The sequence below is a fragment of the Brassica napus genome, chromosome C8, assembly GCF_020379485.1.
Source record: "Brassica napus cultivar Da-Ae chromosome C8, Da-Ae, whole genome shotgun sequence".
Lineage (NCBI taxonomy): Eukaryota > Viridiplantae > Streptophyta > Magnoliopsida > Brassicales > Brassicaceae > Brassica > Brassica napus.
Genome location: NC_063451.1, coordinates 2,222,110 through 2,363,651, shown reverse-complemented (window position 1 = coordinate 2,363,651; position 141,542 = coordinate 2,222,110). Strand labels below are relative to the sequence as shown.

Genomic DNA, 141,542 nt, shown 5'->3' with positions numbered 1-141,542 from the left:
TCTAGACCGGTTTCCGGTTTGGTTAACTTGTCTAGACCGGTTTCCGGTTTGACTTCTCCTGGGAACTTAACAAACCAGTACCTTTGGAACAGTTCAGATTTCTCGGGTCCTTCTTCTAACGATCACCACCAACTCTTGTGAGATTTAGTGTATCTGTTGGATCGTTAATATTAATGTATGTTACGACGAAACGGTCATGATCAAATGCATGCAGAGTACGTGTGTGGGACAATAATGGTGGAGACGTATTCTGATACGTACAAACTAAAAGGTATCGCAATCAGAGTTTGTGGTTCTTCAATTTAAGATCGATACTTATGTATAATCAGGTGAGTCATTTGTTTTGTATTATGTGGTTTCATGGTAAGTCTGATTCTGAAGTTGCTATGTCTCTCAACGAATTCGTGTCGTGTGTGTAGTGTAACTGTCCAATTTTTATACGTTTTTAAACTAAATCTCATGGAATATATAATGTTTTCAGCTATAATCATTTTATACTCGATTTCCGTTTATGGCTATATATAGTATATAGGTTTGCCTCATCCCAAAGCGAGTAGTGAACACTACTATAATGATTTATCGTTTATTGATTATAATTAAGAAAGTCTTATAATAATACAGTAAAAGCTAAGGATAATTCATAAAAGTAAAAAAAAGGTTGCTGACAAAGGAACTGATCATGCAAATCTGTGTCTCTCTGGATGCTACGTTGTAAAACTTCCGGAATACGAGGGGAAGTTTCTCTCAAGTCTTTCTTCCCACCAAACCTCAGTCTCCTCAACCTGACCGTCTGAACCTCGTCTCCGGTGGCCGGCGGTGGTCGTTAGTCGTCGGTCACCACCCCAAATCGCTCCCTCCATCCAACCTCACCCCTATCGAGCTCTGTTTTCTCCACCTCCTCCTTGCTTCATCACCTCTGGTTTTTCGTTAGGATAGTGGCCGGATCCGGCGAATCAAACCGGTTTCTGGGTGTGTACCCAGCCTCCCTGGAGTGATGGCGAGGTCGTGGATGTTCAGAACTCTTCAGGAGGCACCGTTTAGAAAGTAGATCTAGGGTTTGGCTCTCGGTGGATCTGGGTCAGTTTCACCTTGGAGGGTTCGCCGGAGCTTCAGTGTGTCGCTGCCGCTGCGTCTCTGGTCAGCCTTGCTGCCTCCTCTGTCTACCCCTGTCTCTGTCTTCGGTTGCTCTAGCTAGAACTTTTCCGTGTAGATCTTCGGGTCTAAGACGAAAAGCAATGTTTTGAGGGCTTCGCCGGAGACTTCTTTTCCGTTATGTCTTCACAACAACTACCATGGCGTCGGATGGTCTCGGATCCTTAGGTGGTTCGAGATAGCTCAGGGATTTCAGTTCTCTGCTTTGTCTCTGCCTTCTGTTGGGTTCCCTCATCTTTTTGCATGTTGATGGGAGCTCAAACCTCCCCCGATTTCAAAGTTTCAGAAAGAATTTGACTTCCACTTCCTGCCCTTTTCGAAGCTAAGCTGCCAGATCTTTCAGTGCTCTGCTTGTTTGCCGGGACCGGAGTCGAGCCGTATAACCTCCGCTTCCGCCAGCCTGTATCTCACTCGTGCTTATCTGCTGGCGTCTTCGCTTCGGTTTGGATTTCTCAGAGAGTTGGTCTTGTCGTTTTCTGGAGTAAGCTTCGTCTGGAGTGGACTTCGCTAGTTGTGATGGCCGGACCAGGACTTAGTCAACCCTGCTTTGCCTGTCCTCCTTTTGGAGTCGCCTTTGGGATGGTCTGCGGTGCCTCGGACTGTTCTCCGGTTGTGAACTCTAATGACCGCCTCTCTTGTTACAGGTTTCCGGTTGCAAGATCATGTTGTGGTCTCCTGATACTTAATGGTTGCTAGAAATTCGTACTCTGCAAAGCTTTAGTCATGTCTCTAGAGAGTGTGGCTAAACCTTGGTTTGTTTTAAAGAGTCTTTTTTACCTTTTTTTGTGGCTATCTCTAACACATTTGCTTTAACTAGCGCTTTAGATTTCTAGGATTTGATTTCTTCAAACTCTTGTAATCTCTCTGTGTCATTACCAGTTAATGAAATTAACATACTTAACAAAAAAAAAAAAAAAACTTCCGGAATACTCTTTTTCTCATATTTTTAGGAGCTTCCTTTTCTTTTACAGTCTTCTTGTACGAATCTGTGTGTCAGACTGTCTTGTGTGGGTGCATGATCCTCTATTGATATTCGTTAACCAAATATATGTAAACATGTATAAAATTTCTGCATGGATAAAAGCATATTTACGTATAGTTTTTTCATACTGTTAAAAAAAAGTATAATTGCCAGATCTCCATATATCAACGTTGTTTTTTTGGGACAAAATATACGGTGTTGTTATACACACATACGACAGACTCAAGGTGAGACCAACCTAGTTTATATATAGATTCTATAATTTTATTGTTCTATAAAGAATTGTTAACTATGAATTGCATTTTAATTGACTACTCATAGTTTTTTTTTCTTGTTGAACAAAACTACTTATAGTTGGCTTACTGTAATCTGTCTCGGATCACAGTGAGTCAAATGTGACAAGCTTGGCGTCTAATTTACTATGGATATTGCATTTGAAGAAAAATATCTTGAACTTAGTAGCTAGTATGCAACGAAAACAATAATTTACCAATGATACAAGATATGAAACGATAAGAAAAATGTGGAGAAAACGTTAAACAAAGATTGACACGGAAAACAATGCGTGCTGATATTTTTATGTCCTGAGCATGACCCCCCAACTTTTATATTCCCACTTAACGGTAGGGTTAAATCATTCGAAATGCTTTTTTGACTCTACCCTTTTTATTGTACTGACTTGTTTTCCCAAATTTAAATGTGCGTATCCAATAACTAGTGTGTATTTTAATTGAATTGAAACACTGTTCCTCTTGTATGATAATTATGCAGTAGGAGAACCAAAAACAAAACCAAATAGTTAGTACAGATAGACAAACGCTAACCTGACTGCTGCATGGAACAAGCGGTCAATGAATTTTGTGGGACGTTAATTGATTGTTGATGTTGACCCAACGCCACTGAAATGGACTGATTCTTTCTCCTACGAACAAAACGAACTGTAGTAGTCAAACTTCGTTGGAACATCTTTCTTTTATATGGTGTGATTGAACTAATTTAATGACATCAAAGGGATAGAAAATTGGTTTCTTTCTCTATTAAAATTAGAAGATTTAGTTAAAATTTGTGGTAGCAGTCAAAAAGCCAGCCCAAAAGGGTAAAAACTAAGAGCATCATTATCGCCGTGCCTTAAGAGCAAGATTAACGCTGAAACCCACATGAGATTTATTTTATTTTTTTATTTTTTATTTTTTTTGTCTGAGTAAAAAAAAAAGAAAAAATTAAAGACCAACCAATTGCGAGCCGTCACGTGTCAGTGGGGCCCGCAAACAGATCAAAAACTCACCAAACAGCGATCTTTATTTTGACTTTCATGTAACCGATTTTTTTCTTTTTTGTGGCTCCCCAACCTAAAAACCCCGCTAAAAACTCATTTCCCCTCCGGATAATCCTGGACGTCTCTTGAAGTATTTTGGATTAAAAAATAAATAAAAAAAATACATAATTATAGAAGAATGTGTCTTAATTCGGGTCAGGAAGGAAGAGGCGTTTCTTGTTGATACGCGTAAGCGTTTGAGAGGTCAGAGTGTTTCTCTCTCTCTCTCGGGAAAGTTCTCTCCCGGTTGGAACCTCCAATCCGAAGACGGCACGAAGAGAAGAGATGAAGCTGCGGAGGAGACGATAAGCTGCAGAGGAGAGATGAGACGAAGCTGCGGAGGAGAGAGCTTCGGGTATGCGAATCGTTTCTTCCTCTTTTTAACTTTATAGATCTTGAATTTTGATTCTGTTTGATTCGATCTGTGGTACGTCAATTTCGAATTGGCCATCTTTTTTGCGTCAATTGTTTGGAAATTTTAGTCACTAGTGGGTTTTTGATTTTCTTTTAATTAAGATGGATGAGGTGCTTGCATCTGTTGCTGAGACGATCAAGAACTTTGCGGTGGACATCACCGGTAGTTGAGCCCTGAAACCTCAACCCCAGTCTCATCCATATCTCCATCATCCCCGAGCTCTCCGAGTTCCCCATCTTGCTTCCAGAGCTCTGACGCATGGCCGCACGCTTCTGGAACAGAGTAGGCTGCGCACCAGACGATGCCAACACCTCTAGAGGCTTCAGAACTTTCGGTCTGCTCTCGCTCGACTCCCAAACCCCTTCCAGCTCCACCCACCTCCGCCGCCGCATAAGGGCGGTGGGTTGTTGTTTTCCGGCGGTAGAAGCGACCGAGCAGATAAGAAGTCAGGGACGGAGCTTCCCAGCTGCAGCATCTGGAGATCTTGTGGATGTGGTTGGTTATTACTGAACCAATCACCACCACTTTCAAGCATAGGTTCCACACTTCAACACCATGTACGAGCTCTACGATCCTTCGACGGTGATGTTCTTCTTTAGGAGAAACATCAAGTAAAACCAAATTTCCTCCATCGGGTCACGCTTTAAGGTATGGTGATTGATAATTAGTTTCTCTTCTCTCTCTGGAACATGTGTCCTCTGTGCTCTTTCTTCTAAATCTGCTATATGCTATATTCTCCAGTTCAGTAGATATTCAAGGAAATTTGATTTGTTCCTTAAGATATCATTTTCGTTTTGAGTGTACTTCATGTTAGATCGACAGGAAAAAGTAACCTTTTATTGATGAAAATGAACTTTTTTGTTTGTTTCTGATCAGGTTGGTCATCTTGGGGAAGAGTATCAGGAATGGCTTCCAGTTGTCTGCTACGTTCTTTCAATCTCCGCGAGGAAGGGACTGACATTTCCCCGGATCGGTTTAATAGTTGCCTTTGCCGTACTCATCTGGACACTGCTCGAGTACACGCTTTCATCGCTTCCTTTTCCACATAGAAACCAAGAGCTATTGGTTAGTTCAATATCATTGATCAATTTGAAGTTTTTTTATTGTGCATTGTGGTAAAATTTGTTGTAATGAAAGTGTTTTATAATTTTTTTTTAAGAGCCCATAATCAAGAGACTTGCATTAAACCATTTAAATGTTCAAATCTCTTTTTAAGTCTTTTAACTCACTTTTACACTTTAAAAACTATTAAAAATTAATTAAGAGACCTTTTAAGGGGTTTTGGGATAATGATGCTCTAAAACTGGACAGCTAACCTAAGGTAAAAAAGGTTAAAAGTCAAACATTGTGAAATTAAGTGTGGAGACTTAAGATAAGAAATGAATACAAAGGACATGAAGTTCCATAAAACATAAAATTACAAATTTAATGAAAATTTCCATGAAGTGCAAGAAACATTACATACAAAACAAATGAAAATTTCCATGAAGTGCAAGAAACATTACATACAAAACAAGAGACACTAGGTAATAACCTACGCCTTGCGCGGAATATGATTATTAGTTTCGTTTTTTTTAATAAAAATATATTAAATCTGTTTAATCTGGATATTGGTTCGTTTTAAGTGTTTTTTTTTTGCTTTTAATCTTCTAAAATATAACTATTATTTTAAATTAATAATCATTTTAATTTATTCGGTTATGTTTGATTTTTTGGTTTATTTCCGGTAAAAATAAAAAATTAATATTATTTATTTATTTTCATGTTATGAATTTTAGATAGTCGTCATGTCGAACGAATAGTTTTATATTATAGTTTCTAAATAGGTAATAGTTTAAGAAAAATAAAAAAAAAATTATTAAGACAAATCATTTCACTACAATTTGGTCGGTAGTGAAAGAAACATTAAGAAAATATATTTCAACTTTCAAAAAAATTAGATACTTCAATTGTGGTGAATACTTAGTTACAAGGTGCTCACATCAAGGTGCACATGTATGTGTATGTAAAAAGTATATAAAAATAGTTGACATATATATAAATATATTGTTAATTAATATTAAATGACATTTTTGTTCAAAATAATACATGAAAAATAAAATTAAAATTAATTTAAAATAAAAAAGGCTTTGACATTAGTCATTTTTTACATATAAAGAAAATAAAATTGTATTCGTAAATAGGGGTGGGTACAAATCGAATATCTGGGTATTTGGAAGCATTCGTGTCAATTCGATCTTTAGCCACCTAGATATTCGGTGACTCGGATATCCGAAATGTTTTAAAATTTTAAAGAATATCCGATGATCCGTAAATAAAATAAAATTTTAAAAATAATTGAAATTTTTAATAATAACATTTTATTACAAAAATAAAACATTATTTAACTTTTTAAATTCTAGTTCCTAATATAATAAATTTAATTCATAAAAATATTGTAAAGCTGATATAAAGTATAATATATATAATTCTTTGCATATATGTGTATATATATATGCATATAACAGATCGAATTAGATATATGTTCCTAAAAATATTGGTATTTGTGATTTGCTTCTTTTTTGGATATTGTATTTTAGTATTTGATTTGTTTCGTAGAGTTACAGATATCTATATTTTTTTGTTCAAATCAAAACGGATAACGAATCGAATCAAAATTTATGAATATTTTGCTCAACTTTATCCGTAAACAATAAAAATAATATATATATAGTTTAGCTTTTGATTCGTTATCTATTTTTATTCGAACCTAAAAATCCAGAGTTTTATTGGAACCATGTACGTGAGTTTTATATTAAAAAAAAATCGCAAAGTACATAATGAACACATTTATGAATATAGTGTGAACATGTTAGCATATTTATTATCAAATTATTGTGAGATTGCGACGTGTCTATTATAGTGTGAATGCATTATTACAATGATTTTTTTTAATATATAAAGGATAAGTGAAATAAATGTTAGAAAAATTGAATAACTTCTCTTGAACCACAAACTGCTACTCAATACATATCTCATACTAACAATTAACCAACAACCTCTTTCAATTCCTTCATTTACTTCTTTCGTCACATACAGTTAGCAGTTGCAAGCAACTTAACAATTCAAAGAATCAAATCTTAGACCACTAATCTAAGACAACTATAATCTTCTGATCACCTATGAGTTGCCAAAACTTTTTTTTTTCTTTTTATTAACATTATACATCATTGAGAGACTACACCAATCTTCTTTGTGTATGTAAGCTGATTGGGACTTGTTTTTACACACAAGATCTCCACATTCTTCCTTCTAAAGAGATCACTACTATTGAAACGTCATCGTGGTACCGTCTCCGTTCTCCTTGTGGTATCTCCAGCAGTTCATGGAAATCTATACCTACAATTATTAAAACAATATCAATTAGGACAAAGTTGGTTAACTAAAACAGATGTTCGAACAGAAACACAATGTAAGAAACCTTCATCACCATACCAGCTTTCTTAGCAGCTCTGAACAGAAGCTCTTGGACAAGGTGCTGAGCTGGATCCCCTTCAGGCTGCAATGTGATGAAGAGCTCAACCTCTGAAACCGCTTCTTCGTTTGTGAAGTATTGGTAGAGACCATCCGATGATAGTATTAAAAACTGGTCCTTGGAGCCTAATCTATGATGGTAGAGAGACGGTAAGCAGTTGATGTATGGAGACTCCCCTTTGTAATCAATTTGGAACATCTCTAGAAGCGCATTGTTCCATTTAGGCTGCAAAATATAACATAACCAAAGCAATAAAATTTTGAGATCACCACTTAGCCAATCTCATGAACATAGAGATGATGAATAATAATTATTACCTGTTTTAGGAAACCAGCACCAAATGCTCTTGTCACCTTCAAGGAGCCTTTAACTCGTTCATTCGTCACCGCGCTAGCATCATCCGGATGCTCGTTTCTGATTCTTTCAATCTCCTAAAGAACCATAAAGAACATCACACAATCGATACCATTTTGAAACACCAAGATTTAGATGCATTGAGCAACGAATGCCATTGTTCGTTCATTTACCTCTTCTACATTTGTGCTGTGATCAACAGTGAGCTGAGAAGCTGATAAACCTGGATCTCCCTCACAACCTTTTATCATTGTTTCTTCGTTGATCCGTTCCAATCTCTGACCAAGCACAGCTCTACTATCGCCAACATTCATCACATAAACATCTTCACCTTTCATAAGCATCACCAGAACACAAGAACCCATCAAAGCTAGCTCAGGATTCTCCTCCAGCATCTTATCAGCAGTGTCTAGATACGCTTCTTCCGTCTTCCTCAAAGCTTCCGACAATGCATGTAGTACTTCGTTATGGTCCGTTAACCGATCCGACCCGGACCCGGTTCTATGTTTGATCTGTTCCTTTAATCGACGGTCAAGATCTTGCTTTTCCTGATCCCACTCACATCTCCACCGTCGCTCACAATGATTATGTGGACCGTTCCATAACAACAAGTCTTTGAGCTCCCGGTGAAGCGTAGGATAAAGATGAGAGAGAAGATAATCAGGCGCATCTGGACCGTTGAACCCGTCGTATATTCCCACGAACAGCCAACCGTGCTCCTCCGAAACGACGACGTGTACTCGATCCTCGCCGGCTTTTCCTTGGGCCCACTGAAGACTCTGGCTTTCCACCGAAACGTCATCGTTTGAAGTCCCTTCTTTAAGATTCTTCTCTGTCCTGATCGGAGCAACGACCGAGTTTTGCCGTCGAGAAACCGTCTTCGAGATTGCTCCACGGAGTATCCGAACCAAAGACCTTCTTTTCGACCCGACCCGTAACGCTAAACCATGAGAGAAGCTACGCTGGAAGTGATGATCGGAGCTCGGGTTATCAATCCCGTCCCCGTCGTCGTCAAGCGAGCCCGACATGAAACCTCTCTCGATGGGACCCGAAAGGAACCCTCTTTCGATCGGATCATCGCCGGAGCTTCTGGGGATGGGCTGGAGAGGGATAGAAGGAAACGACGTCGTGCTCTCGAACGCGGCTGCTCTGTCGACGTGGCCGTACGGGTCGTAGAGAGAAGTTGAGAGGGGAGTCGCGGTGTTGGCGCTGACGGAGGCGCCGGAGATTGTACGGAACACGGTGGTGGTGGTCTCTTCGAGCTCTGAGTGGACTTTTGAGGAAGTGGTTAGAGTTTGGTCGGGTCTGACGTAGCAGAAGGAGTGGCCTAGACCTTCGTCTAGAGGATCAGGAAGCTGAAAGGTTATGTCTTTTTGTCGGAAACGTTCTCTGCCTGTGAAACATGTGCTCAGTTTTGTCACTCCGTTACCCATCAAGAAAAGTTGCAATATAAAAAAGCTCAATTCAAAATATTCTAGGAAAATTTAAACTGTTATTACAATTGAAGTTGCTCATTCATTGCAGAGAAGAAAGAGAGAGATAGAGAGTTGACTTATGTGATAGATAAAATGATTTTAGTATATAAGTATCAGGGACGAATATATATAAAAAAAATATAAGAGATACTATTCGGGTTGTCTGAAAAATTTGAGAAGGAAAATAAAAGATTTTTTTTGTCAACAGAAGCAGATTAAAAAAAGTCTAACAAAGCAAGAAGCGTTGACTAAAGAGTCGTAAACTCGCGCTTACACGCGCTTGTTCTAGTGGCCGTATGAAGAGAAGTCGATGACGGAGTCTTTCCTCGTGTGTGTGAGCAAAGAAAGATCAAACACGTTTGTTTAGTTGAATTTTGTTCTTTTTTTGTACGATTTTCTCTTCATATGATATTTTAAATTATATTTGCATAGTAATCTTTTTTTTATCTAAATATTAATCCGAATTTTCAATAGTAATTTCACTTCCACACACATAACGTTTCTATACACATATAAACGAAAAAGAAACAGTAAATTGCAAAGGAAAACATGGCGAGTTATTTGAAAATACACGCCTCAGATCGTGCATGGGCTTACACGTGAACTTCCATTGCAAGTAAAATGCACGTATGAGACTTCCTTATGAGTCCTTACAAACTTAGCTGCGGAAAATTAGGAAAGGCTGATTCAGGAAAGTATCTTATGGGCTAAAAGACATTTGTATGCAACAAAACTCTACAAAGTCAAAAGAGCCACAAATTCACATTGCCATCGCCGTTGGATCATCGTGATATTGACGATCAGATGAGCTAAGAGACTACCACGTGCGAAACCACCACTGAGGCGTCGTGTTCTTCAATATCTCGTCAACTTGCATAATTCCTCTCCCCCCCCCCCCCCACCCCCACCATTCTCCCTCTCATACGTCATTGATATTGCAAGAATTTATAATCTAAAAAAAATGTATTCTAATGCCTATTAGTTCATTTTGGTGAGTTTGGTGGCATACTTTGGTTGTGAAAATTGTGAATATTACTATTTTTAATCACGCCGGTCCAATTAAAGTCACTAACGTCGTATTCTTTTTACGTTTTGTTTAAGATTTAATTTGAGACTCCACTTCTTTTGCTTTAAGTAAACATCTAAACAACAAATTAATATGCATCGTTTGGTGGCAACTTGTTAACGAAAACAACTACGCCAATGGTCAATAACGTTATTATGTTTCCACTTGAATATTAAGCAGTAGAAGTCTTCTTCCATTCGGTTAAATACGAAAGCGTGACTAGGGTTTTGATTTTCCCGGTCAACCTTGGCTTTCACGTCAATCCTGGCTTACATACATCCGTTACTCAAAATTATTTTAGTAACATATAGTTGATCACGATTAGACATGCTCATCTGCTAACTAAAAATCCATTCTAGTTGGACTGTGCCTATTATATATATGAAGTTAGATATACAACATCCTATAAACATTTGACAGGAATTAACAATGTAGGAAAAAGTCTAAGCAGCCAAAAGGATAGCCTACTTCCCGTAAAATAGTATTATCTAACAATTTGCCACAAACACTCATCTTACTTTGTTGGTGAGCATACTATACCAGCGCAAGTGGTTTCTATCTTATAGAAATCACAAAATTCTAGAAACTTAAACTACATTCAAACTAGCTAGTCTTATTTTGAATTTTAAACTCTTTGACCAACTAAACTAGTTAATACTATAAAGTTAATTCTGTAAAACAAACTAATACTTTGCATGTAAAAATCCAATAGTGTGATTTAATATTTTTTTTAAAACATCATATAAAACAAAGAACGGATATTGTATACTAAATAATTTATTTTAATAAAATAATAATATTGAAAGTTTTGAGAAAGTTTTCTTAAGAATAACTAAGATAAGACTGAATTGAAGTAAACTTCATAAATATCAACATTTAATTTAACATTTAATAAACTGTTTCTCAACATTGTATATATTTATGGAGCTTTTAATTAACTAATTAATCATAAGTTGGAAAATACTAGGAACGTATACATGTATTTATTTCTGGTGGCGTGTGAGCGTTATATATATGAAACAGACATTTGACGATTTTCTACCGGTAGACCGGGCCATCCTTGGCAGGTAAAGTTAGAACCACATAGAAGAAAGAAAAGTCTTCACGGTCTTCATCGTTTTCCTTCTTCTTTTTCCAGACACCTTCCGCTGCATCATTTAAAAGCACTCTTCAGTTTTGTAATGAGTTAAGCAATAACAGTAGCTAATAATCTCTCTGGCCCGAGGCTAGAGCATATTGCTTAGTCTTCTCTCGCAGCCAGCTTCCTTCCTCTTCTTGATCAGGTCAGCTTCTACGACATAAACTCTTTAACTGATTAGTCTTGTTTCTGAACGGTTTGATTCATTAAAACGGATCAAGAAAATGTTCTTTGATTTGAGATTTGACGGTTTCAGACAAGCTACTGAATCTGCTCTGACTTGTTTTATGTTTTTTTTTAATACGTCTCTGATGTTATACTCTTGTCTTCACAGGTAACTTAAAGGATTCCAAATGAGGAAACATTTGAAAAGCGAGAAATCAAGTCCAAGACATGGAAAATATAATCACAAATCTGGCTGGTTAGCTGGAATGCTTCATGTTCTTGACTTTCACAATTGGAGAACTAAGAACCGTCCAATCTGTAAGCACATCTCGTAAAATTGTTTTTATTACATTCTTGAAGTAATGAAAATAAAATTGTTGAATGATGGGTTACTCTGTTTCCATAGGTTGGAAGACCCCAAGAACTCATTCCTTGGTGCGTGAAGCTGATGAACAAGAACCATTTCTTGATTCTAAAAACGAAGATTCAAAGATTCCAAGTGTTGCTGCGGAGGATCCAACGAGACAACTGAAGAAGCTGATGACAACAAAGCAAGTAAACGAATACGTTGATTTTCTTGAAATCCTGAACAAGGAAGATGTTTTTGTCAATATACTAAAAGACCCAAACTCGGAGTTTGATAAGCAAGTGCAGATCAAGACTAGTCCAAGAGTTTTACCCAAGTCAGGCTCGTATCCTCTGTCTGGCTCTTCACGTCCCGCTAGAATTGAGCACAAGCAGAAAGAGAATTGGTATGCTCCAAAGCAGAACGCTGCCGTTTTGACTTTTAATGTTTCAACAGACGCTTCTGAGGAACATAAACCAATCGTACCTTCTCATGGCTCAGCTGTAATAAATGGATTCAGAAAAATCAAGAAGTTGCTCAAGAACACACTGAAAGACCGAAAGCAAATGAAGAAGAATGAGAAGTGTGTAGCAGTCTCAAAATATGATTCTGTGGAGAGATATTCTCTTCTCTTGGAACAGAGTTTTAGAGCAAGAGGTGGTGACTTGCGTTCCAAGAGTTTAAAACTTTCACATGAAGAGAAAGAGAGAGCTTTGAGAGATGAGAATAAACCACAATTCTTCAGACGTGTTTCGTCATTGTCAGGCCTTGAAGTTCTTGGTTCATTTCTGACCGAACTTCCCCGAGACAGTTCTGCAAGGAAATCTGTAGACCTAGATACTAACTTGGGACCAAAGAAATCTTTATTGTTACCAGAGACTCTGGTAAGGACAGAGAAGGAAGAAGAAAAAGATGAGGAGCAAGAGGAGAGAAGCCAAGAAGAAACAGAGACTTTAATCTCACCAGGTACGATCTTTACATAAATAATTCATGCTTTGATGGGAGAAAGATATGAAAATCTCAATTCTAATGCATGCTTGCTTGTTCTACAGGTTTAGGTTTAAACTCTCTAGAAAAAGAAGATGAAGATGTGTACTTCTGTTATGTAAAGAAGGTTCTAAAACTTTCAGGCTTCCTTGAAAACGAATACAAGGAAGTAAAATGGTACTCAGAGGAACAACCACTGGATCCATCACTACTCTACGAACTCAACATACAAGAACAAGAAGAAGTGAACAAAGAGCTTCTCTTTGATTTGGTTAACGAAGCAATCACCGAGACTCGCAACCAATCACACATATATTTCCCTAAAACATTGTCTTTTGCGTATCCAAAGGGGAAACGTTTTCTTGATGAGGTCTGGAGAAGAGTCGAGTGGAGCCTCTTAGGGTTAGGAGCTCAGGATAGTGATCGTTCATTGGATGATATTGTGGGAAGAGATTTTACAAAGGGTGATGGATGGATGAATCTTAGAGGTGAATCTGAATGGCTGACTCTTGAGCTAGAAGATCTGATTTTTGATGAAGTTTTAGATGAAATGCTCTGTGGTTATTAGTAGTTACAGTTACAAAGTTCTGTTGGAGTGATTCAGTTAGATCTTTTTCCTCTTTTGTTTTTTTTTAATATACATGTATATATGTTGAGTGATACATATTCAAGATGTCATGCAGTTTTGAGAAGTACAAGTGACTAGGCCTGAGCATTTGTAAAAACCGAATCTGAACTAAAAAAAAGAATTCAGAATTCATAAGAGAAAAAGACAAAAATAGCACTAAATCAAGTTTATGTTCCCAAACTAGCACTCAAGGTCAAAAGTCACAAAAATAGCACTTAATGTTTTATCAAAAGTCACAAATTTAGGGTTTACAGTTAAAGGGTGGGGTTTAGGATTTAGGGTTTAGGGTTTAGAGTTTAGGGTTTAGGGTTTAGATTTTAGGGTTTAGGGTTTAGGGTTTAGGGTCTAGAGTTTAGGGTTTATGGGTTAGGGTTTAGGGTTTAGAGTTTAGGGTTTAGGGTTTAGAGTTGAGAAATGAAGTTTTGGGGATAAGATTTCAAATTTTGAAAAATAAAAAAATTAAAATTTTCAAAGGATAAACTTAGAAATGTGCTATTTTGGTCATTTTAGTTTTTGAGTGCTATTTTGGAGATTTGCCCAATTCATAATCCGATCTAAAGTGTAAAAATATCTAAACGGATGGTATTTAATGTATTAGAGATTATTTTATCCGAATTCGATTCATGGATATCCGAAAACTCAAAAACTCCATTACGACTTGAACGGCCAAGCAAGTGAGTTTAAGATGATACATGTATTTAGTCTTTACCAATCATATTTGTTAACTCTTTCAGTTCATGGGTTTTGAAACTCATCTTATTGGGCCGTATCTGGTGGAAGCCCATAAGCTTAAACCCTTGGCTTCAGTCTCTGTTTTCTTCACCGACCACCACGGCGGCAACTCACCGATCGATCAAAGTCCCCCCGCTGCTTATCTCACCGTAACTATCTCCGTAGCTCGCCGGAGATCCATCAAGAAACAAAATGACGTGGCTGAGGCGGGCGGTTCCTCTCCGATACTTGACATCCAACCGAAGACTCCAAAATCCTCCATGGATGACATACCCTGCTGCCTTGTACTCAGATTCTACCGAGAAGAAAGGCAAAGTCACGCCTTTGCAGGTCAATTCATCATCTTTTCACTTCCTCAGCAGACAAAGACTCTCTCTTTTGCCTTCTTCTATTGACTTTGTGATTGTGCAGGAGACTAGAATGAGGGATAGGTTTACTCTGTACGCACGTGGCGGCGAAGGTGGCAGTGGCTGTTCTAGCCTCCGCCGGAGTCGTACCGATCGCTTCGGAAAACCTGATGGTAAGGAAACTTATCTCAAATCCGACAACACACTATGTTTCATTTTGGGGCTGTAATTTTTATAAAAAAAAATTTTTTTTATAAATTTGAAAAATTATATCTGTAATTTTCTTCAAAAATTTTGGGGATAGAGACGAATGTTTCGGATCTCTGTGTATTTAGAATTTAAATGTGGATGTGTCTGAAAAATGCCAACACGTTAGGTTTGAAAGGTTTAAACTTTTGATTGTTGAAAGAATTGTTGAATGTTAATGTAATTGGAGTTTGTTCAGGTGGAAATGGTGGGAGAGGAGGTGATGTGATATTAGAATGCACACACGCTGTTTGGGACTTCAGCGGATTACAACCTCATGTTGTAAGTTTATGTGTCTCTGTCTTATTCATGAATGTGTCTGATGGGAACTTGTCTTAGCCTTTTTATGAGTTTTTTTGCAGAAAGGTGGGAAAGCTGGACATGGAACTTCCAAGAACAGGATTGGTAACAGAGGAGAAGACAAGGTTCATTATTTATATATATCACTCACTAGTGTTCCTCTGCTTCTTTATTTTTATTCTTTTATAACTTATTTGTGTCTCCAACAGGTCCTGCAAGTCCCCATTGGGACAGTGATTCATCTACAAGAGGGTGAGCTTCCATCCCAGATCCAAGTCGGCTCTCCCAAGAGTTCGGATCCATGGGACCTTCCTGGCACACTTGTTGACGACCCTGCATCAGATGAAAACTCTGACGTCGATCAAGATTCTTCTGTTGAATCTGAATCCGAGGCAGAGAGTGTAGCATCAGCATTACATGTAGGCACGGAAGAGGAAACTGATTTTGAAGAAGGACAAGTCAGGTACAACGTTGCGGAACTAACAGAAGAAGGCCAGAGCATAATCATCGCACGTGGCGGCGAAGGAGGTTTAGGTAACATCTCCGCTACACGTTACTTAAGAGGCACCAAGTTCGCTAAAACCTCCACGTTGAGAACAATGGAAGGCTACTCTGACGATGATGATGGTAACGGTAATAGTAATGGTCAGCGCACGAGTATTAAATGCGGCTCCCTTGGTACAGAGTCTGTCTTGATACTAGAACTAAAAAGCATCGCCGACGTTGGCCTCGTCGGGATGCCAAACGCCGGGAAAAGCACGCTTCTAGGTGCGCTCTCGCGCGCCAAGCCCCGCGTAGGCCACTACGCGTTCACGACGCTGCGTCCCAACTTAGGAAACGTAAACTACGATGACTTCTCAGTCACGGTAGCTGACATTCCAGGGCTCATCAAAGGAGCGCATCGGAACAGAGGGCTAGGGCACAACTTCCTCCGCCACATCGAGCGGACCAAAGTGCTGGCTTACGTCGTGGACTTGGCCTCGGGGCTAGACGGCTGCGAAGGTGTGACGCCGTGGCAGCAGCTGAGGGATCTTGTGATGGAGCTTGAGTATCACGAAGAAGGGTTGTCTGATAGGTCGTCTTTGATCGTGGCGAACAAGATTGATGAGGATGGTGCGGATGAGAGGTTGGAGGAGCTTGAGAGGAGGGTGAGAGGAGTGAGGATCTTTCCGGTTTGTGCGGTTCTTGAAGAAGGTGTGGATGAGTTGAAAAATGGTTTGAAAATGCTTGTTAACGGTGATGGGGAGGGATCGGAGAGATTGAAGTTGGACAATATCTCTGTTGACTAGTTTAGTTTTTGTATCTCTTTTGAGTTATTACTATTTTTTGGAAATTATAGGCACATTATTACGTACGTTAATCCATTGCGCCACCATACATATAATATGATCTGGAGTTGCATATGTGATATGAACTTTCACTTTATCCAAATCAATCAATCATAATATTGATTAGTTGAAGAACGTAGACAAGTATCCTGGGTCATGGACGATCTAATAAGAGAAATAAAAAGTATTTTATATTTATGTATTGTCAAAATAAAAGGTATTTTCTCCACCAAAAAATTACTATGTCAGGAATGTGAAAGAGGCATGATTCATGCCTCTTATTTTGGTCGGCTGCCGTTTACAAATAAAATCGTATTTCTTTGTTGCGTATACGACTTTTTTCTTATTCCCAATAATTTGACGTGCTTCATATATTTTTGATACTCGTCGAACAAATCTAAGATAGTTGAAAAATAACTCAGTAGACAAGTAGGTGTTATATTGAATTGCAAAAAAAAAAAAAAAAAAAAAAAAAAAAAAAGGTTGGTGTTATTTCCTCAATATTTTTTTAAATGTTAATTCTTATTTTTATTTAGATGCTTAACTGCATCAAATGATGTATTATAGATGCAGATAAATTTAACAAGTTTAAAAGACAATATTTTAATTTAAGAAAATATTTATCAGATTCTCACTATAATAATTTAAGAATTTTGACAAAAAAAATGAAAAGACTACGAATTTGATGACTTTTCTTGGTTGAAATGCTTAATGCTCTGTGTGGTAGATAACTTCTCCCAAGAGAATTTATTGATTCTATCCATACACGAAATGACACGTGTGTGGTGGATACAAACACTGAATATTTCTCTCTTTTTTGGCATCTATATTTCTCTTCTTCTATAAATAGTGGCAGTTCCATATGTTCAAATTAACCACAGCAAATAAAAGCATCAAAAGAAGAAGACAAAAAACAAATTTCAAGTTTAAACCAAAGAGAAGTAAAAGAAGCAATGGCAGGTTCTAACTGTGGATGTGGTTCCGCTTGCAAATGTGGTGACTCTTGCAGGTAAACACTAGAACTTATCTTCTTTACCTTTACATGCATATATACGATGTGGTTGCTTAATTAGTCCTTAATTTCCATATCATATTAGTTATCAAAATCTCAATATTTTTGTGTGTGTCTGGTGAAGTTGCGAGAAGAACTACAATACGGAGTGCGATAACTGCAGCTGTGGATCAAACTGCAGCTGCGGCGACAGCTGCAGCTGTTGAAGGAGTTCTGGTGTAAATCACATGCATGCATGAAAACTGGGGGAAAAGTGTGTATGATGTTAAGAGATATGTGTGTGTGTTTGAATAAAGGTTTGGCATGATGTTGGCATGATGTTGCCTTGTTGCCTAATAGCTCTCTTAACCTTGACTTTTTCTCTATGTGTTTGGTGTTTATTGTGTAATGTTTTCATTTGTAACGTAAGAAAAAAAAAAATCTATTGACTTTGTGATTATTAAAATATTAAGATGTGTCTACGCTTCTTTCTCTCTATATTTAGAAAATAGGGTTAATTCAATTTATGACCATGCACAATCATTTCAATGACGATATGGTTATAAATACCATGGGTCAAGTATACTTCTTTTTCGTATTAGTGTTGCATTCCCAATAAATTAGTTCTGTTTAAATACGAAATTATAAAGAAATAATGAATTTGAAAACCAAATCAAATATAAGTAGCTAAACCAATTCGAAAACAGAACAAAATGCTAGCAAGATCATCATTGAGTATGCCAACTTCATTTGTAGTTAAACAAAAAGAGATTGGGTTTTTTTTTTTTTTTTTTTGAAACACAACTTTTTCATTAAACTTCAAATGATAAAGGGAATTGTCCATGCTCTTTGATTGAAAACATCAACTACAACAACATAAGATAACAAGGATAGATCTTCAAAAGAAGAAGATGACAGCGAACTCAAGATGGTGCTTGAATGCGTCAGTGTAGCCTTCCCGACATGGTCGGATAGCAGAGAGATAATCACCTTAAATTGTGACGTTAACATCCAATCCACACCTCGGAAACTCATCGAAACGAATCCCGCTGCATCTTCAGGCCCCGAACAGACCGCTCCACAAGATTGCAAGACGGTTATAGATATGGATAAACACCTCCATAGAATTGGAGGGAGATCACTCCTTAAAAAGGAGGCAAATGATGATAATGATGGTCCCGGTGAGCCCACCGGTAAATGAAAAGTTATGAAATAATCCAGTGAGCGCAAATTCGTTTCCGTAAAAACCTTGGTGAACCCACCAAAAATTTCCAGAAAATGGCCAAATAGACAAAGATCTCCCACTTCTCAGTGGGCTGTGAAACTGGGCTGAGAATGTTACAATTAAAAACTGATGGGCTTATGAAACCCATAACCAACCTTTGTTGGCCCACCTCAGCGTAGAGGATTGAGATGACGCTCCGGTGAAACAGACGAACGGCGATGTGAGAGCAACGATGTGCGGACGGCCGAGCTGAGTCCAGTGAAGGGAGGAGCGCCGGTTCCGTCCTCCTGTCCGGTGGATACGGGGTCAAGAATCGTGGAAGAGGTCGTCTAGGGTTAAAGCTTTCACCACGGGACTGCTTCAACGAAAGATTCTGGCTTGCGATACGTGGAGTTGGTGGCAGATCTGACCGGTAAAAACCAGATCCGTAGCGACGAACGATTCTCTCCCCAAAATGGGGTTGATAATCGCCGGTGGGAAGCTTGGCGTTAGTGGTAGGAGGATATGTTGATACACGGCGTTTGCGAAAGATGAAGGATGCGGTGGAAGAGGATGACAGGGGAACCCCCAAGAACGGTCGGATCTGGTGACACCAAACCCGTAAAAGAGCAGCCAAACGCTGTAATTTTCGACAATAACCATTCTCCGCGAAGAAACGTCGACAGAAGTTACGGTGGTGGCCAAAGAGACGACAAACACAGAGGAAACGTGGAAGAAACGAGGAGTAGAACAACCAAGAGTGAGGGAGGTTCGACCCCGGCGGTTTGAGATCCCACCGGCGTCAAGAAACGATGATTTCAGAGTTGTCTCGATTCTCGTGTCAGAAAGGACTAGGGCGAACTCGATTTTTTGTTCATCTCTAAATGATTATAATACAAAAAGAGATTGGGCTAACCATTAAAAAAATAGGAATTAAAGACAAGTCCAACATGTACTAGTTATGGGATTATATAGAAACTATTAACACGTATTTTTACAAAAAAAAAAAAACTACTAACACGTTTTGATGTTGAGACATGAGGAATGGCCTTGTCGGCCCAAGTTCTAAGCCTGATGCAAGAGGATGGTTCTATGGGTAAATCTTATCTGCTTCCTAATATAACCCCAAGTGTTTAAAATAGCCTTAAATATCAAATTTGATGGATGAAGAAACAGATTATCTTCTAGATTAGGATAATTGATAACGTTCGGATTAACCAAAAATTAAACTGTGCATGATTTGGATTAAATTGAGTAAATTGTTTATAAAAAAATCTGTTTTCATAAGATCTATTTATTTATCACAGAAAATCTTCTTTAATCTTCACGGAGGACACAGAACGGATTCTGAACACCATCAAGAAATGGATATAAGTTGTTGCGGTGATTACTCTGATGCTTCCCCGGTGGAGAAAATGGCAACCGAGAGCGAATGGTTCGCATTGAGGCTTCTATGCGTCGTCGTCTTCTTCTTCAGCTCTGTTTTATTATTGTGTTACTTCCTATACCCGAAACTGCCGAAGGCGGCAGCCGGAGATGAGGAATCCGGTGAGCCGCTTCCACCGGCGATGATACTCGGGAAGATAGGCGGCGGCGGGATCACGACGGATGTTTGCGTGATTTGTTTGGAGGAGTTTAGGAGAAACGACGCCGTTAGGGTTTTGGTGACATGCAGGCACGTGTTTCACGTTCAATGTATAGATTCTTGGTGTTTGTATAAGTTGGCATGTCCGGTTTGCAGAGCTCCTTTCCGGTTACTTGGTGAATGGTAATTATTTTAGGACCACCGAAGTTTAGGGTTTATGTTCTGTAAAAATGAGAGGTCTAATTTGTAAATATTTACTGTATATAGATGTATTTTTTTTTTTTAAATTAAAGGACTGATCAGTAAAGTCTAAATAGTAAATACTCACAAGCACAACGATGAAGACGAAACAAACAAATGAAAACACAACATATATATCAATATCATATATATATATATATATGAGTGATTTGACCCTGTTTATAATAACTCGATATATAGCTTGGTTAGTTGGTTGTATTGTATATATATATTTTTTTGATAAACCCTATCAGCTGATTTGGTCGGCTCCGGAAGGAACGCAATTAGTGCTACAGAGTGGACTAGCCCGAAAGCGTACCACATTGCCTGACCCGAGTTTGGAATACCTTCCGAATAATGCCAAGGGGTGGACCAATCATCTGTTATGGCCCACCATGTAAACCATTTGGACCGAAGTCCAAGCTCAGACTGCCCAAGTAGTGATAATTTAATTTTCGGGAGGAATCGAACCCAGGACTGATGTGGAAGTGGATACACACCAAGCTCCAAAAAAAATTACCCCTAGACTACACCACTTGGTTGTATTGTATATCTAATCTTGTGCTTCGAGAAATTTTCTCCAGCTTTATAACAATATAGTTTAAGATTTCAATAGTGATTGGGAGTGGTGGAACATATAGTCTCTTAAAAATATGACAAACTATTTTCTACCACCAAGTTGGGTTTCATAGCTTTCAATAAATTACTCGTTCCATCTTAGACTTAATATTTTCCGCCATTTATGTTAAAAAATGATGTGTAGCTCGTTTACTATCTACAAGTGACGTTTCCAGAAGTTGACATTGCAAATTCTTTAGTTTCAGTATTCATATAACAAATATATAGTTAATTATATATGACTTTATAATGTTTCAAGAGTTTTTGGTAGTTGTTAATATTTCATTTGGTTGCGAACTGAGAAGTAGTCGAGGATGAAGACTCTCAACAAGCATATGTTAGTCGCTTGCGCCACTTTCTCCATTATACATCTTGTTATGTCTCAAAATCAACAAGGTATTTTTGCTATCTTTCATTTATTCCTTTTTTCCTTCAAATTTTAATGGATATATATGTATGTTTTTAACCATAAAAGAACTATTTTCCGATATTTTAATATCCAATTTTACCAGGTTTTATCAGTTTGGATTGTGGATTACCTTCTAACGAGCCTCCTTATAACGAACAATTCACCAACTTAACATACATATCTGATGCCAATTTCATCCAAGGAGGAAAAACTGGTTATATCCAAAATAACTCAGAGACAGTCTCTGTCTCAAAGCCAAACAGGGTTTTGAGATACTTTCCTGATGGAATAAGAAACTGCTATAGTCTAAGTGTCACACAGGACACCAAGTATCTAATCAGAACCGTATTTGTATACGGCAACTACGACGGTCTTAACAGTCCTCCACGATTTGACCTTTATCTTGGTCCTAATATTTGGACATCCTTAGATCTAAAAAATTCGGGTTTAAGTGAGACTGAAGAGATCATTCACATCACAAGATCTAACAGTTTAGATATATGTTTTGTTAAGACAGGGACAAGTACACTCCTGATATCAGTCATAGAACTAAGACCCTTGCCGTATCATACTTATACTACTCGAACTGGTTCCTTGAGGACGTTAGCACACCTCTACTTCAGCTATTCAGACAAAATTATAAGGTATGTCAGCATTAATTTAACTAAGACTACTTTCTTCTATACAGTTGAGAGCATCTCTAATACTAATACATTTTCCAATCCAAATCTCATTTTGCAGTAAAATTTACTCAAAACTTATTTCATTTTTAACTCCAAAATGTAGTAAAATGGATTTATTTCTAAAATAAAATGTTTTATTTTATTTTTTGAATTTATCACTCTATTTTTTACTCGAAAACTGTTTTATTTATTAGAGATAACATGTAAAGCAAGTTGCTAAGTATTAGGATCACACATCGAAAGTGACAAATACCTTAAGTAATATGTACACATATATGATAAGTTGTACAATTCATTCACTAACAATTTTGTTTTGAGTTATAATTGCATGGAACTTTTTTTTCTTCTACATCTTGATACAAAGTTAACAATACTTTCTTGTGGAAGTTATCCCAAGGATGTGTATGATCGTATTTGGCAACCATATTTCCAACTGGAGTGGACTCAAATAACCACAACACTGAATGTAACTGACTCTTCTAATGGCTATGCCCCACCAAGAGATGCAATTACCACCGCCGCCATACCGACTAATGCCAGTGAGCCTTTAACTATTATCTGGAGTTTGGAAACCTCCGATGATGAAACGTATGGTTACCTTTACTTCGGCGAGATCCAACAACTGCGGGCCAATGAAACTAGAGAATTTAACATTGTGGCGAATGGTAGAGTTGTCTACGATTCTTATAGTCCTATGAACTTTGAAGCAGACACTGTATTCAACCACGCATCGTTTAAATGTGAAGGAGCTGTATGTCGTTTACAGCTGTTCAGAACACCCAAGTCATCTCTTCCACCTCAAATGAATGCCATGTGGAGATTTTTAGCGCCATATATTTTCCACAATCAGAGACAAGTAAAGATGATGGTATACAAATAAGATCATGTAGTTTATGCAAATAGTATTCGATAAGTTCCTACACATGCTAACTTTTTTGTTTACTTTTATTAGTTATTGCCATCAAAAACATCCAATCTACTTATAATTTAAGTAGAACCAGCTGGCAGGGCGATCCATGCGTCCCAAAACAATTCTCGTGGATTGGTTTAAGCTGCAACGTTATGGATACCTCCACAGCACCAAGAATCATAACACTGTAAGAGCATTCAAATTAAACACTGTTTTCAAATTAAAATGTATCTTTTTTTTTTTTGCTAAACAATTAACATGTATCTTGATATTATATATGTGGTATTTTGCTCAAAAAAAAAATATATGTGGTATATATCTTCTTTTATTTTTTGAAAAAATATGTGGTATATATATATCTCTAACCATGCAAACAGAGATCTGTCTGAAAGTGGATTAACTGGAATGATACAAAATCTAAGCCAGCTTCAAGAACTGTACGTAACTCTATGATTAAGATAATAAAAGGTTTATTTAATTCAATGGTTTACAGCTATTTCTTGATAAACTCTAGGGATTTATCGAATAACAATTTGACTGGAGAAGTGCCCGAGTTTCTAGCCAAAATGACATCCTTATTGGTCATGTAAGGTATCTATTTTTTTTTATTTGTCATCTTCATTAATTTCTAATTGTCTAATTCTCCACCTCCACAGAAACTTAAGTGGAAACAATCTTAGAGGTTCTGTTCCTCAATCCCTTCTCAATAGAAAAAAGGATGGATTAAAGCTATCGTAAGAATTTTTTTAACAGATTATCTTCTTTTAATTATAATTTCCACTCTTTTCTTTGAAATTTATGTCATGTTTTCATTATATGCGATATACATATGGTAATTGTTTTATGGAGACGGAGACTACTTGGCTGTTGTCACTTCTATGCTAATTTTTCTCAAAATTATAAATAATGATTATATTTTTCTTAAAAGTGATTATATTTTGCTTTCAAAATGATTATATTTTGCTTATTTTTAAAAAAATATATAAATAACTTAGTTACAAAAAAATGTTCTCATATTTAGTGTTGATGCAAATATTAAGCAATGTGGGTCATGCAAACAAAGATCCCGGGTGGTGGTGATTGTTGTATCTGGTTCTTTGTTGGGTCCCTCCTAGATGGAGAGAACCAAGTGGGCATGAGACATAATAATAATTCTTATGACCCTTTGCACTGTAGACTCACAATAATAGAGTTTAGAGAGAGAGACAAAAGAGAGAAAGAAGAGAGAAAGAGAAAACTCGTAAGGTGATTTCAAGACTGGATTTAGAGGGTCAAACGGATCCTGATCGGGCTGATATTTTGTGGGAAGCTTATTCAGTCAGTGGGTTAGAGGTTCACTGAAGGGATTTGAATTTCAACGGTTGTATCTTCTGTTGTCTGGGTTTTCTTGAAGCTGGTCGCCATAGTTCTTCAGCAGAGCAGTCTTGGGTGTTTGGTAAATCCAACGGTGAGATCTTCTCTTCTTGAGCTGAAATTTGGCACAGGTATTTTCGACTTGTTTATCTTGGATTTGTACGGTTGGATTAGTTTCTGGAAGCCGGAATCTTTGTGAGCTGAGGTCGTTTGGTTGCTGCCGGTTTTGAAGCTTTGTGTTGCTCTCTTGTTGTTGTTGTTTGTGTTGGAGATATCTATTTGTAGCTAGACTCTCTGTTCTGTTCAGGCTGTTGAACAGGGAGGACGTGGTTGTACTCATACCATTTATATAGTGGATTTTGGAGTGGACTACGGTCCCGTGGTTTTTCCTTCTCACATCGAGGAGGTTTTCCACGTAAAAATTGTGTGTCTCATTTAGTTATCGCAACTTTGATATCTTGCCATCGTCGAAGTATTTTCCTCACAGGTTCGCACAAGGTCAGGGGAACACGACCATTAGTATTTCCGCTGCGCCGTGTGACTTTCCCCAACAGAGTGGTATCAGAGCTTCTGGTTTTAGAGCTTTGGTTTTGATAACTTTGGGTTGTTATTTGCTTGTGTGAAAGATGGAAAATATGAGCAGGATGATAAGCTTGAATGGTGCTAACTATCATCTATGGAAGGGCAAGATGGAGGATTTGCTCTTTGTTAAAGAATTCCATGTTCCAGTCTTCGAGGAACAAAAACCTGAGAAGAAGACGGATGAAGAGTGGAAGCTGCAGCATCGCCAAGTGTGTGGGTTGATAAGGCAGTGGGTAGATGATAATGTGTTGCATCATATTGAGACTGAGACGGATGCTCGTTCTTTGTGGAAGAAGCTGGAGCAGTTATATGCTAGGAAGACCGGAAACAACAAGATGTACATGATCAAGAAGTTGATTGAGCTGAGGTATCAGGAGGGGACTCCGATGACAGATCACTTGAATGCGTTTCAGGGATTGCTCAACAAGTTGTCTGATATGGGCATCAAGTTTGATGATGAGATTCACGGTCTGTGGCTTCTCGGTACTTTACCGGACTCTTGGGAGGTTTTCAGGATGTCTCTTTGTAACTCCGCGTCGGAAGGTGTTATTTCGATGGATTCAGTGAAGAACAGTGTTCTTAATGAGGAAGCAAGAAGGCAGTCGAATGCTAGCAGTTCGCGTTCAGATGTCTTTGTTACTGAGTCAAGGGGGAGAAGTACAAGTAGAGATCCCAAGAGAGACAAGAACAGGAGCAGGAGCAAGTCTAATAGATTTGCAAATATGGAGTGCTATTTCTGTCATAAGAAAGGGCACATGAAGAAGGATTGCTGGAAGTTGAAAAACAAGCAGCAAGGAAATCAAGAAGAAAAGGTGGATCGGGTGACTCTCACCGAAGATCAGTTTCTCATTCTTCTTGAGGGTGATGCCATTAATGTCGCATGCCAGGACACCAGTTGGGTGATTGACAGTGGAGCTACTACTCATGCTACATCACAGCGGGATTTGTTTTCTACCTATACTACGGGTAATTATGGTTCTGTGAAGATGGGGAATGATGCGATGGCTCAGGTTGCTGGCATTGGTGATGTTTGCTTGGAGACTAGTCTTGGTACTAGGCTGGTGCTTAAGGATGTTAAGCATGTTCCTGATATTAGGATGAATCTGATATCGACGGGAAGACTTGATGATGAGGGTTATTTCAGTTTGCACGGTGGTGGTAAATGGAAGCTCTCTCGCGGTTCTTTGATTGTGGCTCGAGGTGAGAAGTCTTCATCTTTCTATTGGATGCAGGCTAAGGTCTCCAAAGATATTGTTAATGCGGTGGAGAATGATAATGCCATGGAGTTATGGCATAAGAGACTCGGTCACATGAGTGAGAAGGGAATGGTTGTGTTGTCTAAGAATGAGGTGATTCCAGGAATCTCTGGTTTGCACCTACAGAAGTGTTCGCATTGCTTTGCGGGAAAACAACACAGGGTATCTTTCAAGTCTTCCGCACCTTCTAGGAAACCCGAGGTACTGGATTTGGTACACTCAGATGTGTGTGGTCCAATGAAGACAAGATCTCTTGGTGGCGCATCATATTATGTGACTTTTATTGATGATCATTCAAGGAAGTCGTGGGTATTTCCTATGAGGACGAAGGATCAGGTGCTGGGATATTTCAAGCACTTTGTGGCATTGGTTGAGAGACAAACGGGGAAGAAGCTGAAGTGTATCCGCAGTGATAATGGTGGAGAGTATCTTGGACCATTTGATGCTTATTGCAAAGAGCATGGAATAAGGCATCAATTCACGCCACCTCATACTCCACAGTTAAATGGGTTGGCTGAAAGGATGAATCGAACGATTGTCGAGAGGATGAGATGTTTGATCTCACAGTCAGGCTTATCGATGACTTTCTGGGCAGAAGCTTTGAACACGGTGGTTCATGTGCTGAATTTGTCACCAAGTGCTCCATTGGATGGTGATGTTCCAGAGAGGGTTTGGACTGGTAAGGATGTTTCTTACAGTCACTTGAGGGTCTTTGGGTGTAAGGCATTTGTTCATATTCCCAAGGTTGATAGATCGAAGCTTGAGATGAAGTCGCGGCAGTGTGTGTTCATCGGTTATGGTCATGATGAGTTCGGGTACAGATTTTATGATCCCGTTGAGAGGAAGCTCGTAAGGAGCAGAGATGTTGTGTTTATGGAAGATCAAACGATTAAGGACATTGACAAGTCCAAAAAGCCAACTCAGATTTTTGAGGGTTTGATCGATACAGAGGCTACTCCTTCTACATCGGTTCACGGTGAGGTTGAGGTTGAGGTTCAGGATAATACACCCAGTGCAGATGCTCCCGCACATGAAGATGGTAGTGGTGATCATGGTGACGATCATGGTGAGACACCAGCTGCTGAGAACCAACCCACTATTGTTAGAAGATCCGAGAGAGGTCTTAAACCGTCGACAAGGTATGATCCTAGTGAGTATGTATTACTTACTGATGGGGGAGAGCCTGAAAGCTATGATGAAGCTTTGGAGGATGAACACAAGGATAAGTGGTTTGGAGCCATGGATGAGGAGATGGATTCTTTTGAGGAGAACCATACTTTTGAGTTGGTGGAATTGCCTAAGGACAAGAAGGCTCTGCTTAATAAGTGGGTGTACAGAATTAAGCATGAGGATGATAATTTGCCACCTCGACACAAGGCTAGATTGGTTGTGAAAGGCTACAGCCAAAAGAAGGGAATTGATTATGATGAAATCTTTTCTCCTGTTGTGAAGATGTCATCCATTCGGGTTGTACTTGGATTGGCAGCGAGCCTTGATCTAGAGGTTGAGCAAATGGATGTGAAGACTGCTTTCCTTCATGGTGATTTGGAGGAAGAGATCTACATGGACCAACCGGAAGGCTATGTGAAAAAGGGCAAAGAAAATTTGGTTTGCCGCTTGAAGAAAAGCCTTTATGGATTGAAGCAAGCACCAAGGCAGTGGTACATGAAGTTCAAGTCTGTTATGGGGGAGCATGGTTATGCAGAGACTGATTCAGACCATTGTGTATTTGTGAAGGTGTTCGGTGAGGATGATTTTATCATCTTGTTGCTGTATGTCGATGATATGTTGATTGTGGGCAGGAACATGGACAAAATTAAGGAGTTGAAAGAGCAGCTCAATGAGTCATTTGCCATGAAAGATATGGGTCGAGCGAAACAGATTCTTGGTATGAGAATTATTCGGGATAGAGGTGAGAAGCTGATTCACTTATCTCAGGAGAAGTACATTGAAAAAGTACTTAAGCGGTTTCACATGGACAAGTCTAAAGTGTTGAGTACTCCTCTTGCTCCACACTTAAGACTGAGCAGTCAACAAAGTCCGAAGACATATGCGGAGAAGGAAGATATGGCGAAGGTTCCATATGCTTCTGCAGTGGGTAGTTTGATGTATGCCATGGTCTGTACAAGACCAGATTTAGCCTACGCCGTTGGAGTTGTCAGCAGGTTTCTCTCCAATCCGGGAAGAGAACATTGGAATGCTGTGAAGTGGATTTTGAGATATCTCCGAGGGACTTCTGATTTGAAGATTACATTTGGGGGTAAGAAGCCTTTGCTGGTCAGTTTCACTGATTTTGACATGTCTGGAGATGCTGATTCTAGCAAGTCTACTTCGGGTTACTTGGTAACATTTGCGGGTGGAGCTGTGGCATGGCAGTCAAGGTTGCAAAAGTGTGTTGCACTATCTACCACTGAGGCAGAGTTCATTGCTGCAGTTGAAGCTTGTAAAGAGCTGTTGTGGATGAAGAACTTCTGTGAAGAGATCGGTTTCAAGCAAGAAAAGTATGTGTTGCTTTGTGATAGTCAAAGCGCTATATGTCTCGGGAAGAATTCTACATTTCATTCGAAGTCAAAACACATTCAGAGGAGGTATCATTGGATACGTGATGTGGTTGCTTCTAAGGAAGTGGAACTTGAGAAAGTTCATACGGATGATAATGGAGCTGATATGATGACGAAGTCATTACCGAGGGGGAAGCTTGAGGTATGCCGAGAGATAGCCGGAATGGCTGCTTCTTCCATCTAGTCGGAGGGGGAGTTTGTTGGCTCCCTCCTAGATGGAGAGAACCAAGTGTGCATGAGACATAATAATAATTCTCATGACCCTTTGCACTGTAGACTCACAATAATAGAGTTTAGAGAGAGAGACAAAAGAGAGAAAGAAGAGAGAAGGAGAAAACTCGTAAGGTGATTTCAAGACTGGATTTGGAGGGTCAAACGGATCCTGATCGGGCTGATATTTTGTGGGAAGCTTCTTCAGTCAGTGGGTTAGAGGTTCACTGAAGGGATTTGAATTTCAACGGTTGGATCTTCTGTTGTCTGGGTTTTCGTGAAGCTGGTCGCCATAATTCTTCAGCAGAGCAGTCTTGGGTGTTTGGTAAATCCAACGGTTAGATCTTCTCTTCTTGAGCTGAAATTTGGAAGAGGTATTGTTGACTTGTTTATCTTGGATTTGTACGGTTGGATTAGTTTCTGGAAGCCGGAATCTTTGTGAGCTGAGGTCGTTTGGTTGCTGCCGGTTTTGAAGCTTTGTGTTGCTCTCTTGTTGTTGTTGTTTGTGTTGGAGATAGCTATTTGTAGCTAGACTCTCTGTTCTGTTCAGACTGTTGAACAGGGAGGACGTGGTTGTACTCATACCATTTATATAGTGGATTTTGGAGTGGACTACGGTCCCGTGGTTTTTCCTTCTCACATCGAGGAGGTTTTCCACGTAAAAATTGTGTGTATCATTTAGTTATCGCAACTTTGATATCTTGCCATCGTCGAAGTATTTTCCTCACAGGTTCGCACAAGGTCAGGGGAACACGACCATTAATATTTCCGCTGCGCCGTGTGACTTTCCCCAACATTCTTGTTTGGCCATTATCATAATCGTCTTGGTTCTCATCTTATTTTTCAGAAAGAGAAAGAGATCAAGTTGCAAAGGTAGTTAAGAGAAATAAATACATGCTCCATATGAGAAATATTAATCTCCAAAATGTTTTCTACAGTTACACGTCCATCCCTCGAAATGAAAAACAGAAGATTTACTTATTCAGAAGTCAAAGAAATGACTAATAACTTTCAAGTTGTTCTTGGTAAAGGAGGCTTTGGTGTTGTTTGTCATGGTTATCTAAATAATGAACACGTAGCAGTCAAAATTCTATCTCAGTCATCAACTCAAGGCTATAACGAATTCAAAACTGAGGTGCAACATTACACTAAAATCCACTAAATTTGAGGGAAACCATGATTCATTTGTCTATGAATCATACCCTTTTAAATCATTGATTGTTAGGTCGAACTACTGCTAAGAGTTCACCACGTAAATCTAGTAAGCCTCATTGGATACTGTGATGAAGGAAATGATTTGGCTCTCATATACGAGTACATGGGGAATGGAAATTTAAAAGAACGTCTCTCAGGTAAATGAGTTACCTATTTCAAGCCAAAGGCTTTTAAACTTCCCAATGATTTTAAACCATGTGGTAAATTTTGGCAGGAAAACGTAGAGGCTCTATTTTGAATTGGTCGAATAGACTTAAAATAGCTATCGAGTCTGCATTAGGTTTGTATAAATTTTGTTAGTTCCTATTAACTACTCCCTCTGTTCCTGAAAGTAAAATTTTCTAGAGTATTCACGTTTATTAAGAATTTAATAAATGTTTATAATTTAATTTATTTTTTACTTTATTATACATTTTCCGATAATTTTCCACCAATGAAATTTAATCAATTCAAATATTCTCAATTAATGTTCCTCAAAAGTATAAAAAATTACCTTGACAATATAAAAATCTATCTTTGTGGAACAAGAAAAAAACCTAAAACATCTTACTTTCGGGAACGGAGGTAGTACATTATTTTGAAAAAAAATACCTAACATATAAAGGTTTTTGCATGTATTAGGAATTGAATATTTGCATATTGGATGTAAGCCGCCAATGGTCCATAGAGATGTGAAAAGTACCAATATATTGTTAGGCGAAACTTTTGAAGCAAAACTTGCCGACTTTGGACTTTCAAGATCTTTTCTAGTGGGAAGTAACACTCATGTATCAACAAACGTTGCTGGCACTATTGGATATCTTGATCCCGAGTAAGTCTATGCACCATAGTTTTAAAAAGATGTCTACATCCTTGCTTGTTTGGTGAAAAAAAGTTCATATATTTTCAAGTACTTGTCTTGCAGATACTACCAAAAGAATTGGTTAACGGAGGAGAGTGATGTTTATAGCTTTGGGATAGTGTTACTGGAGATTATCACTGGCCAACCTGTGATTGAACAATCACGTGAAAAGCCTTACATTGTAGAATGGGCCAAGTCTATGCTCGCAAATGGTGATATTGATAGTATTATGGATCCGAATCTCCATCGAGGATATGACAAAAGTTCATCTTGGAAAGCTCTTGAATTAGCAATGTCATGCATCAACCCTTCTTCCACAGAGAGACCAAACATGACAAGGGTTGCTCATGAACTCAACGAGTGTTTGGAAATATATGAGAACTTAAGCAAAAGGAGCCAAGATGCAAATTCAACCAATTCCATGGGACATGGCACAAGTTTCATCAGTGATACTCCTTCAGCTCGTTAATCTTTTTATCTATATATTTGAAAGATACTCTACACAGGTTGTGTTTAAGTCTGTAATGTGAATATGTTTTAAAGCTCTTATCAAAACAATGATTCATATTTCTACAAGAGCTTGATGACTGCCAACTGAGATAAAATAGTTATATTACATACTACCTATGTTCCTATAAGATGTTTTTGGTAAAAAATATTATTAAAATTATAAATTAAAAGTTATTCAACCAATTACAAAATAAACAACAAATATGTTTAATTACACCATATTTGATACAGTTAAATACCTAATGTATGATAAATTACAAACTTGAGGCTTCTCCTCCCCTCAAGCAGACCTCATCTGTAGTGGATCGGAAGCTCAGACGTTCGTAGGTTCCCCTCTCATGGCGGAAGCCTTAGCATGCAGATCAAGTCTCCACCACGCCCTTTCGCTAGGGTTGAAGAGTCTCCAGGTCCTATCCGACAATCAGACGCTCGTGCCAGCCATCAACACCAAGCTGATTCCCCATGAGATCTTTGGTATCGTCTCAGATGTCAAGCATCTCTCAGCTTTGTTTCTCTCTATTTCTTTCAACTAGAGGCCGAGCCCCGCGCAAGCGCGGGGTTATTTGTGTATGCTGTTGTTGTTCAGTTTTACTTAGTGTTAGCGTTGTTAGTTATGTTGTTCTTACACTTGTGTTGGTGCGTGCAGTTATTTGGCAAAGCAGAGGGTCAGAGATGGTGGAATTAGTAGGGAGGCAGCGGTTTGTTGTTGATTACGTGTAGGACGCTTTGTGAACGAAGACCAGTTGATACATTTATATTTTTTGTATTTAGTTGTCTGCATCCCAATTCCCACCGAGGAACATATGATTGTGTGCTTGTGTCACTTTTCTGGGGTTTTTGTTTTGTTTTGGTGGCTATTGGATTTTAGTTGGTTTCTTTGTTGCATTGTTTAACGTCGATGCCATGTAACTATCTGAACATGTTCTCATGCATGAAGCAAAAGACATGCTTATTTTCATGAAATGCAAAGACCAATCAACGTTCCCCTTTATTTAAAAACCAAGTAACTCTTCTCCTGGTGGGAGATAGTTTGCAGATAATTAAATACAACCAAAGTTGAAAGTAGGAAAAAACATACGAAAATGGTTATTTCATTGACACATAAGCTAAGTGGGGATGACGGTTTGATGGACTTGAAACAATCACTCACGTGCCTCTTTTCTTCGTTTTCAAAGCTTGGCATTGCTTCATCAACTTCTTCGGCTCTCCTGGGCACATGAACCGTGTAGCTAACAGTTGCTGCTGGTAGTATAGATTGGGAATCCACGTCTGGAGTTTTGTTGCTGCTGGCAGTCTGAAACACAGTTGTACGTGTGTGTTATATTAGATGATATTATTCTGTTAAATATATGCTTGGAAGTACTATATTCAGCAGAACTTGTTTAGCGTCAACATGTTTCTTGAGAAAAAATAGATGACTATCCCTAAATATTTTTTGGACTGACCGTGGTGACCACCATGACAAACTGGGTTATATCATCTGAGTTCATAAGACCCCTAAAGGGGCGCATCATCGTCAGTCACACAAAGCAAGTACACGACCACCATACTGGTGTATGAGATTATATAAGTTTTCTTAAAGCAGGAGCAAATGGATAAAAACATGAGAACTATGTGAAAGCAGGCTTGGGTCAATGAGATTAAAACATACCATAAGCCGAGTCGTTGTTGAGGCGTTTTTTGAGGTCAGTGCCTAGCAGAAAACGTTTTTGGCCAACAACATCTGAAAGTTAACAAATGGAATTAAGAATCAGTAGCTAATATGAATGTACGGCGTTGGAGAAATTTGACTGTGATATATAAAACTATACCGGGGGTTCTAAGTTTGTGTTTGCAAGAGCCTGGAGATGATCGAACCTCTGTCCATCTTCCAACTTCAAACCTATCATCTATGATCGCTGCCGTCCGTAAAGATTGTCGGTAAGAAGAGTTAAATACGTAGACCAATAGTTTTAGTTTTTATGAAATATGGAAGGAAGAAATCATTCATGTTAGAGTGAAGATGACAGTACATTTTCTTCTAGCAAAAGGAGGGTGATTCCCATAAATTCACCATTTTTATTGATGTTACGGGGATCCCAGTAGCTGAGGAGACGGCCAACAACAAACTTGAGAAGACCGACAAAGGCGGAGAGCATTGAAGGTGGTGGGGAGGACGGCAATAGCATCAGAGACAGACATGCTCAACAATTGAAAAAAAAGTGCTCGTAGATATGAGAGGTTGGACTCCTGGATCTAGCATGACCTATATATAGTGAAGCCGTTCGTATCAGTTATGAGACGCTAGCGTTTTTGATGGTGTGCGTAAAGAGGGGAGATGAAGAGATAGAGGGAGACTAAGAGTTCCATGGATTTGATTGGAGAAGTTTAGACAGTAGCGTCTGTGTATTGGAGGGGAGGCGCAGGATTAGGAAAACCATAGGTCTCAGTCGAAAACGAAGAGCTGACGACTTGCAGGCTTTTTAGGGCCAATTTTATGGTTTATTAAGATAGAATTAGGCTTTAATCAAATGTATAAGCTGATGTAATAGATGGGCTAGCGAGTTTAAACAATAAGCCCACAAATCAATCAGCAAATAATAGAGAACGTGATTTGTAAATCATTTTATTTATTTGTGGGACATTATTAAACCGACCTTCATAAATATATATTAGTTTCGGTCATCAATGTACAAAGTATCTTTTAGTTTAGTGGTATAAATGTTGGTGTTTATATGTCAATAACACGGGTTCGAGCCATGGACTTGATATTTTTTCATTTTTTTAAAAAGTGAGGTCCACAAAATGCTGACGTGGCGCACTGAGGAGCCTTGAAACTGACTCATTATAATGTTGACTAGATTTTTTACTCGCGCTGCTTTAATAATTTAATTTAATTTTGCAATATTTTTTAAGAAAAAGATGAATTTCGTAAAAAATATTTTTATTAATATTATTAAAATATTATTTGATTTCCTATTTACATTATTTTTATAAATTTGTTATTTTTGAACTTAGCTATTTATTTGTTTGTATTATAAATATAAAATTACTGTTACTAAAGTATTTATAGTTTCTTATAAGTACATAATTTTAATATCACATAGATTTCTTAGTACATATACACTACTATACTATGCTATACACTACTATGAATACTTTATTAATAATTAGTTTTATTTTTTAATAATATTAAGATAATATAATAGAAAATTGTTTTATATACATTTTTCTATGAAATTTATTTAAAGTGTGCTTTATTATTTTTCATAGTTAAGTTTTTATACAATTTTACCATTTAAATAACTAATATTTAGATATCAGTTTGCTTGTATACGTAAATGTATAAATGTATTTATAAACATGTGTATATTGTTTCTTAATAAAAAAATTAAAAGCGTCATATAGATTGTTCCATGCTTATTAACTAATACAATATTAATACTGTTATAAATATTTTATTATAATTTTATATGTATTTCTATTTGAATGACATAAAAGATTAATCCTTATGCAATATATCTAACTTTTTTGTATTTACCAAATTTTTAGAATGAATGTATTATTATATACTTATTTTATGCATATTTGTATTTAAAATACTCTTATTTAATTCTTTTAAATGCATATCGAATAGTTTTATATGTATATTTAGGTCTAAATCATAATAAATATTTTGATGAAATTTAAATAATAGTAACTATCTGTTTGTTAGATATAAGAAAAGGAGAAAATATATATATATAATTTATGCTAATATTAAGTAATATTTTATTTATTAAAATAAAAAATAAAAATCTAAAAAATTAAATATATCTCCTACTTGATATAGTTACAATATAAATTAGTGGTGGGATTATGATGTTTTAGCGGTTCACAAAATGTTTTCCCCGATTGAGAAGTTACTTTTCTCGGAAAAGGGTTACCATGTACTTCGATTTATTATTATTAGTGACCTAATTTAAAAAAAAATATTTTAGATAATAAAAAAATTTAGGTATGTTTCATAAAAACATGTTTGGTTAGTTAAATGAATATTTGGATTTTGACTTTTTAAAAACAATTGTCTCAAAATTTATTAAAATCTAATTGTTGATGAGTAAATAACTATGTTAATTTATTTAATTGATAAAAGGCAATTCAAAAGCATATAAACAAACTGTTTAATCAACAATATGTGTATTAATTGTGGATTATTCTTACCACATTTTATTTTTAATAGAACTTTGTAAGCTTATTATAAGCCAAAACTGAATTGGCCCGGTAAGAAAGAAACGAAAATTGACCAATGTTTTTAAGAACCTTTTATAATCTATTATAAAATTAGATGATTTTGTAGCCAACACCAATATAAAAATACTAAAATTTTATTTTTTACTTATTTGATTAGGTTAATTATTTTAATATTAATTATATATTTTATTTTTATGTATATGCTATTTTATGTTTTGACATACTTTATGAATTTTTTAAATAAATTTTAGTGTTATGTTTTAAGATAGTTAGCATATATATCAAGTTAGTTAATTTTAGTTCATATTTTGAAATTAATTTATAGATTTACTTTAGAAATATTAAGATTTATAAAAATATTAAACAATGATACTGATTTGGAATATTTTTCGTATTTTTATTTATATATGAATATTTTTAATAGTATATAGCCCTTATCGTAATATTGGCTGTGGACATAATTTGTTTTTTTCTTGTTAAACTCTTTTTATGTTAAGTTTTCAAGAATTTAGTATAAATACCAATCTAATTTTTAAGATAATTAATACATTAGTTAATTTATCATTTTTGTAATTTTGTATTTATTTTTATTTTACTTTCACATACATGATTATTAGAACATTTTTTTATGTTGATTTCTTTTTTAAAATGTTATTTTTGTTCGATAAAAGTTTATTTTTAATTTTCAAATATTTAGTTTAAAAATAAAGTTAATTATTTCTGGCAAAAAAATTTAAACTTATTTAATTTTATTTTGAGAGAAATAAAATATCTGAAATATTATATTTAAAAATATCAAATTAACATTTTGAGAATACATATTATTAATAATAATTTTAGCTTCTATGTGACCACTTTAAATAACATATAGCCTCAATTTTAAAATCATATGTGCTTTAGATTCATATTTTCTTTATTATTTCAAATTCTTTTATTTTTAATATTATATTTTTTACGTAAAATTTATGTTATTCTTCCAAATATTTAGTTTATATATCAATATGATTCCTTTAATGATTTTGGCTTTTTCTAAATTTTACATTGATTATGAAAGAAACAATTTTTGAAAGTTCTATAAGTAATATATAAAATGGTGATTAACATATTTTTCTTGGTGCTTCAAGATAATATATGGATATTCTCAATAATTTACGGCATCAAATTATATATAGTATATGTTATTTGTGAATATTTTCAGTTATTTCTGTTTTTTAAAGCATATAGTCCATATCATATTAAAGGTTACATACATAATTATATTTTTAGTAATAATATGCGATCAATATCAATTCCTATAAGGTACGTGAACAATCTCTTATTATATTAAGTTTTCAATAATTAGCTACAAATATCAATCTAACTTTAAAGATAAGTTTTACAAATTTTAATTTATCTTTTTATAGTTTTGTGCTGATTTTTATTTATTTTTACATACGTGATTATTTATAAATATGTTTTTTAAAACTTTGTTTCTTTTTGAATATTTTTATTTTTGTTAATTTTTTTTTAATTTCAAATATATAATTATTTTATATATCAAGTTAATTATCTTTAATAATATTTTTATTTACTTTATCAAATTAAGATGCTGACTTTTATATTATTATAATGATATTTTTAAATTCTATGTGAACACTTAAATAATATATATCCTCAATTTTGAAATCATATGTTATTTAGATTCATATGTAATGAAAAAGTGATTTAGATTTACATTGTCTTTATTATTTGAAATCCTTATATTTTTAAGATTATTTTTGTTACTTAATTTTATGTTGATCTTCCAAACATTTATTTCTTATAATAAACTGATTCTTTTAGTTATTTGGCAATTTTGCTTACAAAATTTATTATTGATATTTTTTTGAAAGAAATAGCTTCCATTTTGAAATCATATTTTGTTAGATTCATATGTAATGAAAAGTGCTTTAGATTCATATTGTTTTTATTATTTTAAAATCTTGTATTCTTTAAGATTTTTTTTGTTAGTTGATTTTATGTTGGTCTTTCAAAGGTTTACTTTATATATCAAATTGATTCCTTTAATAATTTTGCATTTTCACTAAATTGAATAGTAGTTTCCTTTTTATTTTGAAATAAACATTTTTTGAAAATCTTGAAATTTTTAAAATAATAATTAAAATGGTAATTTGACATATTTTGGTGCTTTAAAATAATATGTGGATATTCTCAATGATTTATTGCATAAAATTACATATAGTACATATTTTTGTTGAATATTTTCAGCAGTATATAACCTAAATTTTGTAAATCATGTGTTTTAGATTTATATAGTTATAATTGTTTGAAAGTATTGCATTTTTAAATTAACTATTATATTTGTTTGTTATTTTTATGTTAATTTTCGAAACTTTATTTTATATAGTATAGATTTGTACATGATGTTTTTAACTTTGTAAGTTTAACTTATTTGATAATTATTTATATTTTATTTTGAAATAAAAAATTTCGTAATATTAACATTTTTAGAAATACCAAATTGAAAAACGATTTGGTATATTTTTGGTGCTTTAAAATAATATGTGAACATTCTCAATGATATATAATATCAACTTATATATAGTATATGTTAGTTTGAATATTTTCAATAGTATATAACCTAAACTTTGAAAATCATGAGTTTAAGTTTAGATTTATATAGTTATACTTGTTTGAAAATCTTGTATTTTTAAATTAATTATTCTTTTCGTTATTTATTTTTTAATTTTCGAAAAATATTAAACATTATGTTAACTTAATATAGTATTTATATTTTGTAAATTTACCTTATTCGATATTGATTTATATTTTAGTTTGAAATAAACATTTTTTTGGTAATATTAACATTTTTAAAAATAGTAAACTTAAATAATAATTTGTCATACTACGATTGGTCGTTTAAATCTTACGTGGACGCTCTCGATGGCTTATAGCCTCAACTTTTATATAGTATAGACTAGATTTTTTACTCGCGTGAGCCTGCTTTAATAATTTAATTTAAATTTGCAATATGTTCTAAGAAAAAGATGAATTTCGTAAAAAATATTTTTATTAATATGATTAAAATATTATTTGATTTCCTATTTACATTATTTTTATAAATTTGTTATTTTTGAACTCAGCTATTTATTTGTTTGTATTATAAAAGTAAAATTACTGTTACTAAAGTATTTATAGTTTCTTATAAGTACATAATTTTAATATCACATAGATTTCTCAGTACATATACACTACTATACTATGCTATACACTACTATGAATACTTTATTAATAATTAGTTTTATTTTTTAATAATATTAAGATAATATAATAGAAAATTGTTTTATATACATTTTTCTATGAAATTTATTTAAAGTGTGCTTTATTATTTTTCATAGTTAAGTTTTTATACAATTTTACCATTTAAATAACTAATATTTAGATATCAGTTTGTTTGTATACGTAAATGTATAAATGTATTTATAAACATGTGTATATTGTTTCTTAATAAAAAATTAAAAGCGTCATATAGATTGTTCCATGCTTATTAACTAATACAACACTGTTATAAATATTTTATTATAATTTTATATGTATTTCTATTTGAATGACATAAAAGATTAATCCTTATGCAATATATCTAACTTTTTTGTATTTACCAAATTTTTAGAATGAATGTATTATTATATACTTATTTTATGCATATTTGTATTTAAAATACTCTTAGTTAATTTTTTTAAATGCATATCTAATAGTTTTATATGTATATTTAGGTCTAAATCATAATAAATATTTTGATAAAATTTAAATAATAGTAACTATCTGTTTGTTAGATATAAGAAAAGGAGAAAAATATATATATATATATATATATATATATATATATATATATATAAAATTTATGCTAATATTAAGTAATATTTTATTTATTAAAATAAAATATAAAAATCTAAAAAATTAAATATATCTCCTACTTGATATAGTTACAATATAAATTAGTGGTGGGATTATGATGTTTTAGCGGTTCACAAAATGTTTTCCCCGATTGAGAAGTTACTTTTCTCGGAAAAGGGTTACCATGTACTTCGATTTATTATTATTAGTGACCTAATTTAAAAAAAAATATTTTAGATAATAAAAAAATTTAGGTATGTTTCATAAAAACATGTTTGGTTAGTTAAATGAATATTTGGATTATGACTTTTTAAAAACAATTGTCTCAAAATTTATTAAAATCTAATTGTTGATGAGTAAATAACTATGTTAATTTATTTAATTGATAAAAGGCAATTCAAAAGCATATAAACAAACTGTTTAATCAACAATATGTGTATTAATTGTGGATTATTCTTACCACATTTTATTTTTAATAGAACTTTGTAAGCTTATTATAAGCCAAAACTGAATTGGCCCGGTAAGAAAGAAATGAAAATTGACCAATGTTCTTAAGAACCTTTTATAATCTATTATAAAATTAGATGATTTTGTAGCCAACACCAATATAAGAATACTAAAATTTTATTTTTTACTTATTTGATTAGGTTAATTATTTTAATATTAATTATATATTTTATTTTTATGTATATGCTATTTTATGTTTTGACATACTTTATGAATTTTTAAAATAAATTTTAGTGTTATGTTTTAAGATAGTTAGCATATATATCAAGTTAGTTAATTTTAGTTCATATTTTGAAATTAATTTATAGATTTACTTTAGAAATATTAAGATTTATAAAAATATTAAACAATGATACTGATTTGGAATATTTTTCGTATTTTTATTTATATATGAATATTTTTAATAGTATATAGCCCTTATCGTAATATTGGCTGTGGACATAATTTGTTTTTTTCTTGTTAAACTCTTTTTATGTTAAGTTTTCAAGAATTTAGTATAAATACCAATCTAATTTTTAAGATAATTAATACATTAGTTAATTTATCATTTTTGTAATTTTGTATTTATTTTTATTTTACTTTCACATACATGATTATTAGAACATTTTTTTATGTTGATTTCTTTTTTAAAATGTTATTTTTGTTCGATAAAATTTTATTTTTAATTTTCAAATATTTAGTTTAAAAATAAAGTTAATTATTTCTGGCAAAAAAATTTAAACTTATTTAATTTTATTTTGAGAGAAATAAAATATCTGAAATTTTATATTTAAAAATATCAAATTACATTTTGAGAATACATATTATTAATAATAATTTTAGCTTCTATGTGACCACTTTAAATAACATATAGCCTCAATTTTAAAATCATATGTGCTTTAGATTCATATTTTCTTTATTATTTCAAATTCTTTTATTTTTTAATATTATATTTTGTACGTAAAATTTATGTTATTCTTCCAAATATTTAGTTTATATATCAATATGATTCCTTTAATGATTTTGGCTTTTTCTAAATTTTACATTGATTATGAAAGAAACAATTTTTGAAAGTTCTATAAGTAATATATAAAATGGTGATTAACATATTTTTCTTGGTGCTTCAAGATAATATATGGATATTCTCAATAATTTACGGCATCAAATTATATATAGTATATGTTATTTGTGAATATTTTCAGTTATTTCTGTTTTTTAAAGCATATAGTCCATATCATATTAAAGGTTACATACATAATTATATTTTTAGTAATAATATGCGATCAATACCAATTTCTATAAGGTACATGAACAATCTCTTATTATATTAAGTTTTCAATAATTAGCTACAAATATCAATCTAACTTTAATTTATCTTTTTATAGTTTTGTGCTGATTTTTATTTATTTTTACATACTTGATTATTTATAAATATGTTTTTTAAAACTTTGTTTCTTTTTGAATATTTTTATTTTTGTTAATTTTTTGTTTAATTTCAAATATATAATTATTTTATATATCAAGTTAATTATCTTTAATAATATTTTTATTTACTTTATCAAATTAAGATGCTGACTTTTATATTATTATAATGATATTTTTAAATTCTATGTGAACACTTAAATAATATATATCCTCAATTTTGAAATCATATGTTATTTAGATTCATATGTAATGAAAAAGTGATTTAGATTTACATTGTCTTTATTATTTGAAATCCTTATATTTTTAAGATTATTTTTGTTACTTAATTTTATGTTGATCTTCCAAACATTTATTTCTTATAATAAACTGATTCTTTTAGTTATTTGGCAATTTTGCTTACAAAATTTATTATTGATATTTTTTTGAAAGAAATAGCTTCCATTTTGAAATCATATTTTGTTAGATTCATATGTAATGAAAAGTGCTTTAGATTCATATTGTTTTTATTATTTTAAAATCTTGTATTCTTTAAGATTTTTTTTGTTAGTTGATTTTATGTTGGTCTTTCAAAGGTTTACTTTATATATCAAATTGATTCCTTTAATAATTTTGCATTTTCACTAAATTGAATAGTAGTTTCCTTTTTATTTTGAAATAAACATTTTTTGAAAATCTTGAAATTTTTAAAATAATAATTAAAATGGTAATTTGACATATTTTGGTGCTTTAAAATAATATGTGGATATTCTCAATGATTTATTGCATAAAATTACATATAGTACATATTTTTATTGAATATTTTCAGCAGTATATAACCTAAATTTTGTAAATCATGTGTTTTAGATTTATATAGTTATAATTGTTTGAAAGTATTGCATTTTTAAATTAACTATTATTTTTGTTTGTTATTTTTATGTTAATTTTCGAAACTTTATTTTATATAGTATAGATTTGTACATGATGTTTTTAACTTTGTAAGTTTAACTTATTTGATAATTATTTATATTTTATTTTGAAATAAAAAATTTCGTAATATTAACATTTTTAGAAATACCAAATTGAAAAACGATTTGGTATATTTTTGGTGCTTTAAACTAATATGTGAACATTCTCAATGATTTATAATATCAACTTATATATAGTATATGTTAGTTTGAATATTTTCAATAGTATATAACCTAAACTTTGAAAATCATGAGTTTAAATTTAGATTTATATAGTTATACTTGTTTGAAAGTCTTGTATTTTTAAATTAATTATTTTTTTCGTTATTTATTTTTTAATTTTCAAAAAATATTAAACATTATGTTAACTTAATATAATATTTATATTTTTGTTAACTTAACTAATTTGATATTGATTTCCATTTTACGCAGAAATAAATATTTTTGGAAAGATTAACATTTTTGAAAATAATAAATGAAAATAACCATTTGTTATAATATGATTGGTCGTTTAAACACTACAAGAAAACAACGGCATACTGAGGGAAAAAATCGTCGGTATGTCGTCGGAATAACGCTATTCCGACGACATACCGACGAAAAAAGTCCTCGGAAATAACTCCTCGGAAATTCATCTTTCCTCGGAAATCCCTCGAAAATTTCCGACGGAATTCCGAGGAAATGAATTTCCTCGGAAAATTCCGAGGACTTTTTTCGTCGGAAATTCCTCGGAATATTCCGAGGAATATGTCGTCGGAATATTCCGAGGGATACACTTCCTCGGAATATTTCCAAAATTCAAAAAAAAATTTATAAATTTATTTTTTTAAATTGAAATTCAAAAATATAAAATTAAAATTGAAATACAAAACATATTTAAAATACAAAAAATAATAAAATAGTTTTTATAAATAAAAAAATGTTTTATAAATACAAAATTAGTTTTAATAAATATAAATATTTTAATAAATATGAAATCATCTTTTTATAAATACAAAATAGTTTTTATAAATACAAGAAATAATAAAATAGTGTTTATAAATAAAACAAAATGTTTTATAAATACAAAATTAGTTTTAATAAATATAAATATTTTTATAGATATGAAATCATCTTTTTATAAATACAAAATAGTATTTATAAATACAAAAAATAATAAAATAGTGTTTATAAATCAAAAAATGTTTTATAAATACAAAATTAATTTTAAAATATGAAATCATCTTTTATAAATCCAAAAAACGAATTTATATACAAAGAACGTTTTGTATATTTAAAAATAGTTTTTATAAATAAAAAAATAAAAAAATAGTGTTTATAAATCAAAAAAATGTTTTATAAATACAAAATTAGTTTTAATAAATATAAATATTTTTATAAATATGAAATCATCTTTTATAAATCCAAAAATCGAATTTATATACAAAAACGTTTTGTAAAATCGAATTTATATAAACGTTTTGTAAATACAAAAATAATAAACAATTTATAAAAAAAATTCTAAATCAATTCAACACAACCAAATCACAATTCTAAACCTATTACACAACAAATCGCAATCCTACCCAATCACCCTAACAAAAATCTATCAAAAAACTTCTAAAATCATCAAATCTACTTAACAACCTAACAAATAGGACCTAAGAGAGTGAGATAAGGTCCTTACATGATTTGTAAAGGAATGGAAAGGATTCGCCGGAGAGATCGTCGCGAGAGAAGGTGGAGAACGCCGGAAGGAGAGAGAGATCGCCGGAGAGGAAGAAGAGAGAAATGGGGAAGAAGAGAGAAATGAGGAAGAAGATGCGGTTCGAGTTTATAAAACCTTGGGTCTGACGGATATTTTCCGTCGGAATTCCCTCAGTATTTTCAATTTCAATTTTCGCGTAATATTTGGCGGCTTGTTTGCCCGGTTAAATGAAAATATTCCGAGGAAATTCCGACGGCCACTTAAATATCCGTCGGAATTTCCTCGGAATATTTTCATTAATTCGAGGAAAAAGAATATCCTGTGCATGTATTTCTATTAATTTATATTGTTCCTCGGAATTTCCTCGGAATATTCCGAGGAAATACCGAGGAACTAGTGTTTGAGGTTTCAAAACATCAATTTTTTTTGCCGTATTTCATTTCTTATACAATTGTAATGCATACCATTGAAGATTCTTTGTATAGATGAGCATAAACCATGAAATAACAAAATTCAAAACGAATTGTAAGTATTCCCTTTACCGTTCATTAAAGTGTATAAGTGTTTCTTTTATGTTGTGGGGATTTCGTTCATACAATCGGAAAAGTGTTTATTACAGGGTAATGAACAAATTTTTGACTTCATAATGAACGTAAGACACTTAATAAGGGTTATATAGGTGTTATTCAAACCGCAAAATGTTGTTCTCGGTTTAAAAACCCTATTTCCTCGGAATTTCCTCGGAATATTCCGAGGGAATTCCGAGGAAACCCTTTTCTTCCGAGGAAACCCTTTTCTTCCTCAGAATTTCCTCGGAATATTCCGAGGAAATTCTGAGGAACTAGTGTTTGGGGTTTCAAAATCTCGAATGTTTTTTTATAAACGGATCGATCGATGTATTTATGTCCAAAAACGCATCGATCGATCACTAAGATGGACCAAAGCGTAACAATGTGATCGATCGATGAGATTATCCCATCGATCGATCAAGGATATCAAGTGTTCCTCGGAATTTCCTCGGAATATTCCGAGGAAATTCTGAGGAACTAGTGTTTGGGGTTTCAAAATCTCGAATGTTTTTTTATAAACGGATCGATCGATGTATTTATGTCCAAAAACGCATCGATCGATCACTATGATGGACCAAAGCGTAACAATGTGATCGATCGATGAGATTATCCCATCGATCGATCAAGGATATCAAGTGTTCCTCGGAATTTCCTCGGAATATTCCGAGGAAATTCTGAGGAACTAGTGTTTGGGGTTTCAAAATCTCGAATGTTTTTTTATAAACGGATCGATCGATGTATTTATGTCCAAAAATGCATCGATCGATCACTATGATGGACCAAAGCGTAACAATGTGATCGATCGATGGGTATATGTCCAAAAACGCATCGATCGATCACTAGTTCGTCGGAATTTCCTCGGAATATTCCGACGGATTGATGTTTCCTCGGAATTCCGTCGGTATATTCCGAGGAAATTCCGAGGATTTCATTTTCCGTCGGAATGTCCGTCAGAATACCGATGTTTTCTTGTAGTGAAAATCCTACGTGGACGCTCTCGATGGCTTATAGTCTCAACTTTTATATAGCATAGATTTCGTTTCGCGATCGGAGAACACCAAAGCCGATTATGTGGCAAAAGAGGCCATTCGTGTTGTCTCATGTAACTTGGGCTCCTTAATGGGCTAAAACTCCCTTTCATTATTAATGCATTATCAGTTGTTCAAAAAATAAAAAAAAATAAAAAAAATTCTAGATATCTTATTTTCCAGAACTGATGGAACATATAAGTTCTGACGTTGATATTTGTGGTTAAGTTTTAATCAGAACAAGCGTAATCAATTTTTTTTTGTGGAGAATAGGACTGCAGAATAAACACAACAGCCTACTTTCAATGATGTTGCAGGAATAAACTCAAAAGTTTTGAGTCAAAGGAAGATGAAACTAAATATATAATTTGAAACTTTATTCGAGTTTAGATATTGTAGAAAGACAAAAACTTGCCAGACTTCGGACCTTCAAGATCTTTTCTAGTGGGGAGTAACACTCATGTATGAACAAATGTTGCTGGCACTATCGGATATCTTGATCCCTAGTAAGTGTATGCAGTAGTTTTAAAAATTAAACATGTCTACTTTCTTGCTTCTTCAATGAAAAAAGGCCTATCGAGGTGGTTTGATATCATGGCGTAACAAAAGGATTACACGTAGCTTCTTCGGAAGGTTAACACTAATATATTAACAACATTAGCTATAGAGCAACATAATAATCCACAGTAAATCTAAAATAGTTTCGCCTTTTTCTGTTTACTTTCTGTATTTTCATCCTGATTTTACTCTCTCAGGCCAACCTGCTTTCAGCAAAGTAATTGTTTTGGAAAGGATAGGCACAAAAATTGCACGGTGGTTAAGGTTTTCCTTCTTATTTCCGATATCACGTGTCACACAAGGATAAAAGTGAATGAGACATGAGACAGACCAAAAGATGACCCAGCGCTAAATATATAGTTTGGAGTGATATTCATTGCGACCAGGTCTAAATTAACGTATATTTAAAACGACAACGAAGGAGAAAGACGCCAACAAAGAAATCAATCATCATATTTTATTACACTGAATACGAATACCTGATGAAAGGATCCGTTTACCTTTAGAGTCTAGCTTTGGTGGAAACCAAAAAGGGCCTGGGAAATTTAGGTCTCCAGTCGTCTCTTTCTCGTTATCGTCCATGCATCTTATTCCAAAGCTGTTTTTGCTTAAGTGATAGATGCAGTTTGGTCTCTGGTCATGTAAACAAGCTGCCGGGAGACAGAATGATTCAGCCTTAGAGAGAAAAATGCACACACCTCCAAAGTCTTCCGTATACACAGCGTTTCCTTCTTCGTCTATCCTGAATACAAGGAACTGGTCCCATTCCACTGTCCCCTCTTGTGGGTTGATATATGTGGACCATTTCACCAGAAAGGTCTCACTCGTGTGTGACGACTCCACCAAGTAGTGTTCCATCCTACAACACGAGTCGTGTTGATATGAAGTAGAAGTAAGCTGCCAGACTTGAGAATGAAGCTGCCAGACTTGAGAACTAAAATGCCAGATTTGAGAAGTAAACTGCCAGACTGATAAGGTTTTATAAGAATTACTATATTGAAGAGAAGAAGAAGAGAGAAGAACACCATTGAAGATATTTTAAAACAATGAATATTCTATTGTATTGTGTACTGAGACAACTTACCTTTAAATACTTGTATCCATATCTATAATTAAATCAAGGAAACTAATCTCTCCTTCTCTCTCTTACATTTTGAAATCTACATCTCTCTCATACTTTCCCTTTCTCTCATGTTCTTCATTCTCCAGAAATAAACTCTCAATAATTCTCTAATTCTAACATGGTATCAGAACAATAACCTCTTGAACCTCACAAAAGCTTCCGCAAATTTCTTTATTTCTTTCTCAGATTATCTTCAAAATCTGTTGGATGCATCATTTTATCCACTGGTCCAAAGGTTTTTCAAAAAAGAAGAACCTCACCAGAACTCAAGATAGAGGAGTACCCTATTCTCTGGAACTCAAGAAAGCTTCAGCCATATCAGGAAAAACTTCATCAAAGTCCAGTTTATCTCAAAATATGTAGGAGCAATCTATTGTCCACTGGTTCATATCTCTTAATGAGGAAGAATTCCAACATGGTGTTGTTTCCAGAGTACAAGAAGGCTAAGGAACAACATAAGAAGCGCAATATGCCAAGAAGAAGTGACTTGAATCAAGCCAGGAATGTAATCAAGGAGTTTGAGCATCCATCGATTCAAGGTCGAACCATGTATTCATCTGTCATTGGTGGTTCAAATGAAGAAGGAACATGGAGAAGTACTGATAGTGCAGCCAACACTGACGGTCCAGCAACCATGAGTGACCTACATTCCCTTATCCAAGCCTTTATCTCATCAAAGAAGGCTGGTACACACTCTCTTGACCCTAAACCTATCATTATAGATTCAGTAGCAAGCCATCACATGATTAGTGATACGAACTTGATTAGTGATGTCCAGCCTGCGTCAGGGAATGTTCAAATAGCAAATGGTGATAAGATTAAGATAGAAGGGATAGGGAACCTGAGGTTGTTTGATAGAGAATCTACTGCCTTGTATATGCCTCAGTTTACATCAAACTTGCTATCTGTGAGAAAGGCTACTGTTGATCTGAGTTGTCAGGTTGTCTTCAGACCAGATGAAGTTGAATTTCAAGACTTAAAGACAGGCCAAGTGATTGGAAAGGGGCACGTTCACAATGAACTCTATCATCTTCAGAAGACAGAGATGTTACTTCTCAGTGTTTGGCTAGTACATCCAGCGGGGTTGATAGCACACTATGGCATGCTAGGTTGGGACATCCTCATACAAGAGCTCTAAACTTGATGCTTCCAGGTGTGGTCTTCAAGAATGATGATTGTGAAGCTTGCATATTGGGGAAGCATTGTAGAACAGTCTTCTCACAGTTTAGAACCATCTATGAAAGATGTTTTGACCTAGTTCACTCTGATGTATGGACTGCTCCATGTGTGTCCAGAGAAAACCACAAATACTTTGTCACCTTCATTGATGCGAAATCCAAATACACTTGGGTGACACTGATTCCGTCTAAGGACAGGGTGTTGGATGCTTTCAAGAATTTCCAGACCCATATCTGCAACCATTTCAATGCCAAGATGAAAATTCTAAGGTCAGATAATGGTGGAGAGTATACAAGTCATGCATTCAAGCAATATCTTGCTCAACATGGGATTACTCACCAGACAAGTTGTCCTTACACTCCTCAACAGAATGGAGTTGCTGAGAGGAAGAACAGACATTTGATGGAGGTAGCAAGATCAATGATGTTCTACACCAATGTTCAAAAAAGATTCTGGAGTGATGTTGTGATGTCTGCTACTTATCTGATCAATAGAACTCCAACTAAAGTCCTCAACGACATGTCTCCTTTTGAGGTCCTAAACAAGACCAAACCATCTTTGGACCACTTGCGTGTGTTTGGATGCCTCTGTTTTGTGATGATACCTGGGGAGCTGAGGAACAAGCTAGATGCTAAAAGCTCAAAAGCTATGTTCATTGGTTACTCTCCAACTCAGAAGGGGTATAAGTGCTCTGATCCAGAGTCAAGAAGGGTTCTTGTCTCAAGGGATGTGAAGTTTGTAGAATCTAGAGACTATTATGATGGAAAGAGTTGGGAAGAGCTCAAAGATCTTTCTCAATCAGCCTCAGATAGAGCAAACAACCTTAGGAGAGTAATGGAGAGCCTGGGAATCAGTATGCCCTCTTTACCAAGGGTGGAACCTGTCCCTGAAAATGGACCATCTACTGCAGCTGATAGTGTTGAGAGCACTCATCCTGATCATGAGAGGGGCAGTAGAAATGTTGAGCAGTCTACACAAGCTCAACCTGAAGAGAACTCAGTAGCTCATGATCAAGATGAGATGCCATCAGAATCAGGAGTTGAGACTCAAGTAGAGGCGCCAAGTGAAGGAAATGAAGCAGAACCTGAGCAGATACAGACTCAAGTAGAGGCGCCAAGTGAAGGAAATGAAGCAGAACCTGAGCAGATACAACCTTTGAGAAGGAGTACAAGGATCAGGAAACCCTCACAATGGATCGATACAAAAGTTTACTTCAATGCTGAAGCTGTAGCTCACCCAATAAGTGCAGTATGCTCCCTTGCTCAATATCCAGAAGATCATCAAGTCTTCATCAGTGAATTGGATCAGGAATACATTCCAAGAACATATGAAGAAGCTATGCAACACAAGGAGTGGAGAGAATCTGTTGGAGATGAGATGGGAGTCATGATCAAAAATGATACATGGTTTGAGACTGAACTTCCAAAAGGAAAGAAAGCAGTAACAAGTCGCCTTCTCTTCACCATCAAGTACCTAGCTAATGGGAAACAAGAAAGGAAGAAGACAAGGCTGGTTGCAAGAGGATATACCCAAGTCTATGGAGAAGACTATTTAGACACCTTTGCACCAGTAGCTAAGCTCCACACCATAAGAATTCTGCTCTCTTTGGCTGTGAACTTGGAATTGGATCTATGGCAGATGGATGTCAAGAATGCATTTCTACAAGGAGAGCTTGAGGATGAGGTGTATATGAGACCACCACCTGGTATGGAAGACATGGTCAAGCCAGGAAATGTCCTAAGGCTGAAGAAAGCAATCTATGGATTAAAACAGTCTCCAAGAGCCTGATATCACAAGCTGAGTACAACCCTCAATGGAAAAGGGTTTGTAAAGTCAGAAGCTGATCACACACTCTTTACCCTCACAAGTAAGCAAGGAACTGTGGTGATTCTGATCTATGTAGATGATATCATCATCACAGGAAGTGACAAAGAAGGTATCATCTCTACTAAAGTTTTTCTTAAGTCTACCTTTGATATTAAATATTTGGGTGAGTTAAACTACTTTCTAGGGATAGAAATATGCCGCTCTAAACAGAGGCTTTTCTTATCTCAAAGAAAGTACACACTTGACCTTCTAAAAGAGGCAGGTGAACTTGGAGTAAGAGTAGCTAAGACACCACTTGAAGAAGGTTACAAGGTCTTGTGTGAGGGGGAGTTTGAGGACACTCCATTTGGCGACTTCAAGCTCTATAGAAGGATGGTTGGGAAGCTAATCTATCTCACCATTACAAGACCAGACATCTGTTTTGCTGTGAATCAAGCCAGTCAACATATGCAAGCACCAAAGGTTCATCATTGGAATATGGTGGAAAGGATCATGAGATATCTAAGAGAGGCTCCTGGTCAAGGTGTTTGGATGGGTTGCAATAAGAGTACAGAGATAGTGGGATATTGTGATGCTGATTGGGCTGGTGATAGAGTAGACAGGAGGTCAACAACAGGCTATTGTACTTTCATTGGAGGCAACCTAGTCACATGGAAGAGCAAGAAGCAAAAAGTGGTATCATGTTCAAGTGCAGAGGCAGTGTATAGGGCAATGATGAAGCTAACTAGTGAACTCATTTGGATCAGGAACCTGCTAAGAGACTTGGGCATAGAAGCAACAACACCACTCACAATGCATTGTGATAACCAGACAGCTATCCACATAGCATCAAACTCAGTATTCCATGAAAGGACTAAACACATTGAAGTTGACTGTCACAAGTTGAGACAAGCTGTGGAGCAGAAGATCATTTTACCCTGCTATACTAGAAGTGAAGATCAATTAGCTGATATCTTCACCAAGGCAGCAAGCACTAAAGTCTGTGAGTTCATTCATCCAAAAATGGGACTCATAGACCTCTCATGTCACTGATATCTCCTTCATGAAGTGCTCTACTATTTTTCCTTGACTTGGGTTTTCTCCCAAAGGGTTTTACCTAGTTGAGGTTTTAATGAGGGAATACTTCATGGCTTCCAAGCTTGACTTGTTCCATATGGTCAAGCTTGAGGGGAAGTGTTGACATGAAGCAGAAGTAAGCTGCCAGACTTGAGAAGTAAACTGTCAGACTTTAGAAGTAAACTACCAGACTTATAAGGTTTTATAAGGATTACTATATTGAAGAGAAGAAGACCATTGAAGATATTTTAAAACAATGAATATTCTATTGTATTGTGTACTGAGGCAACTTGCCTTTAAATACTTGTATTCAGATCTACAATTAAATCAAGGAAACTATTCTCTCATTCTCTCTCTTACATTTTGAAATCTACATCTCTCTCATACTTTTCTTTTCTCTCATGTTCTTCAGGTTCTTCATTCTCCAGAAATAAACTCTCAATAATTCTCTAATTCTAACAATTCGGACTGCAGCCACTCGCACTTTCTCATTAACTCTTTGTCGGCAAACTTACCCATGCTCTCTATATACCGGTCCTTCACCACGCGCTGTTTCGGGTACGACAACATCGTCAGCTTTGGTTCGGTCATGTGTCTCCCAAGATCCCATGATCCAGTGTAGTTTCCTCCAGAAGCCATCATGGAGAACATATCATCTCTCTTGGAGTACATTACATGGGATGAGAAGAAGCTAGGGTCTGTGATTCTGATGTTGCTCCACGTGCAATCTCTCTGAGAAGGCCTACACAAGCTTAGCTGAGGTCCCAAGAACTTGACAGCCACGATGCAGTCTTCATCCTCGGGAGAAGAAGAGGACATGGCTACGTTGGTTACCACTCGGGTTTGGCAGTTAGGCAAAGTTACAAGAGGAGGCAATGAAATGCGTTTTGGGTCTGTATACGATGCATGGAGGTCTAGGTCATCTTGAAGACACACGACCCCATTTTTCAAAGTTGCTACCCAGCCGTGGGATGCTCCTATGGTTCCCATCTCCTTTGCTAACTCCGTAGGCACCTTCTTTGGCGTGCAGTCGATCAAGTTATCAATATAGCTGTGTATAGCTAGATATCCAACGTCACCATCTCTCAAAGTAGATCCACAAGGTTCAACTTTAAAGATGAAATTAGAGAAGCACTGAGAAACTGTTAGGTGGCTTACTCGGAGGGATAACTTCGATAGCTTGAGCCGCCTGACAAGATGAGACATGGCTGCTTCTCCTTTTTTGTTACGTGAAATTTTTCTCGTTAATACGGTGTTAATGTATAAACCCTTGGCCACCAAGTCTGATTTTCCTATCTATTACAATAACAAATCAAAGTGAATATTCCTTCTTCCATTTATATCTAAATTGACTGAATCATATATTTTTTTCTTTTGCTAAAAATTGACTGAATCTTATTTCTACTGAAAAAAATATCGGTTAAATTACACTAGGAATTTTTCTGCGCTATGCGCAGAAATAATAATTTTAAGTATAATATTATTTTTATTTTAAAATAATATTTTAGCTTACATTTGAATACTAATGTTTTCTATTTTTAATTATCTGTTTAGAAAAAAAATAAAACCATAAGTATATTTTTGTAGTTTTATTTATTTTCATTTGGTTTAACAATTTTACTTTAATTTTATGTAAATTTCAATAGAGTTAAGACTACATTTTACAAAAATAAAATTTATATTATATTATATTGTTTAATGATTACTTATTTTAATATGTCGCTTTTCACCTAATTTTAAATATGTTTATATTCAAATATAGAAATTATAATAATATAATATTCATGCACCATGTACACTAATAATTTTAAATATAATATTATTTTATTTAATAAGTTTACATTTGGGTATTATTTTTTATATTTTAACTTCATCGGTATGTAAAAATAATAATACCATAAATGTATTTAAAAGCATAATTATAGATTTTGAGAGTGAGACACTAGCTATATTAGTTTTTTGAAATATAGCAAGGTAAGGAGCAAGTGAAAGGTGTTCTACAAAACTTCTGGTTACTGCCGATACCGACAATGGCAAACTCGTGCTCGGTCAACATATAGATGCAGTTTTTGGCTCTTCGGTTCAATTTAGCCGGGATACATATGGGTTCGGACCTAGAAAGTAAAATGCAGAGATCTCCAATGTCTTTCGTGTAAAGAGCATTCCCTTCCTTGTCTATCTTCAACAAAAGGAAATGGTCCCATACATTCAAAGTGGGTCTGCTTTGTGTGTACCACTTCAACATAAAAGTCTCATCGGTGTGTGACGACTCCACTAAGTAGTGTTGCTTCGTACAACACGACTCCAATCGCTGCCACGCCCTCTTTGTCATTCTCGGAATTTGATCTTCAGGAGGCTGCATCAGCATCTGCAGCTTTGGTTCCTTCATGTGTCTCACAAGATCCCATGATCTAGTGTAGTGGCCTCTAGAAGAGGGCATGGAGAACATCTCATCTCTCTTGGAGTACATTACATGGGAGGAGAAGAAGCTGGGGTCTGAGATCCTGATGTTGCTCCACGTGCAATCTCTCTGAGCTGGCCTACACAAGCTTAGCTGAGGTCCCAAGAACTTGACAGCCACGATGCAGTCTTCATCCTCTGGAGACGAAGAGGACATGGCTATGTTGGTTACTATTTGGGTTTGGTTATGAGGCAGAGTTTCAAGAGGAGGTAGAGGAATGCGTTTTGGGTTATTATCCGGTGCATGGAGATCTAGGTCATCTTGACACACAATTCCATTTTTCAAAGTTGCAACCCAGCCATGGGAGGCTCCTATGATTCCCACCTCCTTGAGTAACTCCATAGGCACCTTAAGAGGAGGAATTTTGATAGTTCCGATATCTAGATGTTCACATGCAGGGCCGGCTCAAACATACCGGAGGCCCTATATATGGCAAAAATAAAAAATTGGCCTTTTAATATAACAAAATTTTTATTTTTAAGATAAAACCAAGTAAGACCATGATTATTGCTAGGACTAATTGTCTGGTCCTTAGATTAATTTATTGTTATTTTGAGGTTAAGGACCAAAGTTAAGGACAATCCCAAAAAATTAGATTATTGGTAGGACTTTTTGATGTTTCTTAGTAATGACATATAGAATAAAAATTTAAAATAAGTAATGACATATAGAATAAAAATTTAAAATAAAACATATAACATTAAAATTGAAAACATGAGAAATTTACAAAATTGGGAAAAAAATTACAAACATGAAAAAATAAAAAAAAACAAACATTTTATTGAACTCATAGAAACTAAACGTTGGATTTTTTTTCCCGTCCAAGTTTTTCTAAACATTGTAGTTAGGGAGATGTCCAAATTTAACCCATATATTTTCAATCAAATCTTCTTTTAATTGTTGATGGCCTTGTCTATCCCGAACTTCTGCTCGACGACCCAATATAGTACCAAGACTTTTAGTCCTCTTGACTACAAATGTATGATCCACATCTTCTCCTTGTTGAAATTCTGAAGCGTGTTGAGTGTATGAATCTCGTTCATCTTCGACAATCATATTATGGAGTATTATACATGTCTTAATAATATTTCCTATTTTGTTTTTATCCCATAAATTAGATGGATTTCTAACAACGGCGAATCTAGCTTGCAGGACTCCGAAGGCGCGCTCAACATCTTTTCGGACAGCTTCTTGTTTTTTAGCAAATAAACAATTTTTTGGACCTTGTGGTAGTCGGATAGATTGAATAAAAGTAGCCCATTTCGGATAAATGCCATCGGCGAGATAGTAACCCAAATGGTACTCACTTCCGTTGACATAGAAATTGACTTGTGGAGCGTTTCCGTTAATAATTTCATCAAAAACAGGTGATCGATCAAGAATATTAAGATCGTTCATAGTACCTGGAGCTCCAAAAAACGCGTGCCAGATCCAGAGGTCCGATGAAGCTACCGCCTCCAACACAATTGTTGGTTTTCCGGTTCCTCGTGAATACATTCCTTTCCAAGCGGTGGGGCAATTCTTCCACTCCCAATGCATACAGTCGATGCTTCCAACCATCCCTGGAAATCCACGTTGTTCTCCAATGTGGAGTAGTCTTTGCAGATCCTCCGGGGTGGGACGTCTTAGGTATTCATCGCCAAACAAGTGGATTATTCCGGCGGTAAATTGGTACAAACATTTTCGAGCTGTTGTTTCACCAAGTCGCACATACTCGTCAACTGTATCAGCCCCACCACCATACGCTAATTGACGAATTTCTGCGGTACATTTTTGGAGCGGAGATAGACTAGCCCGTCCGACTGCATCTTCTGATGGCTGAAAATAGTCTACATATGTAGAGAGACGATGCACAATACGCAAGAACAATGGTTTGTTCATTCGGAACCGTCGGCGGAATATATTGGGTGGATATGTAGGAGTTTCAGAAAAATAATCATTCCAAAGCTTCATGTGGCCATCTTCTCGGTTTCTCTCGATAAAAATGCGTTTTTTTCGCTCTTTTGGTTCGGGAATAATATCAGGGATTTCAAAAAATTCTTCAAATAGGGTTTCAAATTCATCATCATCATCATCGTTGTGGTAATGATAATGGGATGAAGAAGCCATAAAAATTTTGAAAAAGAGAAAATATGTTTTGAGAATAGGTAGAGCAGTGGTGAATTTGAAAGAAAGAAACATACGCTTGTACTTATAGACTATAAGAAATGTAAACAAAATGACCCGTGATGATTATTGTATAACAAAATTTGAAAGAAAGTATCTGACTCTTTGATTTGCTAGAAGAGGTCACGAGATTTGTTTACGAGCAATGTGACGTCGGTACAGAGTCACGGGCTAGAAGAGAGCAAGGGGATGTCGGTACACTTATTTGGTCATTACAAAGTCATCACATCACAAACTAACACATTACACGGTCATGTTCATCACAAAGTCATCACATTACAAAGTCATCACACGGTCATGTTCATTACAAAGTCATTACACATAACTCATTCATTCGAAGCAAATAAAGCACATTACAAAGTCATGTAATAGAAAGGAGACCATGATTAACTAAACCATGAGCCACGTACCTATTAAAACTAACACAATAACGATTACACCTACAAAATATTCAAAGCCAAAGCCATTGGTAGACGTTGATTTCTTATTACCTAACTCAGACACTAGCTTTTCTACCCTTACCATTTTCTGCTCAGTCTCGTATTGGAGATCCTTAATCTTGTTAAGCTCTGTCCGGTAGTCGCTCATACCGGCAAGATAATCAACCTTCTCAGCCAACTGAAGTGTGTGAGTATCCCTGGCTCTCATCTCCTCCATTACAGCCACATCCCACCATTTCCAGACATGGCAATCTCCATCAGCAACATTTGCACACGTATAGTACAATCTACCTGGATCGTTTCTACTTTGAGATGTTGCTAGAAGTGGACGAGCACCGCAATAGCATGTTTGAGGGAAGCCGAACTCAACTTCGGGTTGAGGAGGGTACTGAACCGGCGCTTGCTGGGTGTCAATCTCAGCTTGGTCCTGACGAATTAGATCTTCTGTTTCGCTGTACCCACTGTCAGCTGTGTTGCCACCGTACTCCTCTGAATCAGAAGGCTGAGTATAGCTGTAATCAAGTCCCATGGATAACTTAACCTGCAAAAAAAAATAAGAGAAGGTAAATATTAGATTGACAAGCTTAACATCTAACCAAACATCAACATTCATCACGCTAATAACCGTTATTAGATAAGTAAAGCCTTCGAATAAGACAAGAAAAGCCATATAACGAAAGGAAGTACATTTATCAAGACATAGAGGGGATTAACATAAGAAGTGATTCATTAATAACGATAGACATAACGAAACAGGAACTACGTTCATCAAGTTAAAGAAAATACAAACTACTTAGAACATCATTTAAAGACATAATTATAAATTAGAAACGTAGCTAGGCTCTAATTCTCAGAAATAAGCAGCGAGAAGCTTATTTTTGACCACTTCTTCAGCCTCACTAAGTGGTTCTTTTTTGGCTAGAAGAGTGTCTAGAATAGCCAGCTTTGAGAGTTTCTCCTTCATCGCCAAATCCTCCTTCTTCATCTCCCAAATGGTCGTATACTCAGCCATAGACTTCCCCTGACCATTACTCCTTTTTGCTTTAGCAGCCTTGATACCTATTGGTCGAACCTCATTATCACCAACATTTGTGTGAGAAGTTTGGGAACTTTCCCCACCAGATTTTCTCTTTGAAGTGCCGGGGGGTTTAGGAGTGTTAAGGCTAATCCATTTCTGTTCATGCCTCAACACACACCACGCATGTTCAAGGTTGAACTTCATGTTGTGATCAGAGTAGAATATTTGATGAGCCAACTTGAGAAGATCAGTGTCGTTCTGGCCAGAAGTCATTTGTCTCTCTGCTGTTGCAAATGCACCACAGAACTTGTTCGTCAAGTCATTTATTTTGTGCCACCTCTGCTTACAATGGAGATGCTCTGTCATCACACCACCCGCTCTACCGTGAGGACTTGCTTTGTAATATGCCTCAACACGTTCCCAGAAGGTCTGTGCATTTTGATAGTTTCCAACAACAACATCCTTAGATGTGTTCAGCCAGCCACTTATCAGAACCTCGTCCATAGCAGGCGTCCATTTCTTTCTCTCCCTACGCTCCACTGGTGTGACTACAGGTTGATCTGGCACGTCAGGTTGTTGGGAACTGAAAGGGGGGATTTCCGATGCTCCAAGGTTCACACTAGAATGAAAACTTCCATAAGGGTAGTTTTCATGGTTAACAGTTTCGTGTTGACTGTTAAGAAGTCCTATATAACTAGAAGACTGCGAATATGGATACTTTGAAGCCATACCAATACGAACAGAGAAGAGATTATAGAAGAGAAAGCGGATAAGATTAAAGGCTTTAAGATGATAGTGGAGAGATAGTAGATTGCGTCGATTATAGAAGTATGGTTGGGGTTTAATAGACAAAATTTAAAGTGTGGTAATAGTAAGCCACATTATGACTAACCATTAACCACCAAGGTCTTATCAAAAGTTATTACAGATACAACAACACTAAACCTATCAACTGTACTTTAACTAGCTCATTAAATTCAAAGTGTATTTGGTTTCAATCGAACTAACTCTAACCTTAACTCTAAATAATCAGATTCAATAGAAACGAGAGTCTCTAAATTATCAGTCTCAATATTTCCAAAGAATCATATGCAATTCTTGATACAAGTTAAACCGAAAACAAAACAAAAAAAATTCAGATAACATGGAGAATCAATATATAACAGGAATTCAAATGATACTAAATGAAATCAAGCATCAAAGCCAGCTATTTTTTTTAATGAAATCAAGCATCAAGCATCAAGGCGTTTGTACAAGCAAATTGCAGTCACAAATGACAGTCACAAACAAGCAAATCGAGTATCAAGCATCAAGGCGTTTCACCAACCACCAAGGCGTTTCACCAAGCAAATTGCAGTCACAAACGACATTCACAAACAATCAAATCAAGCAAATCAAGCGTCAAGGAGTTTGTACAAGCAAATTGCAGTCACAAACAAGCAAATTGCGGTCACAAGGCCAGCTAATTTTCTTAATGAAATCAAGCATCAAGCATCTATGCATGCAAGGAAGACGAAACAAAATTAACAAAACCGTAATTCTATTTCATTTACAATCACAAACGACAGTCCCATGAAGAAGGAGGAACACATACCTCGTTTAGGTTTGAATCGCCGGAGAAGCGTCGATGAGGCAGCAGATCGATTGGGGATGTCGATTCGTCCTTGAAATCTCCGGAGGAGCTTTCGCCATGACGGATCCCAGAAACGGAGGATACAAATCGTCAATGACAACAAAATCATCTAAATCCGATGAAGAAGGAGGAACACATACCTCGTTTGGGTTTGAATCGGCGGAGAAGCGTCGATGAGGCAGCAAATCGATTGGGGATGTCGATTCGTCTTTGAAATCTCTGGAGAGGCTATCGCCAAAACTATCGCCGCGGAGAAGAGAGAATCAGGAGAAGGGTGAAAAAAAAAGACACGGTGCGACTTTCCCAACCCTATTTCGACTCCCAATTGAATGCTGCCACGTCCCTCGTAAGGACGAAGCCCAACGTCCTAAATTAAGGTCCGTTTACAATGTTATTCGGTCTTTTTGATTTATTTCTCGACCCAATATTAATAAGGACGGGCTTTGGGACGAACGATAATCGTGCCCTAAGACTACGAACCTTTTTTTTCTTAACTTCTGCTATTTTATCTATTAGGTTGTCTAGATTAGTAATTAATAAGTACATTTCTATAACAACTTTTTGTATAAAAATCTCATAATAGTGTGCTTCTAAATATTACGCATGCACATGTACGCATGTTAGTCAGCAACTACCATATAATAATGCATACGTGAACGTATATAAAATGTTTATATAATGAATATTATAAATTTTGCATAGGTTAAAAATACGGTAAGACGTTATAATAACTACAAATATAGTTAGACCAAAGAAAAACTACAAACATATCACTCATTTTATTTCAATGTAAAATCAAAGAAAACGAAAAGACTTACAAAACAAAACAAAACAAAAAGACAAAATCAATCATTCATTGGTCCAAATTAAACCGATCAAATTTATTTGTTTTAAAACGTGTACTAATCGTAAGACTCATAAAGCCCAACTTTTTCTTAAAATAATTTTGTTGTCTGCTTCCTTTATACTTAAAAAGAACAATATTATGATCTGTCGAGAACAGTATGATAATTTGTGTACATGGGCCCCTTTGTCTTTGGGCCCTGGGACGGGTGCACTGCTCGCCCTTGTCTCTAAGCTGGCCCTGTTCACATGGTTCAGCACCTCTAACATAATAGATCGGGTAAGACGTGAAGCACCGAGAAGGGGTGAGGTTTCTCTGCGAAATGATAGTTTGTAAAATATACCAAATATACGAAAGCAAAAAAAAAAAACATCCTTTGTGACTAGACACAGAGAAGGAGGTAGCTTACTCGGTGGGATAGCTTGAGCCGCCTGAGAAGATAAGACATGGCTGCTTCTTCTTCTCTTCTTTTTTGGAGGGGTAAAGGCGATAAGAACATAAAATCTTTTCTAATGGACACGTTAATATATAACCCTTGGCCGCTATTTTCCTATTACTACTCTAATAATAATCAAGGTGAGTATCCTTTCTTCCATAATACTTTCAGGAAAAAAAAACTAATTACACTTAAATATCTTCCCGCTCCTTGGATCAGGGAGAAAACATTATACCAAATAACTTGTGGTACAAGATTTCTTGCATTTTTCATAGGCTCAAATAGCTTTCGCTTCGTTATTGTTTATAGACTATACAATGAAGGTACGGAAATTACGGGGGGGGGAAACTTATTTTTATTTTGCTGAAGTATAACTGATGATATCAGCCCTCTGGCCTCAGCATTTGATTTCATCTTGTTCACCTGGATCTCCCATGAGAGAAACAGGACATCAGATGGATTAACTAAGCAGATTTTGTCCGCTGAAATTGCCATTATGGCCTCACCCAACTCTGGTTAGATTTTAATAGAAATTGTGTTTCATCAAAAAAAAAAAAAAAAGAGTCACATCTTTGTTTGTTTTTTTAACATATACAATTTTACAGCCAACAATTTTATCTGTCTTATGAAGATTCACGTCTGACTGTATCAGTTGAGCCGCCCTATTGGATCCACTTTTGACGGTACTCCTTGCGTCATGCTGTAAATCTCTTATAAGTTGTTTCTCCATTAATTCACATAAATCGAAACTCATACCTCATGGTGTACAAGCATTAATAAAACCCTTGATCAAACCAGTGGACCAAGAGGGCTTCCACCATCTCTGTTTGTTTAGCTGAGAGTAATTGGAAATATACGAGAGCTTAAGCAAAAAGTGCAAAAATGCAAATTCAACCAATTCCATGGGACATGGCATAAGTTCATCAGTGACACTCCTTCAGCTCGTTAATCTTTTCATCTATATGTTTGAAAGATACTCTGTCGTGTGAATATGTTTAAAAGCTTAATCTTATCCAAAACCATGATTCATATTTCTATAGAGCTTGATGATAACGAACTGAGATAAAATCATCTTATTACACATATTAGTTCTGATCTTGGTATTAATGGTTGGGCTTAACGTTTAATCAAGAATAAACTTAAGCAACTTTTGGAGAAGTATCACTGCGATAAAATCATCTTATTATATATATTAGTTCTGATCTTGGTATTTATGGTTGGGCTTAAGGTTTAATCAAGAACAAACTTAAGCAACTTGTGGATAAGTATCACTGCAGAATAAGCACAAGGCCCTGTTTTCTATGATGTTGCAGAATAAACTCAAAAGTTTTGACTCAAAGGAAGATGAAACAAATATTATAATTTGAAACCTCATTAGAGTTTAGATATTGTAAGCTGCCAAAAAAATAAAGTTTACAAATTGTAAAAAGACCAAAGGCACAAAGCCAATACTACAAAAGACCACACACATTAAACAGTGTCACACAAAGTCCACCAAAAACAACGAGCATGCTTAAAAGAGGTCAGCCAAAGCATCTAGAAACCCAGGTCCTCGCCTGTGTCAGAATAGTCACTTGCAGCTGAGTAATTACCGTAATACTCCTCTGACATTTCATCGACATCAGAGACGCCAGAAGGGTCGTCATCAACCGGGTCATTAGGGCGTCTCAAAACTTTGATCCTCTCGTAACACCGCCTCTCCATATCCCCAACAATGTCAGCATTGATGCACTGGCGTAGATCAAGATATTCCAGGTTAGGACACCTGTCAAGAATGGCGTTTAAACCGAAGTTTGTTAACCTGTTCCCGAAAAGCTGGAGGCGGGTGAGTCCGGGCATCGATTCAGCGATTGCTAGAGCAACATCATCACAGTTGTTCCCCAATGTCATCTGATTTGGACAAGAAGACGGGACAATAGATTCCAGAGGCTCTCCTGATAATGAGCAGTAAGAAACCTCGAGGACTTCAAGCAAAGGAAGTTTCGCAATGACTTCTATAAGTCCCTCGTTTTCTATTAGATAGCACATTGCGAGTTTAAGGTTTCTCAGCTTACTTGAACTGCAAATTAGCTATGTATACAACGTTAGAAAAACATAATCAAAAGGACAAGAAGCAAGCAAGCCACAGTTACACAAAAACACTCTTTCCTAGCATCTCAATAACTTCATAAGCATAACACTAATAGAATCAACTATCAAGTGGATGTTTTCTTTTCTAAAATGGATAGGGCAGAGGACTAACTAACAGTCACAAATCTGCTCCTTGTAATTCAACCCAGGGTCGGTCCTGAAATTTTGGAGGCTTGAGAGATATAGTAAAAGTTTCGATAAAAAAAAGTTTATTTTTACATTTTTGGTGACTTACAGCCATGCATATAATTTTTTTTCTAAAAATTTGGGGCGTAGAAAAATGTTTCACTTGGCTATGTCTATTGATGCAGCAGATTGAAAGAGACTACGTACTGTTTAAAACAGTAATAACACAATGTTCCTCTACGACCAAGTCTGTTCACTAAACCTAGATTTGCTAGCAACCAAGGGAGAGAGAGGGACGAAACCTATCGGCGATGTAATTGAGGAGATCGGGGAGTAGCGAAGTGCCAAATCTCGATCTCAACCAACCCGCCCTGGCTACGATCAACTGCGTGGCGGCAAATCTTCTCCAACTCGTGACTGCTACCTCCCATGTGTCCCACGTTGCGCATGTCAATCTTACTCCACGTCAAGGGGTCTTTACAGATTCGACGCCACGATCTGCACACTTTCTGCGCGCTTTCCAGTTTCTCGATCACGCCGAGACGGTTCAGGATCGATGACGTCAGCTCCGGCGGAAGCTCCAGCCAGTTTGGATATTCTTCTCCTTGATTCATCGCTGTCGGGAGCGCAAGACCTAAATGATCAAAAAGACGGAGCAAAAGCAGTTACAAGACTCCCCTTTAACTAGCATAATCTGGTGGGGCCCCTCACGATTTCACTAAACTAATTTGGGTTAGGCTTCTAAATATTGGGCTTAGGCCTATATTATTGATGAAGAGTGAAGAATCGTATATTCATACTGATGAAAAGAGGGAAAGTCATATATTCTACAATCATATTGGTAGTTATCAAAAAGGAAACTCCGATATTGATAATTAAATATTCTTCACGTAATATTGTTTTTCCTCTTTTTTTAATATAAAACTTGATTGAGCTTTATAAAACTTCATAGTAACTTAACTATTACAAACCCTATATTAATTGTCATAAATTGATTACAAACCTATACGATGGGGTGTCAAACTATGGAATAAATAACTATATAGTATGTGGATTTCGATACTTCAAAACTACTATGAACAAAATTATGAAATGAAGTACAATATTCTAATAAAATATAAAATAACTGAAAAGACAATAAAAAAAAAGAATGGCATGGCTTGGACTAAAAAAAAAACTTACATGGCTTTGTGACTCCACGTTTTTGTCGAAGTTTGTGTGTGGTTAAAAAAACGCGCACGATCCGACAGAGACTCCATGTGTCAGAATCTTGTGGAAGTTCGTGAGACAGTGATGGGTCACCCAAGAAAGAGAAGAAGAACAGGTCTTCAGGGTTGAGGTTTACTGGTTTTAGCCGGTTATTCGCTCTTCAGACGCGTCCTGTGTTACAGGTATAAGACCATGGGTTTAAACCCTTATCACATCCAGTACTTTTGTTTGTTTCCACACAAAGAGGTTTTGAAAAAAAAACAAAAAAAAAAGAGAAATGCTCTTATAATCATGGTGTTGCAAACGAGACTAGATTATGGATTCAATGGCTATGAGGTGCCTCCCACACCTCGAGCTGCAAGATCCCCAAGAGTAAATAGATTCTTGTACTTATCGTGTTCCACAAGTTTTAGGTTTTAATGTTAACAATGATTTGTCTTTTTGTGTTTGTGGGTTTTGCTAGAAGAGTGCTTTCAAGAAGAAAAGCGAAAACAATCAAATATCATCGTCCTTCGATTTGTTGGCAGCAGTAGCTGGAAAACTACTGCTTGAAAGTGGTGGGGTTTCTTCTTCCTCAAGTAACAACGCCTCGGGAGATAATAATGAAGATCGGTGTGGGGGTAAGAAAGAACCAGACGATCAAATGGTTGTGGAAGAGACTCATTGTGATCATCATCATGATAATAATGCTGAAAGGAGTTTCTTTGTCTCTGAGATCCTTCCAAAAGCTCGTGAAATGGAAAGCTTCAATAGATCTCCAAACCCTAATAAAGATTTCCTATTTGGATCTACCTCTGGTATCACTTATGAATATTCCTCGGAGAAGCTTGGAACTCAAGAATTAGCGTATGAGGAAGCCAAGATCCACAATGGTGATTGTTTTAGGTCAGATACTAATGACAAGAAACCAATGCTTGAGAGGCTAAACTGTGAACCAGAGTTATCAAAGAACAAGGATAAGCATCATATAGATTTACTCAATGGTATGGAAAATAATGATGGAAGAGTTAAGAAAGTTCTGTCTTCAAAGTATTGTAAAGTCTCTTCAAATCAGAAAGATACAATGGTAGCTGGCTCAGGTAAGCATGTGGACACACTTGTGGGCTTGTCATATGTTCTTTTATCTGTGTTTTTGTTAACTTATGAGTTATTTGACGATGTTTAGACTTGGACTTGAAGCCTGGTTATTACAGCAAGAAACATTGTCTCAAAAGCTTAAGATCGGAGAAGAAGTATCCAATCAAGAAAAGAAGATACTTTGATGGTTATACAGCCTCACAGTCAGAAGAAACAGTTAGAAATGAAGGCCTTTCTGGTTCACCTCGAAAGGGTATAATCAGAAGCTAGTCATTTAAGCTTCAACCTCAAAACTACATCATGATAATTAACCTCTTTTTTGGTAAAATGTTAAATACATGATAATGATAATTAACTTTGAGCTTTGTTTCTACAGCTTTTCTGTCAACCATAGCTTGTCAGAAGCAGCCAGCTTTACAATCAAGAGATTCTCATGGTATCTTTTCTTTATTAAGGTTTTCTTTTGTCATCACTTGGTGTTTTTGTATTGACTTTGTTCATTTTTGTTTCATGTGCTTAGTGAAACTTGGAATCAAGTCATTTAGGGTTCCTGAACTTTCCATTGAAGTTCCAGAGACTGCTACTATTGGTTCCCTTAAGGTTTGTTTTTTTTTCTTAGAATTTTCTGGAATGAGTCATTCATATATTTGGATAATAATGCGACTTTGCTTCTCTTTGCTAGAGGACAGTCTTGGAAGCTGTAACCACTATACTTGAAGGTGGATTATGCATAGGTGTTCTTGTTCATGGGAAAAAGGTTAGAGACGACAATAAAATGCTTCTTCAGACAGGAATCTCTCTAGACACTCTTTCAGATACTTTAAGCTTTTGTCTTGAGACCAATCCTCCACAATCCACAAAACCACTTTCTCCTAAAGATTCTGATTATATGCGTCCGTGTAACGTACCTCACACTCTAACTAAGTCAGTCTTACTCCAAAGATTAATGTTTTCTTCTTATATCTTTGGTGTGATAATGTGTTTGTTTGTCCATTAGGTGTCTCCCAACACTGGGGAAACATGCTAAACCAAGTGACTCTGTTGAAAGTGACCTTGACTCCAAACCCTCTTCACCATTTAGGGCTAAACCCGTCTACTCCAGAGCCTTGATTCCTGTCTCTCCTCCTCTGCATGCTCAGGCTTTAAACGTAGTCCCACATCGGAAACCTAAGCGATCTGAGGTGGCACAGCGTAGAATACGTCGACCTTTCTCTGTTGCGGAAGTAGAGGCGCTTGTTCAAGCTGTGGAAAGACTTGGGACCGGAAGGTAACTAATTTGTTAATGTTACACCAAACTAATATTGGTCCAATAATATTTATGTGCATATTTATCTGCAGGTGGCGTGATGTAAAGCTGAGAGCGTTTGATAATGCAAAGCACCGGACTTATGTTGATTTGAAGGTTAAATATATATATATATATATATATATATATATATATATATTTTTTTTTTTCCTTTTATAGCTCAGACTGTATATGAGGTATGTTTTTGTTTGTGTAAGAAGTAATTATCTTTTGGTTTTGATGTGAATGATAGGACAAATGGAAGACGCTGGTGCACACAGCGAGAATATCACCGCAACAAAGGAGAGGTGAGCCAGTTCCACAAGAGCTCTTGGACCGGGTACTAATGGCTCATGCCTACTGGTCCCAACAACAGGGAAAACAGCAGTTGCTAGAGGGACCCCAGAAGCTTGAGACCAGTCTTGGTCTTTAGAGGGAAAAAATGTCATCTTCACGGCGTGAGAATGGACATATGAACCAGCTTTTTTTTTCTTTTCATATATACTTAATTATTTGTTTTGTTATGTCATGTATTTGAAAAGAATCATTGTATAAGAAAAAAAGGAATGGAAGGTGGGTGGTGAAGAGAAGATAATAGAGATGAATATATATATGTGAAGTCTTGTGTAATTGTCACAGTGCTTGGTAATATAATAACATGTTTATTCCCTTTGTTGACTTACAAATTATATAGATCATTGAGATACTTTATCCAAGGAATCGTGTCTTGCATGCTATTCAAGTTTTTGGATTTTATCAACACATCCGTCGTATACCATCAAAAGTTGTCTAAATTTGCATGTGGAGAAAGTGGAGTATGTTGATGAGATAATACAATATAAACTTCATTTGTTACGTTTCATAGACATGTGGACCAAGACAGACATGTAGCTTCGTGATTTGTACTAGTTTTTTTTTTTGTTTTCCTAGTGTATGGGTTAATAAAACATATGGTAAAACGTATATGTTTAACCCAAAAAATCAATAGGGTGGTTGAGATAAAATGTGTACAAGCAAGCATCATTGAGAATGAATGTGTTGGAGTTGATAACAAAACATACAGAAAAGTTCTTGTGATATAATGCTAAACCATTGAGTAGTGTCCATACACATGGCTGAGATAGCTATAGAAGCAAAGATTCCACGACAAGAACAAAAGGTTAAAGAGTTTATACGAGGAAATGGAACATAATATATGCAGCAATAATGATTTCGCGTTGGCATTTTCTGATGGCTAGCACACACACTTTTTAGACGCAAAATCAAAGAGAGAATACGATGGAAGATTCTTTAGGGATCTCATCTCATCGTCGATGAATGGAGAGAAATAATTGGACATGTCATTTTCACAACTCCACATCTTTATGAAAAGTCTACACCATTGAGTTAAATCCTTTTGGATCGATATGTTTTCATGTGGCTAGGATTAACCCAATGGGAATAGAAAGTATACGTCTCAATAGAGCGCATCCATCCAAAGTTAAATGATAAAATCATGGTCGTCACTGTAAAAAATAGATTTTTTTTTTGTTTAGTCAAAAGTAAAAACAATAAAACAATAAAACAGTGAAAATTGTTGTCTGGATACGGAAAGATTCTCATTCAGACATGAGGAAATTTCCTGAATCGACTGATTGCCGTCAAACAAAGAAAAATCAAAAAGGGCATATTATTTTATTATTATCCTCTCATTATTTTATTAATTAATTTATAATATCTTCTTTACAGTAAAAACAATTAATCTCACATCACTGCTTCTTCTTATCTTTCATTTGCTCCTCCTCCACTCTCTCTCCTCTCTCTCTAAAGTCCAAACCTTTTCCCCTAGCTCAAGCTTCTTCTTCGTTGGTCATCTTAGCCCACAAAGAGGTATGTATGCTGATAACTTCTCTCTAATCTTTATTTGTTTTGTTAATTATTATTCTCCTCTATTCACTGCTCTGTTTTTTTTGTTATGATTTGATCAGGAACATAAAGTCTCCACCTTTAGTTGATCTTTCTGGTGATTTTTTGGGTTTGTGGATCCATGGGTTCTTATTCAGGTGGATCCTTAGATGGGTTTGATTTCACTAGCGAGTTTGATAATTTGCCTGCCTCAAACCAAACCGTAGATTTATCTGATGGGTTCTATCTTGATGACCCTCTCTTAAATTTCGTGTCTTTCGATCATTCCTCTGCTCCTCCACCAGAGCCTTATCCTCAGAAGGAGAACAGTAACAACAACAACGCTGCTGCTGAAACTGCATCAGGAGATCGCTTGTCATCTCCATCTGATGACTCTGAGTTCTCTGACTCTGTTCTCAAGTACATAAGCCAGGTGCTTATGGAGGAAGACATGGAAGAGAAGCCTTGTATGTTTCATGACGCTTTAGCTCTTCAAGCCGCTGAGAAATCTCTCTACGAAGCCCTTGGTGAACAGTACCCTTCTTCAATGGACCATGGAGCTTCTTACCCTGAGAAGTTAGCTGAAGATAGCCCTGATGGTTCTTTCCCAAGTGACTACGCAAGCACCACCACTTCCTCTGATTCACACTGGAGCCTTGATGGTTTGGAGAATAATAATAGACCTTCTTGGTTACAGACGCCCTTCCCTAGTAACTTTGTGTTCCAGTCCACTTCTAGGTCCACCAGTGGCGGTAACAGTGCATCTTTCGGGTCGAGCATGTTCAAAGACAGTGAACTGGCTATGCAGTTCAAAAGAGGAGTTGACGAAGCGAGTAAGTTCCTTCCCAAATCTAGTCAGCTCTTTATAGACGTTGAGAGTTACGTCCCAAAGAACTCTGGATTCGACGAAAACACCTCTGAGGTCTTTGTCAAGACGGAGAAGAAGGATGAGGCAGAGCATCCTCCTCCTCCTCCTTCCAACAGTAGATTGACTGGGAAGAAGAAAAGTCACTGGCGCGACGAAGACGAAGACTTGGCTGAAGAAAGAAGCAACAAACAGTCCGCTGTTTACGTCGAAGAAACCGAGCTCTCTGAAATGTTTGATAAGATCTTACTATGCGGCGGCACCGGGCAGCCTGTGTGCATTACTGACCAGAAGTTTCCAACAGAGGCAAAGGCTCGTGGAAAGAAATCAACAGCTACTACTACTAATAGTAATAGTAAAGGTTCCAAGAAAGAAACTGCTGATCTGAGAACTCTCTTGATACTCTGCGCACAAGCTGTATCAGTAGATGATCGCAGAACCGCCAACGAGATGCTAAGACAGATACGAGAGCATTCCTCTCCTCTAGGCAACGGATCAGAAAGACTAGCTCATTATTTCGCAAACAGTCTCGAAGCGCGGTTAGCTGGGACCGGCACGCAGATCTACACAGCGTTATCTTCCAAGAAAACGTCTGCAGCTGATATGTTAAAGGCTTACCAGACCTACATCTCCGTCTGCCCGTTCAAGAAAGCTGCTATCATATTCGCTAACCACAGCATAATGCGTCTGACAGCGAACGCCGACACCATCCACATCGTGGATTTTGGGATCTCTTATGGCTTTCAGTGGCCTGCTCTGATCCATCGCCTCTCGTTCAGACCTGGTGGTCCTCCCAAGCTGAGGATCACTGGGATAGAGCTTCCTCAGCGCGGGTTTAGACCGGCTGAGGGAGTTCACGAGACGGGCCATCGCTTGGCGAGGTACTGTCAGCGTTACAAGGTCCCATTTGAGTACAACGCGATAGCTCAGAAGTGGGAAACGATCAGAGTAGAAGATTTGAAGATTGAGCAAGGAGAGTTTGTAGTTGTGAACTCTCTCTTCCGTTTCAAGAACCTTTTGGATGAGACAGTTGTTGTCAACAGCCCTAGAGACGCGGTTTTGAAGCTGATAAGGAAAGCGAACCCGAGCGTCTTCATCCAAGCGGTCCTGAGTGGGTCCTACAACGCGCCGTTCTTTGTGACCAGGTTCAGGGAAGCCTTGTTTCATTACTCGGCGCTGTTTGACATGTGCGACTCGAAGCTGGCGAGGGAGGACGAGATGAGGCTGATGTTCGAGAAGGAGTTTTACGGGAGGGAGATTATGAACGTTGTGGCTTGCGAAGGGACGGAGAGAGTGGAGAGGCCCGAGACTTATAAGCAGTGGCAGGCGAGGGTGATACGAGCGGGGTTTAAGCAGCTTCCGCTCGAGAAGGAGCTGATGCAGAATCTGAAGCTGAAGATTGAGAACGGGTATGATAAGAATTTCGATATTGATCAGGACGGGAACTGGTTGCTTCAGGGTTGGAAAGGTAGAATCGTGTATGCTTCTTCTGTTTGGGTTCCTTCTTCTTCTTGATAGAATGTTCTTTTCTTGTGTACCAAGTAGCTCGGTTGGGTTTTATGTAGGGATGGATTGGTGTTGAGAGTTAGGGTTACTATTTGTTATATGGTTTGTGACATAGCGTGTGTAAGAGAGTGTAGCGTAAGAGAGAGGAGAGTGTGTACTCTATGTTCACGCAATATTATGTTGCATAAATAATGGAAAACTAACTTTTTAGAATGTCTTGTTTTATAAAGTTGTGTTGCATAAGGCTCGAATGTCACTAGGCCTGGAATTTTGAAAATTTTCAGTTATTTCGGTTCGAAGTTTGGTAGGTTTTCTGAAAAAAAATTGGTTTTCGGTTTGATAATCAGTTACTTCGGGTTTCTTCGTACAAAGACAATATATCATGCCAAATTTTGAATTGAAATAAACAAACTAATTTATTCAAATTTATTCAAAATTGAACAAAACTAAAGAAAAATCTAAAAATTTGGTAGAATTTGCAAAATTTGCAAAATCTCCTTAACACAAAGGAAAGCTGTAAAACTTGAGACCATAAGAGTATAATTACATATCAAATATTCCACACAATAAAATAATGTAAGAATACAAACTTTTGGTCTCTCTTAATCTACTTTGTATTATTGACCAGAAACATGTATTAAATTACCAAAACACTTTTTTTTTTGTCGTCAACAAACAGACTCATATAGACTATGCGAACCAAACTGGTAGTTCCGCATCCATGTGAACGACAAAAGACGATTGTTTCCTTGCACATCGTGCTAGGCTATCCGCCTTTTGGTTCTCCGTCCGGGGTACATGAATGATCTCTGAACTAATAAAACTTGTCTTCAGTATCATTATATCGTGCAGGTAACTCTCAAACGCCGGCCATTCCTCCGGTTCCGAAACCATCTTCACCAATTGAGTACAATCCGTAGCAAATGTAACCTGAAACTGATGCAAATTTCTCATGCATTGCATTGCCCATATCAATGCTTCCATTTCCGCATGAAGAGGTGACAGACATGCCCTAGTATTCCTAGCCCCCAACAAACTCTGGAAACCTTCGAGTGTACTATACCATCCTTGACCTGAGTAAGACTCTTTGTCTTTCCAGGAACCATCTATAAAGTACCAACGACCTACCCTCAGCTGACGGTACAAACCCTCACCCTGTTGTGTTAGCTGTTTTGTCTTCAACACCTGAGCTTCCGCCCAAAGCGTTGATTCGGTTTCCGCAAGCTTAATTGTCTCCCTTGGGTCAATATCCAAATTACTGAACACCTTATTATTCCTTCCTTTCCAAATATACCATAATAACCACGCAAAAAGATGATCTTCCATCTTCGGGAGTACCCTCCAAAATAGGTGATCCATATTCGTAAAAAGCGAGCTAATAGGAAAGTAAACTGGGTTTGACGGTATCTTTGACAAGGCCCAAACTTGTTGCGCAGGAGGGCACTCAAAGAACACGTGGTTTATTGATTCCTCCTCAGCTCCACATCTAGCACAACAAATATATCCCCTTATTCCTCTTGCGTGCAAATTCTTCTTAACAGCAATACATCCGGATACCAATTGCCATAAAAAATGTCTAATCTTCGTAGGACATCTTACGTTCCAGCAGAACGCTTTTAGACTATCCACCGTGGGTCCATAAAACTCTGGTGGTTTAGCTTTATCCGGATATACCCGTTCTAACTGATATCCTGACTTGACTGAATATTTCCCATTCTTTGTAAAGTTCCAACCATCCTTATCCACCATCGGATTCCTACTCAAAGGGATGCTTTCAATAATTTGAGCATCCACCAAATCCCAAATTAGTTGCACGTTCCAAGTACGTGAAATAGGATCTATTAAAGAATCCACTGTGAGGTCTTGATAATTGTCATGTTGATTTTTATTTGCTGGTCTCGGACGAGTGGTTGGGAGCCATGGATCAGAGATAGAGGATCCCGTTCCCACCCTTTTGATTAGTCCTTTGTTAACCAGAGATCTAGCTGATACAATACTCCTCCACCCATAGGACGGTGAGTATGAACGGATCGGTTCCAGGGGTGATGCATTTCTATAGTACCGTCCTTTAAAAACTCGAGCAAACAGTGATGAAGGCTTCTCCATCAGCCTCCATAATTGCTTTCCAAGCATAGCCGTATTAAAATCTGTAATATCCTTAAAACCCAAACCTCCTTCATCCTTGTTTGTACATACTTTGTCCCATGACTTCCAGTGCATGCCCCTTGTGTTTCCTCCTGGACTCCACCAAAATTTGGAAACCGCACTCGTCAACTTCTTCACTGTTGCCTTGGGTAACCGATATATAGACATCACATGGTTAGGTAAAGCCGTAACTACTGATTTAATAATTACTTCCTTTCCACCTTTAGAAAAAAATCTAAATGTCCATCCATTAAACCTATTATTCAATCGGTCATGGACAAAACCAAAGACCTGAATTTTGGATCCTCCTATATTTTCCGGCAGACCCAGGTATGACCCCATCCCACCTAAATTATGTATCCCTAGGATGTCTCTCAACTCTTGTCTAGCGGATTCCTCCACCTTATGCCCAAATTGTATAGAAGATTTCTGAAAGTTAATCAGTTGACCCGACACCACCTCATATTCCTTTAAGATTCGAAGAATTGTCTGGCATTCTTCCTTCTGTGCCTTACAGAAAAAAAATACTATCATCTGCAAACAACAAATGAGAAATCGAAGGGCTAGCTCTAGCAACCTTCATGCCCGTAAATTGATTACCCCTTTCAGCCTTCTTAATATTCACAATCAAAGCCTCAGTATACAAAATAAAAAGATAAGGGGATAATGGATCCCCTTGCCGTAAACCTCTTTGAGGAATTATATTTCCCCGCGGCTTTCCATTCAACAATACATGATATTAAACCGATGATATACATCCTATGATTAATTTAACCCAATGCTGATCAAACCCCATCTTAAGAAGTACCGGTTGAATAAAATCCCACTCCACCCGATCATACGCTTTACTCATATCCATCTTAATCGCCATGTATTTACTTTGACAAGCCTTATTTGTCCGCAAACAATGAAACATTTCCTGTGCAATAAGAATTTTATCCGAAATCAGCCTTCCTGGCACAAACGCTGATTGTGTCTCTGAAATTAACTGTGGGAGACATGATTTGAGTCTCTGACATAAGACCTTCGAAATAACCTTGTACCATACATTACACAAACTAATCGGCCTCAATTCAGACATCCTAGTAGGCCTTTCCGTCTTCGGGATCATACATATATTGGTAGTATTTAGCCTTGGATCCATCACTCCTGTAACCAGGAAATTATTAACCGTCTCAACCAAATCACTTTTGATAATATGCCATGCGTGTTGGAAGAAAAGCGCCGTCATCCCATCCGGGCCCGGAGCTTTCTCCGGATGCATCATAAACAAGGCCTGCCGAACTTCCTCCTCCGTTGCTAACCTTAGCAACCCATTATTCATTTGTGGAGTAATTGACGGAACTATTTCCTCCAAAAAAACCCTCAAATTCAGAAGGAGAGGTAGTGCTAAACAAATCCTCAAAATATTCAACCGCCACCTTTTCTACCCCCTGTTCTTCTTTTATCCAATTACCAGTTTCATCATGAAGGCCCACAATTATATTCCGAACTCGTCTTTGTTTCGTCAAAGCATGATAGAACTTAGTGTTTAGATCTCCACACGAATACCACCTATTTCGAATTTTTTGGTGCCAATATTCCTCCTCATCCTTATAAGCCTCTTGTAATTTCCTAGAAACTTCCAAAATCTCCTCTTGTGTCCTATTATTATCCGATTGGACCACTTCCAGTGCGTTTTGGAGATTCTGAATTTTTAGTGCGTTTTGGAGATTCTGAATTTTATCTTTTCCATATGGTGGATTATTTTTCCGCCACGCTGCAATTTCATGGCGACAATTACTAATTTTGGAAACAAAATCCCCTGACTGTCCTTCATTATTTTCCAGCCAGCCTGAGGCTATTGACTCCATGAGTCCATCCTGTCCGATCCAACGTTTATCGAACCTAAACTGCCCCCGTCTGCGATATACATTATCCTCTAAAACTGCCACCACTGGCCGATGGTCAGACGCTACCATCCCTAAATACTCGGTATAAGAGCAGGAAAAAGCGTATGCCAGTCTTCATTTGCTAGAACTCGATCTAGTCTACATCTGATCAGCACCGCCCCCTTTCCTTTTCCCCTTCTCACCTGCCATGACCATGTATTTCCTCTAGCTAGAAATTCCAACAAACCACAGTTTCTAATCATGTCATTGAAAGTGACAAAAGAGTTTGGGCTTCGTAAAGATCCCCCATGTTTTTCATGATTTCCGGTGATCTCGTTTAAATCCCCAATAATGAACCAAGGGTCTGTTCGCGATAACCCATACCTCGTCAAACGTTCCCATACTTGTTCCCTCAATTTTTGTACCGGTTCACCATACACAAACGTGAGGTAAACTGTCTTCCCAAGAACGACGGCCTCTACATCAATCATTATGTTACTCGAATAAAGTATCTGTACCTGAAATTCATCGTTGTAAAAAAGCGCTAAACTCCCACTCCTACCATTTGGATCCACTGTCACCAGACGATCATATCCAAAATGTGATTGAACTCCTTGAACGAATTCTAAATCTTGCTTAGTTTCCGATAAGAATAAAAAACCAAGTTTATGTTTATACCAAATTTCCCGAAGATAACTTATTATCCAATGACTCCCCATTCCTCTACAATTCCAGCTTAGGATTCTCATAAAATTTTGTTTTGATCATACTCCCAAGAGCTAGAGAGTGGGGGATTGACGATTCCCAACCATCTGAAATAACTTAAACTCCCAACCCTCCAGTCCAAAAAATGTTGCCCAATAACCTTGGAACAATTTTCAAACTTGTCCCTCCCGCAACTCCAACTACCTGTACCAATTTGTTGCCCATGAAACCATGTCCATCCCCTCCAATAACCAAGACCTTGTAACAGTATTGTACGATCAATTAGCCATACATACCCGAACAAATAAGCCATGTACCCACCTAAGAACCCCAGCGGTACTAGACTGAAATGATCACCCAAATTGAAACAACTAAACGTGCCAGGCTCACCGGCCCACGACTCCACTACACCCACCACCAAACCGACCAAAGCGACATACCAATACAAACCTACCAATCCATACTGATCACTGATATTCCAACAACATAAAAATACCTCAAATAAAACCAGTGGAAACAAACAATGTAATATCTGAATCAAAATCATAAGCCAATATTCCAAAATATCATAAATATTCCAATGCTTCCAATACTTCACCATAAAATGATTACAAAGCATCAAAAATACACTCGAAAATAAAACCAAACCCAAAATCTTAACCGTAAACATGAGATAAATGCTCATCGAGCTTATTAAAAACCATAAGCCCCCAGACCCCATAACCAAAACCCCGTACCATGCATTCTCTTTTAGACCACTCTGATCCATAAAATCAAACCTTAAAGTTGCCAGATTTCAGGTTTGAAGCTCCCTTACTCTCCTGTTTTTTGCGCCCATCACCCTGACGAGTGCTAGCCTTAGCTGCAGCACGTTTAACTAATGCGTTTGCAATCCGCATCTTATTGCTACCTACTGAGTTTCCTGTAGGCTTGAAAAACCTCTTACGAGGTCTTTGCTGCTTCGCTAACTCCTCTGTACCCCGCCCCCTCTCTGTCTCCACCTCGACAGTTGTCTCAACCAATGACGCTACATCCTCCTTAACCATACTCGCCTCCTCCATTTCCTCCTCAGCTGCATCATCTAAATCGTCAGCGTCATCCATGTCAGTGCCGTGCTCGAGGAGAACCGCCTTGATCTCATCCATTTCCATCACATACTCATCATCAACCTTATCTGATTTTTCCTCAACCAGAGCTTTCAGAGCTTGTAGCCCCTTCTCCGTATCAACTGGGTCAGAGATCGCTTCTGCACCCCTCGCTTGAGTATTAGACAGCTCCTGCTGAAACTGCTGAGAAGCCAATTTCATAGATGCCTCCCCTATGGCGATGATCTCCCCCTCTTCTCTATCCTTCTCCCATGAGCCACTACGATCATGGTACTGCTTTTCCTGACCAGAAGAGACCCTGGAGCGTCCTTCCTGATTCCCTGATCTTGGTCCTTCTCTACGAGCCCCCCTAGGGCGAGAGGCGCCACCATCTCCTCGATAATTGCCACGGTAATTAGAATTCTTCTTGTTGCTCCTCTCCGGCACTCTTACCCATTTAGAATCTGGTTCCTCGAACATCTTTCCTTTTCCCTTCCCATAATAGTCTCTACTGTCTCTCTCTTTGGTCAGATTGCCTCCGTTTCCGTTGATAACAACCCCCTTATAGCTCCTGGCCCGATCCTCATGCTTGCCCCCATCATACCCCCCCCCCTCCATTTCTTTCTCTAGTTTCCTGCTTCCTCTCTGGGCTCTTCGTGGAGTTCTTCTTGTCCAAAGGACAGATGTCATCCTTATGGCATAAACTGTTACAAATCTTACAGTAACCGAAGAGTTTCTCGTACCGCAAAGATATGAGAGCTTCCTCCCCCTCGTAAAACTCCCCACCCTTGAAATCCACCGTCGTCTCTAAGCATAATTCTTTGAACGCATCCACCACCACTTGAAACCGAGAATGCTCCGCATCAATAGCCACAGTTCTCCCAATCGCGTTCCCAATACTCTCAAACGTTGGAGCCGTCCTAAACTCCAGCGGTACACCAAAGTCTCTTACCCAAAAAGTAATCTCCGACAGGGTAACTCTGCGCCATCCTAGGCTGCCATCGCGCAACAGAGAGCATCCAATAGTCGAAGTGGTACGGTTGCATCCTCAACACCCCGTCAATGTCTTCCTCTCTCTCGAAATCAAACTGGAACTTGCCAAGCCCCAGATCAACGCCCATAACCTTGTCCTCCAGCTTCCAAATCTTCGGGAGATTCTCAATTAGCGCCATCATGTCTTGCTCCTCCGGGTTCATGCATCTTCCCACCAAAGTTTTTGAATACGTCTTGATCAAAGCAGAGTTATCAAAATGAGGGACCGAGATCTTCAAACGTTTCCTGGTACCCTCCCCGTTGTTTGAGTCTCCCGCATTCCCCAACAAAAGACTCTGCGTCATTCTACAACCAATAAAACCAAAAGCTTGACGTTTGATAAAGTTGATAAAACTCAAGGAAAAAGCAGTGCTTCGATACAAAACCCCCAAGAAGCCTTATATAATCGTTCCAAAATAAACGTATCGTTTATGAAAAGATTCGAAAATCACAATCACTAGAACAAATTGATCAATCAAAATCTCCTGCGATACTTGGCGACCAAAAACCCAAGAGGGACTTTTCAAATCCCTGACCGAATCAGATCTGAAATTGATTTTTCCCCTCTCCAAAAGACATCCCGAATCTGTAGATGTATAATCTTTGGAGATATTACTTTCGCTCCTCTGCAATTTCCTTTTGATTATGGACGATCTCGCAAATTGATCGCCTAAAATCCCATGTTTCCTTAACCTCCCCCTTATCCCCTTAGCCCTTTCCGAATCAAACCCTCGAAAAGTCGAATCGCCACTCCAAACCACCATGCCAAAGCCTTTCCAGAAAGAACCCGCGCCATGAATCCCTAAATCACTGGGATCCCACCACCGCAAAACCATGAAACCTAGATCGCCTTTTCCATCGTCTTTCGTGAGAGAGAGAAAATAGCCCGTTGGTCTTATTTTTAAAAATATTTATTTTTTACCAAAAAACACTAAACAAACAAAATTCGAGTAAGAACAAAATAATAAAAACTAAAGTTCGATGATAACTTAGAAGAAAACTTAAAAAAAAAACGAATTGAGATAATGACAATATTTCATTGGTTTACTTGATCAATATATACATTGACTTATCTTAATATTTCATAAGTTTACTTTTAATAAAAGAAAAGATAGATAATGATAGTTTTATTATTAAAGTTAATTTATGGTTAATTATATAATTATAAATCTAATAATTCATTAAAAAATATCTACTTTGGCCGTTTTAGAAACTAAACCATTAAACACATGTTCATAACATGATTACATAGGCAACTCTGTGAAATTAATATCAAAGTATATTTTTCTTATGATTTAACAGTAATAAAACATACACGTGAAATAACTACCGAAGTAATTCAAAATACATAATTCATAATCCTAAACTTCATGTAACAAAACCGATTTAGTCCTAGCCTTTCAAACTCAAAGAAAGAAGAAAAATATAGAACTCCAACTAAAAAAAACAAATATCAAAAGTACATAAATATAGATGTCAAAAACTATAATCGAGACAACTTGGAATGAATGAGAAAAATTAAACTATAGAGTTTAAAACATTATACATCATATGAAAATAAGAATTGGTCATAACTTTTTTAAAATAATTATTATTGTAATTTTAAAAGAAATTTTGAAATAGTTATATTATTTAAAATAATGAATTAATGATTTAAGCTAAAACTAATAAGAATCTTGTGAAAGTTAAAGTAATTATAATCATAATTTTAATTAGAAATTTCGAAATATTTCAATTAGAAAGGTTGAAATAGTTATATTATTTAAAATAATAAATTAATGATTTAAGCTAAAACTAATAAGAATCTTGTGAAAGTTAAAATAATTATAATCATAATTCTAATTAGAAATTTCGAAATATTTATATTATTTAAATTAATAAATTAATTAGAAAGTTCAAAATATTTATATTATCTAAATTAATAAATTGATGATTTAATCTAAAAATTAATAGAATATGACAAATAAGCAAAATTAGCTAAAATTATGAAAAATGTGATAAATCAGCAAAATCACTTCATAAATAATAGTATAGATAGATACTAAATCAAACTTTATTTTGAGTTAGTTTGGTAAAATTCATGTTGAACCAAACTACCTGACCTAAAGGCCTCAATGTCGCCATGTAATAGTTTTTTTTTTCCTTCTTTTTCTTAAAGTTTTTCGAACGGTTATAGTTGTTGGGGGTGGATTTACATCCTCCCTCAAGGCTCATTAAGACAATGAATTAGACCCAATTTGTTAGGAAACCCTAGCTTTTTTCTTGTATAAATAAAGAGACGCCTCTCTTTAGCAAGGGAGATTCTCTTCTTCTTAGACATTAAGAATATATTTTCACATAGATTTTGTATTCTAAGGTTCACTTTACCTTTGTAATCATCTTGGTGATGAACCTTTAATCAATGAAATCTATTTTATGTTCTTTTTTCATTTGATTTCATTTCAAGATTTGTCCTAAGCCTCAAGAATCTAATCATTCAACTTAGATTCTTTTATTGTATTGATTCAACAAAAATCACTAGCATAAACACCATTTTTGGATCAAACAGTTGGCGCTAGAAGGAGGGGGTTCAAGGAGAACTATCTTGAAAGCATATCAAACTTGGGAGAGTCAAGATCTAGCAAAAAAAAAAAAAAAAAAAAAAATCAAAAGATCGACTCTTTCCTCTTCCATTCTCGAAAAACAGCTCAGGAGTCGAGCTCTCCAGACTTGGTGACATCACGACAAGTCTCTCTCGAAAATTTTCAACGTTTTGACCCACAAATCAAATCAGAGATGAGCCACACACGAACAAGGGCTATCTGCTCCAAGTCATCGTATCCAATGGCGAAGAACCTAAGCGACGGAGGCGTTGTGGCGTCCGTACAGTCGTATTTCTTCACCAAGAAAATAAGCTCTGTCACTCTCGTCGAGAATCAGCGAAAGCTTGTGATGCTTCCAGTAAAGCCAAAGGATCTCTCGCTTTCAATTGATGCGATGAAAGCCAGATTGCTTCCTTAGCTCGTTCGCACTTCAACCTCCGTCGATCCCTCACTGAAGAGCTAAACGGCGTCGATCCAGGGCGAGTTGACTCAGTTGTGACCTCCAGAGGATTCTCTTCATCTCGCCAAGCCGATCTCGATCCGGAACCAGCTCTCAGACCTGAGTGAATAAAGTTACAGCTTTGGTACCGAGACAATGGCGAGCAAACTAGCAACAACTCATCCTCAAAGAGTCAGTCGTGATTGCTGAGGCAAAAAGAAAAATCAGAACCAAAAGTAATATGAAATTCTCGAGCCACACTTTGAGAAACAAACTCAAAGTCCTCAAGCCACACTTTGAGAAACAAACTCAAAGTCTCGTGTTTTGACTTGTGAGGTCTTTGCTTAAGCCCGTAAGCTTGTATCTCCAGTGGAGAGATGAAGACACGCCCTCCTAGCGGCGTCCCACCAGCTTGACCGTCGTACCCAAGAACCTCGTATCCTCTTGCAAGAGATTCAACGAGTTTGCTCTTCTTCCTTTATGGCAGTAGGCCTAGTCCCATGCTCCTCGGTTGAGTATGAGAGCGAACGAACCATATTGCGGAGCACACACTGATATGTGTTGCGGTTTCTTAGTGATGGGTGTGTTAATCGGATAGTTCAAGTAACAGTTCGATCATGAGATCAGACGAGGACATGACAGTGGCTTGCCGACAAGAAGGCTCAATCTTTCGCGCTCATCATGAGATCATCTCAGTAACAGTTCGATCTCCGCGGTCGCGTGATCTATACCTTGGACGCTTGTTTCTTCTCCACGCTGAAGATAAGTGTCTTATAACCTTTATGAGATAACTAGCTTCAATTACTTATCGATTACACAAAACTTGATTATTTCTTTGGTTTGGTTAATCTCGATCTAATCATCATCACGTTTTTTGTAAGACAGTTTTGCTGCCCGTTAACCGCCACTATTGCCGGAGACGGTGCTCTACAAGATGCTGCCCTTGCCGGTGACTACGATCTCGGACACGCCATGTTTCTCTTGACGGCAAACAGCGCGTTCATATCGTTTCGTCAGTAGAAGCTTGTAACATCTCCAAGCTCCATCAACGGCAGCTGAGAGAGGAGTTCAGCTCTGTTCTTGATTTGTGACACTGCAGCAATCGCAATCACAGTCACAGTTTGGTCTTGGAAGCCATGGTATTGAGAGAGGAGTTGGCGCTTCTCTGATCCTGTCTTTAAGCTCAGCCTCTCGGACATAGGCAATCACGTGATGACCTTGATAGTAATGATCTGATCTCTGCACCCGGCTTCTTACGCTTCACCACCATGACGTCTTCGAAAGCTCCGTCAACGGAAGCTTGTCGCAAACATCTCAAGACTCCGCACCGTCTTTGTTCTCGGCATTCACCTCATCGCGTCACTAGTGTAATCAAGGGATCATGGGAGTCACGAGGAAAGAGACAACAAGAAGCGCAGTCAAATGTTAGGCTTCAGATACATCAATCTCTACGAAGCTTTAGTCATCTTCAACACATGTCATCATGTTTCCATCAAGCATGAACGACAGAAACGACCAGATGTGCAGTCGTCATTGTGCAACAAATCAACGAGTGGTTGCTACTATCAAGTCCTCATATTTCGAAGACGAACTGCAGTCTTTGAAACTACACGAGGCGTATGTTTGGGTTCGTGGTCGCAGCACACCAGTGAGGTCACAGCAGCCTAGTTACGATCTTGGCAAACGCCTTACATGCCGACCACACCGGTCAGTGCAACATGCGGACTCCCCCATTCCATCTACACATGGATCACAACCATACCGCGAAGACATGTCCACCGTGGTGATTTCATTGCGACGGTTCGTCCATGGTGGTACGTTCATGATGATGTCTATGGCGACTTGTTCTTGGCGGTTAGTCAATTGACGCTTCATCCATGGCAACTTGCTCCGGTGGTTCAGAACACTGTCCTCACAGATCGTTCGTGCAACCATCCCGGAGTAAGAAGTCTGATCGGAATCAGAAGTATGTCGATGACAGCTCGCCCGAGACGGTCCGTCTATGACACTTCATTTATGGCAACTTAACCATGACGGCCCGTTCATGACAATCATATGCGACATGGGTACGTGCCTAGTTCATTGTCTTACAAAACCCTATTCGTAAAATTCGCAGAGATCGATTTCGTCTCTCTCAACGAACTTGGGGAGCTTACTGTTGGGGGTGGATTTATATCATCCCTCAAAGCCCATCAAGACAATGAATTAGGCCCAATTTGTTAGGAAACCCTAGCTTTTTCCTTTTATAAATAAAGAGACACCTCTCTTTAGCAAGGGAGATTCTCTTCTTCTTAGACATTAAGAACATATTTTCACATAGATTTTATATTCTAAGGTTCACTTTACCTTTGTAATCATCTTGGTGATGAACCTTTAATCAATGAAATCTATTTTATGTTCTTTTTTCATTTGATTTCATTTCAAGATTTGTCTTAAGCCTCAAGAATCTAATCATTTAACTTAGATTATTTTATTGTATTAATTTAACAAAAATCACTAGCATAAACACCATTTTGGATCATACAATAGTCCTACAAAGAACAATCTCTCTCCATCACCAAAACATGAAGATATATATTACTGTGTTCTGTTATTTGTTAACGTTCGATAAACTTTACAATGAGTTACCCTTTGGTTGTCTTTGTCGGAGCCCCTGTGGCTCAAGCGGTGGAGCTCCATCACGGTGATTAAGCCCCTTTTAATAAATAACATATTGGGCCTGTATTAAATTAAGAACCCACATTATAAGCCCTTTTTCTAAGTCAAGTCAAGTCAAGGTGTGTGTGGCAACTTTTCCACCTGAGATCAACTTTTCCACGTAGCATGTTCCGTCACGTGTCAGTTTCTACACCACAAGTACAATCAGAGCCGGACCTGTAAAATTGGGGGCCCTATTCAAAAAAATAAATATATTTGATATGTATATATTGTAATTTATTTTTATTTTATAAAATTTGACTATTAAAATTTTCAAATTAGAAACAATTGAATCCGTTGAGATTCTGATGAGTGCGCAACAAAATATATGTTAAAATCAGTTACAATTTTGAATTCTACCTAAAAACCAAGAAATTTTTCAGTTTTTTTAACTTTCTTAATTAAAAGTTACCTGAGTACGTCTGATCTAGGAAGAAAAAAAAAGAGAAGAAAATGATTTATTATCACTAAAACGATAACTACCCATGGCCCACCTAATATTCCATTGACATCCACAACTAAACTTCTGTTATCAAAATTATATACATCACATTAGTTATATAAATATACATACATGTACATATATAAATAATTTAGAAGTGGGGCCCCATAGAGTGGGGACCCCATCTCAATGTTTCGTAACACTATGTACAGGTCCGGCTCTGAGTATAATACAACTCGTGGCAACTTCCAGAACAAAGCTACGTAACACCTAAAACTAATTAAGTATTAAAGAAGCAATTAAGACTCCTAAGTAATATGAGTTAGTACTTAGTAGAAGAGAAGGCAGAAATGGATAACGGGTTTAGCTGCTACGACGGAGAGACGGAGGCCACCGTTGATGATGACTATCACATGGGATGCAAGACGCCTACACGTGAGGAATGCCGGATACCAGCATATCCGCCGTGTCCGCCACAGGTGAGAAGGAAAAGATCGATACATTTTGGAAAGAAGAGGGAACCACCGAAGAACGGTTTTTTTCTGTTGAAAAATAAACTTGATTTGGATCAAACATTATTGGGTTAATCATGTGTTGATCCAAAACTTAGCCCAAATTCTAGAAAAATCATCCACCTCTTTAAAATAAAAATCTAGATATTCTTATAGAATTATCTAGATAATTAAGATAAAATAATCTAGATTTTTAAGTAGAATTTTCTAGATTTAAGATTAAAATATGTAAGATATTTTGTACTTTGGAGGCTATAAATACCTCCACTCTCTTCTCATTTTGCATCACCAAGAAATAATCCAAGTTTGTAAGAAGTAATAAACTCCTCTTCTAAGTTATATAATCTTTCTTCTTCACAAAACTTCTTTCTCTTCAAACACTTAAACACTTTCTCCATCCTTATAAAGTTTTTCATTCCAACAAAGTGGTATCAGAGCTACAAGTTCCTTTTGAAGATGGCAAACAATGGTGTTCCCTTCCAAGTTCCGTTGCTCACTAAGAGCAACTATGACAATTGGAGTCTTAGGATGATGGCTATCTTAGGAGCACATGATGTGTGGGAGATAGTCGAGAAAGGTTTCGTTGAACCGGAGAATGATGGTGGTTTATCTCAAACACAAAAGGATGGTTTGAGAGATTCAAGGAAGAGAGACAAGAAGGCTCTCTGTCTAATCCATCAAAGATTAGATGAATATACATTTGAGAAGGTTGCTGGAGCAAAGACATCCAAAGAAGCATGGGAGAAGCTTCGGACATCTTACAAGGGCGCGGAACAAGTTAAGAAGGTACGTCTTCAAACTCTAAGAGGAGAATTTGAAGCATTACAAATGAAGGAAGGAGAACTCATCTCAGATTACTTCTCAAGAGTCTTGACGGTTACTAATAACCTAAAAAGAAATGGTGAGAAGTTAGATGAGGTGAGAATCATGGAGAAAGTTCTTAGATCATTGGATTCAAAATTCGAGCATATCGTCACCGTTATTGAAGAGACAAAAGACTTGGAGACTATGACGATGGAGCAACTTCTTGGATCACTACAAGCTTATGAAGAAAAGAAGAAGAAAAAAAAGATATTGTGGAGCAAGTTCTCAAGATGAGAATTGATCACAAGGAAGAAAGTGGCCGAAATCATCCGAGACGTGGTGGTGGTCATTTTCGAGGACGAGGTCGTGGTGTAAATGGACGAGGTTGGAGACCATATGAAGACAACTTCAACCAAAGAGGAGAGAATTCATCAAGAGGTCGTGGAAGAGGAAACCCAAAATCAAGGTACGATAAATCAAGCATCAAATGCTATAGTTGCGGAAAGTTTGGACATTATGCTTCTGAATGCAAAACTCCAAACAACAATAGAGTTGAAGAGAAGTCCAACTATGTTGAAGAACGGCGTAAGGAAGAAGATATGCTGTTGATGGCTTACAAGAAAGATGAACCAAATGAGGTTCACAAGTGGTACCTTGATAGTGGTGCAAGCAACCACATGTGTGGAAATAAAAGCATGTTCGTGGAGCTTGATGAATCGGTGAAAACTGATGTGGCTTTAGGAGATGAATCGAAGATGGAAGTGAAAGGTAAAGGAAATATTCTCATCCGCTTGAAGAATGGAGATCATCAATTCATTTCCAACGTTTACTACATTCCAAGCATGAAGACCAACATCTTGAGCCTAGGACAACTCTTAGAGAAAGGTTATGACATTCGACTAAAAGATAATAGTCTTTCTTTAAGAGATAATGAAAATAATCTCATCACAAAGGTGCCAATGTCAAACAATAGAATGTTTGTCTTAAACATTCAAAATGACATTGCACGATGTCTCAAGATGTGCTACAAGGAGGAATCATGGCTTTGGCATCTTCGATTTGGGCATCTCAACTTTGGAGGCTTAGAGCTACTTTCCAAGAAAGAAATGGTGAAAGGATTACCTTGCATCAATCATCCAAATCAAGTGTGTGAAGGTTGCTTACTTGGAAAGCAATTCAAGATGAGTTTTCCAAAGGAGTCGGAGACAAGAGCAAGAAAGCCACTAGAACTCATACATACAGATGTATGTGGCCCAATCAAACCAAGTTCACTTGGTAAGAGTAACTATTTCCTTCTCTTTATTGATGACTTTTCAAGAAAAACATGGGTTTACTTTTTGAAACAAAAATCAGAAGTGTTTGAAAATTTCAAAAAGTTCAAAGCCCATGTTGAGAAGGAAAGTGGTCTTAAGATCAAGTCCATGAGATCAGATCGAGGAGGAGAATTCATGTCCAAGGAGTTTCTGAAGTATTGTGAAGATAATGGCATTCGAAGACAGTTGACGGTGCCAAGAACCCCTCAACAAAATGGAGTAGCGGAAAGAAAGAATAGGACAATACTTGAGATGGCAAGAAGCATGCTCAAGAGTAAGAAGCTACCAAAGGAGTTGTGGGCAGAAGCAGTTGCTTGTGCGGTTTATATATCAAACCGTTCTCCAACAAAGAGTGTTTTAGAAAAGACACCACAAGAAGCTTGGAGCGGAAGGAAGCCTGGAGTCTCACACCTAAGAGTCTTTGGAAGCATTGCTCACGCTCATGTTCCAGACGAGAAGCGGAGCAAACTAGATGATAAAAGTGAGAAGTACATCTTCATTGGGTATGACGCTAACTCCAAAGGCTACAAGCTCTACAATCCTGAAACAAAGAAGACAATCATTAGTCGGAATGTCATCTTTGATGAAGAAGGAGAATGGGATTGGAGATCAAATAATGAAGACTACAACTTCTTTCCATCCTTTGAAGAAGAGAATGTGGAGCAACCGAGAGAAGAGCCAGCTACACCACCAACTTCACCAACAACAAGTTCTCAAGGAGATGAAAGCTCAAGTGAAAGGACTCCACGTTTTAGAAGTCTACAAGACATCTACGAGGTAACCGAAAATCAAGACAATCTTACTCTATTTTGTCTATTTGCGGATTGCGAGCCTATGAACTTTGAAGAAGCCCAAGAAAAGAAGTCATGGAGAAGTGCAATGGATGAGGAAATCAAGTCGATTCAAAAGAATGATACATGGGAGTTAGCTTCACTTCCAAATGGACACAAGGCAATTGGTGTGAAGTGGGTGTACAAGGCAAAGAAGAACTCTAAAGGAGAAGTTGAAAGGTACAAGGCAAGATTGGTGGCAAAAGGCTATAGTCAAAGAGCCGGGATCGACTATGATGAGGTATTTGCTCCAGTTGCTCGCTTAGAAACGGTTAGACTAATCATTTCATTGGCAGCCCAAAAGAGTATGAGGATACATCAAATGGATGTCAAATCAGCCTTCTTAAATGGAGACCTTGAGGAAGAAGTCTACATTGAGCAACCACAAGGCTACATAGTTAAAGGAGAAGAAGACAAAGTCTTAAGGCTGAAGAAGGCGCTTTATGGATTAAAGCAAGCACCAAGAGCATGGAACACTCGGATTGATAAGTACTTCAAGGAGAAAGGCTTCATCAAGTGTCCATATGAGCATGCACTTTATATCAAAACTCAAAACAATGATATATTGATTGCATGCTTATATGTTGATGACTTGATATTCACTGGCAACAATCCGATTATGTTTGAAGATTTCAAGATGGAGATGACAAAGGAGTTCGAGATGACCGACATTGGATTGATGTCATACTACCTTGGCATTGAAGTAAAGCAAGAAGAAAATGGAATCTTCATTACTCAAGAAGGATATGCTAAAGAGGTGCTTAAGAAGTTCAAGATGGATGACTCAAATCCAGTTTGCACGCCAATGGAATGTGGAGTCAAGTTATCAAAGGAAGAAGAAGGAGAGAGTGTGGATCCAACACTCTTTAAGAGTTTGGTTGGAAGCTTACGATATCTAACGTGCACAAGGCCCGACATCCTACACGCAGTTGGAGTTGTGAGTCGATACATGGAGCATCCAACAATAACTCATTTCAAGGCAGCCAAGAGGATCCTACGCTATATCAAAGGTACAATCAACTTTGGCTTGTATTACTCTATTTCTGACGATTACAAGCTTGTTGGATATAGCGATAGCGATTGGGGTGGAGATGTAGATGACCGGAAAAGCACAAGTGGCTTCGTGTTTTTCATTGGAGAAACCGCTTTCACATGGATGTCAAAGAAGCAACCGATTGTCACCCTTTCTACTTGTGAAGCGGAGTATGTGGCAGCTACTTCATGTGTTTGCCATGCTATTTGGTTACGAAACTTGCTAAAGGAGTTGAACCTACCACAAGAGGAGCCAACAAAGATCTTTGTGGATAACATGTCGGCAATAGCATTGGCGAAAAATCCAGTCTTCCATGATCGGAGTAAGCACATCGATACTCGTTATCACTACATAAGAGAATGTGTTACCAAGATGGATGTGCAATTGGAGTATGTGAAGACAAATGATCAAGTAGCTGATATCTTCACTAAGCCACTCAAGCGAGAAGACTTTATCAAGATGAGGAGCTTACTCGGAGTAACCAAATCAAGTTTAAGAGGGGGTGTTGAAAAATAAACTTGATTTAGTTCAAACATTATTGGGTTAATCATGTGTTGATCCAAAACTTAGCCCAAATTCTAGAAAAATCATCCACCTCCTTAAAATAAAAATCTAGATATTCTTATAGAATTATCTAGATAATTAAGATAAAATAATCTAGATTTTTAAGTAGAATTCTCTAGATTTAAGATTAAAATATGTAAGATATTTTGTACTTTGGAGGCTATAAATATCTCCACTCTCTTCTCATTTTGCATCACCAAGAAATAATCCAAGTTTGTAAGAAGTAATAAACTCCTCTTCTAAGTTATATAATCTTTCTTCTTCACAAAACTTCTTTCTCTTCAAACACTTAAATACTTTCTCTATCCTTATAAAGTTTTTCATTCCAACACTTTCAGCCTCCGGATCTTGACCTGTTCTTTTCAGCGGTTGCAGCCTCCAGGCGACAAGAAAGCTGTGTTTAGATTGCTAATACTCTTTTGACTAATTATATATTGTCCCGTTCATGGATGTATTGAAGTTTTTTTTTTTTTGTAAACGTGGTGTATACGCACGTCATGTGTGTGAACCCTAGGTTTGTGGATGTATATTAATGAAGGATCTTGATTTGTGTTGAACCTGTGTGGTTTTGATGTTTTTTCCTTTTATTTTTGTTTGTTTTATGTTTGGGGGATTCGCTATCTTCTTCTTTTCTTTTGTTGTATATAGATGGTCTTTGTGTTACTGCTGACTACTGTAGTACTATTGGACTTTTATCTATGCATATATGGAATGTTATGTGGTTATATTAGGAGTCTTATAGTTCTGGCTACGGCTGGTCTTGAATATATATAGCACTAGGATGTACTTCCAAGTTCCAATGTATCTTTCTTCATCTTGTTTATATATGTAGTGTCACGCTTTCAACAATGGAAAGTAAGCAACAATTTGTCTCTTAACTACGGAGGTATATGAATATACTACAAAAAATAGTTATATTGTGACCAAATTATTTGTCACAATAAAACACAATTCGTCACAATAAAAATATTGTGACATATTTGTGACAATTTCATAGTGGTTACAATACCATCGTCGCAAATTTTGTTGGTAACAAAAACCGTTACAATGTTATGACCATTACATATAGTAACTATTCCGTCACAAATAGCAACCATATATAAAAGTAATAAAAATGTTACAATTACCGACTACAATTAACATAACAAATTTGTCACATTTTGTGACTATCACAACGTGCTAATTTCGTCTCTGATTACCACTGAAATAGAGTCTCTAACCGTCTCAAACTAATAGTAAAGAATCATCACTAATCCATCTTCATTTGCGACTCTTTTAATTGCTTTAATTTTGTAATACTTTATAACTAATATATCACAGATTCAAATTAAATTTTTTATACCCCATCGATAAACTTTGGACTTAATTAGTTAACAATTTGTCATCACGATAAATTCAGAATTCACTAAAATATTGCTTTATTTTTATAGTTAAGATTTGTAATAATAGTGAAAGAATACAAAAGTAACTAGTATTTGAAACTAAATTAGTATAAACAACTTTAAAAGAATATTATAATATCGACACAAAATTATAATATATGCTACTACATTCAGCTTCCGGTAATGGGCTGCGGTCGAGAGAAAACAGTTAGGTTTCCTGAATTTTTATCTTCGGTTGATTCTTGCACAGGAATCGAAAGTTATGGTGGCTAAGGCATGCAAACTCTTGCAATGACACAACTCCATGATGTGTTCTCGATTGGTGTCCATCTCAAAACAATGGTTTTCTCACCAATGCCTCAAATATTCTCTGCCTCTGTCTGACCTCTAGCTGATTGCCCAGTTCTTTCAAGATCGGTCTCTTCCTCTCCTTATTAAAACCCAACGGCGAGACACACATACAACCACAAAACCAGAAACGAGGGTGCTCAACATCGGAAACGCACATCTCTCACTTTTTTTCTATCTCTCATTCCCTCTAAAGTGGTGGCTGCGGCTATTCTCTTGAAAGATATATATATATATATATATATATATATTTATATATGCACACACCGACACACACGTATCCTCATTATTGATTAGGGTTATAAGTTAATGGGCTGTAATTAGTTTTGAGTTCGGCTTAATGGATCGATCACATAGCATCATTTATTTTCAATATGTTTCAGCTTTGAAGATATTATTTTCTATCTCTTTTCATTTTGACATATGATCGATATATAATAAGAAAAGTATTAGAGTAATATGTATATACCGGTTTAGTGTAACTCGGTATGGTTGGTTTAGTTTTCTTTAGCTTAAACCGACTATATATATAGACATGCATGTACATTGTAACGGATTAAGATGATCAATAATATCATTCATTTTCCTAAAGCAATCTTTCTTCTCTCGTCATCATCTTCCTCTTGATCGAGCTGTAAATCTTCTAATATGGTATCAGAGCCACTCTGATTCTCGTTCTTCCGCTTCATTTCTTCATCTTCTCAACTCTGATCAGCTCTTATTCATCGATGATGAGCGTTTTCTATCATCCTTCACTCATCAAAGTTTTCACGATTCTTCTTCGACAAGTTCTTGCGATCTATCGTTTCGGCGTTTTCCTCCTTTCATTGATCTGTTGGTGAATCGCTTGAATCTACTTGCGCTTTGGATTGACGATTTTCCAATTTTGCCATGAATCCTCAAGATTCTGAAGCTTCGATTCCTGGAATGGCTCTGCCGTCACTCTCCGATCCAAACTCCAATCCTCTTTTCGTTCATCATGCCGATCATGCTGGTATCTCTCTTGTTTCTGAGAAACTTGTTGGAATTGGAAATTTCAATAGCTGGCGTAGATCGATGCTTATGGCGTTAGGTGCTCGCAATAAGGCTGTGTTTGTTACTGGTGTGTTTCCGGATTTGGATGCGAATCATCCTGATTATGGTTCTTGGTCACGCTGTAACAACATTGTGAGTACTTGGATTGTGAACTCTGTTGATAAGTCGATTGCGAAAAGTATAATGTACTTGGAGACGGCGAAGCAGATGTGGCTGGATCTTCATGATCAATTCAAACAGAGTGATGGACCAAGGACTGCTGAAATTAAACAGCAGATATATTCGGAGATTCAAGGTTCACACACTGTTAGTGTCTACTACACCCGTCTTAAGCAACTATGGGAGGAGCTTAAGAATCATGATGCTCCCTACACGTGTTGCTGTGGCCAGTTGGATTGTGCGAGCCATAAACAGCTAGCTCAACGGGATGAACAAGATCATATTCTCAAATTTCTTATGGGCTTGAATGACACCTTCACGGCTACTCGGGGACAGATATTGATGATGGAGCCTAAGCCATCTATCTCGAAGGTTTTCAACTTGATTTCACAAGAAGAACGTCAACGATCTTTGAAGTCTGCAAGCAATGTGACTTTCCAGACTAGTCATGTTGATTCATCTTTGGAGCCGGTGGTTGCAGCTTACTCTGGAGGCTATAATAAGCAGCGACCTCATCCCATTTGTTCTCATTGTGGTCTCTCTGGTCATACTGTGAGCCGCTGTTACAAATTACACGGTTATCCTCAAGGATATAAGCCTCCCAACTCGGCGACCAAGCCACAAGACATGTCTTCTACCAGGTCTACCTCGCAGCAACAACATGGGTCTAAGGCTTCCACTGTGGCCAATATTACACATGAACCTGGAGGTATTACCATGCATGATCATCAGGGTACTCGCTTGGGGACAGTCACACTGGATCAGGTTCAGAAACTTCTGAATATTCTCAATACCAACTCTGGTAGTTCTGAGACCAACTATTCTCAGATTGCGGGAAGTGTACTTAAACTCTCTGATGGATCGGTCTCGACTTTTAAACCTCAACCTCATATTGTTCCTATCACCACTGATCATGCATCTTCATCTGGTAAACTTCTTACACATACACATTTCATTTCTGCGGGAATGAAGAATGGCCTTACTTTTTCGTCTCAATCTTGGGTGATAGATACAGGGGCTAGTTGCCATGTTTGTTCTGATTTGACTCTGTTTTCTAGCACTAAAATGATTTCTAATACGGTTGTTACTTTGCCTGATGGTTCTCGCATTCCTGTATCTCTCTCTGGTACAATCATTCTTTCATCTCGGTTGATTTTAAAGACTGTACTTTTCATTCCGGGTTTCAAATTTAATCTTTTGAGCATTAGTGCTCTGACCAAAGATACTTCAATCTCAGTTTTATTCTCTTCTGATGCTTGCTACATTCTTCCTTTTAATCCCCTTGATTACATTCAGGAGCATACTCCAGATTACATGATTGGGAAGGGTAACCTCCACCAAGATCTCTATATCCTGGATCCTGATGCTCCTGAACTACATTCCACTGCTCATATGCATCATATCTCTCAAATTTCATCTGAAGTTTGGCATCAAAGATTAGGACATCCATCACCACACAAGATTCATATTCTTTCCAAAGATTTGGACATTTCCAAAGATAATATTGTTCATGATCACCTTTGTAAAATTTGTCCTCTTGCAAAACAAAAGCGTTTATCATTTTCTTCTTCAAATAATATGTCTCCTTTGGCTTTTGATTTGATACATCTTGACATATGGGGTCCTTTTCATTTTCCAACAGTTGAAGGTTATAAATATTTATTGACGATTGTGGATGATTGCACTAGAGTCACATGGTTATATCTTCTTAAAGATAAGAGTTCGGTTTCTAAAGTCTTTCCTGAATTTCTTACACATGTTGAAAATCAATATAAGATTTCCGTTAAAGCAATTAGAACAGATAATGCTCCTGAACTTGCTTTCACATCTTTACTTCTTTCAAAAGGAATTATACATTACTTTTATTGTGCTTATACTCTTCAACAGAACTCTGTTGTGGAAAGAAAGCATCAACACATTTTGAATGTCGCTAGATCTTTGCTTTTTCAATCAAATATTCCTATTGAATATTGGGGTGATTGCATTCAAACTGCTGTTTACCTTATTAATAAAACTCCTACGCTTCTCTTGAAAAACCAAACTCCTTTTGAGCTTCTCACTAATAAACGTCCTAGTTATAAACATCTTCGTGTCTTTGGATGTCTTTGTTTCACTTCAACATTGTTAAAAGATAGAGATAAGTTCTCTCCTAGAGCATCCCCATGTGTGTTTCTTGGTTATCCACAAGGTTACAAAGGGTATAAGGTTCTTGATCTTGATACTAACTCGGTTTCTATATCACGAAATGTTGTTTTCCATGAAACTTGTTTTCCCTTTTCAGAACGTCTTGACAAACATTCAAATGATGAAATCTTTGGTCAACATGTTTTACCTATGCATGTTCCTGATTCTCCATTTCCGGCTTTCTTTGATATAGGACCAAATACTTCCTTAGATTTTACTTCATTTAGTGAATCTGATTCTGTTCCTGTTCCGTCTGCATCTCATGTTCCTATTGCTTCTGATCATAATTCTGATCCTATTCCTTGCAATAGAACTAGACGCCAAACCAAAGTTCCTTCATACCTATATCAATATCACTGTTATCTTCTGAACAAAACTGCATTTCCTTCTCATTCTAATCATACAACATCATACCCTATCTCTGCATTCTTGTCATATGATAATGTTGCATCTGAACATAGAGATTTTCTCATCAATATCACGACTGTCATTGCTCCCAAAACATATCAAGAGGCGATCCTTCGTGATGAGTTTAAGTTGTCCATGAAATCTGAAATGAATTCTTTGGAGGAGACTGGTACTTGGTCCATCTGTGAACTGCCTCCTGGTAAACACCCTGTTGGTTGTAAGTGGATCAATACTTACAAGTTTAATCCAGATGGAACAGTGGAACGACCGAAGTCTCGTCTTGTTGCTAAGGGTTACACTCAGTTAGAAGGTTTGGATTACTTGGATACTTTCTCGCCAGTTGCTAAGCTTGGTACTTTGCGTCTCTTACTAGCTCTAACTGCTGCGAAGAATTGGTCAACAAGACAACTTGATATCAGTAATGCCTTTCTCAATGGCAATTTGGACGAAGAGATTTACATGACTATTCCACAAGGCTACACTGAGTTGACAGGTCGTGCTTATCCTCCAAACTCAGTCTGTCGTCTACACAAGTCTCTTTACGGACTCAAACAAGCATCACGACAGTGGAATCAGAAGCTATCTCTTACCATTACTACTGCGGGTTTTAAGCAAGTGCCTTCAGATCATTCTCTTTTCATCAAGAGCTCTGGTTCACTTTTCATTGCCGCTCTCGTCTACGTCGATGATATCTTGATTGTTGGCAATGATAATGATGAGATTGACTCATTCAAGAAGGCTTTGCAAAGTACTTTCAAGCTTCGGGATCTTGGCCCTGCCAAATATTTTTTGGGCTTTGAGATCGCTCGTAATGAAACTGGTATCTCCATTAATCAGAGGAAATACACTCTTGAACTACTTCAAGATGCTGGTTACCTTGGATGCAAGCCTGTTTCAGTTCATATGGAACCAAACTTGAAGCTATCTGATTCTCCTACTTCTGGTGATCTTCTTACGGACGCATCTGTTTATCGGAAGATTGTTGGGAAGCTCCTTTACCTCACGCATACTCGTCCTGACATCACATATGCCGTTCATAAACTTAGTCAGTTTATGTCGGCTCCGCGTAATGATCACTTGAAGGCGGCTCAGCGTGTGTTGCGTTACCTGAAGAATGATCTTGCTCAAGGACTATTTTACTCTGCTTCTTCAGAAACTACTTTGACAGCTTTTTGTGATGCCGACTGGGGTGCTTGCCTTGACTCAAGACGCTCAACGACAGGCTATTGTATATTCTTGGGTGACTCCTTGATTTCTTGGCGTGCAAAGAAACAGCAGACTGTCTCAAGAAGTAGCTCTGAAGCTGAGTACCGGTCGATGGCAGACACGACGTGTGAGCTTATTTGGTTGGACTATCTGTTGCGTGATCTTCACTGTTCTCTTACAGGTCCCGCTAAACTGTTTTGTGACAATCAATCAGCATTGCATATCGCCTCCAATCCGGTATATCATGAACGGACTAAGCATATTGAGCTGGATTGTCATGTTGTCCGGGAGAAATTGAAGAGTGGTTTTCTAAAAACAATGCATGTGAAGTCTGAGCATCAGCTAGCTGACGTCCTTACCAAAGCTGTCCAGCCTGCAATATTCCAGCGTTTGATACTCAAGATGGGACTACATCATTTGTTTGTTCCATCTTGGGGGGGGGGGGGGGGGGGGGGGGGGGGGGGGGGGGTATTAGAGTTATATGTATATACCGGTTTAGTGTAACTCGGTATGGTTGGTTAGTTTCCTTTAGCTTAAACCGACTATATATATAGACATGTATGTACATTGTAACGGATTAAGATGATCAATAATATCATTCATTTTCCTAAAGCAATCTTGCTTCTCTCGTCATCATCTTCCTCTTGATCGAGCTGTAAATCTTCTAATAAAAAGTGTATGTTGTTCATATCATTTTAAACACACATCTAGAAAATAGTGACATCTAAAATAGATAGTAAATAACCATATTTTAAATTAGTATGAAATGAAGTAAGTTTAAAAATATTCAAGTATATAAAAATATATACATATCAAGTAAAAAGTATCAAAATATATATATTTTTTAAAAATCACTGACTTAATAAAAATATAATTAAATCAAATTAGAAATGTTTTTGTAAAAGGAAGATAAAAAACATTTGTAAATCGATTTAATAATATGACGGATTTGTTATATTTTTCTGTTACTTTTATTACTATTTCTTTTGTCATCATATTGTCACATAGTGAGACTATGTATTCCATCACAGGTTCGTAACTGATTTGCGACGATGTGTATTGTCATAATATTGTCACAATTGTTACGACTGTTAGTTTTGTCTCAATTTTGTCACTGGCTGTGACAAAAGTAGATACGATTTAAAATCGTCAGAATACTGCGACGAAAAAGCTACTCATTTGTGAGAAAAAACTTAAGTCACAATAACGTATTTAAAAAGTAACAAATTTGTGACAAATAATTTTTGTATCAAAATTTCGTCACAATAAGATCATTTTCTTGTAGTGTATGATCATCAACATCAGAGCATGATCATTTTCATATCAAAGGAGATGATCATGCTCTGATGTTGATGATCATACATGAAAATGATCTTATTTTCTTGTAGTGATATATGAAAACAATTTTGTATCATATATGATCATCAACATCAGAGCATGATCATCTCCTTTGATTCAAGTTCGATTCTTTCATCTATTTGACCTGTATGTAAAAATCAAAGCTGAAGACCTTTTTAACCCAGGGAACTTCAAGGTCTTTGGAGTTTAAAGTTTGCTCTAGGGTTATCTAGGTGGGTAAACTCACTCAAACTTAGATTCACAAAATCCAAACTTTTTCAATTCCCATGTCTTATTACATGCAAGCAAAAGAAAATATCTCACGCTAATGCATCTTAAGCATGGCTAACGAACACGTACGGGTTATTAGAAAACAATTCTGAACGTCAAGACTTCCAAACTTAGAAGGATAGGTGCTACCACAGGCTTTTCAACGAACTTGGAATATCGAATATTGTAAATTTATTTCTTGTTTTGTCCCGAAAATATCCTAGAGTTTTTTTTCTTGCCAGACTTGGTAATATATTTATTGTGTTGGATACTGGATACTTACTGTATAAGCTAATGTTTAGTTATTATTTGTCTGATTATCGACATAACAAGGCAAACTGTTCTGTAAGGTAGTTAATGTTCCTACTAGGGCTGGACATTTTATCCGTTAAATTTGATTCGATTCGTTATTCGTTTCGATTCGATTCGAAAATTTCAGATATCCGTAAACTTTCGAATCAAAGCAAATACTAAAAATCAAAATCCATTAAAATCGAAGCAAATCACAAATATTAAAATTTTGGAAAGCGGATATCCGATCCGATCCGGCAATATATAAATACATGTATATATTGATTTTATTTAATTTTTTTAATGTATAAAATTATATAATTATTATTCTAACATATGATTTGATAAATTCTATTCACATTATTATTTATATAAAAGTATTACATAAAAGGAAGAGAAACACATTTATGATAATTATAATTTTTTCTTAAGTTTGTGTTATTATAATTGTTAACTAAGTTCAAAAAAATTTACAAAATATGTAGATTCACTACTTCTTTTAATTTTTATCATATATATCATGCAAAAAAATATTTTACAAAACAAATTTGTATCAAAATTTTAAGATTATTTGTATAATCAAAACATATGAGATATCCGTAAGTATTCATAAATATCCGCAAATATCTATTTATTTTCCGGATATCTTTTTTTTGAATATCCGTATTTTTCCAAAGCAAAGAAAAACAAAAAATTAAATATCCGTGACATACGAAGCAAATCATAAATACCTTTAAAAACTCCGGATATCCTATTTGTGCCCGGTCCTAGTTTCTGCTGATCCAAGAAAGTAGGTCAAACTACTTTAACTTGGCAGAGATATTTGACTAGTCATATATATTATCCATTCACCAGTGGGGTGGTATATTGTTAATATGATTAGGCAATAGTTAAGGTACATACATTATAATTGTTTAGTTTTGCATTTTGTAGTTAACATCTTAACTCATGTAATTCCTCTTAACAATTAGACTATAACATGAGAATATGAAAATGGTAGAAACTAGAAAGTACGTACTACACATAATGTTAATATACTGTGGTTAGTTGAATGAGTTGTTTTCAGGAAACCCAGGCTGTTTTGAAAACAGAGGTGAAAAACATGTGGAATATTATTTAGGCCCAAAGCTAATTATCGTAAGATACACTTTTCTTCCCGTCCCTCTTTGCCCCCTTTGGCTCCAAATACTCCCAAATTATATTTTCATAAAAGTTAATGTTGCCGTTTGGAAAACTCTTTATAAATTGTCGACCACTGATTCATCATAAAACTCGAGAGACAGGACCCCGCCTAGAATTTAGAAATTTGTAGACAAAATTTGAAAACAATGTCCCTCTTTTTTAACATCAAACAGTATAACAAAGAAAGAATAATAATAACAACTAGGTTAAGATCCGCGCCTTGCGCGAGATCAACATTATATATATAAATTATTTTATATATTAAATATTTTTACATATTATGAAATAATTAATATATATTAAATAATTAAAGTTCAGTAACTATTAAATATATAATTAAATTGGTGCGAACATTTAAATCAATTTTATTAATCCAAAAAATATTTTTTTTAATATTTGATAGGATATGTAATTAAATTTAAATGATACTAACATAGGTATATAATATATTTTAGTATATTTTTAATATTAATGTCTATTAAATGATGATTTCTACTCATATAGTTTTTTCGATCATTTATATCTTTTATAGAAAAAAATTTAAATTACTGATAACAAAATTTGCATTGTGGGATTAATAGTTTTAGTAATTTATAATTTAAAAAAAAAATAAGTTGTCAATGATCGTTCAAAACTTTTATCAAAAAAATTGTTCAAAGTAAATTTTGAAACTAAAATATTGTATTTTATATGGTTTATAGTTTAATTTAAAACGATATATATATATTAATCTTAATAATTAATTAAATTAGACTTTTTACTTATATAATTTTTGTAATCATTTGTATTTTGTCATAGCAAAATTTTTAAACCATAGATCATAAAATTTGAATGTGAGACTCTTAACAGTTTTAGTAATTTATAGCCATTTGTAAAAATTCAAAATATAACATATACATAAAAATCTAAATTTTTATTATATGGTTATTGTGGTTGTTAAATTTATTTAATAGTTTAAAATTAAACAAATATGATAGAAGATACACTATTTTTTTTTATCAAATCTTTATTATTCAAAATCATTAATTGTCATATATACTTTAGCCACATTAGGCAATTCCGTAAATTTTATTTAAGAAAATAATAAAGTACATTAATGATGAATTTATTGTTTGTTTAATAAAAAGCTTATTATATAATTAGATGGACCAACATATTTCTCTAATGATTCTAAGAATCATCCTATTAATGACATGTGGCTACAAAAAGAAGTTGTAATGCTTCTCAAATAATATATAGAGGATACGTTCTAGAAAATTCTTTCTTATAAACCTTTCAAGTCTTTAAATCTCGATAGTGGCATCATCTAGAAGTAATTCTATAAATATTCAATATATGCACGATGTTCAAGCGGGAATGCTTAAATCGCTCATCGCTCGTCAAGAATATTCTTTTCTTTCTGTTGGATCCTCGTCATTGACCCATATATGTCTACATAGCCGTAGGTGTGATTCCACAAAGCTATTATGCATTCCGTGGAAGCTTTCAGAAATAGTGGTCTTACTTTTACAAATTTTCTTATGATTTACGTCACACTTTGCCATTTTTATTAGCATAAATAGACTTTCAGTTATAGACCAATAAACACATTGTACGGACATACTTACCGTGCTTCTCTCTCTCTCACCGCCTCACGTGACGCTTGATTACATACATAAGGTCTTTGTTTTCTTGTCTTCTTTTTACAACCATACAGAATGATTCATATTAGTATATGAATTATGAAGCTTTATGTCATTTTGAAAATGTGGAACCTACAAAGCAGAAATTATTATTTCGAGTTCTTACTCTTCGAACTAAACGTATCAACTTATCAATTAAGAAATTTAAATAGAATTGAACATGTGAAATTAAGTGAAAAGATCATCCATATGAAATAGAAAGACCGAAAAAACGAAAAGAGTAATTGGCATCAATGCACCCAAATGGATCACATATTTGCCATATAACCTCAAGCATATAGTCCACTTTTCTATGACCGTTTTACCCTTATGAGTTACCTTCCCCTATGGCCCATAGACTCTGGTGTGTGACAGAGGAGAACGTTCTACACATTGGACAATTCAGTGTCTCACAGCTTTTCCAAAGAAAACAAAACAGAGCTAACTGCGTATCAGTGTTTCCGTCCAGAGCATTGAAGAGAAGCATTTATTTTTATTTCTGCACCCACCCTAGTTTGATATTTCTATCAATATTCTTCAATCGTTTCATTCCAACATTTCTAAACCCAAAATCCTCTCGTTCTCCATTTTCGATAAATTCTCTAAATCTTCGACTTCTGTTGTTTTTCTGCCATAATCGCGTTCAATGGAGGAAATTCTTATTCCCTAGATGATGTTAGTCGTTGGCGAAGAGCTTTGGGTGAGCGAGTGAACTCGTATCACAAAATCAAGAAAACAGAGGCCCTTGAACCTAAAGAGATGGATGGAGTTATTACACAATTCGACTTTTGGGAAGATTCTGGCCGTTGAAGAGAATCTGTAATTCTCGGCTACGTTTGGACAGCATGTCGTTGCGATTAACAAGATTGGTAGAATGTAGAGGTGATAATTCATGCATATACTGGTTCAAGGTAAAAACAACATAGATATGCTAACTTTGTTTGATTATGGCTAATTTCCTTTTTAGCGGTTAAGAAGATTGATAAAACATAGAGGTGATAGAGTATGCTTATACTTTGTTTATGTTAAATACAACTTGTAGCCGATAATCTGTCCATTGATGGATACATATTTGTCTAGCGGTTAACAAGATTGATAGAATAGAGAGGTGATAGTATATGATGTACTGGTCTAGGGTTAATAAATTATTTATCCGCTAAGCTTTTTACATATGGCTACTTATAATTTTAACTGCTAAGCTTTTTATTATTCATCGACTGTCCTATTGATTGAAGCTCATGCAACATTCGGTGTCGATGGATGTATGGCTATCACTCCTCGCATTCTCCCAGACGCCGCAAAGCAACTGGTTCTTAAATTTCATGAAGACCTCTTGAAGTAGTGGTTACTACTATAGACTTTGTTTAAGATTTTAAGGATTGTTGTTTCTTTATGTACACTGTCGACTTTTTCGTTTTAACGAATAATTCATGTTTACTAGTGGGCCATTATATTTTAGTCGTTAACTCAAATCGTTAGGCTTTAAAATAGTGTTTGATCGTTTAGCCAAACTCAAATCGTTAAGCGGTAACAAGATGTCTTCCCAAAATGATCAATACAAATAACCGATTATTAGATGTATTAACATGGAAGTTAGGTGATCAATACACCATATTTTTGTCGCTAAATCAGCTCAATACACCCATCATAATGCTTGTTCGCTTAACTGTTAACTCAAATCATTAGGCGGTAACAATATGTCTTACCAAAACACAGCTCCAAATTTTAACCTATCTTAGTAATATTAAATCATTAACACCCATCTATGAAATCAGATCTAAATTGATTAATACACTTAACCGCTATTCAAGAAACTTTACAATTAAAAGTTGGTTGGAAGTCCATTTACATTTAGTTAGCATCGATTGGCCTCGTAAATCTTAGTTAACTGCTAACGATATACACTACCAACAAACATATAATGTAACACAATAACATAGAAGTTAGGTTTCGACATCATTACAAGTACGAAACCCGTCCTTTACCCAACGTGCCTTCGTCTGATCCACCCCCTCGGCCTACTGCTCTGAATCCGCAGACTGACACGTACGACCACTGTTTCCCTTTCCCTAAAAGCAAAGTTAATTTTGTCCATTACTGGTTAAAAGGTTATTCACTTTTACCATTTAAAAATTCATGGACATTTAACAAATTTGGACCTTAATCGGGTATATTCAACCCATTGTCCCTTAACTACGAAGCAGATAAAACCTAACTTTTCTTGTTAAAGCTCAACTTAATAAACTATCCTACATGATTCATTCATATAAAACAAAAGTTTAAGTTGGCTAAATATGTGTCAAGGAGTTACACTAAGTCATGGTAAATATTAGATGCACATTACAGAAACCGAGTATCATTTAAATCAATTAATTCAATATTCCAGTTCATTACTTCATTCTATTTTCTTCAACATTTCAATATTTTTTCCATTTATTTAGTTTTATTTTGGAAACACTCAATCTATATATAGTACAAGCAGCCCTCTTCTCCCAGCTCCCTCCCTCTAGATCACACTCTCTCTCCATTTCTCTTTTTCATCATCTCTCTCTATTTAACTCAATCACTAGTTCACTACAAACTCATAATTAAATAAAAACAATAAATAATTAACAGAGACCGGCCTTCACCTACGTCACAAGCTCTCTCTTTCCCTCTACATATTTCGTTCTTCTTGCAACACGGAAATGAGCGAGAAGTGGAAGCTGTCGAAAAAGGATGCATCATCTGCTTCCTGCTCATCTTCTAGTTCCTCTAAATCCAAGTTCTCTAGAAGCTTCTCAACGAGTGCTTCCTCAACAAAGGCTCCCGCATTAGTACGGAGCTCATCCACCAAATGTTCAGTGCCATCTTCTTCTTCTTCCATCTCAAGAAGCACCTCGAAGAAAGAGAAAGGATCATCATCTTCCATTACCCAAAAGTACAGTAGCATAGCCAAAGAACAGAAGGGAAGGTTTTACATCATGAGAAGGTGTGTGGCTATGCTTGTTTGCTGGCATAAACATGATTCCTAGCCTAGATCTCATGCAATTTATATTCTTTTCGCTTTGGTATTAGATCAGTTTGATTCTCTACTCTAGGTTGCTACAAGTTTCTATAATAGTACATTGTAAGACCCTGGTAAGAAAGAGAATCTTTTGAGAATTAGTACTTTATTGTTATTAATTTGATAAGACAAAGTTCTGTATACAAATGTACAAATAACTTCGAATATTTAAAATAAAGTGAAAGTTTTATGCCACAATCTGGAGGGTCGATGTGTCGAGACGTACAATTATTTTGATAGGATTAAATCGAATAGTCACTTTCAATGTCTGGAAAATAATTTAATAAATAACCAGTGATAATTTATTTGTTTAAAGATCAGAGGTTGTTTTTGGTCAACAGAAATGAGTGCTTTTTTCACATAGTTCTTCATCACTTAATTATTTGGCTCCATATGGCATTTTTGCAACGTTTATGCTCTTTTTATGGTCGTGATTAGACTTCAAACAATGTTGTTTGAAAACAATAATGCGTTCTAGTTAAGGTCATATGCATATAGTATCATCCATTTCTCCTGATGGGGTAATGTCGTAATGATGTGATCAATAAAGTTGCATGATGCTATTAGATTATAGATCCTGCCAAGTGCCACCATGATAAATATGTATATTGGATTTATAACCTTTTTCCATTTCTTATTACAGTAACTAAATGGATGAATGCAGCAAAAACCCATCCATAATAGAAAGTCTTATTTACTAATAAAACAAAATAATAAGAGAATAATATTCATTTTTGCATCTTTGTGGAAGTATTCTTCTTACACATTTTTTTTGGTCCCGTGAAGATTCCCTCTTGCAAAACCTAATTATTTCTGTGTATGAACGAAGCCATATTATATTATATTAAAATTTAAGAATATAATTAAATATAATGTGTATAAGAATGTGTATAAGAATGTACGTACTTAGACACTATTCCGCGTTACTGACATGGATAAAATTAATCGGCCCTGTTATGAGCGGGAAAATAATTCAAGATACTGAAGAATCCAATGGAAAAAAGATGAACCACACGATCTTTGTCTCTTTTTGACTCTGACGATAATGTTCACGATCATAAGTGTTTTGGATTTAATCAGAAAATAAAGTGATCACGTTACAAATGTATTCAACAGCCTTTTTCAATTATTGCAAAAAAAAAATAAACTCAAAATAATTGGTACGGATAAATTATTATGAATAAGCAACAAAATATTTTAAAGAAAGAAACTCAGACTTCTCAGGTGTGAAACCAAGCACAAAAGTACAAAGGGAGATAAAGTGAAGAGTGTCAGAAAACTTTTATTAACGTAAAAACGAGTTTGGAAAGATGATTGACATGGCGGTATGAGAGACGTTGGATCTGTCAGAGTGAAAATCTGACGGTGGAGGTAGCACCGTAGCAGCAGCTTCTGATTTTTTATACTGCGGGAACCAAAGTGGTTAAGTAGGATTCAGAACTTTCGTGGCGACTGTTCGTTTTGATCGAGGTCAACTAGCTTTGGAGCTAGTTTCTTTTTACAGACGTCGAAACAAAAGGCTCGCTTCTAGCAAATGCAAGAAAACATTCGTTTGAAAATTATTTTAAAACTTTTACAAAAACGTTTAGAACCTTCCTACGATTAATGAAAATATCTAAAGTTCATTCATTAACTTGATTAAAAAAGTATTAAGGATGATAAAACATGAACGATTATTAACATTTTACCCAAAAAAAAAAACATGAACGATTTTAAACGTTTCCAACAAACAAGAAGTTGACCTTATCTTGGGCCTTTGTCGAAACTAAAAGATGCCCAAAGGCACAACAGGTAACAGAAACCAACAGAGTGGAGAAAGCAGAACCAAAAGAAAAGAAAAAAGCAGGCAACCTTTTCTAGTTTAATTAACGACCGTTTCAAAATAACAGCCTTCTCTATTTTCCTTCACATGTTAACACCTTAACTGGACCCTCATCAACAAAACCTCTCTATCTTTTATTCTGCTTCTCTTCACATCACTTTCCTTCCTCCCTATCTTCCTTTCTCTCTCTCGGTTTATACTTGTATACTCATTGGCTAAACACTCATGGAGTCCCCGAGACCACCACTGACTAGGCTACAGAGGCAAGCACCAACATCTCTGAATCTTGTCTGTTGTTCCCCAGAATCAACTTCTTACAGCAATCTTGTGATGCGGTTGAAACCAAAGCTATTCCTCTGCTTTCACCTCTCTTTGTTTCTCCAAATCTCCATTCTTCTTCTCCTCCGAGACAAGAGGACAATATCAGGTTTCATGTTGGTTTTACAGAGAAGAACGGTTCCCAAGGCCTAACATAGCAACCAAATTGCTCTCTTAGATATGTTTCAGATCAAATTCGTGCTTGTAGATCATTCCCAATGAGGATCTTAGTCCTTACGAATCGCCTTGATGTTTCAAAATAAACAATTGGCAATGTTAATTTCCCATCGTGTGAACCGGAAAAATCATTTTTTTTTTTTACAACAAGCCAACCAGGTGCAGCACTTTCCCATAACTCACAGAAGTTTGCTCTAAATTCATGAGGAAAAAAAGAAAGACATTTGGACATTGAAGGACTAGCTTCTCTATCCCCACAAGCATTGCTATTGTCAAAAGATCAGAAGTCGAACTCGCCTGCTGCCTGTAAAAAGTAGATAAGAGCGTGTTGTTAGTATATTACCATCACTTAGAATAGCTCCAAAGCTTTTGTTAAGAGGCACAACACATTACTTTGTTGAACAGAATGTCCTTATCGTTTATATGCATGATCCCGTCTTTCAGATTGCACTTCCACCTGCTCTTTGTCCGAGTCACCTAATTAACACACAACACCAAACATGTGTAAACAAACACACACACCACGAAACATGCGTAAACAAGAGTCACTTACCTTGTCAAACTGAGCCAAAACCAGATGCTGTGTGTTCATATCCTCACCGCTTTCCAAGTCATCCAACTCGTCGTCATCATCATCTTCATTCAACAGCTCTTCATCGTCTTCAATGATATCGTTCTGTACAGCAACAGGAGTGCTCGCTTGGATCTCTAACAAAACATATTCCTTTAGTTTCTCTATAAAAAACACACTCCCAACGTTTTTTGCTTGGCTTGTCTTACCGTTTGGAGCAGGTGTTCTGCCTTCGTTTAAGTCTTCATTGGGTCCTTGATAGCTGTATATCTGCAACACAGTTTCATCTTAATTACTAGCGGAAGTATATATATATATATATCTATAACAATAATGAAAAGCTGAAGCATTCTTCTTACATTTGGTGTCGACAACATTTCATCGTAAGGATCAGGCATTGGCCCATCAGCTTGAGGGATCGTTGAAGATGAGCAGAGGAGATCTCGTGGAAACTTTCTTTCACCAACAAAGGTTATGCAGAATGTATCACCCTCAAGGCTTACCTGCAAATATTTAATTTGTGCTTATAAATCACATCACTGAGATTTCATAAACTTGTGCAAATGCATTCTTGTTATCTTTTGGTAAGCATCCATAAAACTTATTTTTATTAAATAAATGAAGGGAGATAAGGACAATCTCTTTTTCTCAAGTGAACTATATTTTAAATGTAAATGAAAATGTATTGTTACCTGAGGCATATCATCGCTTGCACCATCCTGTTGTGGTATAGACCGACCATTTTGATATTGTGTGGAAGAATCATCACGCTTTCGTTTCCCCGAAGGTGGCACGAATAGATCCTGAAAGAGTATTGCATAGTTCAGGAATATGACTTTAAGAAGATCTGTACGATGAGTAAGTACTTGACAGAGCACTAATCAAATCAATCACGTGAATAGGTCCTGAAAGTATTCCAATTTAAAATAATAACTTCCACAGTTCAGGAATAAGCAAATTACAAAATCTGTACAATGAGGAAGTAGTTGAAAAGAGCACTCTTGATTTAGATGTAACGTAGAAGTACCTGCGTGAACTGCTGATTAGAGTTCCCTCTCTCAGGCTCATCACGGCCATCCACATAAGCTAGCAAGCAGTAGATCAGACGTTTAAATCCCAAACAATAAACCGAGGCAATTTTTTTTTTTTAGCTGAGAAATTAAATGCTTGTAAAACTAGAACCTACCAACATTGACATCAGGCCTTGGATTTGTCCATGGAGAAGGAGGTTGCTGCAATAAAGAGTGTATTCTTAGTTTATGCAAACCAAAAAAAAAAAAAAAAAAAAAAAAACAGAAAATACAAAGTCAATTTTCTGTTATGTCTGTGAAAAAGTCTTTAGAAACACTTGAATAAGCAGTTAACACTAGACATCATTTTCTAACAAGTAGAGCTCACCATATAAGGAGTGGGTCTTGCTTTGACATCAGCATGGATTCCATTCTCACTTCCAGGAGTTGGATAATCACTAGACCCAGTGGGGATGTTATACATTGACGAATTATCAGCCGTCCCCGGAAGAGGGGTCTGCAACGGTGTCTGCTCAACACAGTAACAAAGCCAAACCATTACAACAACAACAACAACATCTAAAAGAAAGCCATTCGTTTACTCACCGGAGGAAAGAGCATTTCAGCTGTAGGAGTCTCGTACTCCTCAGTACCTTCATAAGGAACATTCAGATCATGCGTCAGCGGACCTCCAGGTGTCGACCTCTGAGCCGACGACCTGTCGATTGGTCCAGACGAGACTCCAGCTTGCATCATCTTCGTCTCCCAAATCTAAAAAAATCACAGATTTAAAAAAGAAACCCCTAGCCTCGATTCCACTAACAATCATCAAAGCTCCATCCTTTTCCAGAATTAAACAAAACCCTAATCGAAAGTTTCAATCTTTCAATCGAAAAAAAAAAAACTTACTCCTTGAAGCTCGGAGAGAACACTCTCGCCGGGACCTCCGTTGTTGATGAACTCCTCGCGGACTTTGCTGACGACGTCCTCGATGACGTGGATATACACACCGCTCGTCGTCGTCGTTGTAGCCATCTTCTCGAAATCTCCTTAATTTAACTCTAACCGTCTTTGAATCTGATTTGTAATCAGAAGCATCAATTTTAGGGAAATGCCCCAAAAAATGAAACCCTGAACCAACCCGGTTAAGCTCACCTTACGGTTTGGGCGGAGGCGGCGACGAAGCGAAGAGGAAGAGAGCAGAGGAATCAGAGATCGGAAGGAGCGGTCAAGACAGAAGAAAAAGCAGCGAAGATTATAAATACGTTTGGATCAGATCACATTGCAATTGAAACACGTGCCGTTATCTGAGCCGTCGAGATTTTTTTTCTCTCTTGCAAATATCCATTCATGGAGTATTTGGATCCGGTCTGAATTTATTTATGCATTGAAAATCTTAATTATTTCTACACATACGATAATATTATAAATTAAAAAACTTTAACTGATTAAAAATAGATTTTTATATATTTATAAATTTAGTTCGAAATATATATTTTTTGGGCTGGGGTTTAGGGTTTGGAGGTTAGAGTTTAAGGTCTAGAATTTAGGATTTATGGTATAAAATAATAAATTTTATATATATTTAAAAATGTATATTCAAATTAAATTTATAATTCATTATCTTAGTCTTATGTACTTTAATGAAACCTATTTTAATCATTTTATTTTAAACTATTTTGATCATGAAAATTTGTTTTAGAATGTTTTAGGAGATTCACCAATTAATTAAATTAAGTAGTATTATATATAGTTTTATATTTGATATGAATATAAAGTATATTATATTATCATATACATAAGAAAATTTAAATATTTCGAATTCTGATTTTACAAATATATTTTTAATTTTCTATAAAAAAGTAAAAATGACCAAGAAACAAAAAAAATGTTTTGTATTCAAAACACATTAAAATCTAGTAAAATATATATACATCTATACCAAATAAATAAAATTTAATAATTTAAATTATTATAAAAAACAGTTTATAAATATAGAAAAAATATAAATTGTAGTTAAATTAAAAATTTATATGATAAATAACTTTATGTTTTTGATGTTTGACTATTTTTCTTAATAGGTATATTACATATAAATTTACATAAATTTAAAAATTAATTTCATATTTGTCATAGTTAAGTTATTTATCACAAGTTATTTCTATTTTTTAAATAAGAAAAATATAATCACTTTTTTTTTTTGATGAAATTTTCAATTTATTGATCAATCAGAAAATGTCATTTACACATAATAGGCTAGCTAGAAATTGGAACTTAAACCTATAAAAGAATAAAACTTTGTACTAGCTAAGTTTGTAAGTTTCTAATCAAAGACTTCAAACTATCTCCTAAGAAGTCCATTGAACTTGTGACCCGCCTTGTAACCAAGAGAGGTAATCAGATTCTTGATTCCTGTGTTAATTGTTTTGATCATTTGCTCAGTTCCCTGATGACCTTGTTGGTGCCTTCGTGTATTCCGTTCTCGCCAAATATGGTACACTACAGCCTAGAACACTAGTCGAATGAGTATCATATCCATCTTATCGGACGTGCCTGCTTGAATAAACCTTAGCATATCATGCCAGTCCGGGTTTATCCTCCTTACAACCAATCTGCTAGCGAGGCGATCCCATACTGTATAAGAGTATGGACATGCGAAAAACAAATGATCTCGTGTCTCATCTCTTTCACCGCATAACACACAGTCCTGATGGATTCTCCATTTTCTCATTCTGTCCCCTGATGGATTCTCCATTTTCTCATTCTGAATCGCAAGCCAGACTAGGAATGCATGCCTAGGAATCCCCTGTGTGAACCAAACACTTCTACTCCAAAATACTTCATCTCGCTTGCTTCGTATCTGCTCTCATGTATTCGCTGCAGTGAATCTGTCTTGGTAACACCCTTCAGCAGACCTCCAAAGGAACGTATCAGGTCCCTGTGAAACATTAGGAACTGGTTCGATCTGGACTCTATGATGCAGCTCATGATAATGACGACTCCGTTGTACCCTTATCTTCCACTGGCCTGCAGAGACAGCATCACTAATTTTAGCATTACGTGGAACACCGAGATAACGCATACCAGTTGCTCCTGTAATATTAATGAGCTTCTCCATACGTAGCCAATCATCGTGCCAGAAGAAAGTACATTTACCATTCCCCACTTCGACCCTAATGAACTGATACGCCATGTCTCTCATCTTGAGAAGTTTCCTCCAAATCCAGGAGCCCAAAGTATCATCTCGAACATCCCAAAATGAACTGTGCCGGAGAAGGTAATGCTGAATCCATGAGACCCAAAGAGATTTAGAAACAGTGAATAATCTCCAGATCAATTTGAGTGCAAAGACTCTAACCAAATTATGAAGCCTCCTGATACATAGTCCCCCCTCTGATTTAGGATAACACAGATCGTCCCATTTCACTTTAGCTTTATGTGTCTGGTTAGGGGAACCCGACCACATGAAAGCACTACATAAACTTTCTATAGCATCCAAACGGCCCATGGGTAATATAAATGCGGAGCTCCAGAAGTTCACAATGCTGGAAACTACTGACTTAATCAGCTGTAGGCGTCCTGCGAAAAAGAGAGTCTTGTTTGTCCATGATAGCATATGTGATCTGATCTTGTCAATGAGCGGCTCGTAGTCAAGTTTGGTCAGCGCCTTGGTAGTTAGAGGCAAGCCCAAATACCGGATAGGTAAGCTGCCTACTGCAATCCCTAATCTGAGTGCTTCGTCACAGACAGCTGCGGTACCCGGTCCTGATGCATATAGAGATGACTTTGAGGCATTAATATGCAATCCTGACATGTTAGCAAATTTTTCCATAGCCTGCATTATCCCCTTCAAAGAGTCTACTGTCCCATTGGTGAAAACTAAGATATCATCAGCGAAGCTCAAATGTGTAAGCCGAACTCTTTGGCACTGAGGGTGATATCCAAATAAACCTTCACCGGCTTCTTGATTCAGCACCTTAGACAACACATTGTTGATGATGACATATAGATATGGAGAAATAGAACATCCTTGTCTTATACCTCTTGCGCTTGTGAAGAACCCTTCTAGACTTCCATTAACCGAGACTGAGAAGGCTGCTGTAGAGATACAAACATTGATCTAGTGAATAAAGAGATCAGGTAGACCCATCGCTCGCAGAACATCAGTAATAAACGACCATCTTACTGTATCGAAAGCCTTCGATATGTCAAACTTAATGGTACATCTGTCTGTATTCTTCTTCTTGTCGTATCCATTAACCAACTCTGAAGCGAGCAGTACATTTTCCAGCAGGAGTCTTCCCTTGATAAAGGCACACTGGTTAGCCTCTATAGCTTCAGGGAGAATTGCCTTGAGTCTAGATGTGAGAATCTTGGAAATAACTTTATACAAAAAGTTGCAGCAGGCGATTGGCCTATACTCCTTCATTATCTAAGCTGATTCTGTTTTGGGGATAAGAGAGAGGATCGTCGCATTGACTCCAGTGGGTAGAAACCCATATATAAAAAATGACTGCACTGCAACTATAAAGTATCTTCCTATTATCGGCCAAGCCGCCACATAGAACTCCTTAGTATAGCCATCTGGACCAGAGACCTTATCATCAGGTAAGGAATTGAATTGCTTCTTGTATCTCGGGAGGCAGTACTAGAGCTACAAGCCTTGCTGCTGCGTGATGATAATCGCTTTCAAAGCAAAACATAATCCTTTTTAAAGAAAATATAATCATTATTTATAATTTTAAGAAATTATCATAGATGTGATAACAACAAATAGTCTCTGTCTCCATAAAACAATTAGAATATGTATATAGTATGCATGTCATCACTGGTGAGTGATATCCCAATAAAAAAAAAAAGAATTACATTGTGGATCATTTTATGAGTTTTTTATATCATTCTAGGACATTTTTTTTGCTCTCTACACACTTCTTTTAACAAAACCCAACATAAAATGACTGCATTAATTACATTGTGGGTCATTTTATGGGGAAAAGTTTCTCAAATGGTCCATGTCACCTAAGAAACACTGTCTAGTTAGATTGTTTAAAACCGACATCTGCTAAGTTAGACTGGTTTCTGAGTGGATTTTGTCATAAAAAACCTCAGAAACTGATGCTCGATGCTTTCAAGAGTGGGGGGACTAAGGAAGCGTCAGGGTCCAAAACTCGCAAGGCGCTTCATTTTGAGGAAGAGCCTTTAGTTGAGGTGACTCAGGAGGTCGAGGGAGAGACACAAGTGGTGGCTAACAGTCATGGAGGAACTGTGGAGATCTCGGTGGCATCTGCAGAGAATTCTGGTGAAGAAGCCCATGTGGTTGATGGTCTCAATAATATGGTGGAAGAGAGTGGGCTGAATGTGTCTAAGGAAAATCAGGATTCTCGAACTAGTGAGGAGAAGTTCGAGATGAATGAGGGGGATTTGGGAAGTGAAGTGGAGGGGGGACCTTTGGAGATGGTGGCGGGCTTGGGTAATGAAGATGGGAGTCTGGAGTACGTGATGTTTGAGGATGGAGAGGATGAAGAACAAGAGAGATATTTGGTGGAGGAGGGGAACCCTGGTGACACGGAGATGGTGATGGTGGATGCTAATGTTCTGGAGGGAGTTCCTCAAACTGATGATATCGGGGATCTTATAGGAGAGAAAGGCCGTCAAAAGAAGAAAAGTGGAAAGCTTAATGCGGCTGCGACGGGAGGGAACGCAAAGAAGAGGGCAGTGTTTCGCATCTCCAAGGAAGAAAGTCATGGCGAAGCATCTCAGTAAGGTGGGAGAGAAGGGTCCAGTTCCTCCTAAGAAGGCCCCTGCAAAGTCTAAACCGGATCAGGATCAGGTTTAAGGTCTTCTGGCGGGTGTGTCTCTGTTTTAGTTTTTAATTTTATGAATAAGTTGTGGGCTTTATATATAAAGTCTTTTGGTACCTTTGTTTCTGTTATGTTCTTTCGATTCCAGTGGCCTCTGATTATGTCAGGGAGATGGAATAAAACTGTTGGTTTAGTTGATTTTACTGATGCTCTGGTCTTCTTTGGTAGTGGGACCTTGTTCTATGCCTTTTTATTTCTGGTCTCTCTACTAGGATATTGGGGTGGTGGTTTCGTACCTACATGTATACGTAATATGGTATTTCAGTGTTGCTGGGGTCTCCAATGGGCAGTTGTAGGGACTCGTGTTTGTTCTAGTAGGTGGTCTTTTCTAGGAGGCAGAAGGGGTGTCTCGATTTATTATTGTTGGTTTGATATACTGAATTATTCTGGTATGGGACTACAATCACCAAATGTATGTATGGTGTCTCTACTCTCTGTGGAGGTTTTCTGGCTGAGAAGGCGGTTTCCCTATTGTTCTGGTATTTGGGTCTGTTTTTATAACAGGTCTTTACCTGCGTGGTCTAGTGGTGTCGATAAAGGTGTTAAGACAAGGGAAGAAGGGATCTTAGTCGCTGATGGTACTTCCGGAGAGAGTCTGATGGGTTGCCCATATGTTGAGGGTTATTTTGTTATGCTGGTTCCTCAGAATGTGGGGGATGATAGTACGAATACTAATAGAGACCTCTTGTCTTTCCTACTAGTTCGATTGGGAAATGGTGTTTTGGTTGTGGCACTGTGTCATATAAACGGGTCAAATTTTGTTTGTGGAATATTGTATCATAAAAAGACGTGTTATGTGTTAATAAAAGGGTTAGTTTTTGATTATGTTCTATTTCAGGAAAATCAGGAAATGGGTAGTGATGTGTGTGTCACTACTTCTTGTGTTGGAATTTATGTGATAATAAAATGGGTCTTGGGCAGGGGCTATTGCAGTCTGCTCTTACGTGTATTGCTGAGTAACAAAGTACAAGTTAAGAATTGTTTAATGTTGGTACACAGGAGTATAATAAGGTTAATCTATGATATGGTTATGATAAGAGTCCTCATGTATTTAAAAATTTGCTTATTAGTGGCTCACTTCCTCAATTTTTGGAGCTATACGATTTTTGTAAAGGGTACAAATATCGTCATGAGATGGGTATGGCAGTGCCTAAATACGGTTTTTAAGGAATGAAGATATTAAGCTGGAACTGTAGAGGTATGGAGAGTAATTATACCATTAGTTATTTAAGAGAAATTTGGCACAAACACAAACCTGCGTTTCTCTTTCTTTCAGAGACAAATCAACAGTTTGATTTTGTCCAGAAGTTTCAATTCCATTTTGGATATAAATATTTACATATGGTCGATCCGTTAGGGAGGAGTGGAGGTTTGGCCCTTTATCATAGTTATGATTTCCCGGTGACTATAATATATTCGAGCAATAGAATTATAGACATTGAAACGAGTTATAAAGGGAAAATGATATATATTTCTTTTGTATATGGAGATCCTGTTCAAGGTCTGAGAGATCAAGTTTGGGAACGTCTTACACGGATTGGTATAACTAGAACAGAACCATGGTTTTTGATTGGGGACTTGAATGAGATCACTGGTAATCATGAAAAAGAAGGGGGAGCGTTAAGGCATGCATCCACATTTGTACAATTTAATAATATGATTGAAAATTGTGGTCTACTGGAGTTTCCATCTTTGGGAAATACTATGTCTTGGAGTGGGAAAAGGCAAGATCATACGGTTCGATGTAGATTAGATCGAGCTTTATGTAATACGGAATGGCATAATTTGTTTCCAACTTCATATGTGGAATATTTGGGGATGATTGGTTCGGATCATCGACCCATTGTTGCAAATTTAGATGAGAAACAAATTAAGACACGTAGACAATTTCGGTTTGATAAGAGATAGGTTGGGATGGATGGTCTTATGGAATCTATCTCAAAAGGATGGGATTTAAGGAACCAAAGGAATAATTCGAGGGTAGTTGATAAGATTAGTAACTGCAGGCATGAGATTTCGGTTTGGAGGAAAAATAATCCCCCTTATGGAAAGGAGAAAATAAATACTCTCCAAAAGGCTTTGGAGGATATTCAGTGTGATAATACAAAAACTTATGAAGAGGTACTAGAGGTCTCTAGGAAGCTAAAAGAAGCATATAGAGATGAGGAATTATTCTGGGAACAAAAATGTAAGACGAACTGGCATGCAAAAGGGGATTGTAATACAAAATTATATCATGCTCTAACGAAGCAAAGACGGATCCAAAATAAGATTGTGGAATTACACAATAGTGCTGGTAATTGGGTTACATCGGAAGCAGAAGTGGAAGGGGTTCCGTTAGATTAATTTAATGATCTTTTCTCAACATCCTTGCCATCAGGTTGTGAAGATTTTTTACAAGAGGTACCAACGCTGATTACTGATGATCAGAACCGATTCCTAACTTCCTGGGCATCTGAAGAAGAAGTACGATCGGCTCTATTTTTATTGCATCTGGAGAAAGCCCCAGGTCTGGACGGAATGACGGCTTTATTCTTTCAACAATCATGGTCAATTATTAAAACAGATATTACCGATATGGTTAATGAATTTTTTAGGACATGATCCTTGGATGAGCAGTTAAATATGACCAATATCTGTCTTATTCCAAAAACGGCAAGGCCGAATCGAATGACGGAGCTAAGACCTATTAGTTTATGTAATGTGGGATACAAAATTATTGCAAAGGTGATTTGCCAGCGGCTAAAAGGGTTATTACCAAATTTAATCTCCGAAACGCAATCAACTTTTGTGTCTGGGCGGCTGATCTCAGATAATATTCTGATTGCTCAGGAGATGTTTCATGGGTTGAGAACGAACAATTCATGCAAGGAGAAGTAGTGGCTATAAAGACGGATATGAGCAAGGCCTATGATCGGGTTGAATGGCCTTTTATTGAGGCGATGTTACTAAAATTGGGCTTTGCACAACGTTGGGTATCTAGAATTATGGCTTTGTGTCTCTTCAGTCCAATATAAGGTTCTGATTAATGGCCAGCCAAAAGGACACATTTTCCCAAACAGAGGATTACGGCAAGGGGGTCCGTTATCACCTTATTTATTCATCTTGTGTACTGAGGCACTAATTTCAAATATTAGAAAGAAGGAAGAAGAAAAGCTACTAACAGACTTAAAAATTGCGCGTGGTAGTCCGGCAATTTCACACTTACTGTTTGCAGACGATAGTCTTTTTTTTTCTGCAAAGCCAACAGGCAAGAATGTGGGGTTATATTACAGATTTTGAAATATTATGAGAGAGCGTCGGGGCAGCAAATAAATTTTGCGAAATCGTCACTTCAGTTCGGACATAAGGTTCCCGATCCGGCACGGTTGGAGATCCAACAGGTTTTGGGTTTCACCACAATAGGAGGTATGAGAACTTACCTAGGGATCCCTGAAAGTCTGGGAGGATCAAAGACTCAAATTTTTGGTTTTCTTCATGAAAGAGTAAATAATAAAATTAATAATTGGACAATTAGGTTTATTACAAAGGGGGGAAAGGAAGTTTTAATTAAATCAGTGGCATCACCTATGCCAACTCATGTGATGTCTTGTTTCCGTCTACCCAAAACGGTTACCAAGAAACTAACGAGTGTGGTTTCTCATTTATGGTGGAGTGGCAGTGGAAATAAAAAAGGGATGCATTGGTTTTCGTGGGATAAAATGTGCATAGATGAGAAGGAAGGTGGCATTGGCTTTAGAGATATTCAGAACTTCAATATAGCTTTATTAGCAAAACAGTTATGGAGGCTAATTGACAAACCTGAGTCTCTCTTCGCAAAGGTTTTTAAAGGGCGCTATTATAGGAAATCAGATCCAATGGATCCTATACGTTCATATTCTCCCTCTTATGGGTGGAGAAGTATTACTTCAGCTATATCTCTGGTTAAAAAATGGCTAATCAAAAGAGTGGGAACAGGTTCAAGCATTTCAATATGGAATGATCCCTGGATCCCCGCTCAACGCCCGATGTCAGAAATTCAAAAAATTCAAAATCAATATTTGAATCCATTACTTAAAGTGGAGGATTTAATTAATCTAGTAGATCTCTCTTGGAATCTAGATTTACTCAATGCATATGTTCACAAGGATGATGTGAGTATTATACGGAGTTTAGCTATTAGCCGAAATCCAAAACCGGACTCATATGGATGGTTGTTTACGGATCATGGCAGATATACTGTTAAATCGGGATACCGTACGGAAAAACTATATCCTGATTTAGGATCCCAACACAGTGATATGGGCCCCACTGTTAAACTTTTGGTAGCTTACTCGTGGAAACTTCACTGCTCGCCAAAATTATAACATTTTGTGTGGCAAATAATCTCTGATAGTCTACCAGTTACAAAGAACCTTCATTCCCTGGGGATCAAGTGTGATTTGCAATGTCATATATGTGGTGCAGAAGAAGAATCGATTAATCATGTGCTTTTTGAATGTCCCATTGCGCGCCAAACATGGGCCTTATCTAATATTCCTTCACGTCCCGGAGTTTTCCCTACCCAATCTCTTTTTACCAATATGAATTTACCAAAGGAACCAGATTTAAGTTATTTCCCGTGGATATTGTGGTATATTTGGAAAAACCGCAATGCTAAGATTTTTAATAATAAAATTGGAAGTCCTCCTCAATTTCTTCGGACTGCGGAGATAGAAGGCACCTTATGGGCTGAGGCCCATACTAAAGAGGATATAAACAGGGGGTCTTCATTTGGTGGGAGTCCTATTTTACAAGGGGTAAACCGATGTTATATTGATAGTGCATGGAAGGAACAAGATCCCTTTACAGGGCAATGATGGTTTTACAGAGACAAAAGATCCACTGATACTATGATGGGTGCAATGTCTATTCGCAGGAGTCTATCACCTTTACATGCAGAATGTGAAGCTTTTTATGGGCGATGGAGTGCATGAAGACCCTACATATCTCAGAGGTGGTGTTTGCAACAGACTGCTCACAGTTGGTGAAGATGGTGTCTACTCCAACAGAATGGCCGGCGTTCACTACTCACATGGAGGAGTTTCTACGATGTAAGGAATACTTCTCCACTTTCACTATTCAGCATATTCCAAGGGCACAAAACACAATGGCGGATAAGCTAGCACGAGGTGCTAGGACTCAGCCTTCTGCTATGGTATATGTTGACTCCGTTCCTCCGAGATGGTTCTCGGCTCAGGAATCTACTTAGTTTAGTTTTGCTTCTTTATTGGAAAAAATAAAAATAAATCCTAAATAGATGAATAAAAGAAGATTAAAATTTTGCTACAAATTGATGTTTTGGATTATGGATACACATTGCAAAAACAAATAAATAATTTAAAGCATAGACCTCGTGAAATCACAGAGAAAATAATGAAATTTTTTTTGAAGGATTTAAACCAAAATTAAAAAGTTAATTTATTTTTATGATTTTTAGCCACAAGCTCGGATTTGTTTCTCATACTTTGCAAAATTAAAACATTTAAATCATTGAATGTGATTCTGCAAAGTATGAGAAATTAAGAGAACAAAATTGAATGTAATTCTATGTGAATTAATAACTGATAAGATAATGTCACATTAACATAACTTTGTTAGAACTAATTAAGCATTTTTAATGAAACTATGTTGCATTATTTATTTTGAAGTGCTCTTATAAAATACAAAATTTTTATTTATTTTATTTTTACATTTCTATATATCAGTATTCAAATTATTTGTTACATATTGGTAGTTGATATCAGTGTTTGTAATTGTTTCTATTAGATTTTTATTGGACTTTGATAAAGTAAAATTAGAGTAATGTATATATGTTGCCACTTGATACATTACAACAATGATGTAATGTATGAGAGAAGTTAGGGCATCCACAGCGTTTAGTATCTAAACTGGTTTCTGTGATAAAAATAATAAATTAAAATACAAATTAAAGAAACAAAGAAGAGAGAAGGGAAAAAGCAGTTTTATCCTCTTTTTATATCTACTAGAGTTGGGTTTGTTTCTATATTTTGGTTTTACTTATATTGATTTAATCTTTAGTTAAGTGTATTTTCTAAAATGTAATAAATGTTTTTTTACCAAAAAGTGTAATTAATGTATTGATTATTACGTAACATTTTTATTACTTAGTTATGTTGAAGCAATATAATATTTATTTTTTCTCATTTCATTTAATTTAGTCATATGTTTTTTTTTATCTTATAATGCTTTGTTACCTTGGTTATTTTCTTACTATCTTTAGTATTTTTGTGTCTTATTTAATCACATTTTTAAGTAAATATCCTTTTTTATAAATTTAAATATATAAGATTTAATGCTTTAGTAATTTGTAGATTTTTTTGAACGTCTGGTTAATTATGTTATTACAACGATGCAAAATATTTTCTGAGATTACATAGACAAACTATACATTGTGGATGTATAATTGTCTTTTTTATTTATTTCTATTTTAATTATGCTATCACATTACATAGACGACTCTATAGCCGATAATTTTACCAACCTTATGAGAATACACGTCTGACTGCACCATTCTGAGCCGTCCTATGAGATCCATATTCGATGGTACACCCGGACCATCATGAAGATCTCTTGTAACTATTTTCTCCATAATATACATAATTTGCACCCCGGACTGACCTCCGAGTGTAGAAGCATTAATGAATCTTTAATTAAACTATTAGACTTAGGGCTTCTACGGTAATTCATAGATTTAGAAGAGAAAATTATATGATTTTAATTAAACCGAAAGCTGAATAGACGAAACTTATACCCTTTTCTGGAAAAATTCATTTATGTAGAATTTGAAAACCAGTAGAATACATACATGCAAAGAGTAATAAGTTTGTAGTTATAACTTGCAGCCTTGTCCATTTTGTTACCATATTTTTTTCCTCTTCAATGAGAGAGTTTGGGAGGGTTGTACTTGTAAGGCTTCATTTTTTTGAAATATATATGTAAATTTCCGTAAAACTAATCAATGGTTCTATCTTATATATTAAAACAGAAGTCATAGCCTTGATTCATGTATGATTTTTAAAAAAATGGACCTAATGGACCTATTCCTAGAAAATCATGTTACATTTAATCTCTAATTTTATCATTTAAATTTTGGGTCTACCAGAAATTTTTATTGGGCTATCAATAATTGAATTTAAACAATAGATGATTCATTGGATTTATAGATAGTATAAATTAAATAGATATAATTTAATATTGTAATATTATACATCCATATGTTAATTATTTAAATATTTGTCGATGCTAACTTTTAAAATTATAAAGATTTTTTTTAAATAACAAAAATCATATTATCTAACAATGATTAATCTTTACTACCTTAAACCAATGAAAACAAATTTCAAACTATATAGTTTATTTTAAACATTAAACAAAAACTAAATGTTTAATTATTTACTCGATAATATAAATCTATGAAGGGAAAAGTATAATTTCTTAAAAACTTTCTAAATTTGTGAAATGTTACAATATCTTTGAATATGACAGTAAAACAATATTTTACTAATATTAATATATATAGTTACGATTTTAATAATGAAATAATAATCCAAAAAAAAATATATTGAATAAGATACAAATACATGTGAAAGTTTGAAACAATCAATTCAATGAAAAATATACCGTAAATTTATCATGTTTTAAAAATTGATAGACACATATATATTATAATATATACCAATTTAGAATTGAAAACAAAATGTTTATATAAAAATAATGAAAACAAAAACCCGCGCGGTTGCGTGGATCGAGATCTAGTTTGTTTTATTTGTTTAGTTAGCCGCAATCCTCAATTCTATTTTTATACGTAATATTATTGAAGAAAAAGATTTTTATATTCTAATATCTGCAGTATACTATCCAGTTTAAAATTTGAATTTTTTTAAGTTAGATATGAGTTTGATGATACTTTTACTTCATATATATGAATGAAAATTAATGATAGCTTTATATATAAAGTTTTCTTTAAATGTACACATTATTAAATATGCTGTTTGAACTTTTCTTTGTGTATATATATGATAGATGTATGATGTCCCATGATGACTTGTTGACTTGTAAAAGAGGTCAGAGTTTTGGTAAAGCAGGGTGCACAACTGAGAGGAATCTAAAGTCTTTGAAGATAATGTGAGCGCCCAAGAACGGGAAAATTAATTTTTCCCTATTTTAGCAGAAAAAAGAGAGCAGGGAGATGTCTAATAAGGAACTCGTGTTTGTATGGTATGAGAAGGGTCTAAACTTCGAGATCAATATTGTTGTAGTGTGATCCAAGTTAATGGCCTGCTCGCCTCTTTATTCATCCAAACGTCGACAACAAATGAAAAGACACGAAAATAAAGTAATGTAAAAGGTGCTGATCACAATAACAAACATAACTCTTACTTTGTATTAAAAATTTAAAACCCAACTTTTAAATTACGAAAACGCAACACATGCTTGGAAGGAGAGTGCCTCAACTTCACAACTCATTATTCATTATATAAAAAAAATATGAAAAACAGAGAGTTCAAAAATAGTTTGGATAAAGTTATTCTATACTCCCTCGTCATTCTCCTCCTCGGTGTTGCAACTATAGTTGCTCCTCCAGTACTTCAAGGTAGATCTAGGCGACCGACGATACTTGCCAAGCTTCTCATTTGAGTAATTCATATAGTACCACAGTAAATAAAAAATAATGTGATCCAGCTAAAGAACATAATTTGCATCAACATTACTCAAAAGCGGAGTCTTGAAGATCTACCAAACTCCTTCATATCTTCAATGGTACTTTCTCTGGTAAGCAAAGAACTTCAGTGACTGCAACAACAACAAAACTGAGTAACGATCCATTCAAGCGGGGTTTACAAAAGAATTCTCTCAGTCAAATTAATGATAGGAAAGTTTTTTTTCGTTCATTGTACTTATACCAAGTCGCTGAAACAGACTTTTGTACGCTGTTCTTTTCCTCAAAAGATTATGTGCCATCAGTTTTGGTGAAGGATGTTTGTATTTCTCGCCACCTGAAATATATATCTGAACGTTAGTGTATATTGAACAAAATTGTTTTTACCTTAGCCCCGCTTAGCTGCATATGCTGTGTTGTGATTTTCTCTAAGGCCTCTTGAACTGCCCTTCATCAATACATCCTACACGGCACGAGAATGCAATTTCGAACTTGGGATCCACATCATCAACTTTTCTTTACATTTCTGCCACTTAAAGTGACTTACTGAATTATTCAAAGAAGATATTAATTTAGGTCACGCCTAGGAACTGGTACCTTATGGCTTATGTCTCTGCTGCTACCTCCCCAGTTAGTCAGTTACAGAGTTCACTACCAGTTTTTTAGCTGACGTACTCCTTTAAACACCATCTGTTGAAAAGAAACTTATGGTCAAACTTGCAGCTAATACATGAAAACATTCAGATTTTAAATAGAATTAACCAAGCATAAAAATATGTTTGTATCATGGGAACTCCAATATATATGGTAAAAGACAAAACTTGTTCATAGACTCATAATTAAAGCAAGAAATTTTTAATGTAATATGATTTTTACTGGTTCAGAGTTAACACGTCTCATGATCTTTACAGCTATTTATATTAATTGGTAAAAAAAGCTCGAACCTTTTGCGACGAAACCGACTCCAAGTCATCATATTATGTTCGAAGAATCTGAAAACAATTAAAAGAAGGAACCATGGAACCATGATTTGTAAACTGTATAGCCCAAAGGTGGCAACTTTGCAGAATTAATCTAGAACCAAATTATGGAAATAAAAACCCAGAAGGTTATCTCTAAATTCAAAAAGAATTTATACCTTTACACAATAATTGCGTTTGGTAGGGGGCGGAGATGGTGGGATTAAGAAGTGTTGGAGGAGGAGCCTCATATCACCACAGCAAGAACTTCAACAGCTCTACTTGTTCTAAAACTACCAACGGACATAGATCGAGCTTGTGAACGATTTCAAAACCATCAGCTCCCTATATATATCCAATAAAAATCTTAAAATATAGAGTAAAAGGAAACTTTGCGGTGGATTTAAAATATCAAAGCTTTGTCTTCTTTTGTGGAGGTTGTAATGAAAGATTAGATGAAGAAATTTATATAGGAGGAAAAACAAAGAAGGTGAAACGAAATCATGAAGAAAGGAATAAAAACATAATTGAATGTTTTAGAGTGGGTTGATAACGATGAACTGCAGAATCTTGAAAAGATGAAACGGTGAAAACGAAGGAGAAGAGTGGTAAACTATCAATTGCAATGAACCTGAGGTCTGGGAGAGATGAGCTTGAAATGGGCCAATTCAAAGCCCACATGAATGGTCTGTATCGAATGAAAGATGAAATGACGTGGCGATTTGGAAGCTCCTGATAGGTTGATTTTCTTAACCAACGTGGCATAGCTAGAATTTGAAAATATCCTCCATAGGTGTCATCTTTATAATGGACACTATTATTTTAATGTTAAAATATAACTCAAGAGATTTAAGTGAATTTTTTACGATTGCTGATGGCCTTAGAGCATCATTATTGGTGGTTCTAAGTATGGTTCTTAACTTAAAGAGTAATTAAAATAAATGAAAAATACCAATTAACTTAAGAGGCGGGCCTTAATCAAGACCAAGAAGATGCACTTCTTGTGGGACGCGTATTCTAACGCCATTGGATTGGTCATTTTGGGAGCAAAACAAAACTTCAACGCGACGACTCGCAGAGCTTCTCTCTTCCCCGAAGAGTTTCGGAGGTTCCCTCGACGAAGAATCTCGTCGGCGATTCTCGTCGATGCCTGAGAATCGTTGGGTCGCACCTCATCGAGAATCGGTGGCTCTCCCCTCCTCGAGAATCGGTGGCTCTCTTCGACGAATCTCGGTGACTCTCTTCGACGAATCTTGGTGGCTCTCGTCGAAGTATACCGGTGGCTATCCTCGATGGAGTCAATGGGTGGCTCTCCCGTCGTTGCGAATCGGCGGTTGTTGCTGAGTTTAATTGAAAGGTAAACTCACTTTCTTCTTTGAAATTCTCATTTTTGCATGTCTTTGATTTTGATCCATCGTGTTCTTCTCGATTGTTTTCTCTGTTTATACAATTCACGAAACTGAAAAAGAGATGTTGATCGACATTTTTTCTGCTTTGTGTGACTCAATTTTAAAATTTCCTTGCCATGATCATCATGTCTATAACTTCATGTTCGTAATGGTGTAGTAGATTCTTGTTAGGTGAACATGTGTGATTATCTAGATTCTTTGAGAATGGAAAACAGTTTAGATCAAAATAATATATAAATCCTTCCATTCTTTGATTCGTTTATGTGTGTCTGTCTTAAGTTGGCTGCATAACGAGACATGACCAACGTGAAGAAATAAAGCACAACCATTGCCAAACAGGTAAAATCCACATTTCTCTTTGATCTGTTTCGATTAAGTAAAGTCATTTGATTGTTGTTAGGCTCGGTTAAGTGTGTAATAAATGTTTAGGTAAGTGGTAGATTATGGTTGTGTTAGTAATAAATAGAAGTTATGGTTAGGTGGTGTAGAGTGATGAATGAGTCGATGGTTGTTAGATATATGTCAAGTCCCTCTTCTCTTTATTAACGTTCCTCTTGTTCACCATCTCTTCCCTCTAAACACAATCTTTTCTCTTGTTCTTCTCTTCCATCATAACACTTTCGTTCATCTTCTTCTTCTCTTTCTTTTCTCCTTATGAAACATTCTGATATGGATTATAATCCATATAGGAACGGATCAAATTTTGTTGATCTTCTAACCAGTCAACAAGAAAGTGTCTTCGGTCATTCACAAGTTCCCTTCAAGGCCACTCAACGTAGTAAAGAGACTTTTGTAGAGCGTAGAGAACGCCGCACATGGACGCCTACAGATGACATTGTCCTCATAAGCGCATGGCTGAACACAAGTAAAGACCCGGTGGTTGGAAATGAGCAGCGTTCAGGTGATTTCTGGAAGCGAATTGGAGCCTACTTCGCGGCAAGCCCAAAGGTTGCAGGCTGCGAACGGAGAGTGCCAAGCCACTGCAAGCAACGTTGGCAGAAGATAAACGACCTGGTGTGCAAGTTTTGTGGAGCTTACGAGGCTGCAACCAGGGAGAAAACAAGCGGACAAAATGACAATGACGTTCTGAAGAAAGCACATGAGATCTACTACAACAACCATAAGAAGAAGTTCAACCTTGAGCATGCGTTTATGGAGCTGCGCAACGACCAGAAATGGTGTGATCTTTCAAGCTCTAAAAACGAAGGAAGCTCAAGGAAGAGGAAGTATGAGGACGGTGCACAATCTTCAACCTCTCACGCTACTGAAACTAACACGTCTGAAGCTGATGAAGCAAGCAATCGACCACCGGTGTGAAGGCAGCTAAGGCGCGGGGTAAGAAGACGACGTCTGATGAGATACCTCTGCCTAAGTTTCAGACGATGTGGTCCATTAAACAACATGATCTTTCCGTCAAAGAAATGCTGTCCAAGATGTCTCTGCTTGACAGTCTTATTGGAAAAGAAGGACCACTAATTGACTCCGAGGAATCTCTGAAGAAGAAGCTGATCACTGACTTGTTGTATGTTTGAACCACTGTCCTTTGTGTGTTATTTTTTGTATTGTCATCGAGTTTAAGTCCTTTGTATTGTCTCTAGTTATGTAATGTAAAACCTTGTTCTTGTTCTCTAGTTATGTAATGTTAAACCTTGTTCTTGTGCTTGTTCTTGATCTTCTTATGTTCTCGGATGGTGGCTAATGTAGTTCTCTTCTTTGAAGTAAGTTTGTTGTTCGGTTGAGATCTTTCTATAAATCTTTGGTGTTTGAGTTTAATGTTCATAAACAAGAGCTACCAATATATTTTGTGTTTGCGTTTAATGTCTTGCGTCAAATGCAGGGGAGGAGTGAACCGAAGTCTTGTGTGTCAGTGTAGTGGAGACAATACATGTGTGTCTCATGGACTGAAGCGAAGTCTTTGGTGTCAGTGTGAAGGAGAGAATACCTGTGTGTCTCACGGACTGAAGCAAACTCACGGGATGAAGCGTGACCTTGTATTCTTCTTGTGTCAGCACAGTTTGTATTGTATTGTAGCGTCACCTTGTATTATTTGGGGTCACGAGAGTTTGTATATTTTAGTGTCACGAGAGTTTGTATATTTTGTTAAAGGCTTGTATATTTAACATTGTATGAACCGAATTCATTTTTAGAAAAGCCATTCTCCTTCTCGTTCTTGTTTGATCAAAAAAATTCTATCATCTCTTATTCCCAATCTCCTCCTTCTGTTCCTTCTATCTTATTACTTCTCGTTCTTGTTTGTCTGAAAAAATTCTATCATTTTACCAAAGTCCTTGAACTTCTTGTTATCTCTTATTCCCAATCTCCTCCTTCTATTCCTTCTATTTTCTAAAACAGATATGGCATCTTCATCTCATAATAACACTTTTGAGGAGTCAATGGATGAAATTTTTGATCAAACTTTCGACCAAACATTCGAAAATCTGTTTAATCATTATGCTGATCAGGAAGATGAAAGGAAGACAAGGAAAAAAATAGTTTTTATTGAAAGAAATCGTGAAGAAAGTCATCTCCGTTTGTGGAATGATTATTTCAGTGAAACTCCTACATATCCTGAAAATATATTCCGACGCCGATTTCGAATGAACAAACCATTGTTCATGCATATTGTTGATCGCCTCTCCAATGAAGTTCAATTCTTTCGACAAAAGAAAGACGGTATCAGAAGGCTTGGTCTCTCTACACTGAAAAGTGTACAGCAGCTATTCGTGTGTTGGCATATGGTACATCGGCTGATACGGTCGACGAATACCTCCGGCTCGGTGAAACTACTACTCGGTTAAGTGTGGAACATTTTGTAGACGGAATAATAAACTTGTTCGGAGATGAGTATCTTAGAAGACTAACACCAGATGATCTTCAACGTCTACTTCATATTGGAGAGCTTCATGGATTTCCCTGGATGATAGGAAGCATCGATTGTATGCATTGGGAGTGGAAGAATTGTCCCACGGCTTGGAAAGGAAAATATTCTCGTGGCTCAGGAAAACCCACAATCGTTTTAGAGGCGGTTGCTTATGATCTATGGATATGGCATGCATTTTTTGGACCTCCAGGTACTTTAAATGATATCAATGTCCTTGATCGCGCTCACCTGTTTTTGATGACATAATAAATGGTCAAGCTCCGCAAGTTAATTTCTCGGTCGAGGGAAGAGAGTATCATTTGGCTTACTATCTCACCGATGGTATTTATCCGAAATGGACAACTTTTGTCCAATCTATTCTAATTCCACAAGGACCGAAAGCCACCACTTTATTTGCTCAACGTCAAGAAGCTGTCCGAAAAGATGTCGAGCGTGCTTTCGGAGTCTTGCAAGCTCGATTTGCCATTGTCAAAAATCCAGCACTGTTTTGGGATAAAATCAAGATTGGAAAGATTATGAGAGCATGTATCATACTCCATAATATGATAGTAGAAAACGAACGAGATGAATACACTCAATTTGATGTTTCAGATTTCTAACAAGGAGAAGGCAACAGAAGTTCTCATGTCGATCTCAACTATTCTACAAATATCCCTACAAATATCGCCAATATGATGGGTGTCCGAACTAGAATTCGTGATAGACAAGTGCATCAACAACTCAAAAATGATTTGGTTGAAAATATATGGCGTAAATTTGGACGTGATCAAGACAACAACTAAGCTTCGATGCATCTTTTAATTTTTTTTTTTTTGTAATCTTTTTTTTTTATGTTTTTAAGTTTTTATTTTAAAATCTATGTTTAAAATGTTATCTTTCACTACATTATATTTAATAAAAAAATTTAATCTTTAATTTTTTTATAAGAACCCTTCCTTAAGAAACAACCATTGGAGCATTTAAAACAACATGTTTCTTAAGAAAAGTTCTTAAGTGTACTTTATTATTATATTATTCCCTAAGAACCCAATTAGTGGTACCAGCAATAATCATGCTCTTAGGTATATACCTTGTTCAAAAACGCGCCCGCGTTGCTGATTAATCGACCGAGTACTCCCAACTCGTGACCTTACCGTGGCGAATTGGGTCTCTTCGGTGATGCCAGGCGGTGCACCGTGTTTTGTCCGCCTTGACCGATTTATAACACAAATCGCCGAGTTAATTGTCAAACCGATTACGTTCATGTATTTTAAACACACGAAGCCCAGAACCCTTTCTGCTATTATACTGATTTCATTCATTCATCGAGAAGTTAAATAATTGTATTTCCACAGAAAACTACGACTTTGAGAACTATCAGCTTCGTTTTGAAAGCAACTCAAGTGTTTTAGTCCAAAATAAATTGAATCAAGATCTTTTCACATATTATCTTTATGTTCTAAGGCAAATTTTTTTTGATCAACTGTTTTAAAATACAGATTTTCACATGGGAGAAGATGAAGTTGTAATTACCAATTCACCCTCCATTTATAACTTGAAGTGTATAACCCAACACGCCAACCACTGCACCAGCTTCAAATTACTCTATCCAATTGATATTAACATGGTCATACCAATTTTTTTTACATAAACATGTATTATAAATGTAAAAGAAACATGTATCATACATAAAAATTGGTAATATACATAAAAATGGAGTATAATACATATAAAAGTACAAAAAATTCTCCCCGCGTACTCCCCGATTTTTTTCCGTTTTTTTTAATAAATCGCTAGGCCTGGGTGTGCCGCACGCGTAGTGCCTAGCGAGTTTCCGAACAAGGGGTATATATATGAAACAAGAGTTGGTGTTACAAAAAAAATTATGAAACAAGAATTGAGAATGGACTTTAAACTGTCTTTGTTCTTTATTGCTGCTCTCAAGTAAAATCAAGAAAGTTATCCATTTATCAAAAAAGAACAATGCGTTTGCCGCTAGGGTTCAGGTACATAATAAAGACCATCTTACAATGCTAAAAAGGCGATATCGTGAGCCGAGAAGATGTCCAACTCAGCAAATTAAATTAACCAATCAGAAGGAAGAAGAACTTTTGGCCACGTCACTGATGTGGACGTCTCTGTTCGTATCCTTTACCGTCTAAAATATCAACGCAATCCTAAAACCCGATTCGCCTGTATAACGTATTCCTCCATTAGTTACATTTACGAACAAAAAAACCATTCATCTCCCCCAATCTCCATGTATATATAGTCCCACTGATCCCAGACCTAATCTAATGCATCAAGAAGGCGATTACCAGCCCAAAATCACCAGAGAAATCCACCACCAAAGCACCGTTTAAATCCCTGATGAAGGCTCCCGCGAAATCAGTTGCACGGTTGATTTAAGCAACACCGGTTCCACCTCTTCCATGGATACTAAGAAGGCTATTTCCACCTCCAAGTGAGATCTATGTAAAGAAACATCAAAACCACTAAAATGTGTTTTTTTTGTTTTCTCAATAACTGTATTCATCTATTTGATTAGTAATTCATTCACTTCCCTTATCCGTCACACGATCTGAACATGCAGCATCTTATCACAACGAATGGTAAATGAAACACCGACCGGTGCAGAGGAATAATTAAGCAAAATAGATATGTTCTGGCATTTCATACAGGTATAAGTCACACTGATATTGTAGAGGCTACGTGTTGGAATTTGTTTTGTTAATCGCTAACTTTTAAAAACTTTTTTTGTTCGTTACTTTTTGTTGATGTGCCTCTGATGTTGGGTTTTACTATCAACACTTGCAGTTAATAACAGTAGCTAAGTTGAGACAGTAGCTGTCGGAACAACAAGCCACTTCGCCGAGGAAGACAGCAAGCATCCACGGCTGATGGTATTTCATGGGACATGGAGGAAGATGCTATTGAGGAAGGAGAGGTAATAATTGTTGTTGTATCTGTTAGTGTTACAAACTTAATCGTCAAATCAATCGTTCTGAATTCTGATTTAGTCTTCTCTTCAATTGTCTAAACATGAAGAAGGATGTTGAAGAAATCGTGTAGCAAACGTATACATGAGAACTCTCACCAAAGCAAGAAAAAACTTTTGAGGAGATATTGAAACTGCTGGATAAAGGTTAGTTTTTCTTCATTCCAAATGTTTTACTCCTTAGCTTGTGTAGTTTGTAGATTGTTCCTACTCTTCTTCACTCATAAATACAATTTCAGATACTTTATTAGTTGATAGCGTACTCCAACTTCACCTCATTTTATATGGAATTTAACTTCTATGTAGATTGGTCATATGAAGAAAGCAATTTCTCCTATATGTCTAATGAGCGGAGAGCAACAAACGCAGCTCGCATATTGAGCGGAGAATCGCCAAGGTAACCTTTAATGTTGGTTTTTTGTGAAGTAGTAGCTTGGTCCATATGACTCTTCGATTTTTATCACAGAATCCTTTGTTTGGCCAGTCTCTTTTAAGTATAACTGGCTTATTATATCTGATTCTAAAAATTTCCATTTCAAGAATGTATACGATAGCTTCTTGAAGAACTTGCGACCCTGCATTCGAGAAAGTTTGGATGGGAAAACATGGAGAGAACCTAACGCGCCCCCCCCCCCCCCCCCTCCTCTCCAAATGCAACATAGGTATATAATCTTAATACATATGCGTTGAATCTTATAGATATATTCCTTCAAAATACATTTTATTTTATTTATTCCTTTGACACTTGGGTAAAACATCAAGTTCCTTCAAAAGAGTTCAAGCTCCACTTTTTCTTTGCTCAGAACCCTTACTTGAAAAACACTGTGGTGAATAAGACAAATCACATGATTGAAGAAGATGATTCAATCCTCGAGAAGGCCATTGGGTGATCTTTTTCTTTTCCCATGTATTTGCCATTTTTTTCCGTAAGAAAAATGATTTTCTGATCCTTAACTATTGTACAGGACGGAGATTGCGTGGTGTCCTATAGAATGTTTGGATCAGAAGGTCCTAAAAATAAGCCAAAGAAGGGATCCAAAATCACAAACTCACAAATCCCATCACTAAGACTGAGGAGAGGGGGAGTTTCTCCAATTATTTCAGTCCACCTCAAGTTCCTGATGACGAGTAGGATCCTGATGTAGACATGGTATGACCTTCCCCAAGAGCAGTTTTACCAAGGGCAAATGGAGCACGACTATGATATCGGGTTTGTACCTTTGTATGTTATCTTTAGTTCTCTTTGCATGTTACTTTAGTTTCAGGATCTGAGTATGTGCACTGTGTATCACATAGATCAACCCATTAAATAAAAAAATCATCTTCCATGTGTCTCGTGGTTCATAGGTGAGGCTGCTGCCGCAAACGACCTTGAGATGGATGACGTACAATGATGATAATGAGGACGATATCAACGAAGAAGAGCATATATACAAATTCAAATTAATATGTTAAGGAAAATAAAGCAAAGACACCCCAAGAAAGGGAAATAAAAGCGAATGCATCAAAGTTTTTGCCTCTGTCATTTGTTCTTTAAGAGACAAAATACACTAAAAATAAACTAATAAATTGCTTTTTCTTTTCTTAGAATTATGCAGCATGAAAATCAAGAAACGGGTTGTGGTCGTTCTCATAGAATGGTTTTAACACTAAAGGAGTAAAGTGAATTTTGCATGGAAAGATAATTACCATACCAACTACTGCAGTGGGGTCTCTCCGTTCTAATAAACAAAATTGCATTAAACAGAATTAGGTACATAAATTTGGATGAATGCACAGGACTAGGATCAAAGATATTGACGTACAAGAACATAGCACTGTGTAACTGAGGTATGAATGTTGTTTTCAAGTTCCTCCAAATCATATATTGGGTTGGTCTGACTAAAATGAATGATGATTGATGATTGACAATAATAATTCCTGAAGAATGATTATGAAGTGGCATTCACATAATTACTATTGTTTTATAGTTTTGTATCAACTATCAATACCAAAGGTAATGTTTCGATACTTGAGGAAAAGCGTAAACCGTTAGATGTTATTTTTACTGACAAACGTTAGATGTTTTACAACCAAAAAGAAAAAAATAAAAGCCAGTGGCAAAGATGAAGAACGTTTATTTAACAAGTGATGATGGGGACAATGCCAAGAAATAATAGCAAGCATAGTTTCCTCACTAAGTAAGCAAGAGTGAGGGATCTTATTTTCCGGCAAAGAATCTTAACTTATTTAAGAAAAAAAAAAGAGTCAGGTTTTTGAGAGAAAGTTGTGTTTCTTAATTTGCAGTCATGGCCGTTATTTGGTTTGGTTTAGTTTGTGTCCTATTTTTCATTTGTATTGTATTCTCATGAACTATGCCCCGTTTTGGAGGATAATACTCTTTTTTAGTTTTTGTGATATTTCGACTCAACTTATTCTCTATCAGAAGATGGTTCGACTTAGTATAAAAAAGTAACAGATTTAAATAATTGTTTGTTAAAGTCAGAAACAATGTTAATCAATTTCTTTTTGAAAAAGAAAAAACTGGCTGCTTTTGTGGAGATTCGAACCCGGGTTTGGCTTAGAAAGACTATAGATTTCAGATTTCATTTACTTTATTTCTACCGAGATCTCATTAATGGCATTTAACAATTTTTCTAGAGATTATTTTTCTTCAGTCACTTATAAAACATTTTCAAAATGTATCATAACCAAGATTGCGTAGCTGTATACTTAGTTAGACCGATGAACTTAATTTATCAATTGAAATAGACCAAGTAAGAAGTCGGTTAATAAGTAGCTTTGTAGTTCCTTTTGAAGACGGAAGACCTATAAATGTGAACTCAATAGTTCTAAAATAACAATGTTTAAATCATTTGTGAATTTAATTATTTTACATTAAAAATAATCAATAAAATAAAAAATTGAACATTATTAAAGTTAAATAACTGTCAGTCTATTTTTGACCATTTTTTTAAACACTTTTTTTTTTAAACACAAACTTCATATTATATACAATTTCTAATGAACTACACAACAATTGTAAGTTTTAACCATTTTAAATTCATTGAAAAAGAACAACGAATAAATAAATAATTTGATTTTTCTATTAATTGGTATTTTATGATAGGTTTTAATGTACATTTACAAATACAAATTTAGAGTTATAAATTTAACTAAAATTATAGAAAAAACCCGGGCGTAGCCCGGGATAGTTTCTAGGAACTATAAAGCTCAGTGAGCTATTTCTGTTTCAATGTTTGTTTTCTACTTCGTTAAGCTTTACCATAAGCATGGAATAAGCTTGTTTTTGGATTAGTTTACAGACACAACTGTTTTGTCAGACACAGCAACTTGTCTCTAATTGATGAATTCTCACATAAATCTAAGGGAAGAGTATCGGTGTCGTAGTTGCCACGTGTTTCAAGCGAGACACAAAACGAGAGGCCCAGTTGTGTTCTCTCGTCTCTTACGTTGCTTACTTTTTCTAAACAAATTTTCAACCACATGTTTCATATATAGAGCTCACAGATCTTATCACTTCTTTTTCTTTTCTTTTTCTTACGTATTCTGACTGATACTTTACGATGGATAGCCGGTGGAGTCTTCGAGGTATGACAGGTCTTGTAACCGGTGGAACCAAGGGAATTGGGTTCGTCTTCTTACTCCAAAATGCTCTGTTTCTTAGCTTTCATCTTAAGACACAAAGTAAGGTTGATACATGCATGAATGCTTGAGGAATTTGGTTTTGTAACTTCAGGTATGCGATAGTGGAGGAACTTGCTGGTTTTGGTGCAAGAGTTCACACGTGTGCCAGAGACCAAACTCTGCTTGATGAATGCTTAAATGAATGGAAAGCCAAAGGGTATCAAGTCACTGGCTCAGTCTGTGATGTTTCCTCTCGACCTCAGAGAGATGAGTTGATGAAGACTGTCTCTTCTCTATTCAGTGGCAAACTCAACATCCTTGTAAGTTAATCCTAAGGCTCAACTGGCAAAATAAAAAAAAGTAAAAAATGAAGAGAAATAAAATAGTAGGAATATCTATTATTTATGTTCTTGTCCAAATTTGATAAAGAATAAATAGTCTATTATTCCTTAAATGTAAAAGAATGTTAAGGAATCATAGGTAACAAATATTTTTTGTAAATGGTGTAAATTATAAAGAATGATAAAAAAATCATAATTCTCATTCATTTTTTTTGTCACCATTTCGAGCCTAAGTTTTGTTGGTGCCTCTTTTCTCTATGGAGTCAATCACTATCATTACTTTATAATACAGATCAACAATGTTGGTACCCTTACGTCAAAGCCGGCTACAGAGTTTACAGCACAAGATTTCTCAAGTCAAATAGCTACCAATTTGGAGTCTGCTTATCATTTATCTCAATTGGCCCATCCTTTACTTAAGGCATCTGGATTTGGTAGCATTGTGTTCATGTCTTCAGTATGTGGGGTTGTATCAGCCGGTACCGTATCCATATACAGCTTAACAAAAGGTTCATAACACATTGCATAATTCTGTTTTTTTAAATGATGTCTATACACATCTAAGCACGTTCAAATGCAGGAGGCATGAATCAATTGGCAAGAAACTTGGCATGTGAATGGGCAAGTGATGGCATAAGGGCTAACTCTGTAGCTCCTTGGGTGACTAGAACTCCTCTTGCCCAAGATGTAAGCTAAAACGTTTTATCTTCTTCTTTTTACATGAATCTTGGTTTAATGTTGGACTTTAATTTCAGCGTCTTGATGACAAGAAATATGCTGAAGCTATCTGCTCAAGAACCCCATTAGGCCGTACGTGTGAGCCGAGTGAGGTTGCCTCGCTGGTTACGTTTCTTTGTCTCCCTGCAGCTTCTTATATAACAGGACAAACCATTTTTATTGATGGTGGTCTCACTGTTAATGGCTTCTCCTACAAGCCAGAAGTTTAAACCCTAAAAACACTTCCAGAACAACAATGTTGTAAAAAAAAGAACAACAATGTTGTAATAATGTATGAAAAGTTTTAGTTATTAACTAAATTGCCTACATTTAATGTATTAATGTTTGAAGAAACTTCTTTTATGTTCCTAAAAAAAAAAGGAAACTTCTTTTATAAACTTTGCTATGAGTCGCTGGTAACTCATTATAAATTTACTAGTAAAAATCTACCGCATAGCCACGGTAGTGCCACTGTAAAACCATGGCTATAAAAAGAAAGCCAGGACTCAGTCACGAATTAGCCACGGTTAACAATTAGCCACGATTAACCAAAAAAAAAGTCACATAATAGCCACGAAGCAAGAAAGTGGCTACGTTAGCCACGATTTAGCTACGAAGTTTTCGTGGGAAGAGACATAGCCACGGTTATAGCCACTATTGTTTCAGTAGCTATATTACTAGCCACTGTATAGCCACTTTTTTGTCATGGCAGTGTACAAACCCTAATCCAAACCTCCAATTATATACCCTAAACCATACACTTAAACATACATATAAAACTATATATCCAATTTTTTCAATCTTATAATTTAAATCAAAAACTCTAATATATTTAAGCTACAAATAAATTTCAATGTTAAACTCTAAATTTTAATAATAAACTCTACAACAGCAAATACATTATATCCAAATCCTATATCATACATTAAACCATTAACCGTTGAATCTAAACCCAAACTTTATATACTATAAACTCCAAAACATTTATACTTTCCATTATATAACTTTAACATCATAAATTATATATAATTTTTCATAGTCCAACTCTTAAATATAACCATATATCTTTTAAACTCTAAACCTAAAACCTTATATATTCCAAATTTCCTAACACATACATACTTTCAATGATTTAACTTTAACATTTATAAATGTAATCATATTCTTCAAACTCCAAACTTTAAACTTAACCATATTTTAATTAATTAACTCTAAACTCCAAGTTTTTTTTTTTGAAACACAAACTCCAAACTTTATATTTTCCAAATTTTATAACCAATTTTTTTAAATAGATTTAAACTTCAATTTTTTATTATAAACTAAATCACCAACTATTAATTATTATATAATCCTTAACACTTAAATATTTAATCCTTAAACTTTAATCTCTAACACTTCATAACACTCTATATAAAACTAAAAAAAATGTAAATAACAATCTCCGCCCTAGTTTCTTATTGGTTAAAAACAAGAGTGCTCGGATAGCAAATCTAACCATTGGTTACAATTAATCAATGGTCTACATTGATTCTTTTTGTGTTTCTTTGTCATTGGCCAGACAGATCTAGCACCACACAATTCGATCCTCTCTTTCAGGTCTCCTTCTCCTCTTCTTTCACGTTTCTTCCCCTCCTCTTGCACACAAATTAACTTGCGGTTAAGGGTGATTATGATGATGATGAAGGTCACAGAAGAAGAGAGTCTCCGTGGAGGGTGATGACGATGGTCGCAGAAGAAGTGACTCGATGTGAAGGGTTACTCGCCGTGAAAGGTGACTCTGGTCTTAAGCTCTTCGTCGTAACCGATTTCATCAACAAATCATCACGAATGAAGGTACACAAATCTCTTCTCACAAACTCAAATTTCTAATCTGTAATTTCTCTAGGGTTTCTTCTGTTTTTCAAAAGATTTAATTTTTTCTTCTTTACACAGACGACCGCTACGAATGGAGAAGGGTGAGAAGATAGACGGCGACGGAGGACACGAGACGGCGACAGAGTGCGGTGGAGGAGGCAGAAGATCTCCTGGTGGTTTGGTTGGTGGTGGAGTGGCACGACTATCACCGGAGACGCGGATGGGTGGGCTATCACCGGAGGAATGGTGTGGTAGTGCGTGCTGTCGTGGTCCGGTGGTGCTGAGCAAGAAGAAGAAGAGAAAGCCGGAGAACACAAGAAGCCGGAGACACCATCGGAGGTGGTCAGACGAGGACGTCGGGATTTGCCGGATTTATTGTATTTTATATATATTGTTTGTATTTTATTATATATTATTAAATGTCCATTTCGTTTTTAATTTTTTTTTAATTTTTTATTCTAAATAGCCACGAAAAAAATGTTACAAAATAGTGGCTATACCTTTCCACGATTAATCTGTGGCAAAATCGTAGCTAAGATAGTCACGAAAGTATCATGGTAAAATCGTGGCTGACAGCCACGTTTAGCTACGGTTTTTTTAGCCACAAAGCTATAGCCACAATAAATTTTTGATCTAGAAACGTGGCTTTTTTTTTCATAGCCACGGTGTTGTAGTGGCTATGCGGTAGATTTCTACTAGTGAGTAAATATTTAATATCTACACTAAACACTGCATTACTCTAAGTTCCACTAAAAGTTTTACTAGTAAAATGAAATATTAAAATATCTATAAATATCACAAAAATAAAATTTCAAGAAAAATAGTTCCCACAAGTAAAAAAAGAACAACTAAATCGCCTGACATCAGATAAAAGATTTTTGAACGAAATGCTACGAGAAAACCTTTATCATTTTTAAAGCAAATCTCATAAAAAGACCTTTAAAAGTTTTTATGATCAAACTGACACACAGAAGAAAATGTGCAAAACATTTTATTTTATTTTTTTGATTAAATGTGAAATTTATTGATCATGGCAAAAAGAATAAGCATTTACAAAGACTTATAGGCCTAAAAAAACAAATTTACAAGGCTAAAAGATGAATCTTATTATGTTATGTATTGGCTGAGACTTCAAACCGTCTTTGCATCAAACCAGTGAACTTATGATCAGCTCTGTAGCGAAGAGAGGAGATTCTGTTTCTCATTGCCTTGTCAATGGCTCGGACTGTTTGATCAACCGTGCGATGGCCTGTCTGATGCCTTCTTCGGTTTCTTTCCTGCCAGAAATGGTAGATGGTGGCTTGAAAGACCATCTTGAGCAGTATTTTGTCCATTATCTGCAGGTTGTTTGCGCTTAAAAACTGCAGCGAGGTCATCCAATCAGGATCTGTTCTGTTACCGCTCAGTCTGTTAGCTAACTTGTCCCACACTGTAAAAGAGTAGGGACACACGAAGAAGACATGGTCCCGTGTTTCATCCATCTCTCCACACATAGGACAGCCTTGATGAATGCCCCAAGCTCTCATTCGGTCTCCTGTTGATAGTCTGTTCCTCACAGCCAACCAGACTATAAAGGAGAACCTCGATACTCCTTGCATGAACCAAACACTCTTGTTCCAGAAAGTTGTGGCCTTCTTTTGCCTGATCTGATCCCAAGTGCGCGCTGAAGAGAACCATGGTTTGAAATTGTCATCGGAGTGCTTCCACAGGATCACATCTTGTCCTTGTTGATCATCAGGGACCGGTTCTCTCTGAATGCGGGCATGTAACTCATGGAAATGCCGAATCCTATGTCCTCTGACACTCCACTGCGCTTGAGTGACCACCTCACATACTCTAGCATTGCGGGCAATACCAAGATAGCAAGTACCCACTGCACCCGTAATGTCAATAAGTCTTCCACTCTGCAACCAATTATCAAACCAAAAGAAAGCATTTCGCCCATCTTTGACCTCAACCCGTGTGAACTGATATGCTAGCGACCGAAGCTTTAACAGCTTTCTCCAAATCCAAGAACTCTTTGCATCCTCCCTAATGTCCCAAAAAGAGTTTTGTCTCAACAGGTACTGTTGTATCCATGATACCCACAACAAGCTCTTTTTCGAGATGATCCTCCAGATTAGGCTTAAAGCAAAGACTTTAGATGAATCGCGCAAATTTCTTATTCTCAATCCTCCTTCTTCTAGAGGACAACAGAGGTCCTCCCATGCCACTTTAGCCTTGTGCGTCTGGTTAGGAGAGCCAGACCACAAGAAAGCGCTGCACATACTTTCTAATTCGTTCAGACAAGCCTTTGGCAAGATGAAGGCTTGGCTCCAGAAGTTGATAATGCCTGAGATTACTGATTTAATCAGCTGTAGTCGACCCGCGTAGGAGAGGAATTTGTTTCTCCATGCCAACATTCTTCCCCTCACCTGATCAATGAGTGGCTCATACTCTTGTTTCGATAGAGCTTTGGTGGTAAGTGGCATGCCCAAGTACCCCACTGGTAGCTTCCCCGCCTTGATCCCTAACCTCTCGGCCTCATTTAGCATAGGAGTTACAGTCTGACCAGAAGCAAAGATAGATGACTTAGAGGCGTTTATATGTAGCCCAGAGATCCGAGCAAATTGATCCATGACTTGCAACACCCCGCGGAGTGACCTGCTAGTACCATCTGTGAATACTAGTATGTAATCTGCAAAGCTAAGATGGGTAAGCTTCACTTCCCTGCATTGAGGATGATAATCAAACTGCTGCGCTTCTGCTGCTTTATTCAACTTCTTGGACAGAACATTGTTCAGTATGACGTACAAATAAGGCGAAAGCGAGCAGCCTTGTCGAATTCCTCTCGCACTCGTGAAGAAACCTTCTAGACTACCATTGATCGACACCGAGAAAGCAGCTGTTGAGATACAAACCCTAATCCAGAGTATAAACTGCGCAGGTACACCCATGGCTTTCAGAACAAATGTGATAAAAGACCACCGAACCGTGTCAAACACCTTGGAGATATCAAATTTTATCGTAGCTCGATTGGAATTGATGGTTCTGTGGTAGCCACTCACGAGCTCAGTGGCTAGTAGGACATTCTCCAAGAGTAGTCTACCTTTGATGAAAGCAGTCTGATTTAGCTCTATTGCCTCTGGGAGAATTTCTTTGAGCCGAGAGGCAAGGATCTTTGAGATGATCTTGTACAAGAAGTTGCAGCAAGCTATCGGTCGATACTCCTTCATAGTCTGCGTTCCTTCGGTTTTAGGTATGAGCGAGAGGGTCGTTACATTGATTCCCGTGGGTAAGAATCCATATAAGAAGAAAGACTGCACTGAGACAACAAATTCCCTTCCTACAATAGACCAGACTGCTACGAAGAACTCTTTGGTGAAGCCGTCTGGGCCAGAGACCTTATCACTTGGCAGAGCATGCAAGGCAGAAACAATTTCTTCTGCTGAGACCAGAGCTACAAGACTAGCAACTGATCCAGCAGAGCAGCGATACGATAACAGTTCCTATAGGAGTGGGAGGGAGTCACCTTCAGAGTCCATATCCTGCACTTGGAAAAAATTCTGAAAATGCATGACTGCCTCCTTCTTTATGTCTGGAAGATTTGTGAGCGTTTCACCCGCCTCATTGACAAGAATTGTAATGGAGTTCGAAGCATTCCTAGTCTGAACTGAGCGGTGGAAAAGAGTCGTGTTCTGATCCCCTGCTCCCATCCATCTTACGCAAGACTTCTGTCTAAAAAACTTCTCCTCTATTGAAGCCAACTTGTTCCATCTCGCTGATGCCTCAGCTTCTGCAGCAAGTGTAACAGGGGTTGGATCCAGCAGTACCACAGTTTGACAATGGCACATCTCCTCAAATGCAAGCTTTGTCTTGTTTGGTAGATTCCCGTAGTGAGTCTTGTTAAGGAGTCTCATTTCGAACTTGAGGAGCTTTAGCTTGGCTTGGAATCTGCTCAAAGCTGAGCGGGAGTGATGAATTTCCTGAGTCGTCTCCCACACTCTTTTAACAACTTGGAGGAACTCAGCATGCTCGGTAAGGTAGTTGAAGAAACGAAACGGTTTGCGGGCTTCATTTTGGTTACCAGTAAGATGAACCACACATCTTGCATGATCAGATATGCCTCCAGCCTCGAATCGTGCTACTGACTGTGGAAAGTCTCTAAACCAAGCCGCGTTTATCAAAGCTCTATCCAACTTCTTGCCTATAGGATCCTCATCTCGCTCTATCCAACTTCTTGCAAAACATTTTTTATTAAAGAGCACAAAATTAATGTATCCTTAATGAATAATATATTTAATAAAAATGAAAATAAATATTTTTAAAATTGTTATTTTAAATTTTATACTATAAATCCTAAATTCTAAACCATAACTCTAAATTCTCTCTTCCCCAAAATATACTTCAAATATATATTAGTTAATTAATTTTAACGGTATATGTGATATTTAATAAATATTCTTTTAGTTATTTTCTTTTTATGTGCTATCTAACAATACTAAAAGGCTAATATACTCAATGAGGAGGCATGCCACGTCCTCAAAAAAAATCTAACAATACTAAAAGGCTAATATACTCAATGGGAAGACATGTCACGTTCCTCAAAAAAATCAACCAATCATGAAGTCCCTTTTTGCCATGTCATTCTATCTATGTATAACAAAACGGGCTCACCATGTTGGACTGTCAACACTTTCGTAATGGCCCATTGTTGACACCTAGGGTACTATCAAAGTCGAACATATCAACTCTTCCACTCCGTCTTCTTTATTCTCATTCTCTGAAAATCAACGTTATCACATTAATCCTTGATCAATTAATTGTTTTCTTTACTCCCCTCTTTGTGAATTCGTTTCACTTCCCTTTGTTTTTTTTTTTCTGTATAAATCCAACCAAAATCCAAAACATCCACTGAAGAAGTTGAAGCTGTGGCAATGAGATCCAACGGGAAGTCTCATGTCTCCACCTTAAAGTATCCAGACGAATGGGAACTGTGGTTCCGGTTAATCCATTTCGTTGGAGCTGTTTGGTAGATGTGTGGTTGCAGAGTTGCAGAAACGGGGCAA

General features: G+C 36.4%; 18 protein-coding genes, 2 long non-coding RNA genes and 1 pseudogene across 23 annotated transcripts in view; 13 read left to right on the top strand and 8 right to left on the bottom strand.

Moving 5' to 3' along the window:
- Positions 1 to 5,054, top strand: part of LOC125591432 (dof zinc finger protein DOF1.1-like) — a 6,547-nt gene extending 1,493 nt beyond the window's left edge. For both annotated transcript variants that reach the window (XM_048765652.1, XM_048765653.1), the window contains exons 2-4: positions 1 to 3,804; positions 3,966 to 4,512; positions 4,741 to 5,054. The exon at positions 1 to 3,804 is cut by the window's left edge and continues 867 nt beyond it. In XM_048765652.1, the coding sequence (XP_048621609.1) occupies positions 1 to 141 (141 nt within the window). In that variant the 3' untranslated portion in view covers positions 142 to 3,804; positions 3,966 to 4,512; positions 4,741 to 5,054. The remainder of the gene's footprint in view (positions 3,805 to 3,965; positions 4,513 to 4,740) is intronic.
- Positions 5,055 to 6,813: 1,759 nt separating this feature from the next.
- Positions 6,814 to 9,392, bottom strand: LOC106362208 (probable protein phosphatase 2C 4). Its single transcript, XM_048765651.1, has 4 exons — positions 7,906 to 9,392; positions 7,696 to 7,809; positions 7,339 to 7,603; positions 6,814 to 7,242 (listed from the first exon to the last, which is right to left on the bottom strand). Exons 1-4 carry the CDS (start codon positions 9,163 to 9,165, stop codon positions 7,127 to 7,129), a joined length of 1,755 nt encoding a protein of 584 aa, XP_048621608.1. The 5' UTR covers positions 9,166 to 9,392; the 3' UTR covers positions 6,814 to 7,126.
- A 1,583-nt stretch (positions 9,393 to 10,975) lies between these two features.
- LOC106407679 (protein TRM32) lies at positions 10,976 to 13,601 on the top strand. Its single transcript, XM_022705790.2, has 4 exons — positions 10,976 to 11,556; positions 11,746 to 11,894; positions 11,983 to 12,888; positions 12,975 to 13,601. The coding sequence occupies exons 2-4, from the start codon at positions 11,765 to 11,767 to the stop codon at positions 13,475 to 13,477; spliced, it is 1,539 nt and encodes a 512-aa protein (XP_022561511.1). The 5' UTR covers positions 10,976 to 11,556; positions 11,746 to 11,764; the 3' UTR covers positions 13,478 to 13,601.
- A 609-nt stretch (positions 13,602 to 14,210) lies between these two features.
- Positions 14,211 to 16,570, top strand: LOC106407724 (probable GTP-binding protein OBGM, mitochondrial). Its single transcript, XM_013848598.3, has 5 exons — positions 14,211 to 14,599; positions 14,681 to 14,789; positions 15,062 to 15,144; positions 15,225 to 15,287; positions 15,372 to 16,570. The coding sequence occupies exons 1-5, from the start codon at positions 14,462 to 14,464 to the stop codon at positions 16,449 to 16,451; spliced, it is 1,473 nt and encodes a 490-aa protein (XP_013704052.2). The 5' UTR covers positions 14,211 to 14,461; the 3' UTR covers positions 16,452 to 16,570.
- A 493-nt stretch (positions 16,571 to 17,063) lies between these two features.
- LOC106409003 lies at positions 17,064 to 17,968 on the top strand. The gene is made up of 2 exons (XR_001281903.3): positions 17,064 to 17,499; positions 17,627 to 17,968. It is a non-coding gene; the product is annotated as an uncharacterized LOC106409003 (long non-coding RNA).
- Positions 17,969 to 20,049: 2,081 nt separating this feature from the next.
- Positions 20,050 to 20,457, top strand: LOC106410286 (RING-H2 finger protein ATL39-like). Its single transcript, XM_013850783.3, has one exon. The coding sequence runs from the start codon at positions 20,050 to 20,052 to the stop codon at positions 20,455 to 20,457; it is 408 nt and encodes a 135-aa protein (XP_013706237.2).
- Positions 20,458 to 21,423: 966 nt separating this feature from the next.
- LOC106407070 (leucine-rich repeat receptor-like serine/threonine-protein kinase At2g14510) lies at positions 21,424 to 24,007 on the top strand. Its single transcript, XM_048765649.1, has 6 exons — positions 21,424 to 21,524; positions 21,641 to 22,181; positions 22,608 to 23,088; positions 23,173 to 23,567; positions 23,645 to 23,716; positions 23,787 to 24,007. The coding sequence occupies exons 1-4, from the start codon at positions 21,443 to 21,445 to the stop codon at positions 23,209 to 23,211; spliced, it is 1,143 nt and encodes a 380-aa protein (XP_048621606.1). The 5' UTR covers positions 21,424 to 21,442; the 3' UTR covers positions 23,212 to 23,567; positions 23,645 to 23,716; positions 23,787 to 24,007.
- A 5,777-nt stretch (positions 24,008 to 29,784) lies between these two features.
- LOC125575456 (leucine-rich repeat receptor-like serine/threonine-protein kinase At2g14510) lies at positions 29,785 to 35,663 on the top strand. Its single transcript, XM_048765650.1, has 6 exons — positions 29,785 to 29,965; positions 30,031 to 30,227; positions 30,318 to 30,444; positions 30,522 to 30,587; positions 30,929 to 31,118; positions 31,212 to 35,663. Exons 2-6 carry the CDS (start codon positions 30,051 to 30,053, stop codon positions 31,615 to 31,617), a joined length of 966 nt encoding a protein of 321 aa, XP_048621607.1. The 5' UTR covers positions 29,785 to 29,965; positions 30,031 to 30,050; the 3' UTR covers positions 31,618 to 35,663.
- Positions 35,664 to 52,063: 16,400 nt separating this feature from the next.
- On the bottom strand, positions 52,064 to 52,831 carry LOC111208763. Its single transcript, XM_022708191.2, has one exon. The coding sequence runs from the start codon at positions 52,829 to 52,831 to the stop codon at positions 52,064 to 52,066; it is 768 nt and encodes a 255-aa protein (XP_022563912.2).
- A 625-nt stretch (positions 52,832 to 53,456) lies between these two features.
- On the bottom strand, positions 53,457 to 59,809 carry LOC106441668 (putative nuclease HARBI1). Of its 2 annotated transcripts, none has more exons than XM_048765648.1 (2): positions 59,305 to 59,809; positions 53,457 to 57,233 (listed from the first exon to the last, which is right to left on the bottom strand). In XM_048765648.1, the coding sequence occupies exon 2, from the start codon at positions 56,265 to 56,267 to the stop codon at positions 54,918 to 54,920; it is 1,350 nt and encodes a 449-aa protein (XP_048621605.1). In that variant the 5' UTR covers positions 56,268 to 57,233; positions 59,305 to 59,809; the 3' UTR covers positions 53,457 to 54,917. The 2 variants fall into 2 exon arrangements, with proteins under 2 accessions (XP_048621605.1, XP_022563397.2); XM_022707676.2 differs by having other exon boundaries at positions 56,445 to 57,233; positions 59,305 to 59,790.
- On the bottom strand, positions 53,577 to 54,428 carry LOC111208762. Its single transcript, XM_022708190.2, has one exon. The coding sequence runs from the start codon at positions 54,426 to 54,428 to the stop codon at positions 53,577 to 53,579; it is 852 nt and encodes a 283-aa protein (XP_022563911.2).
- LOC111208761 (glutathione S-transferase T2-like) lies at positions 57,543 to 58,439 on the bottom strand. Its single transcript, XM_022708189.2, has one exon. It carries the CDS (start codon positions 58,437 to 58,439, stop codon positions 57,543 to 57,545), a length of 897 nt encoding a protein of 298 aa, XP_022563910.2.
- A 2,170-nt stretch (positions 59,810 to 61,979) lies between the features above and the next one.
- LOC111209102 lies at positions 61,980 to 63,609 on the bottom strand (annotated as a pseudogene).
- Positions 63,610 to 64,048: 439 nt separating this feature from the next.
- On the top strand, positions 64,049 to 67,396 carry LOC111209165 (telomere repeat-binding protein 5-like). The gene is made up of 9 exons (XM_048765647.1): positions 64,049 to 64,460; positions 64,552 to 65,167; positions 65,254 to 65,418; positions 65,542 to 65,601; positions 65,686 to 65,765; positions 65,848 to 66,089; positions 66,163 to 66,432; positions 66,504 to 66,567; positions 66,704 to 67,396. The coding sequence occupies exons 1-9, from the start codon at positions 64,281 to 64,283 to the stop codon at positions 66,881 to 66,883; spliced, it is 1,857 nt and encodes a 618-aa protein (XP_048621604.1). The 5' UTR covers positions 64,049 to 64,280; the 3' UTR covers positions 66,884 to 67,396.
- A 775-nt stretch (positions 67,397 to 68,171) lies between these two features.
- On the top strand, positions 68,172 to 70,918 carry LOC111208569 (scarecrow-like protein 14). Its single transcript, XM_022707712.2, has 2 exons — positions 68,172 to 68,319; positions 68,418 to 70,918. Exon 2 carries the CDS (start codon positions 68,477 to 68,479, stop codon positions 70,712 to 70,714), a length of 2,238 nt encoding a protein of 745 aa, XP_022563433.2. The 5' UTR covers positions 68,172 to 68,319; positions 68,418 to 68,476; the 3' UTR covers positions 70,715 to 70,918.
- A 31,366-nt stretch (positions 70,919 to 102,284) lies between these two features.
- LOC106360253 (small polypeptide DEVIL 9) lies at positions 102,285 to 103,464 on the top strand. Its single transcript, XM_013799840.3, has one exon. It carries the CDS (start codon positions 102,911 to 102,913, stop codon positions 103,235 to 103,237), a length of 327 nt encoding a protein of 108 aa, XP_013655294.1. The 5' UTR covers positions 102,285 to 102,910; the 3' UTR covers positions 103,238 to 103,464.
- Positions 103,465 to 105,659: 2,195 nt separating this feature from the next.
- On the bottom strand, positions 105,660 to 108,443 carry LOC111209112 (transcription initiation factor IIA large subunit-like). Of its 2 annotated transcripts, XM_022708922.2 has the most exons (12): positions 108,323 to 108,443; positions 108,077 to 108,244; positions 107,774 to 107,938; positions 107,556 to 107,696; positions 107,344 to 107,389; positions 107,185 to 107,243; positions 106,850 to 106,960; positions 106,517 to 106,660; positions 106,367 to 106,427; positions 106,140 to 106,294; positions 105,980 to 106,063; positions 105,660 to 105,890 (listed from the first exon to the last, which is right to left on the bottom strand). In XM_022708922.2, the coding sequence occupies exons 2-12, from the start codon at positions 108,200 to 108,202 to the stop codon at positions 105,867 to 105,869; spliced, it is 1,116 nt and encodes a 371-aa protein (XP_022564643.2). In that variant the 5' UTR covers positions 108,203 to 108,244; positions 108,323 to 108,443; the 3' UTR covers positions 105,660 to 105,866. The 2 variants fall into 2 exon arrangements, with proteins under 2 accessions (XP_022564643.2, XP_022564644.2); XM_022708923.2 differs by having other exon boundaries at positions 108,077 to 108,401.
- Positions 108,444 to 121,381: 12,938 nt separating this feature from the next.
- Positions 121,382 to 122,625, bottom strand: LOC125591431. Its single transcript, XR_007327411.1, has 3 exons — positions 122,327 to 122,625; positions 121,974 to 122,192; positions 121,382 to 121,863 (listed from the first exon to the last, which is right to left on the bottom strand). It is a non-coding gene; the product is annotated as an uncharacterized LOC125591431 (long non-coding RNA).
- Positions 122,626 to 124,766: 2,141 nt separating this feature from the next.
- LOC111208983 (glutathione S-transferase T3-like) lies at positions 124,767 to 125,414 on the top strand. Its single transcript, XM_022708678.2, has one exon. It carries the CDS (start codon positions 124,767 to 124,769, stop codon positions 125,412 to 125,414), a length of 648 nt encoding a protein of 215 aa, XP_022564399.2.
- A 7,783-nt stretch (positions 125,415 to 133,197) lies between these two features.
- LOC111208497 (tropinone reductase homolog At1g07450) lies at positions 133,198 to 135,038 on the top strand. Its single transcript, XM_022707541.2, has 5 exons — positions 133,198 to 133,586; positions 133,695 to 133,902; positions 134,216 to 134,432; positions 134,504 to 134,610; positions 134,679 to 135,038. The coding sequence occupies exons 1-5, from the start codon at positions 133,522 to 133,524 to the stop codon at positions 134,868 to 134,870; spliced, it is 789 nt and encodes a 262-aa protein (XP_022563262.2). The 5' UTR covers positions 133,198 to 133,521; the 3' UTR covers positions 134,871 to 135,038.
- Positions 135,039 to 141,460: 6,422 nt separating this feature from the next.
- Positions 141,461 to 141,542, top strand: part of LOC106384137 (vacuolar protein sorting-associated protein IST1-like) — a 2,023-nt gene continuing 1,941 nt past the window's right edge. The window contains exon 1 of the mRNA XM_048765950.1: positions 141,461 to 141,542. This exon is cut by the window's right edge and continues 36 nt beyond it. Coding sequence (XP_048621907.1) covers positions 141,461 to 141,542 — 82 coding nt within the window.

Coding starts and splice junctions, on each gene's coding strand:
- LOC106362208 (XM_048765651.1), bottom strand. CDS start 9,165: ATGGGTAACGGAGTGACAAAACTGAGCACATGTTTCACAGGCAGAGAA. Junction 7,604..7,695: donor GTGCTGGTTTCCTAAAACAG/GTAATAATTATT, acceptor TATATTTTGCAG/CCTAAATGGAACAATGCGCT. Junction 7,243..7,338: donor CAGAGCTGCTAAGAAAGCTG/GTATGGTGATGA, acceptor TAATAATTGTAG/GTATAGATTTCCATGAACTG.
- LOC106407679 (XM_022705790.2), top strand. CDS start 11,765: ATGAGGAAACATTTGAAAAGCGAGAAATCAAGTCCAAGACATGGAAAA. Junction 11,895..11,982: donor AACTAAGAACCGTCCAATCT/GTAAGCACATCT, acceptor CTGTTTCCATAG/GTTGGAAGACCCCAAGAACT. Junction 12,889..12,974: donor AGAGACTTTAATCTCACCAG/GTACGATCTTTA, acceptor CTTGTTCTACAG/GTTTAGGTTTAAACTCTCTA.
- LOC106407724 (XM_013848598.3), top strand. CDS start 14,462: ATGACGTGGCTGAGGCGGGCGGTTCCTCTCCGATACTTGACATCCAAC. Junction 14,600..14,680: donor GCAAAGTCACGCCTTTGCAG/GTCAATTCATCA, acceptor GTGATTGTGCAG/GAGACTAGAATGAGGGATAG. Junction 14,790..15,061: donor TCGCTTCGGAAAACCTGATG/GTAAGGAAACTT, acceptor GAGTTTGTTCAG/GTGGAAATGGTGGGAGAGGA.
- LOC106410286 (XM_013850783.3), top strand. CDS start 20,050: ATGGATATAAGTTGTTGCGGTGATTACTCTGATGCTTCCCCGGTGGAG.
- LOC106407070 (XM_048765649.1), top strand. CDS start 21,443: ATGAAGACTCTCAACAAGCATATGTTAGTCGCTTGCGCCACTTTCTCC. Junction 22,182..22,607: donor TATTCAGACAAAATTATAAG/GTATGTCAGCAT, acceptor TTCTTGTGGAAG/TTATCCCAAGGATGTGTATG. Junction 23,089..23,172: donor AGAGACAAGTAAAGATGATG/GTATACAAATAA, acceptor TACTTTTATTAG/TTATTGCCATCAAAAACATC.
- LOC125575456 (XM_048765650.1), top strand. CDS start 30,051: ATGAAAAACAGAAGATTTACTTATTCAGAAGTCAAAGAAATGACTAAT. Junction 30,588..30,928: donor AGCTATCGAGTCTGCATTAG/GTTTGTATAAAT, acceptor TGCATGTATTAG/GAATTGAATATTTGCATATT. Junction 31,119..31,211: donor ATTGGATATCTTGATCCCGA/GTAAGTCTATGC, acceptor CTTGTCTTGCAG/ATACTACCAAAAGAATTGGT.
- LOC111208763 (XM_022708191.2), bottom strand. CDS start 52,831: ATGTCTCATCTTGTCAGGCGGCTCAAGCTATCGAAGTTATCCCTCCGA.
- LOC111208762 (XM_022708190.2), bottom strand. CDS start 54,428: ATGGAGTTACTCAAGGAGGTGGGAATCATAGGAGCCTCCCATGGCTGG.
- LOC106441668 (XM_048765648.1), bottom strand. CDS start 56,267: ATGTTTCTTTCTTTCAAATTCACCACTGCTCTACCTATTCTCAAAACA.
- LOC111208761 (XM_022708189.2), bottom strand. CDS start 58,439: ATGGCTTCAAAGTATCCATATTCGCAGTCTTCTAGTTATATAGGACTT.
- LOC111209165 (XM_048765647.1), top strand. CDS start 64,281: ATGGGTTTAAACCCTTATCACATCCAGTACTTTTGTTTGTTTCCACAC. Junction 65,419..65,541: donor TTCTGGTTCACCTCGAAAGG/GTATAATCAGAA, acceptor TTGTTTCTACAG/CTTTTCTGTCAACCATAGCT. Junction 66,090..66,162: donor GTACCTCACACTCTAACTAA/GTCAGTCTTACT, acceptor TTTGTCCATTAG/GTGTCTCCCAACACTGGGGA.
- LOC111208569 (XM_022707712.2), top strand. CDS start 68,477: ATGGGTTCTTATTCAGGTGGATCCTTAGATGGGTTTGATTTCACTAGC.
- LOC106360253 (XM_013799840.3), top strand. CDS start 102,911: ATGAGCGAGAAGTGGAAGCTGTCGAAAAAGGATGCATCATCTGCTTCC.
- LOC111209112 (XM_022708922.2), bottom strand. CDS start 108,202: ATGGCTACAACGACGACGACGAGCGGTGTGTATATCCACGTCATCGAG. Junction 107,390..107,555: donor CAAGACCCACTCCTTATATG/GTGAGCTCTACT, acceptor TCTTTATTGCAG/CAACCTCCTTCTCCATGGAC. Junction 106,064..106,139: donor TTTTGGCTCAGTTTGACAAG/GTAAGTGACTCT, acceptor TGTGTTAATTAG/GTGACTCGGACAAAGAGCAG.
- LOC111208983 (XM_022708678.2), top strand. CDS start 124,767: ATGGATTATAATCCATATAGGAACGGATCAAATTTTGTTGATCTTCTA.
- LOC111208497 (XM_022707541.2), top strand. CDS start 133,522: ATGGATAGCCGGTGGAGTCTTCGAGGTATGACAGGTCTTGTAACCGGT. Junction 133,903..134,215: donor GTGGCAAACTCAACATCCTT/GTAAGTTAATCC, acceptor TTTATAATACAG/ATCAACAATGTTGGTACCCT. Junction 134,611..134,678: donor GAACTCCTCTTGCCCAAGAT/GTAAGCTAAAAC, acceptor CTTTAATTTCAG/CGTCTTGATGACAAGAAATA.